Here is a 133,052-nt window from a genome sequence, read left to right as displayed (position 1 = left end):
ACAGGCAGGCAGGCAGGCAGGGAGGCAGGGAGGCAGGCAGGCAGGCAGGCATTCTAGCAGGAATGCAGGCAGGCAGGCATTCTCGCAGGCAGGTAGCAGGCAGGCAGGTAGGCAGGCAGGCAGGTAGGCAGGCAGGCAGGTAGGCAGGCAGGCAGGTAGGCAGGCAGGCAGGCAGGCAGGCAGGCAGGCAGGGAGGCTGGCAGGCAGGCAGGCATTGTCGCAGGCAGGCAGGCAGGCAGGCAGGAAGGCAGGCTTTGTCGCAGGCAGGCAGGCAGGCAGGAAGGCAGGCAGGCAGGCATTGTCGCAGGCAGGCAGGCAGGTAGGCATTGTCGCAGGCAGGCAGGCAGGCAGGCAGGCATTGTCGGAGGCAGGCAGGCAGGCAGGCAGGCAGGCAGGCATTGTCGCAGGCAGGCATGCAGGCAGGCAGGCAGGCACGCAGGCATTCTCGCAGACAGGCAGGCAGGCAGGCAGGCAGGCAGGCAGGCATTCTCGCAGGCAGGCATTCTCGCAGGAAGACAGGCAGGCAGGCAGGCAGGCAGGGAGGCAGGCAGGCAGGCAGGCATTCTAGCAGGAATGCAGGCAGGCAGGCTTTGTCGCAGGCAGGCAGGCAGGTAGGCAGGCAGGCAGGTAGGCAGGCAGGCAGGTAGCAGGCAGGTAGCAGGCAGGTAGGTAGTCAGGTAGGCAGGCAGGCAGGTAGGCAGGCAGGCAGGTAGGCAGGCAGGGAGGAAGGCAGGCTTTGTCGCAGGCAGGCAGGCAGGCAGGCAGGAAGGCAGGCAGGCAGGCATTGTCGCAGGCAGGCAGGCAGGCAGGCATAGTCGCAGGCAGGCAGGCAGGCAGGCAGGCAGGCAGGCATTGTCGCAGGCAGGCAGGCAGACAGGCAGGCAGGCAGGCAGGCAGGCATTGTCGCAGGCAGGCAGCCACGCAGGCATTCTCGCAGACTGGCAGGCAGGCAGGCAGGCAGGCATTCTAGCAGGAATGCAGGCAGGCAGGCATTCTCGCAGGCAGGTAGCAGGCAGGTAGCAGGCAGGTAGCAGGCAGGTAGCAGGCAGGTAGCAGGCAGGTAGCAGGCAGGTAGCAGGCAGTTAGCAGGCAGGTAGCAGGCAGGTAGGTAGGCAGGTAGGCAGGCAGGCAGGTAGGCAGGCATGCAGGTAGGCAGGCAGGCAGGCAGGTAGGCAGGCAGGCAGGTAGGCAGGCAGGTAGGCAGGCAGGTAGGCAGGCAGGTAGGCAGGCAAGCATTCTCGCAGGCAGGCAGGCAGGCAGGCAGGCAGGCATTGTCGCAGGCAGGCAGTCAGGTAGGCAGGCATTGTCGCAGGCAGGCAGGCAGGCAGGCAGGCATTGTCGCAGGCAGGCAGGCAGGCAGGCAGGCAGGCAGGCACGCAGGCATTCTCGCAGGCAGGCAGGCAGGCAGGCAGGCACGCAGGCACGCAGGCATTCTCGCAGACTGGCAGGCAGGCAGGCAGGCAGGCATTCTCGCAAGCAGGCATTCTCGCAGGAAGACAGGCAGGCAGGCAGGCAGGCAGGCAGGGAGGCAGGCAGGCAGGCAGGCATTCTAGCAGGAATGCAGGCAGGCAGGCATTCTCGCAGGCAGGTAGCAGGCAGGTAGCAGGCAGGTAGCAGGCAGGTAGCAGGCAGGTAGCAGGCAGGTAGCAGGCAGGTAGGTAGGCAGGTAGGCAGGCAGGCAGGTAGGCAGGCAGGCAGGTAGGCAGGCAGGCAGGAAGGCAGGCTTTGTCGCAGGCAGGCAGGCAGGCAGGCAGGCAGGCAGGCATGCAGGCAGGCATTGTCGCAGGCAGGCAGGCAGGCAGGCATTGTCGCAGGCAGGCAGGCAGGCAGGCAGGCAAGCATTGTCGCAGGCAGGCAGGCAGACAGGCAGGCAGGCAGGCAGGCAGGCATTGTCGCAGGCAGGCAGGCAGGCAGGCAGGCAGGCACGCAGGCATTCTCGCAGACTGGCAGGCAGGCAGGCAGGCAGGCAGGCATTCTCGCAGGCAGGCATTCTCGCAGGAAGACAGGTAGGCAGGCAGGCAGGCAGGCAGGGAGGCAGGCAGGCAGGCAGGCATTCTAGCAGGAATGCAGGCAGGCAGGCATTCTCGCAGGCAGGTAGCAGGCAGGTAGCAGGCAGGTAGCAGGCAGGTAGCAGGCAGGTAGGTAGGCAGGTAGGCAGGCAGGAAGGTAGGCAGGCAGGCAGGTAGGCAGGCAGGCAGGTAGGCAGGCAGGCAGGTAGGCAGGCAGGTAGGCAGGCAGGTAGGCAGGCAGGTAGGCAGGCAAGCATTCTCGCAGGCAGGCAGGCAGGCAGTCAGGCAGGCAGGCATTGTCGCAGGCAGGCAGGCAGGCAGGCAGGCAGGCAGGCAGGCATTGTCGCAGGCAGGCAGGCTGGCAGGCAGGCAGGCAGGCAGGCAGGCATTGTCGCAGGCAGGCAGGCAGGCAGGCAGGCATTCTCGCAGGCAGGCAGGCAGGCAGGCAGGCATTCTCGCAGGCAGGCCGGCAGGTTGGCAGGCAGGCAGTAAGGCAGGCAGGCATTCTCGCAGGCAGGCAGGCAGGCAGACAGGCTCGCAGACAGGCAGGCTCACAGGCAGCCAGGCAGGCAGGCGTGCATGCTCGCAGGCTTCAGGCTCACAGGCAGGCAGGCAGGCAAGCAGGTAGGCAGGCAGGGAGGATAGCAGACAGGCATGTCGGCAGGCTCACAGGCAGGCAGGCTCACAGGCAGGCAGGCTCACTGGCAGGCAGGCTCGAAGGCCAGCACGCTCAAAAACAGGCAGGCAGCCAAGCAGGCAGGCAGGCTCACAGGCTCGCAGGCAGGCAGGCATTCTCGCAGGCAGGCATTCTCGCAGGAAGACAGGTAGGCAGGCAGGCAGGCAGGCAGGGAGGCAGGCAGGCAGGCAGGCATTCTAGCAGGAATGCAGGCAGGCAGGCATTCTCGCAGTCATGTAGCAGGCAGGTAGCAGGCAGGTAGCAGGCAGGTAGCAGGCAGGTAGCAGGTAGGTAGCAGGCAGGTAGCAGGCAGGTAGGTAGGCAGGTAGGCAGGCAGGCAGGTAGGCAGGCAGGCAGGTAGGCAGGCAGGCAGGTAGGCAGGCAGGCAGGTAGGCAGGCAGGTAGGCCGGCAGGTATGCAGGCAGGTAGGCAGGCAAGCATTCTCGCAGGCAGGCAGGCAGGCAGGCAGGCATTTTCGCAGGCAGGCAGGCAGGCAGGCAGGCAGGCAGGCAGGCAGGCAGGCAGGCAGGCATTGTCGCAGACAGGCAGGCTGGCAGGCAGGCAGGCAGGCAGGCAGGCATTGTCGCAGGCAGGCAGGCAGGCAGGCAGGCAGGCAGGCAGGCATTCTCGCAGGCAGGCAGGCAGGCAGGCAGGCAGGCATTCTCGCAGGCAGGCAGGCAGGCAGGCAGGCAGGCAGTAAGGCAGGCAGGCATTCTCGAAGGCAGGCAGGCAGGCAGGCAGGCAGGCAGGCAGGCAGGCAGGCATTCTCCCAGGCAGGCAGGCAGGCATTGTCGCAGGCAGGCAGGCAGGCAGGCAGGCAGCCATTGTCGCAGGCAGGCAGGCAGGCATGTAGGCATTGTCGCAGGCAGGCAGGCAGGCAGGTAGGCAGGCAGGCAGACAGGCTGGCAGGCAGGCAGGCATTTTCGCAGGCAGGCAGGCAGGCAGGCAGGCAGGCAGGAAGGCAGGCTATGTCGCAGGCAGGCAGGCAGGCAGGCAGGCAGTCAGGCAGGCAGGCAGGCAGGCAGGCAGGCATTGTGGCAGGCAGGCAGGCAGGCAGGCATTGTCGCAGGCAGGCAGGCAGGCAGGCATTGTCGCAGGCAGGCAGGCAGGAAGGCATTGTCGCAGGCAGGCAGGCAGGCAGGCAGGCACGCAGGCATTCTCGCAGACTGGCAGGCAGGCAGGCAGGCAGGCATTCTTGCAGGCAGGCATTCTCGCAGGAAGACAGGCAGGTAGGCATTCTCGCAGGCAGGTAGCAGGCAGGTAGCAGGCAGGTAGCAGGCAGGTAGCAGGCAGGTAGGTAGGCAGGTAGGCAGGCAGGCAGGTAGGCAGGCAGGCAGGTAGGCAGGCAGACAGGAAGGCAGGCTTTGTCGCAGGCAGGCAGGCAGGCAGGCAGGCAGGCATTGTCGCAGGCAGGCAGGCAGGCAGGCATTGTCGAAGGCAGGCAGGCAGGCAGTAAGGCAGGCAGGCATTCTCACAGGCAGGCAGGCAGGCAGGCAGGCATTGTCGCAGGCAGGCAGGCAGGCAGGCAGGCAGGCAGGCAGGCAGGCAGGCATTGTCGCAGGCAGGCAGGCAGGCAGGCAGGCAGGCAGGCATTGTCGCAGGCAGGCAGGCAGGCAGGCATGCAGGCATTCTCGCAGACTGGCAGGCAGGCAGGCAGGCAGGCATTCTCGCAGGCAGGCATTCTCGCAGGAAGACAGGCAGGCAGGCAGGCAGGCAGGCGGGGAGGCACTCAGGCAGGCAGGCATTCTAGCAGGAATGCAGGCAGGCAGGCATTCTCGCAGGCAGGTAGCAGGCAGGTAGCAGGCAGGTAGCAGGCAGGTAGCAGGCAGGTAGGTAGGCAGGTAGGCAGGCAGGCAGGTAGGGAGGGAGGCAGGTAGGCAGGCAGGCAGGTAGGCAGGCAGGCAGGTAGGCAGGCAGGTAGGCAGGCAGGTAGGCAGGCAGGTAGGCAGGCAAGCATTCTCACAGGCAGGCAGGCAGGCAGGCAGGCAGCAGGCATTCTCGCAGGTAGGCAGGCATTCTCGCAGGAAGGCAGGCAGGTAGGTATTCTCGCAGGCAGGTAGGCAGGCAGGAATTCTCACAGGCAGGTAGGCAGGCAGGTAGGCAGGTAGGCAGGCAGGCAGGCATTCTCGCAGGCAGGCAATCTCCCAGGCACGCAGGCAGGCATTCTCGTAGGCAGGCATTGTCGCAGGCAGTCAGGCAGGTATTGTCGCAGGCATTGTCGCAGGCAGGCCGGCAGGCATTGTCGCAGGCATTGTCGCAGGTAGGCAGGCATGCAGGCAGGAAGGCAGGCTTTGTCGCAGGCAGGTAGGCAGGCAGGCATGCAGGCAGGCATTGTCGCAGGCAGGCAGGCAGGCAGGCATTGTCGCAGGCAGGCAGGCAGGCAGGCAGGCAGGCATTGTCGCAGGCAGGCAGGCAGGCAGGCAGGCATTGTCGCAGGCAGGCTGGCAGGCAGGCAGGCAGGCACGCAGGCATTCTCGCAGACTGGCAGGCAGGCAGGCATTCTCGCAGGCAGGCATTCTCGCAGGAAGACAGGCAGGCAGGCAGGCAGGCAGGGAGGCAGGCAGGCAGGCAGGCATTCTAGCAGGAATGCAGGCAGGCAGGCATTCTCGCAGGCAGGTAGCAGGCAGGTAGCAGGCAGGTAGCAGGCAGGTAGCAGGCAGGTAGCAGGCAGGTAGCAGGCAGGTAGTAGGCAGGTAGGTAGGCAGGTAGGCAGGCAGGCAGGTAGGGAGGCAGGCAGGTAGGCAGGCAGGCAGGAAGGCAGGCTTTGTCGCAGGCAGGCAGGCAGGCAGGCAGGCAGGCATTGTCGCAGGCAGGCAGGCAGGCAGGCATTGTCGCAGGCAGGCAGGCAGGCAGGCAAGAAGGCAGGCAGGCATTGTCGCAGGCAGGCAGGCAGGCAGGCAGGCAGGCATTGTCGCAGGCAGGCAGGCAGGCAGGCAGGCAGGCACGCAGGCATTCTCGCAGACTGGCAGGCAGGCAGGCCGGCAGGCATTCTCGCAGGAAGACAGGCAGGCAGGGAGGCAGGCAGGCAGGGAGGCACTCAGGCAGGCAGGCATTCTAGCAGGAATGCAGGCAGGCAGGCATTCTCGCAGGCATGTAGCAGGCAGGTAGCCGGCAGGTAGCAGGCAGGTAGCAGGCAGGTAGCAGGCAGGTAGGTAGGCAGGTACGCAGGCAGGCAGGTAGGCAGGCAGGCAAGTAGGCAGGCAGGCAGGTAGGCAGGCAGGCAGGTAGGCAGGCAGGCAGGTAGGCAGGCAGGTAGGCAGGCAGGTAGGCAGGCAGGTAGGCAGGCAAGCATTCTCGCAGGCAGGCAGGCAGGCAGGCAGGCAGCAGGCATTCTCGCAGGCAGGCATTCTCGCAGGAAGACAGGCAGGAAGGCAGGCAGGCAGGGAGGCACTCAGGCAGGCAGGCCTTCTAGCAGGAATGCAGGCAGCCAGGCAGGCATTCTCGCAGGCAGGTAGCAGGCAGGTAGCAGGCAGGTAGCAGGCAGGTAGCAGGGAGGTAGCAGGCAGGTAGCAGGCAGGTAGGTAGGCAGGTAGGCAGGCAGGCAGGTAGGCAGGCAGGCAGGTAGGCAGGCAGGCAGGAAGGCAGGCTTTGTCGCAGGCAGGCAGGCAGGCAGGCAGGCAGGCAGGCATTTTCGCAGGCAGGCAGGCAGGCAGGCATTGTCGAAGGCAGGCAGGCAGGCAGTAAGGCAGGCAGGCATTCTCGCAGGCAGGCAGGCAGGCAGGCAGGGATTGTCGCAGGCAGGCAGGCAGGCAGGCAGGCAGGCATTGTCGCAGGCAGGCAGGCAGGCAGGCAGGCAGGCAGGCAGGCAGGCATTGTCGCAGGCAGGCAGGCAGGCAGGCAGGCAGGCAGGCATGCAGGCATTCTCGCAGACTGGCAGGCAGGCAGGCAGGCAGGCATTCTCGCAGGCAGGCATTCTCGCAGGAAGACAGGCAGGCAGGCAGGCAGGCAGGCGGGGAGGCACTCAGGCAGGCAGACTTTCTAGCAGGAATGCAGGCAGGCAGGCATTCTCGCAGGCAGGTAGCAGGCAGGTAGCAGGCAGGTAGCAGGCAGGTAGCAGGCAGGTAGGTAGGCAGGTAGGCAGGCAGGCAGGTAGGGAGGGAGGCAGGTAGGCAGGCAGGCAGGTAGGCAGGCAGGCAGGTAGGCAGGCAGTTAGGCAGGCAGGTAGGCAGGCAAGCATTCTCACAGGCAGGCAGGCAGGCAGGCAGGCAGCAGGCATTCTCGCAGGTAGGCAGGCATTCTCGCAGGAAGGCAGGCAGGCAGGCATTCTCGCAGGCAGGCATTCTCGCAGGAAGACAGGTAGGCAGGCAGGCAGGCAGGCAGGGAGGCAGGCAGGCAGGCAGGCATTCTAGCAGGAATGCAGGCAGGCAGGCATTCTCGCAGGCATGTAGCAGGCAGGTAGCAGGCAGGTAGCAGGCAGGTAGCAGGCAGGTAGCAGGTAGGTAGCAGGCAGGTAGCAGGCAGGTAGGTAGGCAGGTAGGCAGGCAGGCAGGTAGGCAGGCAGGCAGGTAGGCAGGCAGGCAGGTAGGCAGGCAGGCAGGTAGGCAGGCAGGTAGGCCGGCAGGTATGCAGGCAGGTAGGCAGGCAAGCATTCTCGCAGGCAGGCAGGCAGGCAGGCAGGCAGGCATTTTCGCAGGCAGGCAGGCAGGCAGGCAGGCAGGCAGGCAGGCATTGTCGCAGGCAGGCAGGCAGGCAGGCAGGCAGGCACGCAGGCATTCTCGCAGACTGGCAGGCAGGCAGGCCGGCAGGCATTCTCGCAGGAAGACAGGCAGGCAGGGAGGCAGGCAGGCAGGGAGGCACTCAGGCAGGCAGGCATTCTAGCAGGAATGCAGGCAGGCAGGCATTCTCGCAGGCATGTAGCAGGCAGGTAGCCGGCAGGTAGCAGGCAGGTAGCAGGCAGGTAGCAGGCAGGTAGGTAGGCAGGTACGCAGGCAGGCAGGTAGGCAGGCAGGCAAGTAGGCAGGCAGGCAGGTAGGCAGGCAGGCAGGTAGGCAGGCAGGCAGGTAGGCAGGCAGGTAGGCAGGCAGGTAGGCAGGCAGGTAGGCAGGCAAGCATTCTCGCAGGCAGGCAGGCAGGCAGGCAGGCAGCAGGCATTCTCGCAGGCAGGCATTCTCGCAGGAAGACAGGCAGGAAGGCAGGCAGGCAGGGAGGCACTCAGGCAGGCAGGCCTTCTAGCAGGAATGCAGGCAGCCAGGCAGGCATTCTCGCAGGCAGGTAGCAGGCAGGTAGCAGGCAGGTAGCAGGCAGGTAGCAGGGAGGTAGCAGGCAGGTAGCAGGCAGGTAGGTAGGCAGGTAGGCAGGCAGGCAGGTAGGCAGGCAGGCAGGTAGGCAGGCAGGCAGGAAGGCAGGCTTTGTCGCAGGCAGGCAGGCAGGCAGGCAGGCAGGCAGGCATTTTCGCAGGCAGGCAGGCAGGCAGGCATTGTCGAAGGCAGGCAGGCAGGCAGTAAGGCAGGCAGGCATTCTCGCAGGCAGGCAGGCAGGCAGGCAGGGATTGTCGCAGGCAGGCAGGCAGGCAGGCAGGCAGGCATTGTCGCAGGCAGGCAGGCAGGCAGGCAGGCAGGCAGGCAGGCAGGCAGGCATTGTCGCAGGCAGGCCGGCAGGCAGGCAGGCAGGCAGGCATGCAGGCATTCTCGCAGACTGGCAGGCAGGCAGGCAGGCAGGCATTCTCGCAGGCAGGCATTCTCGCAGGAAGACAGGCAGGCAGGCAGGCAGGCAGGCGGGGAGGCACTCAGGCAGGCAGACTTTCTAGCAGGAATGCAGGCAGGCAGGCATTCTCGCAGGCAGGTAGCAGGCAGGTAGCAGGCAGGTAGCAGGCAGGTAGCAGGCAGGTAGGTAGGCAGGTAGGCAGGCAGGCAGGTAGGGAGGGAGGCAGGTAGGCAGGCAGGCAGGTAGGCAGGCAGGCAGGTAGGCAGGCAGTTAGGCAGGCAGGTAGGCAGGCAAGCATTCTCACAGGCAGGCAGGCAGGCAGGCAGGCAGCAGGCATTCTCGCAGGTAGGCAGGCATTCTCGCAGGAAGGCAGGCAGGCAGGCATTCTCGCAGGCAGGCATTCTCGCAGGAAGACAGGTAGGCAGGCAGGCAGGCAGGCAGGGAGGCAGGCAGGCAGGCAGGCATTCTAGCAGGAATGCAGGCAGGCAGGCATTCTCGCAGGCATGTAGCAGGCAGGTAGCAGGCAGGTAGCAGGCAGGTAGCAGGCAGGTAGCAGGTAGGTAGCAGGCAGGTAGCAGGCAGGTAGGTAGGCAGGTAGGCAGGCAGGCAGGTAGGCAGGCAGGCAGGTAGGCAGGCAGGCAGGTAGGCAGGCAGGCAGGTAGGCAGGCAGGTAGGCCGGCAGGTATGCAGGCAGGTAGGCAGACAAGCATTCTCGCAGGCAGGCAGGCAGGCAGGCAGGCAGGCATTTTCGCAGGCAGGCAGGCAGGCAGGCAGGCAGGCAGGCAGGCATTGTCGCAGGCAAGCAGGCTGGCAGGCAGGCAGGCAGGCAGGCAGGCATTGTCGCAGGCAGGCAGGCAGGCAGGCAGGCAGGCAGGCAGGCAGGCAGGCAGGCAGGCAGGCAGGCAGGCATTCTCGCAGGCAGGCAGGCAGGCAGGCAGGCAGGCATTCTCGCAGGCAGGCAGGCAGCAGGCAGGCAGGCAGTAAGGCAGGCAGGCATTCTCGCAGGCAGGCAGGCAGGCAGGCAGGCAGGCAGGCATTCTCCCAGGCAGGCAGGCAGGCATTGTCGCAGGCAGGCAGGCAGGCAGGCAGGCAGCCATTGTCGCAGGCAGGCAGGCAGGCATGTAGGCATTGTCGCAGGCAGGCAGGCAGGCAGGTAGGCAGGCAGGCAGACAGGCTGGCAGGCAGGCAGGCATTTTCGCAGGCAGGCAGGCAGGCAGGCAGGCAGGCAGGCAGGCATTGTCGCAGGCAGGCAGGCAGGCAGGCATTGTCGCAGGCAGGCAGGCAGGCAGGCAAGAAGGCAGGCAGGCATTGTCGCAGGCAGGCAGGCAGGCAGGCAGGCATTGTCGCAGGCAGGCAGGCAGGCAGGCAGGCAGGCACGCAGGCATTCTCGCAGACTGGCAGGCAGGCAGGCCGGCAGGCATTCTCGCAGGAAGACAGGCAGGCAGGGAGGCAGGCAGGCAGGCAGGCATTCTAGCAGGAATGCAGGCAGGCAGGCATTCTCGCAGGCATGTAGCAGGCAGGTAGCCGGCAGGTAGCAGGCAGGTAGCAGGCAGGTAGCAGGCAGGTAGGTAGGCAGGTACGCAGGCAGGCAGGTAGGCAGGCAGGCAAGTAGGCAGGCAGGCAGGTAGGCAGGCAGGCAGGTAGGCAGGCAGGCAGGTAGGCAGGCAGGTAGGCAGGCAGGTAGGCAGGCAGGTAGGCAGGCAAGCATTCTCGCAGGCAGGCAGGCAGGCAGGCAGGCAGCAGGCATTCTCGCAGGCAGGCATTCTCGCAGGAAGACAGGCAGGAAGGCAGGCAGGCAGGGAGGCACTCAGGCAGGCAGGCCTTCTAGCAGGAATGCAGGCAGCCAGGCAGGCATTCTCGCAGGCAGGTAGCAGGCAGGTAGCAGGCAGGTAGCAGGCAGGTAGCAGGGAGGTAGCAGGCAGGTAGCAGGCAGGTAGGTAGGCAGGTAGGCAGGCAGGCAGGTAGGCAGGCAGGCAGGTAGGCAGGCAGGCAGGAAGGCAGGCTTTGTCGCAGGCAGGCAGGCAGGCAGGCAGGCAGGCAGGCATTTTCGCAGGCAGGCAGGCAGGCAGGCATTGTCGAAGGCAGGCAGGCAGGCAGTAAGGCAGGCAGGCATTCTCGCAGGCAGGCAGGCAGGCAGGCAGGGATTGTCGCAGGCAGGCAGGCAGGCAGGCAGGCAGGCATTGTCGCAGGCAGGCAGGCAGGCAGGCAGGCAGGCAGGCAGGCATTGTCGCAGGCAGGCAGGCAGGCAGGCAGGCAGGCAGGCATGCAGGCATTCTCGCAGACTGGCAGGCAGGCAGGCAGGCAGGCATTCTCGCAGGCAGGCATTCTCGCAGGAAGACAGGCAGGCAGGCAGGCAGGCAGGCGGGGAGGCACTCAGGCAGGCAGACTTTCTAGCAGGAATGCAGGCAGGCAGGCATTCTCGCAGGCAGGTAGCAGGCAGGTAGCAGGCAGGTAGCAGGCAGGTAGCAGGCAGGTAGGTAGGCAGGTAGGCAGGCAGGCAGGTAGGGAGGGAGGCAGGTAGGCAGGCAGGCAGGTAGGCAGGCAGGCAGGTAGGCAGGCAGTTAGGCAGGCAGGTAGGCAGGCAAGCATTCTCACAGGCAGGCAGGCAGGCAGGCAGGCAGCAGGCATTCTCGCAGGTAGGCAGGCATTCTCGCAGGAAGGCAGGCAGGCAGGCATTCTCGCAGGCAGGCATTCTCGCAGGAAGACAGGTAGGCAGGCAGGCAGGCAGGCAGGGAGGCAGGCAGGCAGGCAGGCATTCTAGCAGGAATGCAGGCAGGCAGGCATTCTCGCAGGCATGTAGCAGGCAGGTAGCAGGCAGGTAGCAGGCAGGTAGCAGGCAGGTAGCAGGTAGGTAGCAGGCAGGTAGCAGGCAGGTAGGTAGGCAGGTAGGCAGGCAGGCAGGTAGGCAGGCAGGCAGGTAGGCAGGCAGGCAGGTAGGCAGGCAGGCAGGTAGGCAGGCAGGTAGGCCGGCAGGTATGCAGGCAGGTAGGCAGGCAAGCATTCTCGCAGGCAGGCAGGCAGGCAGGCAGGCAGGCATTTTCGCAGGCAGGCAGGCAGGCAGGCAGGCAGGCAGGCAGGCATTGTCGCAGGCAGGCAGGCTGGCAGGCAGGCAGGCAGGCAGGCAGGCATTGTCGCAGGCAGGCAGGCAGGCAGGCAGGCAGGCAGGCAGGCAGGCAGGCAGGCAGGCAGGCAGGCATTCTCGCAGGCAGGCAGGCAGGCAGGCAGGCAGGCATTCTCGCAGGCAGGCAGGCAGGCAGGCAGGCAGGCAGTAAGGCAGGCAGGCATTCTCGCAGGCAGGCAGGCAGGCAGGCAGGCAGGCAGGCATTCTCCCAGGCAGGCAGGCAGGCATTGTCGCAGGCAGGCAGGCAGGCAGGCAGGCAGCCATTGTCGCAGGCAGGCAGGCAGGCATGTAGGCATTGTCGCAGGCAGGCAGGCAGGCAGACAGGCTGGCAGGCAGACAGGCTGGCAGGCAGGCAGGCATTTTCGCAGGCAGGCAGGCAGGCAGGCAGGCAGGCAGGCAGGAAGGCAGGCTATGTCGCAGGCAGGCAGGCAGGCAGGCAGGCAGTCAGGCAGGCAGGCAGGCAGGCAGGCAGGCATTGTGGCAGGCAGGCAGGCAGGCAGGCATTGTGGCAGGCAGGCAGGCAGGCAGGCAGGCATTGTCGCAGGCAGGCAGGCAGGAAGGCATTGTCGCAGGCAGGCAGGCAGGCAGGCAGGCACGCAGGCATTCTCGCAGACTGGCAGGCAGGCAGGCAGGCAGGCATTCTTGCAGGCAGGCATTCTCGCAGGAAGACAGGCAGGTAGGCATTCTCGCAGGCAGGTAGCAGGCAGGTAGCAGGCAGATAGCAGGCAGGTAGCAGGCAGGTAGGTAGGCAGGTAGGTAGGCAGGCAGGTAGGTAGGCAGGCAGGCAGGTAGGCAGGCAGGCAGGAAGGCAGGCTTTGTCGCAGGCAGGCAGGCAGGCAGGCAGGCAGGCATTGTCGCAGGCAGGCAGGCAGGCAGGCAGGCAGGCAGGCAGGCAGGCAGGCAGGCATTGTCGCAGGCAGGCAGGCAGGCAGGCAGGCATTGTCGCAGGCAGGCAGGCAGGCAGGCATGCAGGCATTCTCGCAGACTGGCAGGCAGGCAGGCAGGCAGGTATTCTCGCAGGCAGGCATTCTCGCAGGAAGACAGGCAGGCAGGCAGGCAGGCAGGCGGGGAGGCACTCAGGCAGGCAGGCATTCTAGCAGGAATGCAGGCAGGCAGGCATTCTCGCAGGCAGGTAGCAGGCAGGTAGCAGGCAATTAGCAGGCAGGTAGCAGGCAGGTAGGTAGGCAGGTAGGCAGGCAGGCAGGTAGGGAGGGAGGCAGGTAGGCAGGCAGGCAGGTAGGCAGGCAGGCAGGTAGGCAGGCAGGTAGGCAGGCAGGTAGGCAGGCAGGTAGGCAGGCAAGCATTCTCACAGGCAGGCAGGCAGGCAGGCAGGCAGCAGGCATTCTCGCAGGTAGGCAGGCATTCTCGCAGGAAGGCAGGCAGGTAGGTATTCTCGCAGGCAGGTAGGCAGGCAGGAATTCTCGCAGGCAGGTAGGCAGGCAGGTAGGCAGGTAGGCAGGCAGGCAGGCATTCTCGCAGGCAGGCAATCTCCCAGGCACGCAGGCAGGCATTCTCGTAGGCAGGCATTGTCGCAGGCAGTCAGGCAGGTATTGTCGCAGGCATTGTCGCAGGCAGGCCGGCAGGCATTGTCGCAGGCATTGTCGCAGGCAGGCAGGAATGCAGGCAGGAAGGCAGGCTTTGTCGCAGGCAGGTAGGCAGGCAGGCATGCAGGCAGGCATTCTCGCAGGCAGGCAGGCAGGCAGGCATTGTCGCAGGCAGGCAGGCAGGCAGGCAGGCAGGCAGGCATTGTCGCAGGCAGGCAGGCAGGCAGGCAGGCATTGTCGCAGGCAGGCTGGCAGGCAGGCAGGCAGGCACGCAGGAATTCTCGCAGGCAGGAAGGCAGGCAGGCAGGCATTGTCGCAGGCAGGCTGGCAGGCAGGCAGGCAGGCACGCAGGCATTCTCGCAGACTGGCAGGCAGGCAGGCAGGCAGGCAGGCATTCTCGCAGGCAGGCATTTTCGCAGGAAGACAGGCAGGCAGGCAGGCAGGCACGCAGCGAGGCAGGCAGGCAGGCAGGCATTCTAGCAGGAATGCAGGCAGGCAGGCATTCTCGCAGGCAGGTAGCAGGCAGGTAGCAGGCAGGTAGCAGGCAGGTAGCAGGCAGGTAGCAGGCAGGTAGCAGGCAGGTAGCAGGCAGGTAGCAGGCAGGTAGCAGGCAGATAGCAGGCAGGTAGGTAGGCAGGTAGGCAGGCAGGCAGGTAGGCAGGCAGGCAGGTAGGCAGGCAGGCAGGTAGGCAGGCAGGTAGGCAGGCAGGTAGGCAGGCAGGTAGGCAGGCAAGCATTCTCGCAGGCAGGCAGGCAGGCAGGCAGGCAGGCATTGTCGCAGGCAGGCAGTCAGGCAGGCAGGCATTGTCGCAGGCAGGCAGGCAGGCAGGCAGGCAGGCATTGTCGCAGGCAGGCAGGCAGGCAGGCAGGCAGGCAGGCATTGTCGCAGGCAGGCAGGCAGGCAGGCACGCTGGCACGCAGGCATTCTCGCAGACTGGCAGGCAGGCAGGCAGGCAGGCATTCTCGCAAGCAGGCACTCTCGCAGGAAGACAGGCAGGCAGGCAGGCAGGCAGGCAGGGAGGCAGGCAGGCAGGCAGGCATTCTAGCAGGAATGCAGGCAGGCAGGCATTCTCGCAGGCAGGTAGCAGGCAGGTAGCAGGCAGGTAGCAGTCAGGTAGCAGGCAGGTAGCAGGCAGGTAGCAGGCAGGTAGGTAGGCAGGTAGGCAGGCAGGCAGGTAGGCAGGCAGGCAGGTAGGCAGGCAGGCAGGAAGGCAGGCTTTGTCGCAGGCAGGCAGGCAGGCAGGCAGGCAGGCAGGCAGGCAGGCATGCAGGCAGGCATTGTCGCAGGCAGGCAGGCAGGCAGGCATTGTCGCAGGCAGGCAGGCAGGCAGGCAAGCATTGTCGCAGGCAGGCAGGCAGACAGGCAGGCAGGCAGGCAGGCATTGTCGCAGGCAGGCAGGCAGGCAGGCAGGCAGGCACGCAGGCATTCTCGCAGACTGGCAGGCAGGCAGGCAGGCAGGCAGGCATTCTCGCAGGCAGGCATTCTCGCAGGAAGACAGGTAGGCAGGCAGGCAGGCAGGCAGGGAGGAAGGCAGGCAGGCAGGCATTCTAGCAGGAATGCAGGCAGGCAGGCATTCTCGCAGGCAGGTAGCAGGCAGGTAGCAGGCAGGTAGCAGGCAGGTAGCAAGCAGGTAGGTAGGCAGGTAGGCAGGCAGGCAGGTAGGTAGGCAGGCAGGTAGGCAGGCAGGCAGGTAGGCAGGCAGGCAGGTAGGCAGGCAGGTAGGCAGGCAGGTAGGCAGGCAGGTAGGCAGGCAAGCATTCTCGCAGGCAGGCAGGCAGGCAGTCAGGCAGGCAGGCATTGTCGCAGGCTGGCAGGCAGGCAGGCAGGCAGGCAGGCAGGCATTGTCGCAGGCAGGCAGGCTGGCAGGCAGGCAGGCAGGCAGGCAGGCATTGTCGCAGGCAGGCAGGCAGGCAGGCAGGCAGGCAGGCAGGCAGGCATTCTCGCAGGCAGGCAGGCAGGCAGGCAGGCATTCTCGCAGGCAGGCAGGCAGGTTGGCAGGCAGGCAGTAAGGCAGGCAGGCATTCTCGCAGGCAGGCAGGCAGGCAGACAGGCTCGCAGACAGGCAGGCTCACAGGCAGCCAGGCAGGCAGGCGTGCATGCTCGCAGGCGGCAGGCTCACAGGCAGGCAGGCAGGCAAGCAGGTAGGCAGGCAGGGAGGATAGCAGACAGGCATGTCGGCAGGCTCACAGGCAGGCAGGCTCACAGGCAGGCAGGCTCACTGGCAGGCAGGCTCGAAGGCCAGCACGCTCAAAAACAGGCAGGCAGCCAAGCAGGCAGGCAGGCTCACAGGCTCGCAGGCAGGCAGGCATTCTCACAGGCAGGCATTCTCGCAGGAAGACAGGTAGGCAGGCAGGCAGGCAGGCAGGGAGGCAGGCAGGCAGGCAGGCATTCTAGCAGGAATGCAGGCAGGCAGGCATTCTCGCAGGCATGTAGCAGGCAGGTAGCAGGCAGGTAGCAGGCAGGTAGCAGGCAGGTAGCAGGTAGGTAGCAGGCAGGTAGCAGGCAGGTAGGTAGGCAGGTAGGCAGGCAGGCAGGTAGGCAGGCAGGCAGGTAGGCATGCAGGTAGGCCGGCAGGTATGCAGGCAGGTAGGCAGGCAAGCATTCTCGCAGGCAGGCAGGCAGGCAGGCAGGCAGGCAGGCATTTTCGCAGGCAGGCAGGCAGGCAGGCAGGCAGGCAGGCAGGCAGGCAGGCATTGTCGCAGGCAGGCAGGCTGGCAGGCAGGCAGGCAGGCATGCAGGCATTGTCGAAGGCAGGCAGGCAGGCAGGCAGGCAGGCAGGCAGGCAGGCAGGCATTCTCGCAGGCAGGCAGGCAGGCAGGCAGGCAGGCATTCTCGCAGGCAGGCAGGCAGGCAGGCAGGCAGGCAGGCAGTAAGGCAGGCAGGCATTCTCGCAGGCAGGCAGGCAGGCAGGCAGGCAGGCAGGCAGGCAGGCAGGCATTCTCCCAGGCAGGCAGGCAGGCATTGTCGCAGGCAGGCAGGCAGGCAGGCAGCCAGCCATTGTCGCAGGCAGGCAGGCAGGCATGTAGGCATTGTCGCAGGCAGGCAGGCAGGCAGGTAGGCAGGCAGGCAGACAGGCTGGCAGGCAGGCAGGCATTTTCGCAGGCAGGCAGGCAGGCAGGCAGGCAGGAAGGCAGGCTATGTCGCAGGCAGGCAGGCAGGCAGGCAGTCAGGCAGTCAGGCAGGCAGGCAGGCAGGCAGGCAGGCATTGTGGCAGGCAAGCAGGCAGGCAGGCATTGTCGCAGGCAGGCAGGCAGGCAGGCAGGCATTGTCGCAGGCAGGCAGGCAGGAAGGCATTGTCGCAGGCAGGCAGGCAGGCAGGCAGGCACGCAGGCATTCTCGCAGACTGGCAGGCACGCAGGCAGGCAGGCATTCTTGCAGGCAGGCATTCTCGCAGGAAGACAGGCAGGTAGGCATTCTCGCAGGCAGGTAGCAGGCAGGTAGCAGGCAGGTAGCAGGCAGGTAGGTAGGCAGGTAGGCAGGCAGGCAGGTAGGCAGGCAGGCAGGTAGGCAGGCAGGCAGGAAGGCAGGCTTTGTCGCAGGCAGGCAGGCAGGCAGGCAGGCAGGCATTGTCGCAGGCAGGCAGGCAGGCAGGCATTGTCGAAGGCAGGCAGGCAGGCAGTAAGGCAGGCAGGCATTCTCACAGGCAGGCAGGCAGGCAGGCAGGCATTGTCGCAGGCAGGCAGGCAGGCAGGCAGGCAGGCAGGCAGGCATTGTCGCAGGCAGGCAGGCAGGCAGGCAGGCAGGCATTGTCGCAGGCAGGCAGGCAGGCAGGCATGCAGGCATTCTCGCAGACTGGCAGGCAGGCAGGCAGGCAGGCATTCTCGCAGGCAGGCATTCTCGCAGGAAGACAGGCAGGCAGGCAGGCAGGCAGGCGGGGAGGCACTCAGGCAGGCAGGCATTCTAGCAGGAATGCAGGCAGGCAGGCATTCTCGCAGGCAGGTAGCAGGCAGGTAGCAGGCAGGTAGCAGGCAGGTAGCAGGCAGGTAGGTAGGCAGGTAGGCAGGCAGGCAGGTAGGGAGGGAGGCAGGTAGGCAGGCAGGCAGGTAGGCAGGCAGGCAGGTAGGCAGGCAGGTAGGCAGGCAGGTAGGCAGGCAGGTAGGCAGGCAAGCATTCTCACAGGCAGGCAGGCAGGCAGGCAGGCAGCAGGCATTCTCGCAGGTAGGCAGGCATTCTCGCAGGAAGGCAGGCAGGTAGGTATTCTCGCAGGCAGGTAGGCAGGCAGGAATTTTCGCAGGCAGGTAGGCAGGCAGGTAGGCAGGTAGGCAGGCAGGCAGGCATTCTCGCGGCAGGCAATCTCCCAGGCACGCAGGCAGGCATTCTCGTAGGCAGGCATTGTCGCAGGCAGTCAGGCAGGTATTGTCGCAGGCATTGTCGCAGGCAGGCCGGCAGGCATTGTCGCAGGCATTGTCGCAGGCAGGCAGGCATGCAGGCAGGAAGGCAGGCTTTGTCGCAGGCAGGTAGGCAGGCAGGCATGCAGGCAGGCATTGTCGCAGGCAGGCAGGCAGGCAGGCATTGTCGCAGGCAGGCAGGCAGGCAGGCAGGCAGGCATTGTCGCAGGCAGGCAGGCAGGCAGGCAGGCATTGTCGCAGGCAGGCTGGCAGGCAGGCAGGCAGGCAGGCAGGCATTCTCGCAGACTGGCAGGCAGGCAGGCAGGCATTCTCGCAGGCAGGCATTCTCGCAGGAAGACAGGCAGGCAGGCAGGCAGGCAGGCAGGGAGGCAGGCAGGCAGGCAGGCATTCTAGCAGGAATGCAGGCAGGCAGGCATTCTCGCAGGCAGGTAGCAGGCAGGTAGCAGGCAGGTAGCAGGCAGGTAGCAGGCAGGTAGCAGGCAGGTAGCAGGCAGGTAGCAGGCAGGTAGTAGGCAGGTAGGTAGGCAGGTAGGCAGGCAGGCAGGTAGGGAGGCAGGCAGGTAGGCAGGCAGGCAGGAAGGCAGGCTTTGTCGCAGGCAGGCAGGCAGGCAGGCAGGCAGGCAGGCATTGTCGCAGGCAGGCAGGCAGGCAGGCAAGAAGGCAGGCAGGCATTGTCGCAGGCAGGCAGGCAGGCAGGCAGGCATTGTCGCAGGCAGGCAGGCAGGCAGGCAGGCAGGCACGCAGGCATTCTCGCAGACTGGCAGGCAGGCAGGCCGGCAGGCATTCTCGCAGGAAGACAGGCAGGCAGGCAGGCAGTCAGGCAGGGAGGCACTCAGGCAGGCAGGCATTCTAGCAGGAATGCAGGCAGGCAGGCATTCTCGCAGGCATGTAGCAGGCAGGAAGCCGGCAGGTAGCAGGCAGGTAGCAGGCAGGTTGCAGGCAGGTAGGTAGGCAGGTAGGCAAGCAGGCAGGTAGGCAGGCAGGCAAGTAGGCAGGCAGGCAGGTAGGCAGGCAGGCAGGTAGGCAGGCATGGAGGTAGGCAGGCAGGTAGGCAGGCAGGTAGGCAGGCAGGTAGGCAGGCAAGCATTCTCGCAGGCAGGCAGGCAGGCAGGCAGCAGGCATTCTCGCAGGCAGGCATTCTCGCAGGAAGACAGGCAGGAAGGCAGGCAGGCAGGGAGGCACTCAGGCAGGCAGGCATTCTAGCAGGAATGCAGGCAGGCAGGCAGGCATTCTCGCAGGCAGGTAGCAGGCAGGTAGCAGGCAGGTAGCAGGCAGGTAGCAGGCAGGTAGCAGGGAGGTAACAGGCAGGTAGCAGGCAGGTAGGTAGGCAGGTAGGCAGGCAGGCAGGTAGGCAGGCAGGCAGGTAGGCAGGCAGGCAGGAAGGCAGGCAGGCAGGCAGGCAGGCATTTTCGCAGGCAGGCAGGCAGGCATTTTCGCAGGCAGGCAGGCAGGCATTGTCGAAGGCAGGCAGGCAGGCAGTAAGGCAGGCAGGCATTCTCGCAGGCAGGCAGGCAGGCAGGCAGGCAGGCAGGCATTGTCGCAGGCAGGCAGGCAGGCAGGCAGGCAGGCAGGCAGGCATGCAGGCATTCTCGCAGACTGGCAGGCAGGCAGGCAGGCAGGCATTCTCGCAGGCAGGCATTCTCGCAGGAAGACAGGCAGGCAGGCAGGCAGGCAGGCGGGGAGGCACTCAGGCAGGCAGGCATTCTAGCAGGAATGCAGGCAGGCAGGCATTCTCGCAGGCAGGTAGCAGGCAGGTAGCAGGCAGGTAGCAGGCAGGTAGGTAGGCAGGTAGGCAGGCAGGCAGGTAGGGAGGGAGGCAGGTAGGCAGGCAGGCAGGTAGGCAGGCAGGCAGGTAGGCAGGCAGTTAGGCAGGCAGGTAGGCAGGCAGGTAGGCAGGCAAGCATTCTCACAGGCAGGCAGGCAGGCAGGCAGCAGGCATTCTCGCAGGTAGGCAGGCATTCTCGCAGGAAGGCAGGCAGGCAGGCATTCTCGCAGGCAGCATTCTCGCAGGAAGACAGGTAGGCAGGCAGGCAGGCAGGCAGGGAGGCAGGCAGGCAGGCAGGCATTCTAGCAGGAATGCAGGCAGGCAGGCATTCTCGCAGGCATGTAGCAGGCAGGTAGCAGGCAGGTAGCAGGCAGGTAGCAGGCTGGTAGCAGGTAGGTAGCAGGCAGGTAGCAGGCAGGTAGGTAGGCAGGTAGGCAGGCAGGCAGGTAGGCAGGCACGCAGGTAGGCAGGCAGGCAGGTAGGCAGGCAGGCAGGTAGGCAGGCAGGTAGGCCGGCAGGTATGCAGGCAGGTAGGCAGGCAAGCATTCTCGCAGGCAGGCAGGCAGGCAGGCAGGCAGGCATTTTCGCAGGCAGGCAGGCAGGCAGGCAGGCAGGCAGGCAGGCAAAGTCGCAGGCAGGCAGGCTGGCAGGCAGGCAGGCAGGCATTGTCGCAGGCAGGCAGGCAGGCAGGCAGGCAGGCAGGCAGGCAGGCAGGCATTCTCGCAGGCAGGCAGGCAGGCAGGCAGGCAGGCATTCTCGCAGGCAGGCAGGCAGGCAGGCAGGCAGGCAGTAAGGCAGGCAGGCATTCTCGCAGGCAGGCAGGCAGGCAGGCAGGCAGGCAGGCAGGCAGGCAGGCATTCTCCCAGGCAGGCAGGCAGGCATTGTCGCAGGCAGGCAGGCAGGCAGGCAGGCAGCCATTGTCGCAGGCAGGCAGGCAGGCATGTAGGCATTGTCGCAGGCAGGCAGGCAGGCAGGTAGGCAGGCAGGCAGACAGGCTGGCAGGCAGGCAGGCATTTTCGCAGGCAGGCAGGCAGGCAGGCAGGCAGGCAGGCAGGAAGGCAGGCTATGTCGCAGGCAGGCAGGCAGGCAGGCAGGCAGTCAGGCAGGCAGGCAGGCAGGCAGGCAGGCATTGTGGCAGGCAGGCAGGCAGGCAGGCATTGTCGCAGGCAGGCAGGCAGGCAGGCAGGCATTGTCGCAGGCAGGCAGGCAGGAAGGCATTGTCGCAGGCAGGCAGGCAGGCAGGCAGGCACGCAGGCATTCTCGCAGACTGGCAGGCAGGCAGGCAGGCAGGCATTCTTGCAGGCAGGCATTCTCGCAGGAAGACAGGCAGGTAGGCATTCTCGCAGGCAGGTAGCAGGCAGGTAGCAGGCAGATAGCAGGCAGGTAGCAGGCAGGTAGGTAGGCAGGTAGGCAGGCAGGCAGGTAGGCAGGCAGGCAGGTAGGCAGGCAGGCAGGAAGGCAGGCTTTGTCGCAGGCAGGCAGGCAGGCAGGCAGGCAGGCATTGTCGCAGGCAGGCAGGCAGGCAGGCATTGTCGAAGGCAGGCAGGCAGGCAGTAAGGCAGGCAGGCATTCTCGCAGGCAGGCAGGCAGGCAGGCAGGCATTGTCGCAGGCAGGCAGGCAGGCAGGCAGGCAGGCAGGCAGGCATTGTCGCAGGCAGGCAGGCAGGCAGGCAGGCATTGTCGCAGGCAGGCAGGCAGGCAGGCATGCAGGCATTCTCGCAGACTGGCAGGCAGGCAGGCAGGCAGGCATTCTCGCAGGCAGGCATTCTCGCAGGAAGACAGGCAGGCAGGCAGGCAGGCAGGCGGGGAGGCACTCAGGCAGGCAGGCATTCTAGCAGGAATGCAGGCAGGCAGGCATTCTCGCAGGCAGGTAGCAGGCAGGTAGCAGGCAGGTAGCAGGCAGGTAGCAGGCAGGTAGGTAGGCAGGTAGGCAGGCAGGCAGGTAGGGAGGGAGGCAGGTAGGCAGGCAGGCAGGTAGGCAGGCAGGTAGGCAGGCAGGTAGGCAGGCAGGTAGGCAGGCAAGCATTCTCACAGGCAGGCAGGCAGGCAGGCAGGCAGGCAGCAGGCATTCTCGCAGGTAGGCAGGCATTCTCGCAGGAAGGCAGGCAGGTAGGTAGGCAGGTAGGCAGGCAGGCAGGCATTCTCGCAGGCAGGCAATCTCCCAGGCACGCAGGCAGGCATTCTCGTAGGCAGGCATTGTCGCAGGCAGTCAGGCAGGTATTGTCGCAGGCATTGTCGCAGGCAGGCCGGCAGGCATTGTCGCAGGCATTGTCGCAGGCAGGCAGGCATGCAGGCAGGAAGGCAGGCTTTGTCGCAGGCAGGCAGGCAGGCAGGCAGGCAGGCAGGCAGGCATTGTCGCAGGCAGGCAGGCAGGCAGGCAGGCATTGTCGCAGGCAGGCTGGCAGGCAGGAAGGCAGGCACGCAGGCATTCTCGCAGACTGGCAGGCAGGCAGGCAGGCAGGCATTCTCGCAGGCAGGCATTCTCGCAGGAAGACAGGCAGGCAGGCAGGCAGGCAGGCAGGGAGGCAGGCAGGCAGGCAGGCATTCTAGCAGGAATGCAGGCAGGCAGGCATTCTCGCAGGCAGGTAGCAGGCAGGTAGCAGGCAGGTAGCAGGCAGGTAGCAGGCAGGTAGCAGGCAGGTAGCAGGCAGGTAGCAGGCAGGTAGGTAGGCAGGTAGGCAGGCAGCCAGGTAGGGAGGCAGGCAGGTAGGCAGGCAGGCAGGAAGGCAGGCTTTGTCGCAGGCAGGCAGGCAGGCAGGCAGGCAGGCATTGTCGCAGGCAGGCAGGCAGGCAGGCATTTTCGCAGGCAGGCAGGCAGGCAGGCAAGAAGGCAGGCAGGCATTGTCGCAGGCAGGCAGGCAGGCAGGCAGGCATTGTCGCAGGTAGGCAGGCAGGCAGGCAGGCAGGCACGCAGGCATTCTCGCAGGCTGGCAGGCAGGCAGGCCGGCAGGCATTCTCCCAGGAAGACAGGCAGGCAGGCAGGCAGGCAGGCAGGGAGGCACTCAGGCAGGCAGGCATTCTAGCAGGAATGCAGGCAGGCAGGCATTCTCGCAGGCATGTAGCAGGCAGGTAGCCGTCAGGTAGCAGGCAGGTAGCAGGCAGGTAGCAGGCAGGTAGGTAGGCAGGTAGGCAGGCAGGCAGGTAGGCAGGCAGGCAAGTAGGCAGGCAGGCAGGTAGGCAGGCAGGCAGGTAGGCAGGCAGGCAGGTAGGCAGGCAGGTAGGCAGGCAGGTAGGCAGGCAGGTAGGCAGGCAAGCATTCTCGCAGGCAGGCAGGCAGGCAGCAGGCATTCTCGCAGGCAGGCATTCTCGCAGGAAGACAGGCAGGAAGGCAAGCAGGCAGGGAGGCACTCAGGCAGGCAGGCATTCTAGCAGGAATGCAGGCAGGCAGGCATTCTCGCAGGCAGGTAGCAGGCAGGTAGCAGGCAGGTAGCAGGGAGGTAGCAGTCAGGTAGCAGGCAGGTAGGTAGGCAGGTAGGCAGGCAGGCAGGTAGGCAGGCAGGCAGGTAGGCAGGCAGGCAGGAAGGCAGGCTTTGTCGCAGGCAGGCAGGCAGGCAGGCAGGCAGGCAGGCATTTTCGCAGGCAGGCAGGCAGGCAGGCATTGTCGAAGGCAGGCAGGCAGGCAGTAAGGCAGGCAGGCATTCTCGCAGGCAGGCAGGCAGGCAGGCAGGCAGGGATTGTCGCAGGCAGGCAGGCAGGCAGGCAGGCAGGCATTGTCGCAGGCAGGCAGGCAGGCAGGCATGCAGGAATGCAGGCATTCTCGCAGACTGGCAGGCAGGCAGGCAGGCAGGCATTCTCGCAGGCAGGCATTCTCGCAGGAAGACAGGCAGGCAGGCAGGCAGGCAGGCGGGGAGGCACTCAGGCAGGCAGGCATTCTAGCAGGAATGCAGGCAGGCAGGCATTCTCGCAGGCAGGTAGCAGGCAGGTAGCAGGCAGGTAGCAGGCAGGTAGCAGGCAGGTAGGTAGGCAGGTAGGCAGGCAGGCAGGTAGGGAGGGAGGCAGGTGGGCAGGCAGGCAGGTAGGCAGGCAGGCAGGTAGGCAGGCAGTTAGGCAGGCAGGTAGGCAGGCAGGTAGGCAGGCAAGCATTCTCACAGGCAGGCAGGCAGGCAGGCAGGCAGCAGGCATTCTCGCAAGTAGGCAGGCATTCTCGCAGGAAGGCAGGCAGGTAGGTATTCTCGCAGGCAGGTAGGCAGGCAGGAATTCTCGCAGGCAGGTAGGCAGGCAGGTAGGCAGGTAGGCCGGCAGGCAGGCATTCTCGCAGGCAGGCAATCTCCCAGGCACGCAGGCAGGCATTCTCGTAGGCAGGCATTGTCGCAGGCAGGCAGGCAGGTATTGTCGCAGGCATTGTCGCAGGCAGGCCGGCAGGCATTGTCGCAGGCATTGTCGCAGGCAGGCAGGCATGCAGGCAGGAAGGCAGGCTTTGTCGCAGGCATGCAGGAAGGCAGGCATGCAGGCAGGCATTGTCGCAGGCAGGCAGGCAGGCAGGCATTGTCGCAGGCAGGCAGGCAGGCAGGCAGGTAGGCAGGCAGGCATTGTCGCAGGCAGGCAGGCAGGCAGGCAGCCATTGTCGCAGGCAGGCAGGCAGGCAGGCAGGCAGGCATTCTCGCAGGCAGGCATTCTCGCAGGAAGACAGGCAAGCAGGCAGGCAGGCAGGCAGGGAGGCAGGCAGGCAGGCAGGCATTCTAGCAGGAATGCAGTCAGGCAGGCATTCTCGCAGGCAGGTAGCAGGCAGGTAGCAGGCAGGTAGCAGGCAGGTAGCAGGCAGGTAGCAGGCAGGGAGCAGGCAGGTAGTAGGCAGGTAGGTAGGCAGGTAGGCAGGCAAGCAGGAAGGCAGGCTTTGTCGCAGGCAGGCAGGCATTGTCGCAGGCAGGCAGGCAGGCATTGTCGCAGGCAGGCAGGCAGGCAGTCATTGTCGCAGGCAGGCAGGCAGACAGGCAGGCATTGTCGCAGGCAGGCAGGCAGGCAGGCAGGCAGGCAGGCACGCAGGCATTCTCGCAGACTGGCAGGCAGGCAGGCCGGCAGGCATTCTCGCAGGAAGACAGGCAGGCAGGCAGGTAGGCAGGCAGGGAGGCACTCAGGCAGGCAGGCATTCTAGCAGGAATCCAGGCAGGCAGGCATTCTCGCAGGCATGTAGCAGGAAGGTAGCAGGCAGGTAGCAGGCAGGTAGGTAGGCAGGTAGGCAGGCAGGCAGGTAGGCAGGCAGGCAGGTAGGCAGACAGGCAGGTAGGCAGGCAGGCAGGTAGGCAGGCAGGCAGGTAGGCAGGCAGGTAGGCAGGCAGGTAGGCAGGCAGGTAGGCAGGCAAGCATTCTCGCAGGCAGGCAGGCAGGCAGGCAGCAGGCATTGTCGCAGGCAGGCAGGCAGGCAGGCATTGTCGAAGGCAGGCAAGCAGGCAGGCAGGCAGGCAGGCATTGTCGCAGGCAGGCAGGCAGGCAGGCAGGCAGGCAGGTAGGCAGGCAGGCATTGTCGCAGGCAGGCAGGCAGGCAGGCATTGTCGCAGTCAGGCAGGCAGGCAGGCAGGCAGGCAGGCAGGCATTGTCGCAGAGAGGCAGGCAGGCAGGCAGGCAGGCAGGCAGGCATTGTCGCAGGCAGGCAGGCAGGCAGGCAGACAGGCATTCTCGCAGGCAGGCATTCTCGCAGAAAGACAGGCAGGCAGGCAGGGAGGCACTCAGGCAGGCAGGCATTCTGGCAGGAATGCAGGCAGGCAGGCATTCTCGCAGGCAGGTAGCAGGCAGGCAGGTAGGCAGGCAGGCAGGTAGGCAGGCAGGCAGGCAGGCAGGCAGACAGGCAGGCAGGCAGGCAGGCAGGCTGGCAGGCAGGCAGGCATTGTCGCAGGCAGGCAGGCAGGCAGGCAGGCAGGCAGGCAGGCAGGAAGGCAGGCTTTGTCGCAGGCAGGCAGGAAGGCAGGCAGGCAGGCATTGTCGCAGGCAGGCAGGCAGGCAGGCATTGTCGCAGGCAGGCAGGCAGGCAGGCAGGCATTTTCGGAGGCAGGCAGGCAGGCAGGCACGCAGGCACGCAGGCATTCAGCAGACTGGCAGGCAGGCAGGCAGGCAGGCATTCTCACAGGAAGACAGGCAGACAGGCAGGCAGGCAACCAGGGAGGCAGGCAGGCAGGCAGGCATTCTAGCAGGAATGCAGGCAGGCAGGCATTCTCGCAGGCAGGTAGCAGGCAGGTAGCAGGCAGGTAGCAGGCAGGTAGCAGGCAGGTAGCAGGCAGGTAGCAGGCAGGTAGGTAGGCAGGTAGGCAGGCAGGCAGGTAGGCAGGCAGGCAGGTAGGCAGGCAGGCAGGAAGGCAGGCTTTGTCGCAGGCAGGCAGGCAGGCAGGCAGGCAGGCAGGCAGGCAGGCAGGCAGGCAGGCATTGTCGCAGGCAGCTGGCAGACAGGCAGGCAGGCAGGCAGGCATTGTCGCAAGCAGGCAGGCAGGCAGGCAGGCACGCACGCAGGCATTCTCGCAGACTGGCAAGCAGGCAGGCAGGTAGGCATTCTCGCAGGCAGGCATTCTCGCAGGAAGACAGGCAGGCAGGCAGGCAGGCAGGGAGGCAGGCAGGCAGGCAGGCATTCTAGCAGGAATGCAGGCAGGCAGGCATTCTCGCAGGCAGGTAGCAGGCAGGTAGCAGGCAGGTAGCATGCAGGTAGCAGGCAGGTAGCAGGTAGGTAGCAGGCAGGTAGCAGGCAGGTAGGTAGGCAGGTAGGCAGGCAGGCAGGTAGGCAGGCAGGCAGGTAGGCAGGCAGGCAGGTAGGCAGGCAGGCAGGTAGGCAGGCAGGTAGGCAGGCAGGTAGGCAGGCAGGTAGGCAGGCAAGCATTCTCGCAGGCAGGTAGGCAGGCAGGCAGGCAGGCATTGTCGCAGGCAGGCAGGCAGGCAGGCATTGTCGCAGGCAGGCAGGCAGGCAGGCAGGCAGGCAGGCATTGTCGCAGGCAGGCAGGCAGGCAGGCAGACATTGTCGCAGGCAGGCAGGCACGCAGGCACGCAGGCATTCTCGCAGACTGGCAGGCAGGCAGGCAGGCAGGCAGGCATTCTCGCAAGCAGGCATTCTCGCAGGAAGACAGGCAGGCAGGCAGGCAGGCAGGCAGGGAGGCAGGCAGGCAGGCAGGCATTCTAGCAGGAATGCAGGCAGGCAGGCATTCTCGCAGGCAGGTAGCAGGCAGGTAGCAGGCAGGTAGCAGGCAGGTAGCAGGCAGGTAGCAGGCAGGTAGGTAGGCAGGTAGGCAGGCAGGCAGGTAGGCAGGCAGGCAGGTAGGCAGGCAGGCAGGAAGGCAGGCTTTGTCGCAGGCGGGCAGGTAGGCAGGCAGGCAGGCAGGCAGGCAGGCAGGCATTGTCGCAGGCAGGCAGGCAGGCAGGCATTGTCGCAGGCAGGCAGGCAGGCAGGTAGGCAGGCAGGCATTGTCGCAGGCAGGCAGGCAGACAGGCAGGCAGGCAGGCAGGCAGGCATTGTCGCAGGCAGGCAGGCAGGCACGCAGGCATTCTCGCAGACTGGCAGGCAGGCAGGCAGGCAGGCATTCTCGCAGGCAGGCATTCTCGCAGGAAGACAGGCAGGCAGGCAGGCAGGCAGGCAGGGAGGCAGGCAGGCAGGCAGGCATTCTAGCAGGAATGCAGGCAGGCAGGCATTCTCGCAGGCAGGTAGCAGGCAGGTAGCAGGCAGGTAGCAGGCAGGTAGCAGGCAGGTAGCAGGCAGGTAGCAGGCAGGTAGCAGGCAGGTAGGTAGGCAGGTAGGCAGGCAGGCAGGTAGGCAGGCAGGCAGGTAGGCAGGCAGGCAGGTAGGCAGGCAGGCAGGTAGGCAGGCAGGTAGGCAGGCAGGTAGGCAGGCAGGTAGGCAGGCAAGCATTCTCGCAGGCAGGCAGGCAGGCAGGCAGGCAGGCATTGTCGCAGGCAGGCAGGCAGGCAGGCAGGCATTGTCGCAGGCAGGCAGGCAGGCAGGCAGGCAGGCAGGCAGGCATTGTCGCAGGTAGGCAGGCAGGCAGGCAGGCATTCTCGCAGGCAGGCAGGCAGGCAGGCAGGCAGGCAGGCATTCTCGCAGGCAGGCAGGCAGGCAGGCAGGCAGGCAGGCAGGCAGTAAGGCAGGCAGGCATTCTCGCAGGCAGGCAGGCAGGCAGGCAGGCATTGTCGCAGGCAGGCAGGCAGGCAGGAAGGCAGGCTATGTCGCAGGCAGACAGGCAGGCAGGCAGTCAGGCAGGCAGGCAGGCAGGCATTGTGGCAGGCAGGCAGGCAGGCAGGCATTGTCGCAGGCAGGCAGGCAGGCAGGCAGGCAGGCATTGTCGCAGGCAGGCAGGCAGGCAGGCAGGCAGGCAGGCATTGTCGCAGGCAGGCAGGCAGGCAGGCACGCAGGCACGCAGGCATTCTCGCAGACTGGCAGGCAGGCAGGCAGGCAGGCATTCTTGCAGGCAGGCATTCTCGCAGGAAGACAGGCAGGTAAGCATTCTCACAGGCAGGTAGCAGGCAGGTAGCAGGCAGGTAGCAGGCAGGTAGCAGGCAGGTAGCAGGCAGGTAGGTAGGCAGGTAGGCAGGCAGGCAGGTAGGCAGGCAGGCAGGTAGGCAGGCAGGCAGGAAGGCAGGCTTTGTCGCAGGCAGGCAGGCAGGCAGGCAGGCAGGCATTGTCGCAGGCAGGCAGGCAGGCAGGCATTGTCGCAGGTAGGCAGGCAGGCAGGCAGGCAGGCAGGCATTGTCGCAGGCAGGCAGGCAGGCAGGCATTGTCGCAGGCAGGCATTCTCGCAGGAAGACAGGCAGGCAGGCAGGCAGGCAGGGAGGCAGGCAGGCATTCTAGCAGGAATGCAGGCAGGCAGGCATTCTCGTAGGCAGGTAGCAGGCAGGTAGCCGGCAGGTAGCAGGCAGGGAGCAGGCAGGTAGCAGGCATGTAGCAGGCAGGTAGCAGGCAGGTAGCAGGCAGGTAGGTAGCCAGGTAGGCAGGCAGGAAGGTAGGCAGGCAGGCAGGTTAGCAGGCAGGCAGTTAGGCAGGAAGGCAGGAAGGCAGGTAGGCAGGCAGGTAGGCAGGCAAGCATTCTCGCAGGCAGGCAGGCCGGCAGGCAGGCAGCAGGCATTCTCGCAGGTAGGCAGGCATTCTCGCAGGAAGGCAGGCAGGTAGGTATTCTCGCAGGCAGGTAGGCAGGCAGGAATTCTCGCAGGCAGGTAGGCAGGTAGGCAGGCAGGTAGGCAGGCAGGCAGGCAGGCAGGCATTCTCGCAGGCAGGCAATCTCCCAGGCACACAGGCAGGCATTCTCGTAGGCAGGCATTGTCACAGGCAGGCAGGCAGGCATTGTCGCAGGCATTGTCGCAGGCATTGTCGCAGGCAGGCAGGCAGGCAGGCAGGCATTTTCGCAGGCATTCTCGCAGGCAGGCAAGCAGGCAGGCATTGTCGCAGGCAGGCAGGCAGGCAGGCATTGTCGCAGGCAGGCAGGCAGGCAGGCAGGCATTGTCGCAGGCAGGCAGGCAGGCAGGCAGGCAGGCAGGCAGGCAGGCATTGTCGCAGGCAGGCAGGCACGCAGGCAGGCAGGCAGGCAGGCATTGTCGCAGGCAGTCAGGCAGGCAGGCAGCCAGGCAGGCAGGCATTGTCGCAGGCAGGCAGGCAGGCAGGCAGGCATTCTCACAGGCAGGCAGGCAGGCAGGCAGGCAGGTAGGCAGGCATTCTCGCAGGCAGACAGGCAGGCAGGCAGGCAGGCAGGCAGGCGTTCTCGCAGGCAGGCAGGCAGGCAGGCAGGCAGGCATTCTAGCAGGCAGGCAAGCAGGCAGGCAGGCAGGCAGGCAGGCATTCTCGCAGACAGGCAGGCAGGCAGGCAGGCAGGCAAGCAGGCAGGCAATCTCGCAGGCAGGCAGGCAGGCAGGCAGGCAGGCATTCTCGCAGGCAGGCAGGCAGGCATTGTCGCAGGCAGGCAGGCAGGCAGGCAGGCATTGTCGCAGGCAGGCAGGCAGGCAGGCAGGCATTGTCGCAGGCAGGCAGGCAGGCAGGCAGGCAGGCAGGCAGGCAGGCAGGCTGGCAGGCAGGCAGGCATTGTCGTAGGCAGGCAGGCAGGCAGGCAGGCAGGCAGGCAGGCAGACATTCTCGCAGGCAGGCAGGCAGGCAGGCAGGCATGCATTGTCGCAGGCAGGCAGGCAGGCAGGCATTGTCGCAGGCAGGCAGGCAGGCAGGCAGGCAGGCATTGTCGCAGGCAGGCAGGCAGGCAGGCAGGCAGGCATTGTCGCAGGTAGGCAGGCAGGCTGGCAGGCAGGCACGCAGGCATTCTCGCAGACTGGCAGGCAGGCAGGCAGGCAGGCATTCTCGCAGGCAGGCATTCTCGAGGAAGACAGGCAGGCAGGCAGGCACGCAGGCAGGCAGGCATTCTAGCAGGAATGCAGGCAGGTAGGCATTCTCGCAGGCAGGTAGCAGGCAGGTAGCAGGCAGGTAGCAGGCTGGTAGCAGGCAGGTAGGTAGGCAGGTAGGCAGGCAGGCAGGTAGGCAGGCAGGCAGGTAGGCAGGCAGGCAGGAAGGCAGGCTTTGTCGCAGGCAGGCAGGCAGGCAGGCAGGCAGGCAGGCAGGCATTGTCGCAGGCAGGCAGGCAGGCAGGCAGGCAGGCAGGCATTGTCGCAGGCAGGCAAGCAGGCAGGCAGGCAGGCAGGCAGGCATTGTCGCAGGCAGGCAGGCAGGCAGGCAGGCAGGCACGCAGGCATTCTCGCAGACTGGCAGGCAGGCAGGCAGGCAGGCATTCTCGCAGGCAGGCATTCTCGCAGGAAGACAGGCAGGCAGGCAGGCAGGCAGGCATTGTAGCAGAAAGGCAGGCAGGCAGGCATTCTCACAGGCAGGTAGCAGGCAGGTAGCAGGCAGGTAGCAGGCAGGTAGCAGGCAGGTAGCAGGCAGGTAGGTAGGCAGGTAGGCAGGCAGGCAGGTAGGCAGGCAGGCAGGTAGGCAGGCAGGCAGGTAGGCAGGCAGGTAGGCAGGCAAGTAGGCAGGCAGGTAGGCAGGCAAGCATTCTCGCAGGCAGGCAGGCAGGCATTGTCGCAGGCAGCCAGGCAGGCAGGCAGGCAGGCAGGCATTGTCGCAGGCAGGCAGGCAGGCAGGCAGGCAGGCAGGCAGGCATTGTCGCAGGCAGGCAGGCAGGGAGGCAGGCAGGCAGGCATTGTCGCAGGCAGGCAGGCAGGTAGGCAGGCAGGCAGGTAGGCAGGCAGGCAGGTAGGCAGGCAGGCAGGTAGGCAGGCAGGTAGGCAGGCAAGTAGGCAGGCAGGTAGGCAGACAAGAATTCTCGCAGGCAGGCAGGCAGTCAGGCAGGCATTGTCGCAGGCAGCCAGGCAGGCAGGCAGGCAGGCAGGCATTGTCGCAGGCAGGCAGGCAGGCAGGCAGGCAGGCAGGCATTGTCGCAGGCAGGCAGGCAGGGAGGCAGGCAGGCAGGCATTGTCGCAGGCAGGCAGGCAGGCAGGCAGGCAGGCAGTTGGCAGGCAGGCATTGTCGCAGGCAGGCAGGCAGGCAGGCAGGCAGGCAGGCAGGCAGGCATTCTCGCAGGCAGGCAGGCAGGCAGGCAGGCAGGCAGGCAGGCAGGCAGGCATTCTCGCAGGCAGGCAGGCAGGCAGGCAGGCAGGCAGGCAGGCAGGCAGGCATTCTCGCAGTCAGGCAGGCAGGCAGGCAGGCAGGCAGGCAGGCAGGCAGGCAGGCATTCTCCCAGGCAGGCAGGCAGGCATTGTCGCAGGCAGGCAGGCAGGCAGGCAGGCAGGCATTGTCGCAGGCAGGCAGGCAGGCAGGCAGGCATTCTAGCAGGAATGCAGGCAGGCAGGCATTCTCGCAGGCAGGTAGCAGGCAGGTAGCAGGCTGGTAGCAGGCAGGTAGCAGGCAGGTAGGTAGGCAGGTAGGCAGGCAGGCAGGTAGGGAGGGAGGCAGGTAGGCAGGCAGGCAGGTAGGCAGGCAGGCAGGTAGGCAGGCAGGTAGGCAGGCAAGCATTCTCACAGGCAGGCAGGCAGGCAGGCAGGCAGCAGGCATTCTCGCAGGTAGGCAGGCATTCTCGCAGGAAGGCAGGCAGGTAGGTATTCTCGCAGGCAGGTAGGCAGGCAGGAATTCTCGCAGGCAGGTAGGCAGGCAGGTAGGCAGGAATGCAGGCAGGCAGGCATTCTCGCAGGCAGGCAATCTCCCAGGCACGCAGGCAGGCATTCTCGTAGGCAGGCATTGTCGCAGGCAGTCAGGCAGGTATTGTCGCAGGCATTGTCGCAGGCAGGCCGGCAGGCATTGTCGCAGGCATTGTCGCAGGCAGGCAGGCATGCAGGCAGGAAGGCAGGCTTTGTCGCAGGCAGGCAGGCAGGCAGGCATGCAGGCAGGCATTGTCGCAGGCAGGCAGGCAGGCAGGCATTGTCGCAGGCAGGCAGGCAGGCAGGCAGGCATTGTCGCAGGCAGGCAGGCAGGCAGGCATTGTCGCAGGCAGGCAGGCAGGCAGGCAGGCAGGCACGCAGGCATTCTCGCAGACTGGCAGGCAGGCAGGCAGGCAGGCAGGCAGGCATTCTCGCAGGCAGGCATTCTCGCAGGAAGACAGGCAGGCAGGCAGGCAGGCAGGCAGGGAGGCAGGCAGGCAGGCAGGCATTCTAGCAGGAATGCAGGCAGGCAGGCATTCTCGCAGGCAGGTAGCAGGCAGGTAGCAGGCAGGTAGCAGGCAGGTAGCAGGCAGGTAGTAGGCAGGTAGGTAGGCAGGTAGGCAGGCAGGCAGGTAGGGAGGCAGGCAGGTAGGCAGGCACGCAGGAAGGCAGGCTTTGTCGCAGGAGGGCAGGCAGGCAGGCAGGAAGGCAGGCAGGCAGGCATTGTCGCAGGCAGGCAGGCAGGCAGGCATTGTCGCAGGCAGGCAGGCAGGCAGGCAAGAAGGCAGGCAGGCATTGTCGCAGGCAGGCAGGCAGGCAGGCAGGCATTGTCGCAGGCAGGCAGGCAGGCAGGCAGGCAGGCACGCAGGCATTCTCGCAGACTGGCAGGCAGGCAGGCCGGCAGGCATTCTCGCAGGAAGACAGGCAGGCAGGCAGGCAGGCAGGCAGGCAGGGAGGCACTCAGGCAGGCAGGCATTCTAGCAGAAATGCAGGCAGGCAGGCATTCTCGCAGGCAGGTAGCAGGCAGGTAGCAGGCAGGTAGGTAGGCAGGTATGCAGGCAGGCAGGTAGGCAGGCAGGCAAGTAGGCAGGCAGGCAGGTAGGCAGGCAGGCAGGTAGGCAGGCAGGCAGGTAGGCAGGCAGGTAGGCAGGCAGGTAGGCAGGCAGGTAGGCAGGCAAGCATTCTCGCAGGCAGGCAGGCAGGCAGGCAGGCATTCTCGCAGGCAGGCATTCTCGCAGGAAGACAGGCAGGCAGGCAGGCAGGCAGGCATTGTAGCAGGAAGGCAGGCAGGCAGGCATTCTCACAGGCAGGTAGCAGGCAGGTAGCAGGCAGGTAGCAGGTAGGTAGCAGGCAGGTAGCAGGCAGTTAGCAGGCAGGTAGCAGGCAGGTAGCAGGCAGGTAGGTAGGCAGGTAGGCAGGCAGGCAGGTAGGCAGGCAGGCAGGTAGGCAGGCAGGCAGGTAGGCAGGCAGGTAGGCAGGCAAGTAGGCAGGCAGGTAGGCAGGCAAGCATTCTCGCAGGCAGGCAGGCAGGCAGGCAGGCATTGTCGCAGGCAGCCAGGCAGGCAGGCAGGCAGGCAGGCATTGTCGCAGGCAGGCAGGCAGGCAGGCAGGCAGGCAGGCATTGTCGCAGGCAGGCAGGCAGGGAGGCAGGCAGGCAGGCATTGTCGCAGGCAGGCAGGCAGGTAGGCAGGCAGGCAGGGAGGCAGGCAGGCAGGTAGGCAGGCAGGCAGGTAGGCAGGCAGGTAGGCAGGCAAGTAGGCAGGCAGGTAGGCAGGCAAGCATTCTCGCAGGCAGGCAGGCAGGCAGGCAGGCATTGTCGCAGGCAGCCAGGCAGGCAGGCAGGCAGGCAGGCATTGTCGCAGGCAGGCAGGCAGGCAGGCAGGCAGGCAGGCATTGTCGCAGGCAGGCAGGCAGGGAGGCAGGCAGGCAGGCATTGTCGCAGGCAGGCAGGCAGGCAGGCAGGCAGGCAGGTAGGCAGGCAGGCATTGTCGCAGGCAGGCAGGCAGGCAGGCATTCTCGCAGGCAGGCAGGCAGGCAGGCAGGCATTCTCGCAGGCAGGCAGGCAGGCAGGCAGGCAGGCAGGCATTCTCGCAGGCAGGCAGGCATTCTCGCAGTCAGGCAGGCAGGCAGGCAGGCAGGCAGGCAGGCAGGCAGGCATTCTCGCAGTCAGGCAGGCAGGCAGGCAGGCAGGCAGGCAGGCAGGCAGGCAGGCATTCTCCCAGGCAGGCAGGCAGGCATTGTCGCAGGCAGGCAGGCAGGCAGGCAGGCAGGCATTGTCGCAGGCAGGCAGGCAGGCAGGCAGGCAGGCATTCTAGCAGGAATGCAGGCAGGCAGGCATTCTCGCAGGCAGGTAGCAGGCAGGTAGCAGGCTGGTAGCAGGCAGGTAGCAGGCAGGTAGGTAGGCAGGTAGGCAGGCAGGCAGGTAGGGAGGGAGGCAGGTAGGCAGGCAGGCAGGTAGGCAGGCAGGCAGGTAGGCAGGCAGGTAGGCAGGCAGGTAGGCAGGCAGGTAGGCAGGCAAGCATTCTCACAGGCAGGCAGGCAGGCAGGCAGGCAGCAGGCATTCTCGCAGGTAGGCAGGCATTCTCGCAGGAAGGCAGGCAGGTAGGTATTCTCGCAGGCAGGTAGGCTGGCAGGAATTCTCGCAGGCAGGTAGTCAGGCAGGTAGGCAGGTAGGCAGGCAGGCAGGCATTCTCGCAGGCAGGCAATCTCCCAGGCACGCAGGCAGGCATTCTCGTAGGCAGGCATTGTCGCAGGCAGTCAGGCAGGTATTGTCGCAGGCATTGTCGCAGGCAGGCCGGCAGGCATTGTCGCAGGCATTGTCGCAGGCAGGCAGGCATGCAGGCAGGAAGGCAGGCTTTTTCGCAGGCAGGCTGGCAGGCAGGCATGCAGGCAGGCATTGTCGCAGGCAGGCAGGCAGGCAGGCATTGTCGCAGGCAGGCAGGCAGGCAGGCAGGCAGGCAGGCAGGCATTGTCGCAGGCAGGCAGGCAGGCAGGCAGGCATTGTCGCAGGCAGGCAGGCAGGCACGCAGGCATTCTCGCAGACTGGCAGGCAGGCAGGCAGGCAGGCATTCTCGCAGGCAGGCATTCTCGCAGGAAGACAGGCAGGCAGGCAGGCAGGGAGGCAGGCAGGCAGGCAGGCATTCTAGCAGGAATGCAGGCAGGCAGGCATTCTCGCAGGCAGGTAGCAGGCAGGTAGCAGGCAGGTAGCAGGCAGGTAGCAGGCAGGTAGTAGCAGGTAGGTAGGCAGGTAGGCAGGCAGGCAGGTAGGGAGGCAGGCAGGTAGGCAGGCAGGCAGGAAGGCAGGCTTTGTCGCAGGCAGGCAGGCAGTCAGGCAGGAAGGCAGGCATTGTCGCAGGCAGGCAGGCAGGCAGGCATTGTCGCAGGCAGGCAGGCAGGCAGGCAAGAAGGCAGGCAGGCATTGTCGCAGGCAGGCAGGCAGGCAGGCAGGCATTGTCGCAGGCAGGCAGGCAGGCAGGCAGGCAGGCACGCAGGCATTCTCGCAGACTGGCAGGCAGGCTGGCCGGCAGGCATTCTCGCAGAAAGACAGGCAGGCAGGCAGGCAGGTAGGCAGGGAGGCACTCAGGCAGGCAGGCATTCTAGCAGGAATGCAGGCAGGCAGGCATTCTCGCAGGCATGTAGCAGGCAGGTAGCAGGCAGGTAGCAGGTAGGTAGCAGGCAGGTAGCAGGCAGGTAGGTAGGCAGGTAGGCAGGCAGGCAGGTAGGCAGGCAGGCAAGTAGGCAGGCAGGCAGGTAGGCAGGCAGGCAGGTAGGCAGGCAGGCAGGTAGGCAGGCAGTTAGGCAGGCAGGTAGGCAGGCAGGTAGGCAGGCAAGCATTCTCGCAGGCAGGCAGGCAGGCAGGCAGGCAGGCAGCAGGCATTCTCGCAGGCAGGCATTCTCGCAGGAAGACAGGCAGGAAGGCAGGCAGGCACTCAGGCAGGCAGGCATTCTAGCAGGAATGCAGGCAGGCAGGCATTCTCGCAGGCAGGTAGCAGGCAGGTAGCAGGTAAGTAGCAGGCTGGTAGCAGGGAGGTAGGTAGGCAGGTAGGCAGGCAGGCAGGTAGGCAGGCAGGCAGGTAGGCAGGCAGGCAGGAAGGCAGGCTTTATCGCAGGCAGGCAGGCAGGCAGGCAGGCAGCCAGGCAGGCATGCATTGTCGCAGGCAGGCAGGCAGGCATTGACGAAGGCAGGCAGGCAGGCAGTAAGGCAGGCAGGCATTCTCGCAGGCAGGCAGGCAGGCAGGCAGGCATTGTCGCAGGCAGGCAGGCAGGCAGGCAGGCAGGCAGGCAGGCATTGTCGCAGGCAGGCAGGCAGGCAGGCATTGTCGCAGGCCGGCAGGCAGGCAGGCAGGCAGGCAGGCATGCAGGCATTCTCGCAGACTGGCAGGCAGGCAGGCAGGCAGGCATTCTCACAGGCAGGCATTCTCGCAGGAAGACAGGCAGGCAGGCAGGCAGGCAGGCGGGGAGGCACTCAGGCAGGCAGGCATTCTAGCAGGAATGCAGGCAGGCAGGCATTCTCGCAGGCAGGTAGCAGGCAGGTAGCAGGCAGGTAGCAGGTGGGTAGCAGGCAGGTAGCAGGCAGGTAGGTAGGCAGGTAGGCAGGCAGGCAGGTAGGGAGGGAGGCAGGTAGGCAGGCAGGCAGGTAGGCAGGCAGTCAGGTAGGCAGGCAGGTAGGCAGGCAGGTAGGCAGGCAGGTAGGCAGGCAAGCATTCTCACAGGCAGTTAGGCAGGCAGGCAGGCAGCAGGCATTCTCGCAGGTAGGCAGGCATTCTTGCAGGAAGGCAGGCAGGTAGGTATTCTCGCAGGCAGGTAGGCAGGCAGGAATTCTCGCAGGCAGGTAGGCAGGCAGGTAGGCAGGTAGGCAGACAGGCAGGCATTCTCGCAGGCAGGCAATCTCCCAGGCACGCAGGCAGGCATTCTCGTAGGCAGGCATTGTCGCAGGCAGTCAGGCAGGTATTGTCGCAGGCATTGTCGCAGGCAGGCCGGCAGGCATTGTCGCAGGCATTGTCGCAGGCAGGCAGGCATGCAGGCAGGAAGGCAGGCTTTGTCGCAGGCAGGCAGGCAGGCAGGCATGCAGGCAGGCATTGTCGCAGGCAGGCAGGCAGGCAGGCATTGTCGCAGGCAGGCAGGCAGGCAGGCAGGCAGGCAGGTATTGTCGCAGGCAGGCAGGCAGGCAGGCATTGTCGCAGGCAGGCAGGCAGGCAGGCAGGCATTGTCGCAGGCAGGCAGGCAGGCAGGCAGGCATTGTCGCAGGCAGGCAGGCAGGCAGGCAGGCAGGCAGACAGGCACGCAGGCATTCTCGCAGACTGGCAGGCAGGCAGGCAGGCAGGCATTCTCGCAGGCAGGCATTCTCGCAGGAAGACAGGCAGGCAGGCAGGCAGGGAGGGAGGCAGGCAGGCAGGCAGGCATTCTAGCAGGAATGCAGGCAGGCAGGCATTCTCGCAGGCAGGTAGCAGGCAGGTAGCAGGCAGATAGCAGGCAGGTAGCAGGCAGGTAGCAGGCAGGTAGCAGGCAGTTAGTAGGCAGATAGGTAGGCAGGTAGGCAGGCAGGCAGGTAGGGAGGCAGGCAGGTAGGCAGGCAGGCAGGAAGGCAGGCTTTGTCGCAGGCAGGCAGGTAGGCAGGCAGGCATTGTCGCAGGCAGGCAGGCAGGCAGGCATTGTCGCAGGCAGGCAGGCAGGCAGGCGTTGTCGCAGGCAGGCAGGCAGGCAGGCAGGCATTGTCGCAGGCAGGCAGGCAGGCAGGCAGGCAGGCACGCAGGCATTCTCGCAGACTGGCAGGCAGGCAGGCCGGCAGGCATTCTCGCAGGCAGACAGGCAGGCAGGCAGGCAGGCAGGGAGGCACTCAGGCAGGCAGGCATTCTAGCAGGAATGCAGGCAGGCAGGCATTCTCGCAGGCATGTAGCAGGCAGGTAGCAGGCAGGTAGCAGGCAAGTAGGTAGGCAGGTAGGCAGGCAGGCAGGTAGGCAGGCAGGCAGGCAGGTAGGCAGACAGGCAGGTAGGCAGGCAGGCAGGTAGGCAGGCAGGCAGGTAGGCAGGCAGGTAGGCAGGCAGGTAGGCAGGCAGGTAGGCAGGCAAGCATTCTCGCAGGCAGGCAGGAAGGCAGGCAGGCAGGCAGCAGGCATTCTCGCAGGCAGGCATTCTCGCAGGAAGACAGGCAGGAAGGCAGGCAGGCAGGGAGGCACTCAGGCAGGCAGGCATTCTAGCAGGAATGCAGGCAGGCAGGCATTCTCACAGGCAGGTAGCAGGCAGGTAGCAGGAAGGTAGCAGGCAGGTAGCAGGCAGGTAGGTAGGCAGGTAGGCAGGCAGGCAGGTAGGCAGGCAGGCAGGTAGGCAGGCAGGCAGGAAGGCAGGCTTTGTCGCAGGCAGGCAGGCAGGCAGGCAGGCAGGCAGGCAGGCATTGTCGCCGGCAGGCAGGCAGGCAGGCATTGTCGCAGGCAGGCAGGCAGGCAGGCAGGCAGGCAGGCATTGTCGCAGGCAGGCAGGCAGACAGGCAGGCAGGCAGGCAGGCATTGTCGCAGGCAGGCAGGCAGGCAGGCAGGCACGCACGCAGGCATTCTCGCAGACTGGCAGGCAGGCAGGCAGGCAGGCATTCTCGCAGGCAGGCATTCTCGCAGGAAGACAGGCAGGCAGGCAAGCAGGCAGGCAGGGAGGCAGGCAGGCAGGCAGGCATTCTAGCAGGAATGCAGGCAGGCAGGCATTCTCGCAGGCAGGTAACAGGCAGGTAGCAGGCAGGTAGCATGCAGGTAGCAGGCAGGTAGCAGGCAGGTAGCAGGCAGGTAGCAGGCAGGTAGGTAGGCAGGTAGGCAGGCAGGCAGGTAGGCAGGCAGGCAGGTAGGCAGGCAGGCAGGTAGGCAGGCAGGCAGGTAGGCAGGCAGGTAGGCAGGCAGGTAGGCAGGCAGGCAGGCATTGTCGCAGGCAGGCAGGCAGGCAGGCAGGCATTGTCGCAGGCAGGCAGGCAGGCAGGCAGGCAGGCATTGTCGCAGGCAGGCAGGCAGGCAGGCAGGCAGTCATTGTCGCAGGCAGGCAGGCAGGCAGGCACGCAGGCACGCAGGCATTCTCGCAGACTGGCAGGCAGGCAGGCAGGCAGGCATTCTCGCAAGCAGGCATTCTCACAGGAAGACAGGCAGGCAGGCAGGCAGGCAGGCAGGGAGGCAGGCAGGCAGGCAGGCATTCTAGCAGGAATGCAGGCAGGCAGGCATTCTCGCAGGCAGGTAGCAGGCTGGTAGCAGGCAGGTAGCAGGCAGGTAGCAGGCAGGTAGCAGGCAGGTAGCAGGCAGGTAGGTAGGCAGGTAGGCAGGCAGGCAGGTAGGCAGGCAGGCAGGTAGGCAGGCAGGCAGGAAGGCAGGCTTTGTCGCAGGCAGGCAGGTAGGCAGGCAGGCAGGCAGGCAGGCAGGCATTGTCGAAGGCAGGCAGGCAGGCAGGCATTGTCGCAGGCAGGCAGGCAGGCAGGCATTGTCGCAGGCAGGCAGGCAGGCAGGCAGGCATTGTCGCAGGCAGGCAGGCAGGCACGCAGGCACGCAGGCATTCTCGCAGATGGCAGGCAGGCAGGCAGGCAGGCATTCTCGCAGGCAGGCATTCTCGCAGGAAGACAGGCAGGCAGGCAGGCAGGCAGGCAGGGAGGCAGGCAGGCAGGCAGGCATTCTAGCAGGAATGCAGGCAGGCAGGCATTCTCGCAGGCAGGTAGCAGGCAGGTAGCAGGCAGGTAGCAGGCAGGTAGCAGGCAGGTAGCAGGCAGGTAGCAGGCAGGTAGCAGGCAGGTAGGTAGGCAGGTAGGCAGGCAGGCAGGTAGGCAGGCAGGCAGGTAGGCAGGCAGGCAGGTAGGCAGGCAGGCAGGTAGGCAGGCAGGTAGGCAGGCAGGTAGGCAGGCAAGCATTCTCACAGGCAGGCAGGCAGGCAGGCAGGCAGGCAGGCATTGTTGCAGTCAGGCAGGCAGGCAGGCAGCCAGGCAGGCAGGCAGGCAGGCATTGTCGCAGGTAGGCAGGCAGGCAGGCAGGCAGGCAGGCATTCTCGCAGGCAGGAAGGCAGGCAGGCAGGCAGGCATTCTCGCAGGCAGGCAGGCAGGCAGGCAGGCAGGCAGGCAGGCAGTAAGGCAGGCAGGCATTCTCGCAGGCAGGCAGGCAGGCAGGCAGGCAGGCATTCTCCCAGGCAGGCAGGCAGGCATTGTCGCAGGCAGGCAGGCAGGCAGGCAGCCATTGTCGCAGGCAGGCAGGCAGGCAGGCAGGCATTGTCGCAGGCAGGCAGGCAGGCAGGCAGGCAGGCAGGCAGGCAGGCTGGCTGGCAGGCAGGCAGGCATTGTCGCAGGCAGGCAGGCAGGCAGGCAGGAAGGCAGGCTATGTCGCAGGCAGGCAGGCAGGCAGGCAGTCAGGCAGGCAGGCAGGCAGGCATTGTGGCAGGCAGGCAGGCAGGCAGGCATTGTCGCAGGCAGGCAGGCAGGCAGGCAGGCAGGCAGGCATTGTCACAGGCAGGCAGGCAGGCAGGCAGGCAGGCACGCAGGCATTCTCGCAGACTGGCAGGCAGGCAGGTAGGCATTCTCACAGGCAGGTAGCAGGCAGGTAGCAGGCAGGTAGCTGGCAGGTAGCAGGCAGGTAGCAGGCAGGCAGGCAGGCAGGCAGGCAGGCAGGCATTGTCGCAGGCAGGCAGGCAGGCAGGCATTGTCGCAGGCAGGCATTCTCGCAGGAAGACAGGCAGGCAGGCTGGCAGGCAGGCAGGCAGGCAGGGAGGCAGGCAGGCATTCTAGCAGGAATGCAGGCAGGCAGGCATTCTTGTAGGCAGGTAGCAGGCAGGTAGCCGGCAGGTAGCCGGCAGGTAGCAGGCAGGTAGCAGGCATGTAGCAGGCAGGTAGCAGGCAGGTAGCAGGCAGGTAGGTAGGCAGGTAGGCAGGCAGGCAGGTAGGCAGGAAGGCAGGAAGGCAGGTAGGCAGGCAGGTAGGCAGGCAAGCATTTTCGCAGGCAGGCAGGCCGGCAGGCAGGCAGCAGGCATTCTCGCAGGTAGGCAGGCATTCTCGCAGGAAGGCAGGCAGGTAGGTATTCTCGCAGGCAGGTAGGCAGGCAGGAATTCTCGCAGGCAGGTAGGCAGGTAGGCAGGCAGGTAGGCAGGCAGGCAGGCAGGCAGGCATTCTCGCAGGCAGGCAATCTCCCAGGCACGCATATAGGCATTCTCGTAGGCAGGCATTGTCGCAGGCAGGCAGGCAGGCATTGTCGCAGGCATTGTCGCAGGCAGGCAGGCAGGCATTGTCGCAGGCATTGTCGCAGGCAGGCAGGCAGGCATTGTCGCAGGCATTGTCGCAGGCAGGCAGGCAGGCAGGCAGGCATTCTCGCAGGCATTCTCGCAGGTAGGCAGGCAGGCAGGCATTGTCGCAGGCAGGCAGGCAGGCAGGCATTGTCGCAGGCAGGCAGGCAGGCAGGCAGGCAGGCAGGCATTGTCGCAGGCAGGCAGGCACGCAGGCAGGCAGGCAGGCAGGCATTGTCGCAGGCAGTCAGGCAGGCAGGCAGGCAGGCAGGCAGGCATTGTCGCAGGCAGGCAGGCAGGCAGGCAGGCAGGCAGGCATTGTCGCAGGCAGGCAGGCAGGCAGGCAGGCATTCTCGCAGGCAGGCAGGCAGGCAGGCAGGCAGGCAGGTAGGCAGGCATTCTCGCAGGCAGACAGGCAGGCAGGCAGGCAGGCAGGCAGGCAGGCATTCTCGCAGGCATGCAGGCAAGCAGGCAGGCAGGCATTCTCGCAGGCAGGCAAGCAGGAAGGCAGGCAGGCAGGCAGGCAGGCAGGCATTCTCGCAGACAGGCAGGCAGGCAGGCAGGCAGGCAGGCAGGCAGGCATTCTCGCAGGCAGGCAGGCAGGTAGGCAGGCAGGCAGGCAGGCATTCTCGCAGGCAGGCAGGCAGGCATTGTTGCAGGCAGGCAGGCAGGCAGGCAGGCATTGTCGCAGGCAGGCAGGCAGGCAGGCATTGTCGCAGGCAGGCAGGCAGGCAGGCAGGCAGGCAGGCTGGCTGGCAGGCAGGCAGGCATTGTCGCAAGGCAGGCAGGCAGGCAGGCAGGCAGGCAGGCAGACATTCTCTCAGGCAGGCAGGCAGGCAGGCAGGCATGCATTGTCGCAGGCAGGCAGGCAGGCAGGCATTGTCACAGGCAGGCAGGCAGGCAGGCAGGCAATGTCGCAGGCAGGCAGGCAGGCAGGCAGCCAGGCATTGTCGCAGGCAGGCAGGCAGGCAGGCAGGCACGCAGGCATTCTCGCAGACTGGCAGGCAGGCAGGCAGGCAGGCATTCTCGCAGGCAGGCATTCTCGCAGGAAGACAGTCAGGCAGGCAGGCACGCAGGCAGGCAGGCATTCTAGCAGGAATGCAGGCAGGTAGGCATTCTCGCAGGCAGGTAGCAGACAGGTAGCAGGCAGGTAGCAGGCAGGTAGCAGGCAGGTAGGTAGGAAGGTAGGCAGGCAGGCAGGTAGGCAGGCAGGCAGGAAGGCAGGCTTTGTCGCAGGCAGGCAGGCAGGCAGGCAGGCAGGCAGGCAGGCATTGTCGCAGGCAGGCAGGCAGGCAGGCAGGCAGGCATTGTCGCAGGCAGGCAGGCAGGCAGGCAGGCAGGCATTGTCGCAGGCAGGCAGGCAGGCAGGCAGGCAGGCACGCAGGCATTCTCGCAGACTGGCAGGCAGGCAGGCAGGCAGGCATTCTCGCAGGCAGGCATTCTCGCAGGAAGACAGGCAGGCAGGCAGGCAGGCAGGCAGGCATTGTAGCAGGAAGGCAGGCAGGCAGGCATTCTCGCAGGCAGGTAGCAGGCAGGTAGCAGGCAGGTAGCAGGCAGGTAGCAGGTAGGTAGCAGGCAGGTAGCAGGCAGTTAGCAGGCAGGTAGCAGGCAGGTAGCAGGCAGGTAGGTAGGCAGGTAGGCAGGCAGGCAGGTAGGCAGGCAGGCAGGTAGGCAGGCAGGCAGGTAGGCAGGCAGGTAGGCAGGCAGGTAGGCAGGCAAGTAGGCAGGCATGTAGGCAGGCAAGCATTCTCGCAGGCAGGCAGGCAGGCAGGCAGGCAGGCATTGTCGCAGGCAGCCAGGCAGGCAGGCAGGCAGGCAGGCATTGTTGCAGGCAGGCAGGCAGGCAGGCAGGCAGGCAGGCATTGTCGCAGGCAGGCAGGCAGGGAGGCAGGCAGGCAGGCATTGTCGCAGGCAGGCAGGCAGGCAGGCAGGTAGGCAGGCAGGCATTGTCGCAGGCAGGCAGGCAGGCAGGCATTCTCGCAGGCAGGCAGGCAGGCAGGCAGGCAGGCAGCAGGCATTGTCGCAGGCAGGCAGGCAGGCAGGCAGGCAGGCAGGCAGGCACGCAGGCATTCTCGCAGACTGGCAGGCAGGCAGGCAGGCAGGCATTCTCGCAGGCAGGCATTCTCGCAGGAAGACAGTCAGGCAGGCAGGCACGCAGGCAGGCAGGCATTCTAGCAGGAATGCAGGCAGGTAGGCATTCTCGCAGGCAGGTAGCAGGCAGGTAGCAGGCAGGTAGCAGGCAGGTAGCAGGCAGGTAGGAGGCAGGTAGGTAGGCAGGTAGGCAGGCAGGAAGGTAGGCAGGCAGGCAGGTAGGCAGGCAGGCAGGAAGGCAGGCTTTGTCGCAGGCAGGCAGGCAGGCAGGCAGGCATTGTCGCAGGCAGACAGGCAGGCAGGCAGGCAGGCATTGTCGCAGGCAGGCAGGCAGGCAGGCAGGCAGGCATTGTCGCAGGCAGGCAGGCATGCAGGCAGGCACGCAGGCATTCTCGCAGACTGGCAGGCAGGCAGGCAGGCAGGCATTCTCGCAGGCAGGCATTCTCGCAGGAAGACAGGCAGGCAGGCAGGCAGGCAGGCAGGCATTGTAGCAGGAAGGCAGGCAGGCAGGCATTCTCGCAGGCAGGTAGCAGGCAGGTAGCAGGCAGGTAGCAGGCAGGTAGCAGGTAGGTAGCAGGCAGGTAGCAGGCAGTTAGCAGGCAGGTATCAGGCAGGTAGCAGGCAGGTAGGTAGGCAGGTAGGCAGGCAGGCAGGTAGGCAGGCAGGCAGGCAGGCAGGCATTGTCGCAGGCAGGCAGGCAGGCAGGCAGGCAGGCAGGCATTGTCGCAGGCAGGCAGGCAGGCAGGCAGGCATTCTCGCAGGCAGGCAGGCAGGCAGGCAGGCAGGCAGGTAGGCAGGCATTCTCGCAGGCAGACAGGCAGGCAGGCAGGCAGGCAGGCAGGCAGGCATTCTCGCAGGCAGGCAGGCAAGCAGGCAGGCAGGCATTCTCGCAGGCAGGCAAGCAGGAAGGCAGGCAGGCAGGCAGGCAGGCAGGCATTCTCGCAGACAGGCAGGCAGGCAGGCAGGCAGGCAGGCAGGCATTCTCGCAGGCAGGCAGGCAGGTAGGCAGGCAGGCAGGCAGGCATTCTCGCAGGCAGGCAGGCAGGCATTGTTGCAGGCAGGCAGGCAGGCAGGCAGGCATTGTCGCAGGCAGGCAGGCAGGCAGGCATTGTCGCAGGCAGGCAGGCAGGCAGGCAGGCAGGCAGGCTGGCTGGCAGGCAGGCAGGCATTGTCGCAAGGCAGGCAGGCAGGCAGGCAGGCAGGCAGGCAGACATTCTCTCAGGCAGGCAGGCAGGCAGGCAGGCATGCATTGTCGCAGGCAGGCAGGCAGGCAGGCATTGTCACAGGCAGGCAGGCAGGCAGGCAGGCAATGTCGCAGGCAGGCAGGCAGGCAGGCAGCCAGGCATTGTCGCAGGCAGGCAGGCAGGCAGGCAGGCACGCAGGCATTCTCGCAGACTGGCAGGCAGGCAGGCAGGCAGGCATTCTCGCAGGCAGGCATTCTCGCAGGAAGACAGTCAGGCAGGCAGGCACGCAGGCAGGCAGGCATTCTAGCAGGAATGCAGGCAGGTAGGCATTCTCGCAGGCAGGTAGCAGACAGGTAGCAGGCAGGTAGCAGGCAGGTAGCAGGCAGGTAGGTAGGAAGGTAGGCAGGCAGGCAGGTAGGCAGGCAGGCAGGAAGGCAGGCTTTGTCGCAGGCAGGCAGGCAGGCAGGCAGGCAGGCAGGCAGGCATTGTCGCAGGCAGGCAGGCAGGCAGGCAGGCAGGCATTGTCGCAGGCAGGCAGGCAGGCAGGCAGGCAGGCATTGTCGCAGGCAGGCAGGCAGGCACGCAGGCATTCTCGCAGACTGGCAGGCAGGCAGGCAGGCAGGCATTCTCGCACGCAGGCATTCTCGCAGGAAGACAGGCAGGCAGGCAGGCAGGCAGGCAGGCATTGTAGCAGGAAGGCAGGCAGGCAGGCATTCTCGCAGGCAGGTAGCAGGCAGGTAGCAGGCAGGTAGCAGGCAGGTAGCAGGTAGGTAGCAGGCAGGTAGCAGGCAGTTAGCAGGCAGGTAGCAGGCAGGTAGCAGGCAGGTAGGTAGGCAGGTAGGCAGGCAGGCAGGTAGGCAGGCAGGCAGGTAGGCAGGCAGGCAGGTAGGCAGGCAGGTAGGCAGGCAGGTAGGCAGGCAAGTAGGCAGGCATGTAGGCAGGCAAGCATTCTCGCAGGCAGGCAGGCAGGCAGGCAGGCAGGCAGGCATTGTCGCAGGCAGCCAGGCAGGCAGGCAGGCAGGCAGGCATTGTTGCAGGCAGGCAGGCAGGCAGGCAGGCAGGCAGGCATTGTCGCAGGCAGGCAGGCAGGGAGGCAGGCAGGCAGGCATTGTCGCAGGCAGGCAGGCAGGCAGGCAGGTAGGCAGGCAGGCATTGTCGCAGGCAGGCAGGCAGGCAGGCATTCTCGCAGGCAGGCAGGCAGGCAGGCAGGCAGCAGGCATTGTCGCAGGCAGGCAGGCAGGCAGGCAGGCAGGCAGGCAGGCACGCAGGCATTCTCGCAGACTGGCAGGCAGGCAGGCAGGCAGGCATTCTCGCAGGCAGGCATTCTCGCAGGAAGACAGTCAGGCAGGCAGGCACGCAGGCAGGCAGGCATTCTAGCAGGAATGCAGGCAGGTAGGCATTCTCGCAGGCAGGTAGCAGGCAGGTAGCAGGCAGGTAGCAGGCAGGTAGGAGGCAGGTAGGTAGGCAGGTAGGCAGGCAGGCAGGTAGGCAGGCAGGCAGGTAGGCAGGCAGGCAGGAAGGCAGGCTTTGTCGCAGGCAGGCAGGCAGGCAGGCAGGCATTGTCGCAGGCAGACAGGCAGGCAGGCAGGCAGGCATTGTCGCAGGCAGGCAGGCAGGCAGGCAGGCAGGCATTGTCGCAGGCAGGCAGGCATGCAGGCAGGCACGCAGGCATTCTCGCAGACTGGCAGGCAGGCAGGCAGGCAGGCATTCTCGCAGGCAGGCATTCTCGCAGGAAGACAGGCAGGCAGGCAGGCAGGCAGGCAGGCATTGTAGCAGGAAGGCAGGCAGGCAGGCATTCTCGCAGGCAGGTAGCAGGCAGGTAGCAGGCAGGTAGCAGGCAGGTAGCAGGTAGGTAGCAGGCAGGTAGCAGGCAGTTAGCAGGCAGGTATCAGGCAGGTAGCAGGCAGGTAGGTAGGCAGGTAGGCAGGCAGGCAGGTAGGCAGGCAGGCAGGTAGGCAGGCAGGCAGGTAGGCAGGCAAGTAGGCAGGCAGGTAGGCAGGCAAGCATTCTCGCAGGCAGGCAGGCAGGCAGGCAGGCATTTTCGCAGGCAGGCAGGCAGGCAGGCAGGCAGGCATTGTCGCAGGCAGGCAGGCAGGCAGGCAGGCAGGCATTGTCGCAGGCAGGCAGGCAGGCAGGCAGGCAGGCATTGTCGCAGGCAGGCAGGCAGGCAGGCAGGCATTGTCGCAGGCAGGCAGGCAGGCAGGCAGGCATTGTCGCAGGCAGGCAGGCAGGCAGGCAGGCAGGCAGGCTGGCTGGCAGGCAGGCAGGCATTGTCGCAGGCAGGCAGGCAGGCAGGCAGGCAGGCAGGCAGGCAGACATTCTCGCAGGCAGGCAGGCAGTCAGGCAGGCATGCATTGTCGCAGGCAGGCAGGCAGGCAGGCATTGTCGCAGGCAGGCAGGCAGGCAGGCAGGCAGGCATTGTCGCAGGCAGGCAGACAGGCAGGCAGGCAGCCAGGCATTGTCGCAGGCAGGCAGGCAGGCAGGCACGCAGGCATTCTCGCAGACTGGCAGGCAGGCAGGCAGGCAGGCATTCTTGCAGGCAGGCATTCTCGCAGGAAGACAGGCAGGCAGGCAGGCACGCAGGCAGGCAGGCATTCTAGCAGGAATGCAGGCAGGTAGGCATTCTCGCAGGCAGGTAGCAGGCAGGTAGCAGGCAGGTAGCAGGCAGGTAGCAGGCAGGTAGCAGGCAGGTAGGTAGGCAGGTAGGCAGGCAGGCAGGTAGGCAGGCAGGCAGGAAGGCAGGCTTTGTCGCAGGCAGGCAGGCAGGCAGGCAGGCAGGCAGGCAGGCATTGTCGCTGGCAGGCAGGCAGGCAGGCAGGCAGGCATTGTGGCAGGCAGGCAGGCAGGCAGGCAGGCAGGCAGGCATTGTCGCAGGCAGGCAGGCAGGCAGGCAGGCAGGCACGCAGGCATTCTCGCAGACTGGCAGGCAGGCAGGCAGGCAGGCATTCTCGCAGGCGGGCATTCTCGCAGGAAGACAGGCAGGCAGGCAGGCTGGCAGGCATTGTAGCAGGAAGGCAGGCAGGCAGGCTTTCTCATAGGCAGGTAGCAGGCAGGTAGCAGGCAGGTAGCAGGCAGGTAGCAGGTAGGTAGCAGGCAGGTAGCAGGCAGTTAGCAGGCAGGTAGCAGGCAGGTAGCAGGCAGGTAAGTAGGCAGGTAGGCAGGCAGGCAGGTAGGCAGGCAGGCAGGTAGGCAGGCAGGCAGGTAGGCAGGCAGGTAGGCAGGCAAGTAGGCAGGCATGTAGGCAGGCAAGCATTCTCGCAGGCAGGCAGGCAGGCAGGCAGGCAGGCAGGCAGGCAGGCAGGCAGGCAGGCTTGCTGGCAGGCAGGCAGGCATTGTCGCAAGGCAGGCAGGCAGGCAGGCAGGCAGGCAGGCAGACATTCTCTCAGGCAGGCAGGCAGGCAGGCAGGCATGCATTGTCGCAGGCAGGCAGGCAGGCAGGCATTGTCGCAGGCAGGCAGGCAGGCAGGCAGGCAATGTCGCAGGCAGGCAGGCAGGCAGGCAGCCAGGCATTGTCGCAGGCAGGCAGGCAGGCAGGCAGGCACGCAGGCATTCTCGCAGACTGGCAGGCAGGCAGGCAGGCAGGCATTCTCGCAGGCAGGCATTCTCGCAGGAAGACAGTCAGGCAGGCAGGCACGCAGGCAGGCAGGCATTCTAGCAGGAATGCAGGCAGGTAGGCATTCTCGCAGGCAGGTAGCAGACAGGTAGCAGGCAGTTAGCAGGCAGGTAGCAGGCAGGTAGGTAGGAAGGTAGGCAGGCAGGCAGGTAGGCAGGCAGGCAGGAAGGCAGGCTTTGTCGCAGGCAGGCAGGCAGGCAGGCAGGCAGGCAGGCAGGCATTGTCGCAGGCAGGCAGGCAGGCAGGCAGGCAGGCATTGTCGCAGGCAGGCAGGCAGGCAGGCAGGCAGGCAGGCATTGTCGCAGGCAGGCAGGCAGGCAGGCACGCAGGCATTCTCGCAGACTGGCAGGCAGGCAGGCAGGCAGGCATTCTCGCAGGCAGGCATTCTCGCAGGAAGACAGGCAGGCAGGCAGGCAGGCAGGCATTGTAGCAGGAAGGCAGGCAGGCAGGCATTCTCGCAGGCAGGTAGCAGGCAGGTAGCAGGCAGGTAGCAGGCAGGTAGCAGGTAGGTAGCAGGCAGGTAGCAGGCAGTTAGCAGGCAGGTAGCAGGCAGGTAGTAGGCAGGTAGGTAGGCAGGTAGGCAGGCAGGCAGGTAGGCAGGCAGGCAGGTAGGCAGGCAGGCAGGTAGGCAGGCAGGTAGGCAGGCAGGTAGGCAGGCAAGTAGGCAGGCATGTAGGCAGGCAAGCATTCTCGCAGGCAGGCAGGCAGGCAGGCAGGCAGGCATTGTCGCAGGCAGCCAGGCAGGCAGGCAGGCAGGCAGGCATTTTTGCAGGCAGGCAGGCAGGCAGGCAGGCAGGCAGGCATTGTCGCAGGCAGGCAGGCAGGGAGGCAGGCAGGCAGGCATTGTCGCAGGCAGGCAGGCAGGCAGGCAGGTAGGCAGGCAGGCATTGTCGCAGGCAGGCAGGCAGGCAGGCATTCTCGCAGGCAGGCAGGCAGGCAGGCAGGCAGGCAGGCAGCAGGCATTGTCGCAGGCAGGCAGGCAGGCAGGCAGGCAGGCAGGCAGGCACGCAGGCATTCTCGCAGACTGGCAGGCAGGCAGGCAGGCAGGCATTCTCGCAGGCAGGCATTCTCGCAGGAAGACAGTCAGGCAGGCAGGCACGCAGGCAGGCAGGCATTCTAGCAGGAATGCAGGCAGGTAGGCATTCTCGCAGGCAGGTAGCAGGCAGGTAGCAGGCAGGTAGCAGGCAGGTAGCAGGCAGGTAGGAGGCAGGTAGGTAGGCAGGTAGGCAGGCAGGCAGGTAGGCAGGCAGGCAGGTAGGCAGGCAGGCAGGAAGGCAGGCTTTGTCGCAGGCAGGCAGGCAGGCAGGCAGGCATTGTCGCAGGCAGACAGGCAGGCAGGCAGGCAGGCATTGTCGCAGGCAGGCAGGCAGGCAGGCAGGCAGGCATTGTCGCAGGCAGGCAGGCAGGCAGGCAGGCACGCACGCAGGCATTCTCGCAGACTGGCAGGCAGGCAGGCAGGCAGGCATTCTCGCAGGCAGGCATTCTCGCAGGAAGACAGGCAGGCAGGCAGGCAGGCAGGCAGGCAGGCAGGCATTGTAGCAGGAAGGCAGGCAGGCAGGCATTCTCGCAGGCAGGTAGCAGGCAGGTAGCAGGCAGGTAGCAGGCAGGTAGCAGGTAGGTAGCAGGCAGGTAGCAGGCAGTTAGCAGGCAGGTATCAGGCAGGTAGCAGGCAGGTAGGTAGGCAGGTAGGCAGGCAGGCAGGTAGGCAGGCAGGCAGGTAGGCAGGCAGGCAGGTAGGCAGGCAAGTAGGCAGGCAGGTAGGCAGGCAAGCATTCTCGCAGGCAGGCAGGCAGGCAGGCAGGCAGGCATTTTCGCAGGCAGGCAGGCAGGCAGGCAGGCAGGCATTGTCGCAGGCAGGCAGGCAGGCAGGCAGGCAGGCATTGTCGCAGGCAGGCAGGCAGGCAGGCAGGCAGGCATTCTCGCAGGCAGGCAGGCAGGCATTGTCGCAGGCAGGCAGGCAGGCAGGCAGGCATTGTCGCAGGCAGACAGGCAGGCAGGCAGGCAGGCAGGCTGGCTGGCAGGCAGGCAGGCATTGTCGCAGGCAGGCAGGCAGGCAGGCAGGCAGGCATTGTCGCAGGCAGACAGGCAGGCAGGCAGGCAGGCATTGTCGCAGGCAGGCAGGCAGGCAGGCAGGCAGGCATTGTCGCAGGCAGGCAGGCAGGCAGGCAGGCACGCACGCAGGCATTCTCGCAGACTGGCAGGCAGGCAGGCAGGCAGGCATTCTCGCAGGCAGGCATTCTCGCAGGAAGACAGGCAGGCAGGCAGGCAGGCAGGCAGGCAGGCAGGCATTGTAGCAGGAAGGCAGGCAGGCAGGCATTCTCGCAGGCAGGTAGCAGGCAGGTAGCAGGCAGGTAGCAGGCAGGTAGCAGGTAGGTAGCAGGCAGGTAGCAGGCAGTTAGCAGGCAGGTATCAGGCAGGTAGCAGGCAGGTAGGTAGGCAGGTAGGCAGGCAGGCAGGTAGGCAGGCAGGCAGGTAGGCAGGCAGGCAGGTAGGCAGGCAAGTAGGCAGGCAGGTAGGCAGGCAAGCATTCTCGCAGGCAGGCAGGCAGGCAGGCAGGCAGGCATTTTCGCAGGCAGGCAGGCAGGCAGGCAGGCAGGCATTGTCGCAGGCAGGCAGGCAGGCAGGCAGGCAGGCATTGTCGCAGGCAGGCAGGCAGGCAGGCAGGCAGGCATTCTCGCAGGCAGGCAGGCAGGCATTGTCGCAGGCAGGCAGGCAGGCAGGCAGGCATTGTCGCAGGCAGACAGGCAGGCAGGCAGGCAGGCAGGCTGGCTGGCAGGCAGGCAGGCATTGTCGCAGGCAGGCAGGCAGGCAGGCAGGCAGGCAGGCAGGCAGACATTCTCGCAGGCAGGCAGGCAGGCAGGCAGGCATGCATTGTCGCAGGCAGGCAGGCAGGCAGGCATTGTCGCAGGCAGGCAGGCAGGCAGGCATTGTCGCAGGCAGGCAGGCAGGCAGGCAGGCAGCCAGGCATTGTCGCAGGCAGGCAGGCAGGCAGGCACGCAGGCATTCTCGCAGACTGGCAGGCAGGCAGGCAGGCAGGCATTCTCGCAGGCGGGGCATTCTCGCAGGAAGACAGGCAGGCAGGCAGGCACGCAGGCAGGCAGGCATTCTAGCAGGAATGCAGGCAGGTAGGCATTCTCGCAGGCAGGTAGCAGACAGGTAGCAGGCAGGTAGCAGGCAGGTAGCAGGCAGGTAGCAGGCAGGTAGGTAGGCAGGTAGGCAGGCAGGCAGGTAGGCAGGCAGGCAGGAAGGCAGGCTTTGTCGCAGGCAGGCAGGCAGGCAGGCAGGCAGGCAGGCATTGTCGCTGGCAGGCAGGCAGGCAGGCAGGCAGGCATTGTGGCAGGCAGGCAGGCAGGCAGGCAGGCAGGCAGGCAGGCAGGCAGGCAGGCAGGCATTGTCGCAGGCAGGCAGGCAGGCAGGCAGGCCGGCAGGCACGCAGGCATTCTCGCAGACTGGCAGGCAGGCAGGCAGGCAGGCATTCTCGCAGGCGGGCATTCTCGCAGGAAGACAGGCAGGCAGGCAGGCTGGCAGGCATTGTAGCAGGAAGGCAGGCAGGCAGGCTTTCTCACAGGCAGGTAGCAGGCAGGTAGCAGGCAGGTAGCAGGCAGGTAGCAGGTAGGTAGCAGGCAGGTAGCAGGCAGTTAGCAGGCAGGTAGCAGGCAGGTAGCAGGCAGGTAAGTAGGCAGGTAGGCAGGCAGGCAGGTAGGCAGGCAGGCAGGTAGGCAGGCAGGCAGGTAGGCAGGCAGGTAGGCAGGCAAGTAGGCAGGCATGTAGGCAGGCAAGCATTCTCGCAGGCAGGCAGGCAGGCAGGCAGGCAGGCAGGCAGGCAGGCAGGCAGGCATTGTCGCAGGCAGCCAGGCAGGCAGGCAGGCAGGCAGGCATTGTTGCAGGCAGGCAGGCAGGCAGGCAGGCAGGCAGGCAGGCATTGTCGCAGGCAGGCAGGCAGGGAGGCAGGCAGGCAGGCATTGTCGCAGGCAGGCAGGCAGGCAGGCAGGTAGGCAGGCAGGCATTGTCGCAGGCAGGCAGGCAGGCAGGCATTCTCGCAGGCAGGCAGGCAGGCAGGCAGGCAGGCAGGCAGGCAGGCAGGCATTCTCGCAGGCAGGCAGGCAGGCAGGCAGGCAGGCAGGCAGGCAGGCAGGCAGGCAGGCATTCTCGCAGTCAGGCAGGCAGGCAGGCAGGCAGGCAGGCAGGCATTCTCCCAGGCAGGCAGGCAGGCATTGTCGCATGCCGGCAGGCAGGCAGGCTGGCAGGCATTGTCGCAGGCAGGAAGGCAGGCAGGCAGCAGGCATTGTCGCAGGCAGGCAGGCAGGCAGGCAGGCAGGCAGGCAGGCACGCAGGCATTCTCGCAGACTGGCAGGCAGGCAGGCAGGCAGGCATTCTCGCAGGCAGGCATTCTCGCAGGAAGACAGGCAGGCACGCAGGCAGGCAGGCATTCTAGCAGGAATGCAGGCAGGTAGGCATTCTCGCAGGCAGGTAGCAGGCAGGTAGCAGGCAGGTAGCAGGCAGGTAGGAGGCAGGTAGGTAGGCAGGTAGGCAGGCAGGCAGGTAGGCAGGCAGGCAGGTAGGCAGGCAGGCAGGAAGGCAGGCTTTGTCGCAGGCAGGCAGGCAGGCAGGCAGGCATTGTCGCAGGCAGGCAGGCAGGCAGGCAGGCATTGTCGCAGGCAGGCAGGCAGGCAGGCAGGCAGGCATTGTCGCAGGCAGGCAGGCATGCAGGCAGGCACGCAGGCATTCTCGCAGACTGGCAGGCAGGCAGGCAGGCAGGCATTCTCGCAGGCAGGCATTCTCGCAGGAAGACAGGCAGGCAGGCAGGCAGGCAGGCAGGCATTGTAGCAGGAAGGCAGGCAGGCAGGCATTCTCGCAGGCAGGTAGCAGGCAGGTAGCAGGCAGGTAGCAGGCAGGTAGCAGGTAGGTAGCAGGCAGGTAGCAGGCAGTTAGCAGGCAGGTAGCAGGCAGGTAGCAGGCAGGTAGGTAGGCAGGTAGGCAGGCAGGCAGGTAGGCAGGCAGGCAGGTAGGCAGGCAGGCAGGTAGGCAGGCAAGTAGGCAGGCAGGTAGGCAGGCAAGCATTCTCGCAGGCAGGCAGGCAGGCAGGCAGGCAGGCAGGCATTGTCCCAGGCAGCCAGGCAGGCAGGCAGGCAGGCAGGCATTGTCGCAGGCAGGCAGGCAGGCAGGCAGGCAGGCAGGCATTGTCGCAGGCAGGTAGGCAGGGAGGCAGGCAGGCAGGCATTGTCGCAGGCAGGAAGGCAGGCAGGCAGGCAGGCAGGCAGGCATTGTCGCAGGCAGGCAGGCAGGCAGGCATTCTCGCAGGAAGGCAGGCAGGCAGGCAGGCATTCTCGCAGGAAGGCAGGCAGGCATTCTCGCAGGCAGGCAGGCAGGCAGGCAGGCAGGCATTGTCGCAGGCAGGCAGGCAGGCATTGTCGCAGGCAGGCAGGCAGGCAGGCAGGCATTGTCGCAGGCAGGCAGGCAGGCAGGCAGGCATTGTCGCAGGCAGGCAGGCAGGCAGGCAGGCAGGCAGGCTGGCAGGCAGGCAGGCATTGTCGCAGGCTGGCAGGCAGGCAGGCAGGCAGGCAGGCAGACATTCTCGCAGGCAGGCAGGCAGGCAGGCAGGCATGCATTGTCGCAGGCAGGCAGGCAGGCAGGCATTGTCGCAGGCAGGCAGGCAGGCAGGCAGGCATTGTCGCAGGCAGGCAGGCAGGCAGGCAGGCAGGCAGGCAGGCATTGTCGCAGGCAGGCAGGCAGGCTGGCACGCAGGCATTCTCGCAGACTGGCAGGCAGGAAGGCAGGCAGGCATTCTCGCAGGCAGGCATTCTCGCAGGAAGACAGGCAGGCAGGCAGGCACGCAGGCAGGCAGGCATTCTAGCAGGAATGCAGGCAGGTAGGCATTCTCGCAGGCAGGTAGCAGGCAGGTAGCAGGCAGGTAGCAGGCAGGTAGCAGGCAGGTAGCAGGCAGGTAGGTAGGCAGGTAGGCAGGCAGGCAGGTAGGCAGGCAGGCAGGTAGGCAGGCAGGCAGGAAGGCAGGCTTTGTCGCAGGCAGCCAGGCAGGCAGGCAGGCATTGTCGCAGGCAGGCAGGCAGGCAGGCAGGCAGGCAGTCATTGTGGCAGGCAGGCAGGCAGGCAGGCAGGCAGGCAGGCAGGCATTGTCGCAGGCAGGCAGGCAGGCAGGCAGGCAGGCATTCTCGCAGGCAGGCATTCTCGCAGGAACAGGCAGGCAGGCAGGCTGGCAGGCATTGTAGCAGGAAGGCAGGCAGGCAGGCATTCTCACAGGCAGGTAGCAGGCAGGTAGCAGGCAGGTAGCAGGCAGGTAGCAGGTTGGTAGCAGGCAGGTAGCAGGCAGTTAGCAGGCAGGTAGCAGGCAGGTAGCAGGCAGGTAGGTAGGCAGGTAGGCAGGCAGGCAGGTAGGCAGGCAGGCAGGTAGACAGGCAGGCAGGTAGGCAGGCAGGTAGGCAGGCAAGTAGGCAGGCAGGTAGGCAGGCAAGCATTCTCGCAGGCAGGCAGGCAGGCAGGCAGGCAGGCATTGTCGCAGGCAGCCAGGCAGGCAGGCATGCAGGCAGGCATTGTCGCAGGCAGGCAGGCAGGCAGGCAGGCAGGCAGGCAGGCATTGTCGCAGGCAGGCAGGCAGGGAGGCAGGCAGGCAGGCATTGTCGCAGGCAGGCAGGCAGGCAGGCAGGCAGGCAGGTAGGCAGCAGGCATTGTCGCAGGCAGGCAGGCAGGCAGGCAGGCAGGCAGGCAGGCATTCTCGCAGGCAGGCAGGCAGGCAGGCAGGCAGGCAGGCATTCTCGCAGGCAGGCAGGCAGGCAGGCAGGCAGGCAGGCAGGCAGGCATTCTCGCAGTCAGGCAGGCAGGCAGGCAGGCAGGCAGGCAGGCAGGCAAGCAGGCATTCTCCCAGGCAGGCAGGCAGGCATTGTCGCAGGCAGGCAGGCAGGCAGGCAGGCATTGTCGCAGGCAGGCAGGCAGGCAGGCAGGCAGGCAGGCAGGCAGGCTGGCAGACAGGCAGTCATTGTCGCAGGCAGGCAGGCAGGCAGGCAGGCAGGCAGGCAGGCACGCAGGCATTCTCGCAGACTGGCAGGCAGGAAGGCAGGCAGGCATTCTCGCAGGCAGGCATTCTCGCAGGAAGACAGGCAGGCAGGCAGGCACGCAGGCAGGCAGGCATTCTAGCAGGAATGCAGGCAGGTAGGCATTCTCGCAGGCAGGTAGCAGGCAGGTAGCAGGCAGGTAGCAGGCAGGTAGCAGGCAGGTAGGAGGCAGGTAGGTAGGCAGGTAGGCAGGCAGGCAGGTAGGCAGGCAGGCAGTAAGGCAGGCTTTGTCGCAGGCAGGCAGGCAGGCAGGCAGGTAGGCATTGTCGCAGGCAGGCAGGCAGGCAGGCAGGCAGGCATTGTCGCAGGCAGGCAGGCAGGCAGGCAGGCAGGCAGGCATTGTCGCAGGCAGGCAGTCAGGCAGGCAGGCAGGCACGCAGGCATTCTCGCAGACTAGCAGGCAGGCAGGCAGGCAGGCATTCTCGCAGGCAGGCATTCTCGCAGGAAGACAGGCAGGCAGGCAGGCAGGCAGGCAGGCATTGTAGCAGGAAGGCAGGCAGGCAGGCATTCTCGCAGGCAGGTAGCAGGCAGGCAGCAGGCAGGTAGCAGGCAGGTAGCAGGCAGTTAGCAGGCAGGTAGCAGGCAGGTAGCAGGCAGGTAGGTAGGCAGGTAGGCAGGCAGGCAGGTAGGCAGGCAGGCAGGTAGGCAGGCAGGCAGGTAGGCAGGCAAGTAGGCAGGCAGGTAGGCAGTTAAGCATTCTCGCAGGCAGGCAGGCAGGCATTGTCGCAGGCAGCCAGGCAGGCAGGCAGGCAGGCAGGCATTGTCGCAGGCAGGCAGGCAGGCAGGCAGGCATTGTCGCAGGCAGGCAGGCAGGGAGGCAGGCAGGCAGGCATTGTCACAGGCAGGCAGGCAGGCAGGCAGGCAGGCAGGCAGGCAGGTTTTGTCGCAGGCAGGCAGGCAGGCAGGCATTCTCGCAGGCAGGCAGGCAGGCAGGCAGGCAGGCATTCTCGCAGGCAGGCAGGCAGGCAGGCAGGCAGGCAGGCAGGCAGGCAGGCATTCTCGCAGGCAGGCAGGCAGGCAGGCAGGCAGGCAGGCAGGCATTCTCGCAGTCAGGCAGGCAGGCAGGCAGGCAGGCAGGCATTCTCCCAGGCAGGCAAGCAGGCATTGTCGCAGGCAGGCAGGCAGGCAGGCAGGCAGGCAGGCATTGTCGCAGGCAGGCAGGCAGGCAGGCAGGCATTGTCGCAGGCAGGCAGGCAGGCAGGCAGGCAGGCTGGCAGGCAGGCAGGCATTGTCGCAGGCAGGCAGGCAGGCAGGCAGGCAGGCAGGCAGGCAGGAAGGCAGGCTTTGTCGCAGGCAGGCAGGCAGGCAAGCAGGCAAGCAGGCAGGCATTGTGGCAGGCAGGCAGGCAGGCAGGCATTGTCACAGGCAGGCAAGCAGGCAGGCAGGCATTGTCGCAGGCAGGCAGGCAGGCAGGCAGGCAGGCAGGCAGGCATTGTCGCAGGCAGGCAGGCAGGCAGGCAGGCACGCAGGCATTCTCGCAGACTGGCAGGCAGGCAGGCAGGCAGGCATTCTCGCAGGCAGGCATTCTCGCAGGAAGACAGGCAGGCAGGCAGGCAGGCAGGGAGGCAGGCAGGCAGGCATTCTAGCAGGAATGCAGGCAGGCAGGCATTCTCGCAGGCAGGTAGCAGGCAGGTAGCAGGCAGGTAGCAGGCAAGAAGCAGGCAGGTAGCAGGCAGGTAGGTAGGCAGGTAGGCAGGCAGGCAGGTAGGCAGGCATGCAGGTAGGCAGGCAGGCAGGAAGGCAGGATTTGTCGCAGGCAGGCAGGCAGGCAGGCAGGCAGGCAGGCAGGCAGGCAGGCATTTTCGCAGGCAGGCAGGCAGGCAGGCATTGTCGCAGGCAGGCAGGCAGGCAGGCAGGCAGGCAGGCATTGTCGCAGGCAGGCAGGCAGGCACGCACGCAGGCATTTTCGCAGACTGGGAGGCAGGCAGGCAGGCAGGCATTCTCGCAGGCAGGCATTCTCTCAGGAAGACAGGTAGGCAGGCAGGCAGGCAGGCAGGGAGGCAGGCAGGCAGGCAGGCATTCTAGCAGGAATGCAGGCAGGCAGGCATTCTCGCAGGCAGGCATTCTCGCAGGCAGGCATTCTCGCAGGCAGGTAGCCGGCAGGTAGCAGGCAGGTAGCAGGCAGGTAGCAGGCAGGTAGGTAGGCAGGTAGGCATGCAGGCAGGTAGGCAGGCAGGCAGGTAGGCAGGCAGGCAGGTAGGCAGGCAGGCAGGTAGGCAGGCAGGTAGGCAGGCAGGTAGGCAGGCAAGCATTCTCGCAGGCAGGCAGGCAGGCAGGCAGACAGCAGGCATTCTCGCAGGTAGGCAGGCATTCTCGCAGGAAGGCAGGCAGGTAGGTATTCTCGCAGGCAGGTAGGCAGGCAGGAATTCTCGCAGGCAGGTAGGCAGGCAGGCAGGCAGGCAGGCAGGCATTGTCGCAGGCAGGCAGGCAGGCAGGCATTCTCGCAGGCAGGCAGGCAGGCAGGCAGGCAGGCAGGCAGGCAGGCATTCTCGCAGGCAGGCAGGCAGGCAGGCAGGCAGGCAGGCAGGCAGGCATTCTCGCAGGCAGGCAGGCAGGCAGGCAGGTAGGCAGGCAGGCAGGCAGGCAGGCAGGCAGGCATTGTCGCAGGCAGCCAGGCAGGCAGGCAGGCAGGCAGGCATTGTCGCAGGCAGGCAGGCAGGCAGGCAGGCAGGCATTGTCGCAGGCAGGCAGGCAGGCAGGCAGGCATTGTCGCAGGCAGGCAGGCAGGCAGGCATTCTCGCAGGCAGGCAGGCAGGCAGGCAGGCAGGCAGGCAGGCAGGCATTCTCGCAGGCAGGCAGGCAGGCAGGCAGGCAGGCAGGCAGGCAGGCAGGCAGGCATTCTCGCAGGCAGGCAGGCAGGCAGGCAGGCAGGCAGGCAGGCATTCTCGCAGTCAGGCAGTCAGGCAGGCAGGCAGGCAGGCAGGCATTATCCCAGGCAGGAAGGCAGGCATTGTCGCAGGCAGGCAGGCAGGCAGGCAGGCAGGCATTGTCGCAGGCAGGCAGGCAGGCAGGCAGGCAGGCATTGTCGAAGGCAGGCAGGCAGGCAGGCAGGCAGGCAGGCTGGCAGGCAGGCAGGCATTGTCGCAGGCAGGCAGGCAGGCAGGCAGGCAGGCAGGCAGGCAGGCACGCAGGCATTCTCGCAGACTGGCAGGCAGGCAGGCAGGCAGGCATTCTCGCAGGCAGGCATTCTCGCAGGAAGACAGGCAGGCAGGCAGGCACGCAGGTAGGCAGGCATTCTAGCAGGAATGCAGGCAGGTAGGCATTCTCGCAGGCAGGTAGCAGGCAGGTAGCAGGCAGGTAGCAGGCAGGTAGCAGGCAGGTAGCAGGCAGGTAGGTAGGCAGGTAGGCAGGCAGGCAGGTAGGCAGGCAGGCAGGTAGGCTGGCAGGCAGGAAGGCAGGCTTTGTCGCAGGCAGGCAGGCAGGCAGGCAGGCAGGCAGGCATTGTCGCAGGCAGGCAGGCAGGCAGACAGGCAGGCATTGTCGCAGGCAGGCAGGCAGGCAGGCAGGCAGGCAGGCAGGCAGGCAGGCATTGTCGCAGGCAGGCAGGCAGGCAGGCAGGCAGGCACGCAGGCATTCTCGCAGACTGGCAGGCAGGCAGGCAGGCAGGCATTCTCGCAGGCAGGCATTCTCGCAGGAAGACAGGCAGGCAGGCAGGCAGGCAGGCAGGCAGGCATTGTAGCAGGAAGGCAGGCAGGCAGACATTCTCGCAGGCAGGTAGCAGGCAGGTAGCAGGCAGGTAGCAGGCAGGTAGCAGGTAGGTAGCAGGCAGGTAGCAGGCAGTTAGCAGGCAGGTAGCAGGCAGGTAGCAGGCAGGTAGGTAGGCAGGTAGGCAGGCAGGCAGGTAGGCAGGCAGGTAGGCAGGCAAGTAGGCAGGCAGGTAGGCAGGCAAGCATTCTCGCAGGCAGGCAGGCAGGCAGGCAGGCAGGCATTGTCGCAGGCAGCCAGGCAGGCAGGCAGGCAGGCAGGCATTGTCGCAGGCAGGCAGGCAGGCAGGCAGACAGGCAGGCATTGTCGCAGGCAGGTAGGCAGGGAGGCAGGCAGGCAGGCATTGTCGCAGGCAGGCAGGCAGGCAGGCAGGCAGGCAGGCAGGCATTGTCGCAGGCAGGCAGGCAGGCAGGCATTCTCGCAGGCAGGCAGGTAGGCAGGCAGGCAGGCTTCTCGCAGGCAGGCAGGCAGGCAGGCAGGCAGGCAGGCAGGCATTCTCGCAGGCAGGCAGGCAGGCAGGCAGGCAGGCAGGCAGGCAGGCATTCTCGCAGTCAGGCAGGCAGGCAGGCAGGCAGGCAGGCAGGCATTCTCCCAGGCAGGCAGGCAGGCATTGTCGCAGGCAGGCAGGCAGGCAGGCAGGCAGGCATTGTCGCAGGCATGCAGGCAGGCAGGAAGGCAGGCATTGTCGCAGGCAGGCAGGCAGGCAGGCAGGCAGGCAGGCAGGCTGGCAGGCAGGCAGGCATTGTCGCAGGCAGGCAGGCAGGCAGGCAGGCAGGCAGGCAGGAAGGCAGGCTTTGTCGCAGGCAGGCAGGCAGGCAAGCAGGCAAGCAGGCAGGCATTGTGGCAGGCAGGCAGGCAGGCAGGCATTGTCGCAGGCAGGCAAGCAGGCAGGCAGGCAGGCAGGCATTGTCGCAGGCAGGCAGGCAGGCAGGCAGGCAGGCAGGCAGGCAGGCATTGTCGCAGGCAGGCAGGCAGGCAGGCAGGCACGCAGGCATTCTTGCAGACTGGCAGGCAGGCAGGCAGGCAGGCATTCTCGCAGGCAGGCATTCTCGCAGGAAGACAGGCAGGCAGGCAGGCAGGCAGGGAGACAGGCAGGCAGGCATTCTAGCAGGAATGCAGGCAGGCAGGCATTCTCGCAGGCAGATAGCAGGCAGGTAGCAGGCAGGTAGCAGGCAGGTAGCAGGCAGGTAGGTTGGCAGGTAGGCAGGCAGGCAGGTAGGCAGGCAGGCAGGTAGGCAGGCATGCAGGAAGGCAGGCTTTGTCGCAGGCAGGCAGGCAGGCAGGCAGGCAGGCAGGCAGGCAGACATTTTCGCAGGCAGGCAGGCAGGCAGGCATTGTCGCAGGCAGGCAGGCAGGCAGGCAGGCAGGCAGGCAGGCATTGTCGCAGGCAGGCAGGCAGGCAGGCAGGCACGCACGCAGGCATTCTCGCAGACTGGCAGGTAGGCAGGCAGGCAGGCATTCTCGCAGGCAGGCATTCTCGCAGGAAGACAGGCAGGCAGGCAGGCAGGCAGGCAGGCAGGGAGGCAGGCAGGCAGGCAGGCATTCTAGCAGGAATGCAGGCAGGAAGGCATTCTCGCAGGCAGGCATTCTCACAGGCAGGTAGCCGCCAGGTAGCAGGCAGGTAGCAGGCAGGTAGCAGGCAGGTAGGTAGGCAGGTAGGCAGGAAGGCAGGTAGGCAGGCAGGCAGGAAGGCCGGCTTTGTCGCAGGCAGGCAGGCAGACAGGCAGGCAGGCAGGCATTTTCGCAGGCAGGCAGGCAGGCAGGCATTGTCGCAGGCAGGCAGGCAGGCAGGCAGGCAGGCAGGCAGTCATTGTCGCAGGCAGGCAGGCAAGCTGGCAGGCACGCACGCAGGCATTCTCGCAGACTGGCAGGCAGGCAGGCAGGCAGGCATTCTCGCAGGCAGGCATTCTCGCAGGAAGACAGGTAGGCAGGCAGGCAGGCAGGCAGGCAGGGAGGCAGGCAGGCAGGCAGGCATTCTAGCAGGAATGCAGGCAGGCGCGCATTCTCGCAGGCAGGCATTCTCGCAGGCAGGTAGCCGGCAGGTAGCAGGCAGGTAGCAGGCAGGTAGCAGGCAGGTAGGTAGGCAGGTAGGCAGGCAGGCAGGTAGGCAGGCAGGCAGGTAGGCAGGCAGGCAGGTAGGCAGGCAGGTAGGCAGGCAGGTAGGCAGGCAAGCATTCTCGCAGGCAGGCAGGCAGGCAGGCAGGCAGCAGGCATTCTCGCAGGTAGGCAGGCATTCTCGCAGGAAGGCAGGCAGGTAGGTATTCTCGCAGGCAGGTAGGCAGGCAGGAATTCTCGCAGGCAGGTAGGCAGGCAGGTAGGCAGGCAGGCAGGCAGGCAGGCATTCTCGCCGGCAGGCAATCTCCCAGGCACGCAGGCAGGCATTCTCGTAGGCAGGCATTGTCGCAGGCAGGCAGGCAGGCATTGTCGCAGGCATTGTCGCAGGCAGGCAGCCAGGCATGGTAGCAGGCATTGTCGCAGGCAGGCAGGCAGGCATTGTCGCAGGCATTGTCGCAGGCAGGCAGGCAGGCAGGCATTCTCGCAGGCATTCTCGCAGGCAGGCAGGCAGGCAGGCAGGCATTGTCGCAGGCAGGCAGGCAGGCAGGCAGGCATTGTCGCAGGCAGGCAGGCAGGCAGGCAGGCAGGCAGGCATTGTCGCAGGCAGGCAGGCACGCAGGCAGGCAGGCAGGCAGGCATTGTCGCAGGCAGTCAGGCAGGCAGGCAGGCAGGCAGGCATTGTCGCAGGCAGGCAGGCAGGCAGGCAGGCAGGCAGGCAGGCATTGTCGCAGGCAGGCAGGCAGGCAGGCAAGCATTCTCGCAGGCAGGCAGGCAGGCAGGCAGGCAGGCAGGTAGGCAGGCATTCTCACAGGAAGACAGGCAGGCAGGCAGGCAGGCAGGCAGGCAGGCATTCTCGCAGGCAGGCAGGCAGGCAGGCAGGCAGGCAGGCATTCTCGCAGGCAGGCAAGCAGGCAGGCAGGCAGGCAGGCAGGCAGGCAGGCAGGCAGGCAGGCATTCTCGCAGGCAGGCAGGTAGGCAGGAAGGCAGGCAGGCAGGCAGGCAGGCAGGCAGGCAGGCAGGCATTGTCGCTGTCAGGCCGGCAGGCATTGTCGCAGGCAGGCAGGCAGGCAGGCAGGCATTGTCGCAGGCAGGCAGGCAGGCAGGCAGGCATTGTCGCAGGCAGGCAGGCAGGCAGGCAGGCAGGCAGGCAGGCTGGCAGGCAGGCAGACATTCTCGCAGGCAGGCAGGCAGGCAGGCAGGCATGCATTGTCGCAGGCAGGCAGGCAGGCAGGCATTGTCGCAGGCAGGCAGGCAGGCAGGCAGGCAGGCATTGTCGCAGGCAGGCAGGCAGGCAGGCAGGCAGGCAGGCATTGTCGCAGGCAGGCAGGCAGGCAGGCAGGCAGGCACGCAGGCATTCTCGCCGACTGGCAGGCAGGCAGGCAGGCAGGCATTCTCGCAGGCAGGCATTCTCGCAGGAAGACAGGCAGGCAGGCAGGGAGGCAGGCAGGCAGGCAGGCATTCTAGCAGGAATGCAGGCAGGTAGGCATTCTCGCAGGCAGGTAGCAGGCAGGTAGCAGGCAGGTAGCAGGCAGGTAGCAGGCAGGTAGCAGGCAGGTAGGTAGGCAGGTAGGCAGGCAGGCAGGTAGGCTGGCAGGCAGGTAGGCAGGCAGGCAGGCAGGAAGGCAGGCTTTGTCGCAGGCAGGCAGGCAGGCAGGCAGGCAGGCATTGTCGCAGGCAGGCAGGCATGCAGGCATTGTCGCAGGCTGGCAGGCAGGCAGGCAGGCAGGCATTGTCGCAGGCAGGCAGGCAGGCAGGCAGGCAGGCACGCAGGCATTCTCGCAGACTGGCAGGCAGGCAGGCAGGCATTCTCGCAGGCAGGCATTCTCGCAGGAAGACAGGCAGGCAGGCAGGCAGGCAGGCAGGCATTGTAGCAGGAATGCAGGCAGGCAGGCATTCTCGCAGGCAGGTAGCAGGCAGGTAGCAGGCAGGTAGCAGGTAGGTAGCAGGCAGGTAGCAGGCAGTTAGCAGGCAGGTAGCAGGCAGGTAGCAGGCAGGTATGTAGGCAGGTAGGCAGGCAGGCAGGTAGGCAGGCAGGCAGGTAGGCAGGCAGGCAGGTAGGCAGGCAGGTAGGCAGGCAAGTAGGCAGGCAGGTAGGCAGGCAAGCATTCTCACAGGCAGGCAGGCAGGCAGGCAGGCAGGCAGGCATTGTCGCAGGCAGCCAGGCAGGCAGGCAGGCAGGCAGGCATTGTCGCAGGCAGGCAGGCAGGCAGGCAGGCAGGCAGGCAGGCAGGCAGGCATTGTCGCAGTCAGGCAGGCAGGGAGGCAGGCAGGCAGGCATTGTCGCAGGCAGGCAGGCAGGCAGGCAGGCAGGCAGGCAGGCAGGCATTGTCGCAGGCAGGCAGGCAGGCAGGCAGGCAGGCAGGCAGGCAGGCATTCTCGCAGGCAGGCAGGCAGGCAGGCAGGCTGGCAGGCAGGCAGGCATTCTCGCAGGCAGGCAGGCAGGCAGGCAGGCAGGCAGGCAGGCATTCTCGCAGTCAGGCAGGCAGGCAGGCAGGCAGGCAGGCAGGCAGGCAGGCATTCTCCCAGGCAGGCAGGCAGGCATTGTCGCAGGCAGGCAGGCAGGCAGGCAGGCAGGCATTGTCGCAGGCAGGCAGGCAGGCAGGCAGGCAGGCAGGCTGGCTGGCAGGCAGGCAGGCATTGTCGCAGGCAGGCAGGCAGGCAGGCAGGCAGGAAGGCAGGCTTTGTCGCAGGCAGGCAGGCAGGCAAGCAGGCAAGCAGGCAGGCATTGTGGCAGGCAGGCAGGCAGGCAGGCATTGTCGCAGGCAGGCAGGCAGGCAGGCAGGCATTGTCGCAGGCAGGCAGGCAGGCAGGCAGGCAGGCAGGCATTGTCGCAGGCAGGCAGGCAGGCAGGCAGGCAGGCATTGTCGGAGGCAGGCAGGCAGGCAGGCAGTCAGGCACGCAGGCATTCTCGCAGACTGGCAGGCAGGCAGGCAGGCAGGCATTCTCGCAGGCAGGTATTCTCGCAGGAAGACAGGCAGGGAGGCAGGCAGGCAGGCATTCTAGCAGGAATGCAGGCAGGCAGGCATTCTCGCAGGCAGGTAGCAGGCAGGTAGCAGGCAGGTAGCAGGCAGGTAGGTAGGCAGGTAGGCAGGCAGGCAGGAAGGCAGGCTTTGCCGCAGGCTGGCAGGCAGGCAGGCAGGCATTCTCGCAGGCAGGCATTCTCGCAGGAAGACAGGCAGGCAGGCAGGCAGGCAGGCAGGCATTGTAGCAGGAATGCAGGCAGGCAGGCATTCTCGCAGGCAGGTAGCAGGCAGGTAGCAGGCAGGTAGCAGGCAGGTAGCAGGTAGGTAGCAGGCAGGTAGCAGGCAGTTAGCAGGCAGGTAGCAGGCAGGTAGCAGGCAGGTAGGTAGGCAGGTAGGCAGGCAGGCAGGTAGGCAGGCAGGTAGGCAGGCAAGTAGGCAGGCAGGTAGGCAGGCAAGCATTCTCGCAGGCAGGCAGGCAGGCAGGCAGGCAGGCATTGTCGCAGGCAGCCAGGCAGGCAGGCAGGCAGGCAGGCATTGTCGCAGGCAGGCAGGCAGGCAGGCAGACAGGCAGGCATTGTCGCAGGCAGGTAGGCAGGGAGGCAGGCAGGCAGGCATTGTCGCAGGCAGGCAGGCAGGCAGGCAGGCAGGCAGGCAGGCATTGTCGCAGGCAGGCAGGCAGGCAGGCATTCTCGCAGGCAGGCAGGTAGGCAGGCAGGCAGGCTTCTCGCAGGCAGGCAGGCAGGCAGGCAGGCAGGCAGGCAGGCAGGCATTCTCGCAGGCAGGCAGGCAGGCAGGCAGGCAGGCAGGCAGGCAGGCAGGCAGGCATTCTCGCAGTCAGGCAGGCAGGCAGGCAGGCAGGCAGGCAGGCATTCTCCCAGGCAGGCAGGCAGGCATTGTCGCAGGCAGGCAGGCAGGCAGGCAGGCAGGCATTGTCGCAGGCATGCAGGCAGGCAGGCAGGCAGGCATTGTCGCAGGCAGGCAGGCAGGCAGGCAGGCAGGCAGGCAGGCTGGCAGGCAGGCAGGCATTGTCGCAGGCAGGCAGGCAGGCAGGCAGGCAGGCAGGAAGGCAGGCTTTGTCGCAGGCAGGCAGGCAGGCAAGCAGGCAAGCAGGCAGGCATTGTGGCAGGCAGGCAGGCAGGCAGGCATTGTCGCAGGCAGGCAAGCAGGCAGGCAGGCAGGCAGGCATTGTCGCAGGCAGGCAGGCAGGCAGGCAGGCAGGCAGGCAGGCAGGCATTGTCGCAGGCAGGCAGGCAGGCAGGCAGGCACGCAGGCATTCTTGCAGACTGGCAGGCAGGCAGGCAGGCAGGCATTCTCGCAGGCAGGCATTCTCGCAGGAAGACAGGCAGGCAGGCAGGCAGGCAGGGAGACAGGCAGGCAGGCATTCTAGCAGGAATGCAGGCAGGCAGGCATTCTCGCAGGCAGGTAGCAGGCAGGTAGCAGGCAGGTAGCAGGCAGGTAGCAGGCAGGTAGCAGGCAGGTAGGTTGGCAGGTAGGCAGGCAGGCAGGTAGGCAGGCAGGCAGGTAGGCAGGCATGCAGGAAGGCAGGCTTTGTCGCAGGCAGGCAGGCAGGCAGGCAGGCAGGCAGGCAGACATTTTCGCAGGCAGGCAGGCAGGCAGGCATTGTCGCAGACAGGCAGGCAGGCAGGCAGGCAGGCAGGCAGGCATTGTCGCAGGCAGGCAGGCAGGCAGGCAGGCACGCACGCAGGCATTCTCGCAGACTGGCAGGCAGGCAGGCAGGCAGGCATTCTCGCAGGCAGGCATTCTCGCAGGAAGACAGGCAGGCAGGCAGGCAGGCAGGCAGGCAGGGAGGCAGGCAGGCAGGCAGGCATTCTAGCAGGAATGCAGGCAGGAAGGCATTCTCGCAGGCAGGCATTCTCACAGGCAGGTAGCCGCCAGGTAGCAGGCAGGTAGCAGGCAGGTAGCAGGCAGGTAGGTAGGCAGGTAGGCAGGAAGGCAGGTAGGCAGGCAGGCAGGAAGGCCGGCTTTGTCGCAGGCAGGCAGGCAGACAGGCAGGCAGGCAGGCATTTTCGCAGGCAGGCAGGCAGGCAGGCATTGTCGCAGGCAGGCAGGCAGGCAGGCAGGCAGGCAGGCAGTCATTGTCGCAGGCAGGCAGGCAAGCTGGCAGGCACGCACGCAGGCATTCTCGCAGACTGGCAGGCAGGCAGGCAGGCAGGCATTCTCGCAGGCAGGCATTCTCGCAGGAAGACAGGTAGGCAGGCAGGCAGGCAGGCAGGCAGGGAGGCAGGCAGGCAGGCAGGCATTCAAGCAGGAATGCAGGCAGGCGCGCATTCTCGCAGGCAGGCATTCTCGCAGGCAGGTAGCCGGCAGGTAGCAGGCAGGTAGCAGGCAGGTAGCAGGCAGGTAGGTAGGCAGGTAGGCAGGCAGGCAGGTAGGCAGGCAGGCAGGTAGGCAGGCAGGCAGGTAGGCAGGCAGGTAGGCAGGCAGGTAGGCAGGCAAGCATTCTCGCAGGCAGGCAGGCAGGCAGGCAGGCAGCAGGCATTCTCGCAGGTAGGCAGGCATTCTCGCAGGAAGGCAGGCAGGTAGGTATTCTCGCAGGCAGGTAGGCAGGCAGGAATTCTCGCAGGCAGGTAGGCAGGCAGGTAGGCAGGCAGGCAGGCAGGCAGGCATTCTCGCCAGCAGGCAATCTCCCAGGCACGCAGGCAGGCATTCTCGTAGGCAGGCATTGTCGCAGGCAGGCAGGCAGGCATTGTCGCAGGCATTGTCGCAGGCAGGCAGCCAGGCATGGTAGCAGGCATTGTCGCAGGCAGGCAGGCAGGCATTGTCGCAGGCATTGTCGCAGGCAGGCAGGCAGGCAGGCATTCTCGCAGGCATTCTCGCAGGCAGGCAGGCAGGCAGGCAGGCATTGTCGCAGGCAGGCAGGCAGGCAGGCAGGCATTGTCGCAGGCAGGCAGGCAGGCAGGCAGGCAGGCAGGCATTGTCGCAGGCAGGCAGGCACGCAGGCAGGCAGGCAGGCAGGCATTGTCGCAGGCAGTCAGGCAGGCAGGCAGGCAGGCAGGCATTGTCGCAGGCAGGCAGGCAGGCAGGCAGGCAGGCAGGCATTGTCGCAGGCAGGCAGGCAGGCAGGCAAGCATTCTCGCAGGCAGGCAGGCAGGCAGGCAGGCAGGCAGGTAGGCAGGCATTCTCACAGGAAGACAGGCAGGCAGGCAGGCAGGCAGGCAGGCAGGCATTCTCGCAGGCAGGCAGGCAGGCAGGCAGGCAGGCAGGCATTCTCGCAGGCAGGCAAGCAGGCAGGCAGGCAGGCAGGCAGGCAGGCAGGCAGGCAGGCATTCTCGCAGGCAGGCAGGTAGGCAGGAAGGCAGGCAGGCAGGCAGGCAGGCAGGCAGGCAGGCATTGTCGCTGTCAGGCCGGCAGGCATTGTCGCAGGCAGGCAGGCAGGCAGGCAGGCATTGTCGCAGGCAGGCAGGCAGGCAGGCAGGCATTGTCGCAGGCAGGCAGGCAGGCAGGCAGGCAGGCAGGCAGGCTGGCAGGCAGGCAGACATTCTCGCAGGCAGGCAGGCAGGCAGGCAGGCATGCATTGTCGCAGGCAGGCAGGCAGGCAGGCATTGTCGCAGGCAGGCAGGCAGGCAGGCAGGCATTGTCGCAGGCAGGCAGGCAGGCAGGCAGGCAGGCAGGCATTGTCGCAGGCAGGCAGGCAGGCAGGCAGGCAGGCACGCAGGCATTCTCGCCGACTGGCAGGCAGGCAGGCAGGCAGGCATTCTCGCAGGCAGGCATTCTCGCAGGAAGACAGGCAGGCAGGCAGGGAGGCAGGCAGGCAGGCAGGCATTCTAGCAGGAATGCAGGCAGGTAGGCATTCTCGCAGGCAGGTAGCAGGCAGGTAGCAGGCAGGTAGCAGGCAGGTAGCAGGCAGGTAGCAGGCAGGTAGGTAGGCAGGTAGGCAGGCAGGCAGGTAGGCTGGCAGGCAGGTAGGCAGGCAGGCAGGCAGGAAGGCAGGCTTTGTCGCAGGCAGGCAGGCAGGCAGGCAGGCAGGCATTGTCGCAGGCAGGCAGGCATGCAGGCATTGTCGCAGGCTGGCAGGCAGGCAGGCAGGCAGGCATTGTCGCAGGCAGGCAGGCAGGCAGGCAGGCAGGCAGGCACGCAGGCATTCTCGCAGACTGGCAGGCAGGCAGGCAGGCAGGCATTCTCGCAGGCAGGCATTCTCGCAGGAAGACAGGCAGGCAGGCAGGCAGGCAGGCAGGCATTGTAGCAGGAATGCAGGCAGGCAGGCATTCTCGCAGGCAGGTAGCAGGCAGGTAGCAGGCAGGTAGCAGGTAGGTAGCAGGCAGGTAGCAGGCAGTTAGCAGGCAGGTAGCAGGCAGGTAGCAGGCAGGTATGTAGGCAGGTAGGCAGGCAGGCAGGTAGGCAGGCAGGCAGGTAGGCAGGCAGGCAGGTAGGCAGGCAGGTAGGCAGGCAAGTAGGCAGGCAGGTAGGCAGGCAAGCATTCTCACAGGCAGGCAGGCAGGCAGGCAGGCAGGCAGGCATTGTCGCAGGCAGCCAGGCAGGCAGGCAGGCAGGCAGGCATTGTCGCAGGCAGGCAGGCAGGCAGGCAGGCAGGCAGGCAGGCAGGCAGGCATTGTCGCAGTCAGGCAGGCAGGGAGGCAGGCAGGCAGGCATTGTCGCAGGCAGGCAGGCAGGCAGGCAGGCAGGCAGGCAGGCAGGCATTGTCGCAGGCAGGCAGGCAGGCAGGCAGGCAGGCAGGCAGGCAGGCAGGCAGGCATTCTCGCAGGCAGGCAGGCAGGCAGGCAGGCTGGCAGGCAGGCAGGCATTCTCGCAGGCAGGCAGGCAGGCAGGCAGGCAGGCAGGCATTCTCGCAGTCAGGCAGGCAGGCAGGCAGGCAGGCAGGCAGGCAGGCAGGCATTCTCCCAGGCAGGCAGGCAGGCATTGTCGCAGGCAGGCAGGCAGGCAGGCAGGCAGGCATTGTCGCAGGCAGGCAGGCAGGCAGGCAGGCAGGCAGGCTGGCTGGCAGGCAGGCAGGCATTGTCGCAGGCAGGCAGGCAGGCAGGCAGGCAGGAAGGCAGGCTTTGTCGCAGGCAGGCAGGCAGGCAAGCAGGCAAGCAGGCAGGCATTGTGGCAGGCAGGCAGGCAGGCAGGCATTGTCGCAGGCAGGCAGGCAGGCAGGCAGGCATTGTCGCAGGCAGGCAGGCAGGCAGGCAGGCAGGCAGGCATTGTCGCAGGCAGGCAGGCAGGCAGGCAGGCAGGCATTGTCGGAGGCAGGCAGGCAGGCAGGCAGTCAGGCACGCAGGCATTCTCGCAGACTGGCAGGCAGGCAGGCAGGCAGGCATTCTCGCAGGCAGGCATTCTCGCAGGAAGACAGGCAGGGAGGCAGGCAGGCAGGCATTCTAGCAGGAATGCAGGCAGGCAGGCATTCTCGCAGGCAGGTAGCAGGCAGGTAGCAGGCAGGTAGCAGGCAGGTAGGTAGGCAGGTAGGCAGGCAGGCAGGAAGGCAGGCTTTGCCGCAGGCTGGCAGGCAGGCAGGCAGGCATTCTCGCAGGCAGGCATTCTCGCAGGAAGACAGGCAGGCAGGCAGGCAGGCAGGCAGGCATTGTAGCAGGAATGCAGGCAGGCAGGCATTCTCGCAGGCAGGTAGCAGGCAGGTAGCAGGCAGGTAGCAGGCAGGTAGCAGGTAGGTAGCAGGCAGGTAGCAGGCAGTTAGCAGGCAGGTAGCAGGCAGGTAGCAGGCAGGTAGGTAGGCAGGTAGGCAGGCAGGCAGGTAGGCAGGCAGGCAGGTAGGCAGGCAGGCAGGTAGGCAGGCAGGTAGGCAGGCAAGTAGGCAGGCAGGTAGGCAGGCAAGCATTCTCACAGGCAGGCAGGCAGGCAGGCAGGCAGGCAGGCATTGTCGCAGGCAGCCAGGCAGGCAGGCAGGCAGGCAGGCATTGTCGCAGGCAGGCAGGCAGGCAGGCAGGCAGGCAGGCAGGCAGGCATTGTCGCAGTCAGGCAGGCAGGGAGGCAGGCAGGCAGGCATTGTCGCAGGCAGGCAGGCAGGCAGGCAGGCAGGCAGGCAGGCAGGCAGGCATTGTCGCAGGCAGGCAGGCAGGCAGGCAGGCAGGCAGGCAGGCAGGCAGGCATTCTCGCAGGCAGGCAGGCAGGCAGGCAGGCTGGCAGGCAGGCAGGCATTCTCGCAGGCAGGCAGGCAGGCAGGCAGGCAGGCAGGCATTCTCGCAGTCAGGCAGGCAGGCAGGCAGGCAGGCAGGCAGGCAGGCAGGCATTCTCCCAGGCAGGCAGGCAGGCATTGTCGCAGGCAGGCAGGCGCGCAGGCAGGCAGGCATTGTCGCAGGCAGGCAGGCAGGCAGGCAGGCAGGCAGGCTGGCTGGCAGGCAGGCAGGCATTGTCGCAGGCAGGCAGGCAGGCAGGCAGGCAGGAAGGCAGGCTTTGTCGCAGGCAGGCAGGCAGGCAAGCAGGCAAGCAGGCAGGCATTGTGGCAGGCAGGCAGGCAGGCAGGCATTGTCGCAGGCAGGCAGGCAGGCAGGCAGGCATTGTCGCAGGCAGGCAGGCAGGCAGGCAGGCATTGTCGCAGGCAGGCAGGCAGGCAGGCAGGCAGGCAGGCATTGTTGGAGGCAGGCAGGCAGGCAGGCAGTCAGGCACGCAGGCATTCTCGCAGACTGGCAGGCAGGCAGGCAGGCAGGCATTCTCGCAGGCAGGCATTCTCGCAGGAAGACAGGCAGGGAGGCAGGCAGGCAGGCATTCTAGCAGGAATGCAGGCAGGCAGGCATTCTCGCAGGCAGGTAGCAGGCAGGTAGCAGGCAGGTAGCAGGCAGGTAGGTAGGCAGGTAGGCAGGCAGGCAGGAAGGCAGGCTTTGCCGCAGGCTGGCAGGCAGGCAGGCAGGCAGGCAGGCATTTTCGCAGGCAGGCAGGCAGGCAGGCAGGCATTGTCGCAGGCAGGCAGGCAGGCAGGCAGGCATTGTCGCAGGCAGGCAGGCAGGCAGGCAGGCACGCACGCAGGCATTCTCGCAGACTGGCAGGCAGGCAGGCAGGCAGGCATTCTCGCAGGCAGGCATTCTCGCAGGAAGACAGGTAGGCAGGCAGGCAGGCAGGCAGGGAGGCAGGCAGGCAGGCAGGCAATCTAGCAGGAATGCAGGCAGGCAGGCATTCTCGCAGGCAGGCATTCTCGCAGGCAGGTAGCCGGCAGGTAGCAGGCAGGTAGCAGGCAGATAGCAGGCAGGTAGCAGGCAGGTAGGTAGGCAGGTAGGCAGGCAGGCAGGTAGGCAGGCAGGCAGGTAGCCAGGCAGGCAGGTAGGCAAGCAGGCATTCTCGCCGGCAGGCAATCTCCCAGGCACGCAGGCAGGCATTCTCGTAGGCAGGCATTGTCGCAGGCAGGCAGGCAGGCATTGTCGCAGGCATTGTCGCAGGCAGGCAGGCAGGCATTGTCGCAGGCATTGTCGCAGGCAGGCAGGCAGGCATTGTCGCTGGCATTGTCGCAGGCAGGCAGGCAGGCAGGCAGGCATTCTCGCAGGCATTCTCGCAGGCAGGCAGGCAGGCAGGCATTGTCGCAGGCAGGCAGGCAGGCAGGCAGGCATTGTCGCAGGCAGGCAGGCAGGCAGGCAGGCATTGTCGCAGGCAGGCAGGCAGGCAGGCAGGCAGGCAGGCAGGCATTGTCGCAGGCAGGCAGGCAGGCAGGCAGACAGGCAGGCATTGTCGCAGGCAGGTAGGCAGGCAGGCAGGCAGGCAGGCATTGTCGCAGGCAGGCAGGCAGGCAGGCAGGCAGGCAGGCATTGTTGGAGGCAGGCAGGCAGGCAGGCAGTCAGGCACGCAGGCATTCTCGCAGACTGGCAGGCAGGCAGGCAGGCAGGCATTCTCGCAGGCAGGCATTCTCGCAGGAAGACAGGCAGGGAGGCAGGCAGGCAGGCATTCTAGCAGGAATGCAGGCAGGCAGGCATTCTCGCAGGCAGGTAGCAGGCAGGTAGCAGGCAGGTAGCAGGCAGGTAGGTAGGCAGGTAGGCAGGCAGGCAGGAAGGCAGGCTTTGCCGCAGGCTGGCAGGCAGGCAGGCAGGCAGGCAGGCATTTTCGCAGGCAGGCAGGCAGGCAGGCAGGCATTGTCGCAGGCAGGCAGGCAGGCAGGCAGGCATTGTCGCAGGCAGGCAGGCAGGCAGGCAGGCACGCACGCAGGCATTCTCGCAGACTGGCAGGCAGGCAGGCAGGCAGGCATTCTCGCAGGCAGGCATTCTCGCAGGAAGACAGGTAGGCAGGCAGGCAGGCAGGCAGGGAGGCAGGCAGGCAGGCAGGCAATCTAGCAGGAATGCAGGCAGGCAGGCATTCTCGCAGGCAGGCATTCTCGCAGGCAGGTAGCCGGCAGGTAGCAGGCAGGTAGCAGGCAGATAGCAGGCAGGTAGCAGGCAGGTAGGTAGGCAGGTAGGCAGGCAGGCAGGTAGGCAGGCAGGCAGGTAGCCAGGCAGGCAGGTAGGCAAGCAGGCATTCTCGCCGGCAGGCAATCTCCCAGGCACGCAGGCAGGCATTCTCGTAGGCAGGCATTGTCGCAGGCAGGCAGGCAGGCATTGTCGCAGGCATTGTCGCAGGCAGGCAGGCAGGCATTGTCGCAGGCATTGTCGCAGGCAGGCAGGCAGGCATTGTCGCTGGCATTGTCGCAGGCAGGCAGGCAGGCAGGCAGGCATTCTCGCAGGCATTCTCGCAGGCAGGCAGGCAGGCAGGCATTGTCGCAGGCAGGCAGGCAGGCAGGCAGGCATTGTCGCAGGCAGGCAGGCAGGCAGGCAGGCATTGTCGCAGGCAGGCAGGCAGGCAGGCAGGCAGGCAGGCAGGCATTGTCGCAGGCAGGCAGGCACGCAGGCAGGCAGGCAGGCAGGCATTGTCGCAGGCAGTCAGGCAGGCAGGCAGGCAGGCAGGCAGGCATTGTCGCAGGCAGGCAGGCAGGCAGGCAGGCATTCTCGCAGGCAGGCAGGCAGGCAGGCAGGCATTCTCGCAGGCAGACAGGCAGGCAGGCAGGCAGGCAGGCAGGCATTCTCGCAGGCAGACAGGCAGGCAGGCAGGCAGGCAGGCAGGCATTCTCGCAGGCAGGCAGGCAGGCAGGCAGGCAGGCATTCTCGCAGGCAGGCAAGCAGGCATGCAGGCAGGCAGGCAGGCAGGCAGGCATTCTCGCAGACAGGCAGGCAGGCAGGCAGGCAATCAGGCAGGCAGGCATTCTCGCAGGCAGGCAGGCAGTCAGGCAGGCAGGCATTCTCGCAGGCAGGCAGGCAGGCATTGTCGCAGGCAGGCAGGCAGGCAGGCAGGCATTGTCGCAGGCAGGCAGGCAGGCAGGCAGGCAGGCAGGCAGGCTGGCAGGCAGGCAGGCATTGTCGCAGGCAGGCAGGCAGGCAGGCAGGCAGGCAGGCAGACATTCTCGCAGGCAGGCAGGCAGGCAGGCAGGCAGGCATGCATTGTCGCAGGCAGGCAGGCAGGCAGGCATTGTCGCAGGCAGGCAGGCAAGCAGGCAGGCAGGCAGGCATTGTCGCAGGCAGGCAGGCAGGCAGGCAGGCAGGCAGGCATTGTCGCAGGCAGGCAGGCAGGCAGGCACGCAGGCATTCTCGCAGACTGGCAGGCAGGCAGGCAGGCAGGCATTCTCGCAGGCAGGCATTCTCGCAGGAAGACAGGCAGGCAGGCAGGCACGCAGGCAGGCAGGCATTCTAGCAGGAATGCAGGCAGGTAGGCATTCTCGCAGGCAGGTAGCAGGCAGGTAGCAGGCAGGTAGCAGGCAGGTAGCAGGCAGGTAGGTAGGCAGGTAGGCAGGCAGGCAGGTAGGCAGGCAGGCAGGTTGGCAGGCAGGCAGGAAGGCAGGCTTTGTCGCAGGCAGGCAGGCAGGCAGGCATTGTCGCAGGCAGGCAGGCAGGCAGGCAGGCAGGCATTGTCGCAGGCAGGCAGGCAGGCAGGCAGGCAGGCAGGCAGGCATTGTCGCAGGCAGGCAGGCAGGCAGGCAGGCACGCAGGCATTCTCGCAGACTGGCAGGCAGGCAGGCATTCTCGCAGGCAGGCATTCTCGCAGGAAGACAGGCAGGCAGGCAGGCAGGCAGGCAGGCAGGCATTGTAGCAGGAAGGCAGGCAGGCAGGCATTCTCGCAGGCAGGTAGCAGGCAGGTAGCAGGCAGGTAGCAGGCAGATAGCAGGTAGGTAGCAGGCAGGTAGCAGGCAGTTAGCAGGCAGGTAGCAGGCAGGTAGCAGGCAGGTAGGTAGGCAGGTAGGCAGGCAGGCAGGTAGGCAGGCAGGCAGGTAGGCAGGCAGGCAGGTAGGCAGGCAAGTAGGCAGGCAGGTAGGCAGGCAAGCATTCTCGCAGGCAGGCAGGCAGGCAGGCAGGCAGGCAGGCATTGTCGCAGGCAGCCAGGCAGGCAGGCAGGCAGGCATTGTCGCAGGCAGGCAGGCAGGCAGGCAGGCAGGCATTGTCGCAGGCAGGCAGGCAGGCAGGCAGGCATTGTCGCAGGCAGGCAGGCTGGCAGGCATTCTCGCAGGCAGGCAGGCAGGCAGGCAGGCAGGCAGGCAGGCAGGCATTCTCGCAGGCAGGCAGGCAGGCAGGCAGGCAGGCAGGCAGGCATTCTCGCAGGCAGGCAGGCAGGCAGGCAGGCAGGCATTCTCGCAGTCAGGCAGTCAGGCAGGCAGGCAGGCAGGCAGGCAGGCAGGCAGGCAGGCATTATCCCAGGCAGGAAGGCAGGCATTGTCGCAGGCAGGCAGGCAGGCAGGCAGGCAGGCATTGTCGCAGGCAGGCAGGCAGGCAGGCAGGCAGGCATTGTCGAAGGCAGGCAGGCAGGCAGGCAGGCAGGCAGGCTGGCAGGCAGGCAGGCATTGTCGCAGGCAGGCAGGCAGGCAGGCAGGCAGGCAGGCACGCAGGCATTCTCGCAGACTGGCAGGCAGGCAGGCAGGCAGGCATTCTCGCAGGCAGGCATTCTCGCAGGAAGACAGGCAGGCAGGCAGGCACGCAGGTAGGCAGGCATTCTAGCAGGAATGCAGGCAGGTAGGCATTCTCGCAGGCAGGTAGCAGGCAGGTAGCAGGCAGGTAGCAGGCAGGTAGCAGGCAGGTAGCAGGCAGGTAGGTAGGCAGGTAGGCAGGCAGGCAGGTAGGCAGGCAGGCAGGTAGGCTGGCAGGCAGGAAGGCAGGATTTGTCGCAGGCAGGCAGGCAGGCAGGCAGGCAGGCATTGTCGCAGGCAGGCAGGCAGGCAGACAGGCAGGCATTGTCGCAGGCAGGCAGGCAGGCAGGCATTGTCGCAGGCAGGCAGGCAGGCAGGCAGGCAGGCACGCAGGCATTCTCGCAGACTGGCAGGCAGGCAGGCAGGCAGGCATTCTCGCAGGCAGGCATTCTCGCAGGAAGACAGGCAGGCAGGCAGGCAGGCAGGCAGGCAGGCAGGCATTGTAGCAGGAAGGCAGGCAGGCAGACATTCTCGCAGGCAGGTAGCAGGCAGGTAGCAGGCAGGTAGCAGGCAGGTAGCAGGTAGGTAGCAGGCAGGTAGCAGGCAGTTAGCAGGCAGGTAGCAGGCAGGTAGCAGGCAGGTAGGTAGGCAGGTAGGCAGGCAGGCAGGTAGGCAGGCAGGTAGGCAGGCAAGTAGGCAGGCAGGTAGGCAGGCAAGCATTCTCGCAGGCAGGCAGGCAGGCAGGCAGGCAGGCATTGTCGCAGGCAGCCAGGCAGGCAGGCAGGCAGGCAGGCATTGTCGCAGGCAGGCAGGCAGGCAGGCAGACAGGCAGGCATTGTCGCAGGCAGGTAGGCAGGGAGGCAGGCAGGCAGGCATTGTCGCAGGCAGGCAGGCAGGCAGGCAGGCAGGCAGGCATTGTCGCAGGCAGGCAGGCAGGCAGGCATTCTCGCAGGCAGGCAGGTAAGCAGGCAGGCAGGGATTCTCGCAGGCAGGCAGGCAGGCAGGCAGGCAGGCAGGCAGGCAGGCATTCTCGCAGGCAAGCAGGCAGGCAGGCAGGCAGGCAGGCAGGCATTCTCCCAGGCAGGCAGGCAGGCATTGTCGCAGGCAGGCAGGCAGGCAGGCAGGCAGGCATTGTCGCAGGCATGCAGGCAGGCAGGCAGGCAGGCATTGTCGCAGGCAGGCAGGCAGGCAGGCAGTCAGGCAGGCAGGCAGGCTGGCAGGCAGGCAGGCATTGTCGCAGGCAGGCAGGCAGGCAGGCAGGCAGGCAGGCAGGAAGGCAGGCTTTGTCGCAGGCAGGCAGGCAGGCAAGCAGGCAAGCAGGCAGGCATTGTGGCAGGCAGGCAGGCAGGCAGGCATTGTCGCAGGCAGGCAAGCAGGCAGGCAGGCATTGTCGCAGGCAGGCAGGCAGGCAGGCAGGCAGGCAGGCATTGTCGCAGGCAGGCAGGCAGGCAGGCAGGCACGCAGGCATTCTTGCAGACTGGCAGGCAGGCAGGCAGGCAGGCATTCTCGCAGGCAGGCATTCTCGCAGGAAGACAGGCAGGCAGGCAGGGAGGCAGGCAGGCAGGCATTCTAGCAGGAATACAGGCAGGCAGGCATTCTCGCAGGCAGGTAGCAGGCAGGTAGCAGGCAGGTAGCAGGCAGGTAGCAGGCAGGTAGCAGGCAGGTAGGTTGGCAGGTAGGCAGGCAGGCAGGTAGGCAGGCAGGCAGGTAGGCAGGCAGGCAGGAAGGCAGGCTTTGTCGCAGGCAGGCAGGCAGGCAGGCAGGCAGGCAGGCAGGCAGGCAGACATTTTCGCAGGCAGGCAGGCAGGCAGGCATTGTCGCAGGCAGGCAGGCAGGCAGGCAGGCAGGCAGGCAGGCAGGCATTGTCGCAGGCAGGCAGGCAGGCAGGCAGGCACGCACGCAGGCATTCTCGCAGACTGGCAGGCAGGCAGGCAGGCAGGCATTCTCGCAGGCAGGCATTCTCGCAGGAAGACAGGCAGGCAGGCAGGCAGGCAGGCAGGCAGGGAGGCAGGCAGGCAGGCAGGCATTCTAGCAGGAATGCAGGCAGGCAGGCATTCTCGCAGGCAGGCATTCTCACAGGCAGGTAGCCGGCAGGTAGCAGGCAGGTAGCAGGCAGGTAGCAGGCAGGTAGGTAGGCAGGTAGGCAGGAAGGCAGGTAGGCAGGCAGGCAGGAAGGCCGGCTTTGTCGCAGGCAGGCAGGCAGGCAGGCAGGCAGGCAGGCAGGCAGGAATTGTCGCAGGCAGGCAGGCAGGCAGGCAGGCATTGTCGCAGGCAGGCAGGCAGGCAGGTAGGCAGGCAGGCAGGTAGGCAGGCAGGCAGGAAGGCAGGCTTTGTCGCAGGCAGGCAGGCAGGCAGGCAGGCAGGCAGGCATTTTCGCAGGCAGGCAGGCAGGCAGGCATTGTCGCAGGCAGGCAGGCAGGCAGGCAGGCAGGCAGGCAGGCAGTCATTGTCGCAGGCAGGCAGGCAAGCTGGCAGGCACGCACGCAGGCATTCTCGCAGACTGGCAGGAAGGCAGGCAGGCAGGCATTCTCGCAGGCAGGCATTCTCGCAGGAAGACAGGTAGGCAGGCAGGCAGGCAGGCAGGGAGGCAGGCAGGCAGGCAGGCATTCTAGCAGGAATGCAGGCAGGCGCGCATTCTCGCAGGCAGGCATTCTCGCAGGCAGGTAACCGGCAGGTAGCAGGCAGGTAGCAGGCAGGTAGCAGGCAGGTAGGTAGGCAGGTAGGCAGGCAGGCAGGTAGGCAGGCAGGCAGGTAGGCAGGCAGGCAGGTAGGCAGGCAGGTAGGCAGGCAGGTAGGCAGGCAAGCATTCTCGCAGGCAGGCAGGCAGGCAGGCAGGCAGCAGGCATTCTTGCAGGTAGGCAGGCATTCTCGCAGGAAGGCAGGCAGGTAGGTATTCTCGCAGGCAGGTAGGCAGGCAGGAATTCTCGCAGGCAGGTAGGCAGGCAGGTAGGCAGGCAGGCAGGCAGGCAGGCATTCTCGCCGGCAGGCAATCTCCCAGGCACGCAGGCAGGCATTCTCGTAGGCAGGCATTGTCGCAGGCAGGCAGGCAGGCATTGTCGCAGGCATTGTCGCAGGCAGGCAGCCAGGCATGGTAGCAGGTATTGTCGCAGGCAGGCAGGCAGGCATTGTCGCAGGCATTGTCGCAGGCAGGCAGGCAGGCAGGCATTCTCGCAGGCATTCTCGCAGGCAGGCAGGCAGGCAGGCATTGTCGCAGGCAGGCAGGCAGGCAGGCAGGCATTGTCGCAGGCAGGCAGGCAGGCAGGCAGGCAGGCAGGCAGGCAGGCATTGTCGCAGGCAGGCAGGCACGCAGGCAGGCAGGCAGGCAGGCATTGTCGCAGGCAGTCAGGCAGGCAGGCAGGCAGGCATTGTCGCAGGCAGGCAGGCAGGCAGGCAGGCAGGCATTGTCGCAGGCAGGCAGGCAGGCAGGCAAGCATTCTCGCAGGCAGGCAGGCAGGCAGGCAGGCAGGCAGGTAGGCAGGCATTCTCACAGGAAGACAGGCAGGCAGGCAGGCAGGCAGGCAGGCAGGCATTCTCGCAGGCAGGCAGGCAGGCAGGCAGGCATTCTCGCAGGCAGGCAAGCAGGCAGGCAGGCAGGCAGGCAGGCAGGCAGGCAGGCATTCTCGCAGGCAGGCAGGTAGGCAGGAAGGCAGGCAGGCAGGCAGGCAGGCAGGCAGGCATTGTCGCTGTCAGGCCGGCAGGCATTGTCGCAGGCAGGCAGGCAGGCAGGCAGGCATTGTCGCAGGCAGGCAGGCAGGCAGGCAGGCATTGTCGCAGGCAGGCAGGCAGGCAGGCAGGCAGGCAGGCAGGCTGGCAGGCAGGCAGACATTCTCGCAGGCAGGCAGGCAGGCAGGCAGGCATGCATTGTCGCAGGCAGGCAGGCAGGCAGGCATTGTCGCAGGCAGGCAGGCAGGCAGGCAGGCAGGCATTGTCGCAGGCAGGCAGGCAGGCAGGCAGGCAGGCAGGCATTGTCGCAGGCAGGCAGGCAGGCAGGCAGGCAGGCACGCAGGCATTCTCGCAGACTGGCAGGCAGGCAGGCAGGCAGGCATTCTCGCAGGCAGGCATTCTCGCAGGAAGACAGGCAGGCAGGCAGGGAGGCAGGCAGGCAGGCATTCTAGCAGGAATGCAGGCAGGTAGGCATTCTCGCAGGCAGGTAGCAGGCAGGTAGCAGGCAGGTAGCAGGCAGGTAGCAGGCAGGTAGCAGGCAGGTAGGTAGGCAGGTAGGCAGGCAGGCAGGTAGGCTGGCAGGCAGGTAGGCAGGCAGGCAGGAAGGCAGGCTTTGTCGCAGGCAGGCAGGCAGGCAGGCAGGCAGGCATTGTCGCAGGCAGGCAGGCAGGCAGGCATGCAGGCATTGTCGCAGGCAGGCAGGCAGGCAGGCATGCAGGCAGGCATTGTCGCAGGCAGGCAGGCAGGCAGGCAGGCAGGCACGCAGGCATTCTCGCAGACTGGCAGGCAGGCAGGCAGGCAGGCATTCTCGCAGGCAGGCATTCTCGCAGGAAGACAGGCAGGCAGGCAGGCAGGCAGGCAGGCAGGCAAGCAGGCATTGTAGCAGGAATGCAGGCAGGCAGGCATTCTCGCAGGCAGGTAGCAGGCAGGTAGCAGGCAGGTAGCAGGCAGGTAGCAGGTAGGTAGCAGGCAGGTAGCAGGCAGTTAGCAGGCAGGTAGCAGGCAGGTAGCAGGCAGGTAGGTAGGCAGGTAGGCAGGCAGGCAGGTAGGCAGGCAGGCAGGTAGGCAGGCAGGCAGGTAGGCAGGCAGGTAGGCAGGCAAGTAGGCAGGCAGGTAGGCAGGCAAGCATTCTCGCAGGCAGGCAGGCAGGCAGGCAGGCAGGCAGGCATTGTCGCAGGCAGCCAGGCAGGCAGGCAGGCAGGCAGGCATTGTCGCAGGCAGGCAGGCAGGCAGGCAGGCAGGCAGGCAGGCAGGCAGGCAGGCATTGTCGCAGTCAGGCAGGCAGGGAGGCAGGCAGGCAGGCATTGTCGCAGGCAGGCAGGCAGGCAGGCAGGCAGGCAGGCAGGCATTGTCGCAGGCAGGCAGGCAGGCAGGCAGGCAGGCAGGCAGGCAGGCATTCTCGCAGGCAGGCAGGCAGGCAGGCAGGCTGGCAGGCAGGCAGGCATTCTCGCAGGCAGGCAGGCAGGCAGGCAGGCAGGCAGGCAGGCATTCTCGCAGTCAGGCAGGCAGGCAGGCAGGCAGGCAGGCAGGCAGGCAGGCAGGCAGGCATTCTCCCAGGCAGGCAGGCAGGCATTGTCGCAGGCAGGCAGGCAGGCAGGCAGGCAGGCATTGTCGCAGGCAGGCAGGCAGGCAGGCAGGCAGGCTGGCTGGCAGGCAGGCAGGCATTGTCGCAGGCAGGCAGGCAGGCAGGCAGGCAGGAAGGCAGGCTTTGTCGCAGGCAGGCAGGCAGGCAAGCAGGCAAGCAGGCAGGCATTGTGGCAGGCAGGCAGGCAGGCAGGCATTGTCGCAGGCAGGCAGGCAGGCAGGCAGGGATTGTCGCAGGCAGGCAGGCAGGCAGGCAGGCAGGCAGGCATTGTCGCAGGCAGGCAGGCAGGCAGGCAGGCAGGCAGGCATTGTCGGAGGCAGGCAGGCAGGCAGGCAGGCAGGCACGCAGGCATTCTCGCAGACTGGCAGGCAGGCAGGCAGGCAGGCATTCTCGCAGGCAGGCATTCTCGCAGGAAGACAGGCAGGGAGGCAGGCAGGCAGGCATTCTAGCAGGAATGCAGGCAGGCAGGCATTCTCGCAGGCAGGTAGCAGGCAGGTAGCAGGCAGGTAGCAGGCAGGTAGGTAGGCAGGTAGGCAGGCAGGCAGGAAGGCAGGCTTTGCCGCAGGCTGGCAGGCAGGCAGGCAGGCAGGCAGGCATTTTCGCAGGCAGGCAGGCAGGCAGGCAGGCATTGTCGCAGGCAGGCAGGCAGGCGGGCAGGCATTGTCGCAGGCAGGCAGGCAGGCAGGCAGGCACGCACGCAGGCATTCTCGCAGACTGGCAGGCAGGCAGGCAGGCAGGCATTCTCGCAGGCAGGCATTCTCGCAGGAAGACAGGTAGGCAGGCAGGCAGGCAGGCAGGGAGGCAGGCAGGCAGGCAGGCAATCTAGCAGGAATGCAGGCAGGCAGGCATTCTCGCAGGCAGGCATTCTCGCAGGCAGGTAGCCGGCAGGTAGCAGGCAGGTAGCAGGCAGATAGCAGGCAGGTAGCAGGCAGGTAGGTAGGCAGGTAGGCAGGCAGGCAGGTAGGCAGGCAGGCAGGTAGGCAGGCAGGCAGGTAGGCAGGCAGGCAGGTAGGCAGGCAGGTAGGCAGGCAGGTAGGCAGGCAGGTAGGCAGGCAAGCATTCTCGCAGGCAGGCAGGCAGGCAGGCAGGCAGCAGGCATTCTCGCAGGTAGGCAGGCATTCTCGCAGGAAGGCAGGCAGGTAGGTATTCTCGCAGGCAGGTAGGCAGGCAGGAATTCTCGCAGGCAGGTAGGCAGGCAGGTAGGCAGGCAGGCACGCAGGCAGGCATTCTCGCAGGCAGGCATAGTCGCAGGAAGGCAGGCAGGCATTGTCGCAGGCATTGTCGCAGGCAGGCAGGCAGGCATTGTCGCAAGCATTGTCGCAGGCAGGCAGGCAGGCAGGCAGGCATTCTCGCAGGCATTGTCGCAGGCAGGCAGGCAGGCAGGCAGGCAGGCATTGTCGCAGGCAGGCAGGCAGGCAGGCAGGCATTGTCGCAGGCAGGCAGGCAGGCAGGCAGGCAGGCAGGCAGGCATTGTCGCAGGCAGGCAGGCAGGCAGGCAGGCAGGCATTGTCACATGCAGGCAGGCAGGCAGGCAGGCAGGCAGGCATTGTCGCAGGCAGGCAGGCAGGCAGGCAGGCAGGAAGGCAGGCTTTGCCGCAGGCAGGCAGGCAGGCAGGCAGGCAGGCAGGCATTTTCGCAGGCAGGCAGGCAGGCAGGCAGGCATTGTCGCAGGCAGGCAGGCAGGCAGGCAGGCAGGCATTGTCGCAGGCAGGCAGGCAGGCAGGCAGGCACGCACGCAGGCATTCTCGCAGACTGGCAGGCAGGCAGGCAGGCAGGCATTCTCGCAGGCAGGCATTCTCGCAGGAAGACAGGTAGGCAGGCAGGCAGGAAGGCAGGGAGGCAGGCAGGCAGGCAGGCATTCTAGCAGGAATGCAGGCAGGCAGGCATTCTCGCAGGCAGGCATTCTCGCAGGCAGGTAGCCGGCAGGTAGCAGGCAGGTAGCAGGCAGATAGCAGGCAGGTAGCAGGCAGGTAGGTAGGCAGGTAGGCAGGCAGGCAGGTAGGCAGGCAGGCAGGTAGGCAGGCAGGCAGGTAGGCAGGCAGGCAGGTAGGCAGGCAGGTAGGCAGGCAGGTAGGCAGGCAGGTAGGCAGCAGGCATTCTCGCAGGTAGGCAGGCATTCTCGCAGGAAGGCAGGCAGGTAGGTATTCTCGCAGGCAGGTAGGCAGGCAGGAATTCTCGCAGGCAGGTAGGCAGGCAGGTAGGCAGGCAGGCAGGCAGGCAGGCATTCTCGCAGGCAGGCATAGTCGCAGGAAGGCAGGCAGGCATTGTCGCAGGCATTGTCGCAGGCAGGCAGGCAGGCATTGTCGCAGGCATTGTCGCAGGCAGGCAGGCAGGCAGGCAGGCATTCTCGCAGGCATTCTCGCAGGCAGGCAGGCAGGCAGGCAGGCAGGCAGGCAGGCATTGTCGCAGGCAGGCAGGCAGGCAGGCATTGTCGCAGGCAGGCAGGCAGGCAGGCAGGCAGGCATTGTCGCAGGCAGGCAGGCAGGCAGGCAGGCAGGCATTGTCACATGCAGGCAGGCAGGCAGGCAGGCAGGCAGGCATTGTCGCAGGCAGGCAGGCAGGCAGGCAGGCAGGCAGGCATTGTCGCAGGCAGGCAGGCAGGAAGGCAGGCAGGCAGGCATTCTCGCAGGCAGGCAGGCAGGCAGGCAGGCAGGCATTCTCGCAGGCAGGCAGGCAGGCAGGCAGGCAGGCAGGCAGGCAGGCAGGCATTCTCGCAGGCAGGCAGGCAGGCAGGCAGGCATTCTCGCAGGCAGGCAGGCAGGCATTGTCGCAGGCAGGCAGGCAGGCAGGCATTGTCGCAGGCAGGCAGGCAGTCAGGCAGGCAGGCATTGTCGCAGGCAGGCAGGCAGGCAGTCAGGCTGGCAGGCAGGCAGGCTGGCAGGCAGGCAGGCATTGTCGCAGGCAGGCAGGCAGGCAGGCAGGCAGGGTGGAAGGCAGGCTTTGTCGCAGGCAGTCAGTCAGGCAGGCAGGCAGGCAGGCAGGCATTGTCGCAGGCAGGCAGGCAGGCAGGCATTGTCGCAGGCAGGCAGGCAGGCAGGCAGGCATTGTCGCAGGCAGGCAGGCAGGCAGGCAGGTAGGCAGGCAGGCATTGTCGCACGCAGGCAGGCAGGCAGGCAGGCAGGCAGGCAGGCACGCAGGCATTCTCGCAGACTGGCAGGCAGGCAAGCAGGCAGGCATTCTCGCAGGCAGGCATTCTCGCAGGAAGACAGGCAGGCAGGCAGGCAGGCAGGCAGGGAGGCAGGCAGGTAGGCAGGCATTCTAGCAGGAATGCAGGCAGGCAGGCCTTCTCGCAGGCAGGTAGCAGGCAGGTAGCAGGCAGGTAGCAGGCAGGTAGCAGGCAGGTAGCAGGCAGGTAGCAGGCAGGTAGGTAGGCAGGTAGGCAGGCAGGCAGGTAGGCAGGCAGGCAGGTAGGCAGGCAAGCAGGTAGGCAGGCAGGCAGGTAGGCAGGCAGGTAGGCAGGCAAGCATTCTCGCAGGCAGGTAGGCAGGCAGGCAGGCAGGCAGCAGGCATTCTCGCAGGTAGGCAGGCATTCTCGCAGGAAGGCAGGCAGGTAGGTATTCTCGCAGGCAGGTAGGCAGGCAGGAATTCTCGCAGGCAGGTAGGCAGGCAGGTAGGCAGGCAGGCAGGCAGGCAGGCATTCTCGCAGGCAGGCAATCTCCCAGGCATGCAGGCAGGCATTCTCGTAGGCAGGCATTCTCGCAGGCAGGCAGGCAGGCAGGCAGCAAACATTTTTACAGGCCGGCCGGCAGGCATTATCACAGACAGGCAGGCAGGCAGGCAGGCATTCTCGCAGGCTGGCAGGCAGGCTGGCAGGCATTCTCAGAGGTAGGCAGGCAGGCATTCTCGCAGGCATCCTCGTAGGCAGGCAGGCAGGCAGGCAGACAGGCAGGCATTCTCACAGGCAGGCATTATCGCAAGCAGGCATTATCGCAAGCTGGCAGGCAGGCAGGCATGCATTGTCGCAGGCAGGCATTGTCGCAGGCAGGCATTGTCGCAGGCAGGCATTGTCGCAGGCAGGCATTGTCGCAGGCAGGCATTGTCGCAGGCAGGCAGGCAGGCAGGCCGGCAGGCAGGCAGGCAGGCAGACAGGCAGGCATTCTCACAGGCAGGCATTCTCGCAAGCAGGCATTATCGCAAGCTGGCAGGCAGGCAGGCATTATCGCAGGCAGGCATTTTCGCAGGCATTCTCGCAGGCATCCTCGTAGGCAGGCAGGCAGACAGGCAGGCATTCTCACAAGCAGGCATTGTCGCAGGCAGGCAGCAGTCATTGTCGCAGGCATTGTCGCAGGCAGGCAGGCAGGCAGGCATTCTCGCAGGCAGGCAGGCAGGCAGGCAGGCATTCTCGCAGGCAGGCAGGCAGGCATTGTCGCAGGAAGGCAGGCAGGCAGGCAGGCAGGCATTGTCGCAGGCAGGCAGGCAGTCAGGCAGGCAGGCATTGTCGCAGGCAGGAAGGCAGGCAGTCAGGCCGGCAGGCAGGCAGGCTGGCAGGCAGGCAGGCATTGTCGCAGGCAGGCAGGCAGGCAGGCAGGCAGGAAGGCAGGCTTTGTCGCAGGCAGGCAGGCAGGCAGGCAGGCAGGCATTGTCGCAGGCAGGCAGGCAGGCAGGCATTGTCGCAGGCAGGCAGGCAGGCAGGCAGGCAGGCAGGCATTGTCGCAGGCAGGCAGGCAGGCAGGCAGGTAGGCAGGCAGGCAGGTAGGCAGGCAGGCAGGTAGGCAGGCAGGTAGGCAGGCAGGTAGGCAGGCAGGTAGGCAGGCAAGCATTCTCGCAGGCAGGCAGGCAGGCAGGCAGGCAGGCAGGCAGGCATTGTCGCAGGCAGGCAGGCAGGCAGGCAGGCAGGCAGGCATTCTCGCAGGCAGGCATTCTCGCAGGAAGACAGGCAGGCAGGCAGGCACGCAGGCAGGTAGGCATTCTCGCAGGCAGGTAGCAGGCAGGTAGCAGGCAGGTAGCAGGCAGGTAGCAGGCAGGTAGCAGGCAGGTAGCAGGCAGGTAGCAGGCAGGTAGCAGGCAGGTAGGTAGGCAGGTAGGCAGGCAGGCAGGTAGGCAGGCAGGCAGGTAGGCAGGCAGGCAGGAAGGCAGGCTTTGTCGCAGGCAGGCAGGCAGGCAGGCAGGCAGGCAGGCATTGTCGCAGGCAGGCAGGCAGGCAGGCAGGCAGGCATTGTCGCAGGCAGGCAGGCAGGCAGGCAGGCAGGCAGGCATTGTCGCAGGCAGGCAGGCAGGCAGGCAGGCAGGCACGCAGGCATTCTCGCAGACTGGCAGGCAGGCAGGCAGGCAGGCATTCTCGCAGGCTGGCATTCTCGCAGGAAGACAGGCAGGCAGGCAGGCAGGCAGGCATTGTAGCAAGAAGGCAGGCAGGCAGGCATTCTCGCAGGCAGGTAGCAGGCAGGTAGCAGGCAGGTAGCAGGCAGGTAGCAGGTAGGTAGCAGGCAGGTAGCAGGCAGTTAGCAGGCAGGTAGCAGGCAGGTAGCAGGCAGGTAGGTAGGCAGGTAGGCAGGCAGGCAGGTAGGCAGGCAGGCAGGTAGGCAGGCAGACAGGTAGGCAGGCAGGTAGGCAGGCAAGTAGGCAGGCAGGTAGGCAGGCAAGCATTCTCGCAGGCAGGCAGGCAGGCAGCAGGCATTGTCGCAAGCAACCAGGTAGGCAGGCATGCAGGCAGTCATTGTCGCAGGCAGGCAGGCAGGCAGGCATTGTCGCAGGCAGGCAGGCAGGGAGGCAGGCAGGCAGGCATTGTCGCAGGCAGGCAGGCAGGCAGGCAGGCAGGCAGGCAGGCAGGCAGGCAGGCATAGTCGCAGGCAGGCAGGCAGGCAGGCATTGTCGCAGGCAGGCAGGCAGGCAGGCAGGCAGGCAGGCAGGCAGGCAGGCAGGCATTGTCGCAGGCAGGCAGGCAGGCAGGCATTCTCGCAGGCAGGCAGGCAGGCAGGCAGGCAGGCATTCTCGCAGGCAGGCAGGCAGGCAGGCAGGCAGGCAGGCAGGCATTCTCGCAGGCAGGCAGGCAGGCAGGCAGGCAGGCATTCTCGCAGTCAGGCAGGCAGGCAGGCAGGCAGGCAGGCAGGCAGGCAGGCAGGCTTTCTCCCAGGCAGGCAGGCAGGCATTGTCGCAGGCAGGCAGGCAGGAAGGCAGGCATTGTCGCAGGCAGGCAGGCAGGCAGGCAGGCAGGCATTGTCGCAGGCAGGCAGGCAGGCAGGCAGGCTGGCAGGCAGGCAGGCATTGTCGCAGGCAGGCAGGCAGGCAGGCAGGAAGGCAGGCTTTGTCGCAGGCAGGCAGGCAGGCAAGCAGGCAAGCAGGCAGGCATTGTGGCAGGCAGGCAGGCAGGCAGGCATTGTCGCAGGCAGGCAGGCAGGCAGGGAGGCAGGCAGGCATTGTCGCAGGCAGGCAGGCAGGCAGGCAGGCAGGCATTGTCGCAGGCAGGCAGGCAGGCAGGCAGGCAGGCACGCAGGCATTCTCGCAAACTGGCAGGCAGGCAGGCAGGCAGGCATTCTCGCAGGCAGGCATTCACGCAGGAAGACAGGCAGGCAGGCAGGCAGGCAGGGAGGCAGGCAGGCAGGCATTCTAGCAGGAATGCAGGCAGGCAGGCATTCTCGCAGGCAGGTAGCAGGCAGGTAGCAGGCAGGTAGCAGGCAGGTAGCAGGCAGGTAGCAGGCAGGTAGGTAGGCAGGTAGGCAGGCAGGCAGGTAGGCAGGCAGGCAGGTAGGCAGGCAGGCAGGAAGGCAGGCATTGTCGCAGGCAGGCAGGCAGGCAGGCCGGCAGGCAGGCAGGCAGGCAGACAGGCAGGCATTCTCACAGGCAGGCATTCTCGCAAGCAGGCATTATCGCAAGCTGGCAGGCAGGCAGGCATTTTCGCAGGCATTCTCGCAGGCATCCTCGTAGGCAGGCAGGCAGACAGGCAGGCATTCTCACAAGCAGGCATTGTCGCAGGCAGGCAGCAGTCATTGTCGCAGGCATTGTCGCAGGCAGGCAGGCAGGCAGGCATCCTCGCAGGCAGGCAGGCAGGCAGGCAGGCATTCTCGCAGGCAGGCAGGCAGGCATTGTCGCAGGAAGGCAGGCAGGCAGGCAGGCAGGCATTGTCGCAGGCAGGCAGGCAGTCAGGCAGGCAGGCATTGTCGCAGGCAGGAAGGCAGGCAGTCAGGCCGGCAGGCAGGCAGGCTGGCAGGCAGGCAGGCATTGTCGCAGGCAGGCAGGCAGGCAGGCAGGCAGGAAGGCAGGCTTTGTCGCAGGCAGGCAGGCAGGCAGGCAGGCAGGCAGGCATTGTCGCAGGCAGGCAGGCAGGCAGGCATTGTCGCAGGCAGGCAGGCAGGCAGGCAGGCAGGCAGGCATTGTCGCAGGCAGGCAGGCAGGCAGGCAGGTAGGCAGGCAGGCAGGTAGGCAGGCAGGCAGGTAGGCAGGCAGGTAGGCAGGCAGGTAGGCAGGCAGGTAGGCAGGCAAGCATTCTCGCAGGCAGGCAGGCATGCAGGCAGGCAGGCAGGCAGGCATTGTCGCAGGCAGGCAGGCAGGCAGGCAGGCAGGCATTCTCGCAGGCAGGCATTCTCGCAGGAAGACAGGCAGGCAGGCACGCAGGCAGGTAGGCATTCTCGCAGGCAGGTAGCAGGCAGGTAGCAGGCAGGTAGCAGGCAGGTAGCAGGCAGGTAGCAGGCAGGTAGCAGGCAGGTAGCAGGCAGGTAGCAGGCAGGTAGGTAGGCAGGTAGGCAGGCAGGCAGGTAGGCAGGCAGGCAGGTAGGCAGGCAGGCAGGAAGGCAGGCTTTGTCGCAGGCAGGCAGGCAGGCAGGCAGGCAGGCAGGCATTGTCGCAGGCAGGCAGGCAGGCAGGCAGGCAGGCATTGTCGCAGGCAGGCAGGCAGGCAGGCAGGCAGGCAGGCATTGTCGCAGGCAGGCAGGCAGGCAGGCAGGCACGCAGGCATTCTCGCAGACTGGCAGGCAGGCAGGCAGGCAGGCATTCTCGCAGGCAGGCATTCTCGCAGGAAGACAGGCAGGCAGGCAGGCAGGCAGGCAGGCATTGTAGCAGGAAGGCAGGCAGGCAGGCATTCTCGCAGGCAGGTAGCAGGCAGGTAGCAGGCAGGTAGCAGGCAGGTAGCAGGTAGGTAGCAGGCAGGTAGCAGGCAGTTAGCAGGCAGGTAGCAGGCAGGTAGCAGGCAGGTAGGTAGGCAGGTAGGCAGGCAGGCAGGTAGGCAGGCAGGCAGGTAGGCAGGCAGACAGGTAGGCAGGCAGGTAGGCAGGCAAGTAGGCAGGCAGGTAGGCAGGCAAGCATTCTCGCAGGCAGGCAGGCAGGCAGCAGGCATTGTCGCAAGCAACCAGGTAGGCAGGCATGCAGGCAGGCATTGTCGCAGGCAGGCAAGCAGGCAGGCAGGCATTGTCGCAGGCAGGCAGGCAGGGAGGCAGGCAGGCAGGCATTGTCGCAGGCAGGCAGGCAGGCAGGCAGGCAGGCATAGTCGCAGGCAGGCAGGCAGGCAGGCATTGTCGCAGGCAGGCAGGCAGGCAGGCAGGCAGGCATTCTCGCAGGCAGGCAGGCAGGCAGGCAGGCAGGCAGGCAGGCATTCTCGCAGGCAGGCAGGCAGGCAGGCAGGCAGGCAGGCAGGCATTCTCGCAGGCAGGCAGGCAGGCAGGCAGGCAGGCATTCTCGCAGTCAGGCAGGCAGGCAGGCAGGCTTTCTCCCAGGCAGGCAGGCAGGCATTGTCGCAGGCAGGCAGGCAGGAAGGCAGGCATTGTCGCAGGCAGGCAGGCAGGCAGGCAGGCAGGCATTGTCGCAGGCAGGCAGGCAGGCAGGCAGGCTGGCAGGCAGGCAGGCATTGTCGCAGGCAGGCAGGCAGGCAGGCAGGCAGGCAGGAAGGCAGGCTTTGTCGCAGGCAGGCAGGCAGGCAAGCAGGCAAGCAGGCAGGCATTGTGGCAGGCAGGCAGGCAGGCAGGCATTGTCGCAGGCAGGCAGGCAGGCAGGGAGGCAGGCAGGCATTGTCGCAGGCAGGCAGGCAGGCAGGCAGGCAGGCATTGTCGCAGGCAGGCAGGCAGGCAGGCAGGCAGGCACGCAGGCATTCTCGCAAACTGGCAGGCAGGCAGGCAGGCAGGCATTCTCGCAGGCAGGCATTCACGCAGGAAGAAAGGCAGGCAGGCAGGCAGGCAGGGAGGCAGGCAGGCAGGCATTCTAGCAGGAATGCAGGCAGGCAGGCATTCTCGCAGGCAGGTAGCAGGCAGGTAGCAGGCAGGTAGCAGGCAGGTAGCAGGCAGGTAGCAGGCAGGTAGGTAGGCAGGTAGGCAGGCAGGCAGGTAGGCAGGCAGGCAGGTAGGCAGGCAGGCAGGAAGGCAGGCTTTGTCGCAGGCAGGCAGGCAGTCAGGCAGGCAGGCATTTTCGCAGGCAGGCAGGCAGGCAGGCAGGCATTGTCGCAGGCAGGCAGGCAGGCAGGCAGGCAGGCAGGCAGGCAGGCATTGTCGCAGGCAGGCAGGCAGGCAGGCAGGCAGGCAGGCATTCTCGCAGGCAGGCAGGCAGGCAGGCAGGCAGGCAGGCAGGCAGGCAGGCAGGCAGGCAGGCATTCTCGCAGTCAGGCAGGCAGGCAGGCAGGCAGGCAGGCAGGCAGGCTTTCTCCCAGGCAGGCAGGCAGGCATTGTCGCAGGCAGGCAGGCAGGCAGGCAGGCATTGTCGCAGGCAGGCAGGCAGGCAGGCAGGCAGGCATTGTCGCAGGCAGGCAGGCCGGCAGGCAGGCAGGCAGGCAGGCAGGCTGGCAGGCAGGCAGGCATTGTCGCAGGCAGGCAGGCAGGCAGGCAGGCAGTCAGGAAGGCAGGCTTTGTCGCAGGCAGGCAGGCAGGCAAGCAGGCAAGCAGGCAGGCATTGTGGCAGGCAGGCAGGCAGGCAGGCATTGTCGCAGGCAGGCAGGCAGGCAGGCAGGCAGGCAGGCATTGTCGCAGGCAGGCAGGCAGGCAGGCAGGCAGGCATTGTCGCAGGCAGGCAGGCAGGCAGGCAGGCAGGCACGCAGGCATTCTCGCAGACTGGCAGGCAGGCAGGCAGGCAGGCATTCTCGCAGGCAGGCATTCTCGCAGGAAGACAGGCAGGCAGGCAGGCAGGCAGGCATTCTAGCAGGAATGCAGGCAGGCAGGCATTCTCGCAGGCAGGTAGCAGGCAGGTAGCAGGCAGGTAGCAGGCAGGTAGCAGGCAGGTAGCAGGCAGGTAGGTAGGCAGGTAGGCAGGCAGGCAGGTAGGCAGGCAGGCAGGTAGGCAGGCAGGCAGGAAGGCAGGCTTTGTCGCAGGCAGGCAGGCAGGCAGGCAGGCAGGCAGGCATTTTCGCAGGCAGGCAGGCAGGCAGGCAGGCATTGTCGCAGGCAGGCAGGCAGGCAGGCAGGCACGCACGCAGGCATTCTCGCAGACTGGCAGGCAGGCAGGCAGGCAGGCATTCTCGCAGGCAGGCATTCTCGCAGGAAGACAGGTAGGCAGGCAGGCAGGCAGGCAGGGAGGCAGGCAGGCAGGCAGGCATTCTAGCAGAAATGCAGGCAGGCAGGCATTCTCGCAGGCAGGCATTCTCGCAGGCAGGTAGCCGGCAGGTAGCAGGCAGGTAGCAGGCAGGTAGCAGGCAGGTAGCAGGCAGGTAGGTAGGCAGGTAGGCAGGCAGGCAGGTAGGCAGGCAGGCAGGTAGGCAGGCAGGCAGGTAGGCAGGCAGGCAGGTAGGCAGGCAGGTAGGCAGGCAGGTAGGCAGGCAGGTAGGCAGGCAAGCATTCTCGCAGGCAGGCAGGCAGGCAGGCAGGCAGGCAGGCAGGCATTGTCGCAGGCAGGCAGGCAGGCAGGCAGGCAGGCATTCTCGCAGGCAGGCATTCTCGCAGGAAGACAGGCAGGCAGGCAGGCACGCAGGCAGGTAGGCATTCTCGCAGGCAGGTAGCAGGCAGGTAGCAGGCAGGTAGCAGGCAGGTAGCAGGCAGGTAGCAGGCAGGTAGCAGGCAGGTAGCAGGCAGGTAGCAGGCAGGTAGGTAGGCAGGTAGGCAGGCAGGCAGGTAGGCAGGCAGGCAGGTAGGCAGGCAGGCAGGAAGGCAGGCTTTGTCGCAGGCAGGCAGGCAGGCAGGCAGGCAGGCAGGCATTGTCGCAGGCAGGCAGGCAGGCAGGCAGGCAGGCAGGCATTGTCGCAGGCAGGCAGGCAGGCAGGCAGGCAGGCAGGCAGGCATTGTCGCAGGCAGGCAGGCAGGCAGGCAGGCAGGCACGCGGGCATTCTCGCAGACTGGCAGGCAGGCAGGCAGGCAGGCATTCTCGCAGGCAGGCATTCTCGCAGGAAGACAGGCAGGCAGGCAGGCAGGCAGGCAGGCAGGCATTGTAGCAGGAAGGCAGGCAGGCAGGCATTCTCGCAGGCAGGTAGCAGGCAGGTAGCAGGCAGGTAGCAGGCAGGTAGCAGGTAGGTAGCAGGCAGGTAGCAGGCAGTTATCAGGCAGGTAGCAGGCAGGTAGCAGGCAGGTAGGTAGGCAGGTAGGCAGGCAGGCAGGTAGGCAGGCAGGCAGGTAGGCAGGCAGGCAGGTAGGCAGGCAGGTAGGCAGGCAAGTAGGCAGGCAGGTAGGCAGGCAAGCATTCTCGCAGGCAGGCAGGCAGGCAGGCAGGCATTGTCGCAAGCAGCCAGGTAGGCAGGCAGGCAGGCAGGCATTCTCGCAGGCAGGCAGGCAGGCAGGCAGGCAGGCATTCTCGCAGGCAGGCAGGCAGGCAGGCAGGCAGGCATTGTCGCAGGCAGGCAGGCAGGCAGGCAGGCAGGCAGGCAGGCATTCTCGCAGGCAGGCAGGCAGGCAGGCAGGCAGGCAGGCAGGCATTCTCGCAGTCAGGCAGGCAGGCAGGCAGGCAGGCAGGCTTTCTCCCAGGCAGGCAGGCAGGCATTGTCGCAGGCAGGCAGTCAGGCAGGCAGGCATTGTCGCAGGCAGGCAGGCAGGCAGGCAGGCATTGTCGCAGGCAGGCAGGCAGGCAGGCAGGCAGGCAGGCTGGCAGGCAGGCAGGCAGGCATAGTCGCAGGCAGGCAGGCAGGCAGGCAGGCAGGAAGGCAGGCTTTGTCGCCGGCAGGCAGGCAGGCAAGCAGGCAGGCATTGTGGCAGGCAGGCAGGCAGGCAGGCATTGTCGCAGGCAGGCAGGCAGGCAGGCAGGCAGGCATTGTCGCAGGCAGGCATGCAGGCAGGCAGGCAGGCAGGCAGGCATTGTCGCAGGCAGGCAGGCAGGCAGGCAGGCCGGCACGCAGGCATTCTCGCAGACTGGCAGGCAGGCAGACAGGCAGGCATTCTCGCAGGCAGGCATTCTCGCAGGAAGACAGGCAGGCAGGCAGGCAGGCAGGGAGGCAGGCAGGCAGGCATTCTAGCAGGAATGCAGGCAGGCAGGCATTCTCGCAGGCAGGTAGCAGGCAGGTAGCAGGCAGGTAGCAGGCAGGTAGCAGGCAGGTAGCAGGCAGGTAGGTAGGCAGGTAGGCAGGCAGGCAGGTAGGCAGGCAGGCAGGTAGGCAGGCAGGCAGGAAGGCAGGCTTTGTCGCAGGCAGGCAGGCAGGCAGGCAGGCAGGCATTTTCGCAGGCAGGCAGGCAGGCAGGCAGGCATTGTCGCAGGCAGGCAGGCAGGCAGGCAGGCAGGCAGGCAGGCAGGCAGGCAGGCATTGTCGCAGGCAGGCAGGCAGGCAGGCAGGCACGCACGCAGGCATTCTCGCAGACTGGCAGGCAGGCAGGCAGGCAGGCATTCTCGCAGGCAGGCATTCTCGCAGGAAGACAGGTAGGCAGGCAGGCAGGCAGGCAGGGAGGCAGGCAGGCAGGCAGGCATTCTAGCAGGAATGCAGGCAGGCAGGCATTCTCGCAGGCAGGCATTCTCGCCGGCAGGCAGCCGGCAGGTAGCAGGCAGGTAGCAGGCAGGTAGCAGGCAGGTAGCAGGCAGGTAGCAGGCAGGTAGGCAGGCAGGCAGGTAGGCAGGCAGGCAGGTAGGCAGGCAGGCAGGTAGGCAGGCAGGTAGGCAGGCAGGTAGGCAGGCAGGTAGGCAGGCAAGCATTCTCGCAGGCAGGCAGGCAGGCAGGCAGGCAGGCAGGCAGGCATTCTCGCAGGCAGGCAGGCAGGCAGGCAGGCAGGCATTCTCGCTGGCAGGCAGGCAGGCATTGTCGCAGGCAGGCAGGCAGACAGGCAGGCATTGTCGCAGGCAGGCAGGCAGTCAGGCAGGCAGGCATTGTCGCAGGCAGGCAGGCAGGCAGTCAGGCTGGCAGTCAGGCCGGCTGGCAGGCAGGCAGGCATTGTCGCAGGCAGGCAGGCAGGCAGGCAGGCAGGGTGGAAGGCAGGCTTTGTCGCAGGCAGGCAGGCAGGCAGGCAGGCAGGCAGGCAGGCAGGCATTGTCGCAGGCAGGCAGGCAGGCAGGCATTGTCGCAGGCAGGCAGGCAGGCAGGCAGGCATTGTCGCAGGCAGGCAGGCAGGCAGGCAGGTAGGCAGGCAGGCATTGTCGCAGGCAGGCAGGCAGGCAGGCAGGCAGGCACGCAGGCATTCTCGCAGACTGGCAGGCAGGCAGGCAGGCAGGCATTCTCGCAGGCAGGCATTCTCGCAGGAAGACAGGCAGGCAGGCAGGCAGGCAGGCATTGAGGCAGGCAGGTAGGCAGGCATTCTAGCAGGAATGCAGGCAGGCAGGCATTCTCGCAGGCAGGTAGCAGGCAGGTAGCAGGCAGGTAGCAGGCAGGTAGCAGGCAGGTAGCAGGCAGGTAGCAGGCAGGTAGGTAGGCAGGTAGGCAGGCAGGCAGGTAGGCAGGCAGGCAGGTAGGCAGGCAAGCAGGTAGGCAGGCAGGCAGGTAGGCAGGCAGGTAGGCAGGAAACCATTCTCGCAGGCAGGTAGGCAGGCAGGAAGGCAGGCAGGCAGCAGGCATTCTCGCAGGTAGGCAGGCATTCTCGCAGGAAGGCAGGCAGGTAGGTATTCTCGCAGGCAGGTAGGCAGGCAGGAATTCTCGCAGGCAGGTAGGCAGGCAGGAATTCTCGCAGGCAGGTAGGCAGGCAGGTAGGCAGGCAGGCAGGCAGGCAGGCATTCTCGCAGGCAGGCAATCTCCCAGGCATGCAGGCAGGCATTCTCGTAGGCAGGCATTCTCGCAGGCAGGCAGGCAGGCAGGCAGCAAGCATTTTTACAGGCCGGCCGGCAGGCATTATCACAGACAGGCAGGCAGGCAGGCAGGCATTCTCGCAGGCTGGCAGGCAGGCTGGCAGGCATTCTCAGAGGTAGGCAGAGAGGCATTCTCGCAGGCATCCTCGTAGGCAGGCAGGCAGGCAGGCAGACAGGCAGGCATTCTCACAGGCAGGCATTATCGCAAGCAGGCATTATCGCAAGCTGGCAGGCAGGCAGGCATGCATTGTCGCAAGCAGGCATTGTCGCAGGCAGGCATTGTCGCAGGCAGGCATTGTCGCAGGCAGGCATTGTCGCAGGCAGGCATTGTCGCAGGCAGGCAGGCAGGCAGGCCGGCAGGCAGGCAGGCAGGCAGACAGGCAGGCATTCTCACAGGCAGGCATTCTCGCAAGCAGGCATTATCGCAAGCTGGCAGGCAGGCAGGCATTATCGCAGGCAGGCATTTTCGCAGGCATTCTCGCAGGCATCCTCGTAGGCAGGCAGGCAGACAGGCAGGCATTCTCACAAGCAGGCATTCTCGCAGGCAGGCCGGCAGGCATTCTCGCAGACAGGCCGGCAGGCATTCTCGCAGGCAGGCAGTCAGGCAGGCAGGCCGACATTCTCGCAGGCTGGCCGGCAGGCAGGCAGTCAGGCATTCTCGCAGGTAGGCAGGCAGGTGGGCAGGCAGGTAGGCAGGCAGGTAGGCAGGCAGGTAGGCAGGCAGGTAGGCAGGCAGGCAGGTAGGCAGGCAGGCAGTTAGGCAGGCAGGCAGGCAGGCATTCTCGCAGGCAGGCAATCTCCCAGGCACGCAGGCAGGCATTCTCGTAGGCAGGCATAGTCGCAGGAAGGCAGGCAGGCATTGTCGCAGGCATTGTCGCAGGCAGGCAGGCAGGCATAGTCGGAGGCATTGTCGCAGGCAGGCAGCAGTCATTGTCGCAGGCATTGTCGCAGGCAGGCAGGCAGGCAGGCATTCTCGCAGGCAGGCAGGCAGGCAGGCAGGCATTCTCACAGGCAGGCAGGCAGGCATTGTCGCAGGAAGGCAGGCAGGCAGGCAGGCAGGCATTGTCGCAGGCAGGCAGGCAGTCAGGCAGGCAGGCATTGTCGCAGGCAGGAAGGCAGGCAGTCAGGCCGGCAGGCAGGCAGGCTGGCAGTCAGGCAGGCATTGTCGCAGGCAGGCAGGCAGGCATGCAGGCAGGCAGGCAGGAAGGCAGGCTTTGTCGCAGGCAGGCAGGCAGGCAGGCAGGCAGGCAGGCATTGTCGCAGGCAGGCAGGCAGGCAGGCATTGTCGCAGGCAGGCAGGCAGGCAGGCAGGCAGGCAGGCATTTTCGCAGGCAGGCAGGCAGGCAGGCAGGCAGGCAGGCAGGCAGGCATTGTCGCAGGCAGGCAGGCAGGCAGGCAGGCACACACGCAGGCATTCTCGCAGACTGGCAGGCAGGCAGGCAGGCAGGCATTCTCGCAGGCAGGCATTCTCGCAGGAAGACAGGTAGGCAGGCAGGCAGGCAGGCAGGGAGGCAGGCAGGCAGGCAGGCATTCTAGCAGGAATGCAGGCAGGCAGGCATTCTCGCAGGCAGGCATTCTCGCAGGCAGGCAGCCGGCAGGTAGCAGGCAGGTAGCAGGCAGGTAGCAGGCAGGTAGCAGGCAGGTAGCAGGCAGGTAGGCAGGCAGGCAGGTAGGCAGGCAGGCAGGTAGGCAGGCAGGCAGGTAGGCAGGCAGGTAGGCAGGCAGGTAGGCAGGCAGGTAGGCAGGCAAGCATTCTCGCAGGCAGGCAGGCAGGCAGGCAGGCAGGCAGGCATTGTCGCAGGCAGGCAGGCAGGGAGGCAGGCAGGCAGGCATTGTCGCAGGCAGGCAGGCAGGCAGGCAGGCAGGCAGGCATTGTCGCAGGCAGGCAGGCAGGCAGGCATTCTCGCAGGCAGGCAGGCAGGCATTCTCGCTGGCAGGCAGGCAGGCATTGTCGCAGGCAGGCAGGCAGGCAGGCAGGCATTGTCGCAGGCAGGCAGGCAGTCAGGCAGGCAGGCATTGTCGCAGGCAGGCAGGCAGGCAGTCAGGCTGGCAGTCAGGCAGGCTGGCAGGCAGGCAGGCATTGTCGCAGGCAGGCAGGCAGGCAGGCAGGCAGGCAGGGTGGAAGGCAGGCTTTGTCGCAGGCAGGCAGGCAGGCAGGCAGGCAGGCAGGCATTGTCGCAGGCAGGCAGGCAGGCAGGCATTGTCGCAGGCAGGCAGGCAGGCAGGCAGGCATTGTCGCAGGCAGGCAGGCAGGCAGGCAGGTAGGCAGGCAGGCATTGTCGCAGGCAGGCAGGCAGGCAGGCACGCAGGCATTCTCGCAGACTGGCAGGCAGGCAGGCAGGCAGGCATTCTCGCAGGCAGGCATTCTCGCAGGAAGACAGGCAGGCAGGCAGGCAGGCAGGCAGGGAGGCAGGCAGGTAGGCAGGCATTCTAGCAGGAATGCAGGCAGGCAGGCATTCTCGCAGGCAGGTAGCAGGCAGGTAGCAGGCAGGTAGCAGGCAGGTAGCAGGCAGGTAGCAGGCAGGTAGCAGGCAGGTAGGTAGGCAGGTAGGCAGGCAGGCAGGTAGGCAGGCAGGCAGGTAGGCAGGCAAGCAGGTAGGCAGGCAGGCAGGTAGGCAGGCAGGTAGGCAGGCAAGCATTCTCGCAGGCAGGTAGGCAGGCAGGCAGGCAGGCAGCAGGCATTCTCGCAGGTAGGCAGGCATTCTCGCAGGAAGGCAGGCAGGTAGGTATTCTCGCAGGCAGGTAGGCAGGCAGGAATTCTCGCAGGCAGGTAGGCAGGCAGGTAGGCAGGCAGGCAGGCAGGCAGGCATTCTCGCAGGCAGGCAATCTCCCAGGCATGCAGGCAGGCATTCTCGTAGGCAGGCATTCTCGCAGGCAGGCAGGCAGGCAGGCAGCAAACATTTTTACAGGCCGGCCGGCAGGCATTATCACAGACAGGCAGGCAGGCAGGCAGGCATTCTCGCAGGCTGGCAGGCAGGCTGGCAGGCATTCTCAGAGGTAGGCAGAGAGGCATTCTCGCAGGCATCCTCGTAGGCAGGCAGGCAGGCAGGCAGACAGGCAGGCATTCTCACAGGCAGGCATTATCGCAAGCAGGCATTATCGCAAGCTGGCAGGCAGGCAGGCATGCATTGTCGCAAGCAGGCATTGTCGCAGGCAGGCATTGTCGCAGGCAGGCATTGTCGCAGGCAGGCATTGTCGCAGGCAGGCATTGTCGCAGGCAGGCAGGCAGGCAGGCCGGCAGGCAGGCAGGCAGGCAGACAGGCAGGCATTCTCACAGGCAGGCATTCTCGCAAGCAGGCATTATCGCAAGCTGGCAGGCAGGCAGGCATTATCGCAGGCAGGCATTTTCGCAGGCATTCTCGCAGGCATCCTCGTAGGCAGGCAGGCAGACAGGCAGGCATTCTCACAAGCAGGCATTCTCGCAGGCAGGCCGGCAGGCATTCTCGCAGACAGGCCGGCAGGCATTCTCGCAGGCAGGCAGTCAGGCAGGCAGGCCGACATTCTCGCAGGCTGGCCGGCAGGCAGGCAGTCAGGCATTCTCGCAGGTAGGCAGGCAGGTGGGCAGGCAGGTAGGCAGGCAGGTAGGCAGGCAGGTAGGCAGGCAGGTAGGCAGGCAGGCAGGTAGGCAGGCAGGCAGTTAGGCAGGCAGGCAGGCAGGCATTCTCGCAGGCAGGCAATCTCCCAGGCACGCAGGCAGGCATTCTCGTAGGCAGGCATAGTCGCAGGAAGGCAGGCAGGCATTGTCGCAGGCATTGTCGCAGGCAGGCAGGCAGGCATTGTCGGAGGCATTGTCGCAGGCAGGCAGCAGTCATTGTCGCAGGCATTGTCGCAGGCAGGCAGGCAGGCAGGCATTCTCGCAGGCAGGCAGGCAGGCAGGCAGGCAGGCAGGCATTCTCACAGGCAGGCAGGCAGGCATTGTCGCAGGAAGGCAGGCAGGCAGGCAGGCAGGCATTGTCGCAGGCAGGCAGGCAGTCAGGCAGGCAGGCATTGTCGCAGGCAGGAAGGCAGGCAGTCAGGCCGGCAGGCAGGCAGGCTGGCAGGCAGGCAGGCATTGTCGCAGGCAGGCAGGCAGGCATGCAGGCAGGCAGGCAGGAAGGCAGGCTTTGTCGCAGGCAGGCAGGCAGGCAGGCAGGCAGGCAGGCAGGCAGGCATTGTCGCAGGCAGGCAGGCAGGCAGGCATTGTCGCAGGCAGGCAGGCAGGCAGGCAGGCAGGCAGGCATTGTCGCAGGCAGGCAGGCAGGCAGGCAGGTAGGCAGGCAGGCAGGTAGGCAGGCAGGCAGGTAGGCAGGCAGGTAGGCAGGCAGGTAGGCAGGCAGGTAGGCAGGCAAGCATTCTCGCAGGCAGGCAGGCAGGCAGGCAGGCAGGCAGGCAGGCATTGTCGCAGGCAGGCAGGCAGGCAGGCAGGCAGGCATTCTCGCAGGCAGGCATTCTCGCAGGAAGACAGGCAGGCAGGCAGGCACGCAGGCAGGTAGGCATTCTCGCAGGCAGGTAGCAGGCAGGTAGCAGGCAGGTAGCAGGCAGGTAGCAGGCAGGTAGCAGGCAGGTAGCAGGCAGGTAGCAGGCAGGTAGGTAGGCAGGTAGGCAGGCAGGCAGGTAGGCAGGCAGGCAGGTAGGCAGGCAGGCAGGAAGGCAGGCTTTGTCGCAGGCAGGCAGGCAGGCAGGCAGGCAGGCAGGCATTGTCGCAGGCAGGCAGGCAGGCAGGCAGGCAGGCATTGTCGCAGGCAGGCAGGCAGGCAGGCAGGCAGGCAGGCAGGCATTGTCGCAGGCAGGCAGGCAGGCAGGCAGGCAGGCACGCAGGCATTCTCGCAGACTGGCAGGCAGGCAGGCAGGCAGGCATTCTCGCAGGCAAGCATTCTCGCAGGAAGACAGGCAGGCAGGCAGGCAGGCAGGCAGGCAGGCATTGTAGCAGGAAGGCAGGCAGGCAGGCATTCTCGCAGGCAGGTAGCAGACAGGTAGCAGGCAGGTAGCAGGCAGGTAGCAGGTAGGTAGCAGGCAGGTAGCAGGCAGTTAGCAGGCAGGTAGCAGGCAGGTAGCAGGCAGGTAGGTAGGCAGGTAGGCAGGCAGGCAGGTAGGCAGGCAGGCAGGTAGGCAGGCAGGCAGGTAGGCAGGCAGGTAGGCAGGCAAGTAGGCAGGCAGGTAGGCAGGCAAGCATTCTCGCAGGCAGGCAGGCAGGCAGCAGGCATTGTCGCAAGCAACCAGGTAGGCAGGCATGCAGGCAGGCATTGTCGCAGGCAGGCAGGCAGGCAGGCAGGCATTGTCGCAGGCAGGCAGGCAGGGAGGCAGGCAGGCAGGCATTGTCGCAGGCAGGCAGGCAGGCAGGCAGGCAGGCAGGCAGGCAGGCAGGCAGGCAGGCATTGTCGCAGGCAGGCAGGCAGGCAGGCATTGTCGCAGGCAGGCAGGCAGGCAGGCAGGCAGGCAGGCAGGCAGGCATTGTCGCAGGCAGGCAGGCAGGCAGGCATTCTCGCAGGCAGGCAGGCAGGCAGGCAGGCAGGCATTCTCGCAGGCAGGCTGGCAGGCAGGCAGGCAGGCAGGCAGGCAGGCATTCTCGCAGGCAGGCAGGCAGGCAGGCAGGCAGGCAGGCATTCTCGCAGTCAGGCAGGCAGGCAGGCAGGCAGGCAGGCAGGCAGGCTTTCTCCCAGGCAGGCAGGCAGGCATTGTCGCAGGCAGGCAGGCAGGAAGGCAGGCATTGTCGCAGGCAGGCAGGCAGGCAGGCAGGCAGGCATTGTCGCAGGCAGGCAGGCAGGCAGACAGGCTGGCAGGCAGGCAGGCATTGTCACAGGCAGGCAGGCAGGCAGGCAGGCAGGAAGGCAGGCTTTGTCGCAGGCAGGCAGGCAGGCAAGCAGGCAAGCAGGCAGGCATTGTGGCAGGCAGGCAGGCAGGCAGGCATTGTCGCAGGCAGGCAGGCAGGCAGGGAGGCAGGCAGGCATTGTCGCAGGCAGGCAGGCAGGCAGGCAGGCAGGCAGGCATTGTCGCAGGCAGGCAGGCAGGCAGGCAGGCAGGCACGCAGGCATTCTCGCAAACTGGCAGGCAGGCAGGCAGGCAGGCATTCTCGCAGGCAGGCATTCACGCAGGAAGACAGGCAGGCAGGCAGGCAGGCAGGGAGGCAGGCAGGCAGGCATTCTAGCAGGAATGCAGGCAGGCAGGCATTCTCGCAGGCAGGTAGCAGGCAGGTAGCAGGCAGGTAGCAGGCAGGTAGCAGGCAGGTAGCAGGCAGGTAGGTAGGCAGGTAGGCAGGCAGGCAGGTAGGCATGCAGGCAGGTAGGCAGGCAGGCAGGAAGGCAGGCTTTGTCGCAGGCAGGCAGGCAGGCAGGCAGGCAGGCAGGCATTTTCGCAGGCAGGCAGGCAGGCAGGCAGGCATTGTCGCAGGCAGGCAGGCAGGCAGGCAGGCAGGCATTGTCGCAGGCAGGCAGGCAGGCAGGCAGGCAGGCACGCAGGCATTCTCGCAGACTGGCAGGCAGGCAGGCAGGCAGGCATTCTCGCAGGCAGGCATTCTCGCAGGAAGACAGGTAGGCAGGCAGGCAGGCAGGGAGGCAGGCAGGCAGGCAGGCATTCTAGCAGAAATGCAGGCAGGCAGGCATTCTCGCAGGCAGGCATTCTCGCAGGCAGGTAGCCGGCAGGTAGCAGGCAGGTAGCAGGCAGGTAGCAGGCAGGTAGCAGGCAGGTAGTAGGCAGGTAGCAGGCAGGTAGCAGGCAGGTAGGTAGGCAGGTAGGCAGGTAGGCAGGCAGGCAGGTAGGCAGGCAGGCAGGTAGGCAGGCAGGTAGGCAGGCAGGTAGGCAGGCAGGTAGGCAGGCAAGCATTCTCGCAGGCAGGCAGGCAGGCAGGCAGGCAGGCAGGCAGGCAGGCATTGTCGCAGGCAGGCAGGCAGGCAGGCAGGCAGGCAGGCAGGCATTCTCGCAGGCAGGCATTCTCGCAGGAAGACAGGCAGGCAGGCAGGCACGCAGGCAGGTAGGCATTCTCGCAGGCAGGTAGCAGGCAGGTAGCAGGCAGGTAGCAGGCAGGTAGCAGGCAGGTAGCAGGCAGGTAGCAGGCAGGTAGGTAGGCAGGTAGGCAGGCAGGCAGGTAGGCAGGCAGGCAGGTAGGCAGGCAGGCAGGAAGGCAGGCTTTGTCGCAGGCAGGCAGGCAGGCAGGCAGGCAGGCAGGCATTGTCGCAGGCAGGCAGGCAGGCAGGCAGGCAGGCATTGTCGCAGGCAGGCAGGCAGGCAGGCAGGCAGGCATTGTCGCAGGCAGGCAGGCAGGCAGGCAGGCAGGCACGCAGGCATTCTCACAGACTGGCAGGCAGGCAGGCAGGCAGGCATTCTCGCAGGCAGGCATTCTCGCAGGAAGACAGGCAGGCAGGCAGGCAGGCAGGCAGGCATTGTAGCAGGAAGGCAGGCAGGCAGGCATTCTCGCAGGCAGGTAGCAGGCAGGTAGCAGGCAGGTAGCAGGCAGGTAGCAGGTAGGTAGCAGGCAGGTAGCAGGCAGTTAGCAGGCAGGTAGCAGGCAGGTAGCAGGCAGGTAGGTAGGCAGGTAGGCAGGCAGGCAGGTAGGCAGGCAGGCAGGTAGGCAGGCAGGCAGGTAGGCAGGCAGGTAGGCAGGCAAGTAGGCAGGCAGGTAGGCAGGCAAGCATTCTCGCAGGCAGGCAGGCAGGCAGGCAGGCATTGTCGCAAGCAGCCAGGTAGGCAGGCAGGCAGGCAGGCATTGTCGCAGGCAGGCAGGCAGGCAGGCAGGCAGGCATTCTCGCAGGCAGGCAGGCAGGCAGGCAGGCAGGCAGGCAGGCAGGCATTCTCGCAGTCAGGCAGGCAGGCAGGCAGGCAGGCAGGCTTTCTCCCAGGCAGGCAGGCAGGCATTGTCGCAGGCAGGCAGGCAGGCAGGCAGGCATTGTCGCAGGCAGGCAGGCAGGCAGGCAGGCATTGTCGCAGGCAGGCAGGCAGGCAGGCAGGCAGGCAGGCTGGCAGGCAGGCAGGCAGGCATAGTCGCAGGCAGGCAGGAAGGCAGGCTTTGTCGCAGGCAGGCAGGCAGGCAAGCAGGCAAGCAGGCAGGCATTGTGGCAGGCAGGCAGGCAGGCAGGCATTGTCGCAGGCAGGCAGGCAGGCAGGCAGGCAGGCATTGTCGCAGGCAGGCAGGCAGGCAGGCACGCAGGCATTCTCGCAGACTGGCAGGCAGGCAGGCAGGCAGGCATTCTCGCAGGCAGGCATTCTCGCAGGAAGACAGGCAGGCAGGCAGGCAGGCAGGGAGGCAGGCAGGCAGGCATTCTAGCAGGAATGCAGGCAGGCAGGCATTCTCGCAGGCAGGTAGCAGGCAGGTAGCAGGCAGGTAGCAGGCAGGTAGCAGGCAGGTAGCAGGCAGGTAGGTAGGCAGGTAGGCAGGCAGGCAGGTAGGCAGGCAGGCAGGTAGGCAGGCAGGCAGGAAGGCAGGCTTTGTCGCAGGCAGGCAGGCAGGCAGGCAGGCAGGCAGGCATTTTCGCAGGCAGGCAGGCAGGCAGGCAGGCATTGTCGCAGGCAGGCAGGCAGGCAGGCAGGCAGGCAGGCAGGCATTGTCGCAGGCAGGCAGGCAGGCAGGCAGGCACGCACGCAGGCATTCTCGCAGACTGGCAGGCAGGCAGGCAGGCAGGCATTCTCGCAGGCAGGCATTCTCGCAGGAAGACAGGTAGGCAGGCAGGCAGGCAGGCAGGGAGGCAGGCAGGCAGGCAGGCATTCTAGCAGGAATGCAGGCAGGCAGGCATTCTCGCAGGCAGGCATTCTCGCAGGCAGGCAGCCGGCAGGTAGCAGGCAGGTAGCAGGCAGGTAGCAGGCAGGTAGCAGGCAGGTAGCAGGCAGGTAGGCAGGCAGGCAGGTAGGCAGGCAGGCAGGTAGGCAGGCAGGCAGGTAGGCAGGCAGGCAGGTAGGCAGACAGGTAGGCAGGCAGGCAGGCAGGCAGGCAGGCATTGTCGCAGGCAGGCAGGCAGGGAGGCAGGCAGGCAGGCATTGTCGCAGGCAGGCAGGCAGGCAGGCAGGCAGGCATTGTCGCAGGCAGGCAGGCAGGCAGGCATTCTCGCAGGCAGGCAGGCAGGCAGGCAGGCAGGCATTCTCGCAGGCAGGCAGGCAGGCAGGCAGGCAGGCAGGCAGGCAGGCAGGCATTCTCGCAGGCAGGCAGGCAGGCAGGCAGGCACGCAGGCAGGCAGGCAGGCAGGCATTCTCGCAGTCAGGCAGGCAGGCAGGCAGGCAGGCAGGCAGGCATTCTCCCAGGCAGGCAGGCAGGCATTGTCGCAGGCAGGCAGGCAGGCAGGCAGGCAGGCATTGTCGCAGGCAGGCAGGCAGGCAGGCAGGCAGGCATTGTCGCAGGCAGGCAGGCAGGCAGGCAGGCAGGCAGGCAGGCAGGCTGGCAGGCAGGCAGGCATTGTCGCAGGCAGGCAGGCAGGCAGGCAGGCAGGCAGGAAGGCAGGCTTTGTCGCAGGCAGGCAGGCAGGCAAGCAGGCAAGCAGGCAGGCATTGTGGCAGGCAGGCAGGCATTGTCGCAGGCAGGCAAGCAGGCAGGCAGGCAGGCAGGCATTGTCGCAGGCAGGCAGGCAGGCAGGCAGGCAGGCATTGTCGCAGGCAGGCAGGCAGGCAGGCAGGCAGGCAGGCAGGCAGGCAGGCATTCTCGCAGGCAGGCATTCTCGCAGGAAGACAGGCAGGCAGGCAGGCAGGCAGGGAGGCAGGCAGGCAGGCATTCTAGCAGGAATGCAGGCAGGCAGGCATTCTCGCAGGCAGGTAGCAGGCAGGTAGCAGGCAGGTAGCAGGCAGGTAGCAGGCAGGTAGCAGGCAGGTAGGTAGGCAGGTAGGCAGGCAGGCAGGTAGGCAGCAGGCAGGTAGGCAGGCAGGCAGGAAGGCAGGCTTTGTCGCAGGCAGGCAGGCAGGCAGGCAGGCATGCATTTTCGCAGGCAGTCAGGCAGGCAGGCATTGTCGCAGGCAGGCAGGCAGGCAGGCAGGCAGGCATTGTCGCAGACAGGCAGGCAGGCAGGAAGGCACGCACGCAGGCATTCTCGCAGACTGGCAGGCAGGCAGGCAGGCATTCTCGCAGGCAGGCATTCTCGCAGGAAGACAGGTAGGCAGGCAGGCAGGCAGGCAGGGAGGCAGGCAGGCAGGCAGGCATTCTAGCAGGAATGCAGGCAGGCAGGCATTCTCGCAGGCAGGCATTCTCGCAGGCAGGTAACCGGCAGGTAGCAGGCAGGTAGCAGGCAGGTAGCAGGCAGGTAGGTAGGCAGGTAGGCAGGCAGGCAGGTAGGCAGGCAGGCAGGTAGGCAGGCAGGCAGGTAGGCAGGCAGGCAGGTAGGCAGGCAGGTAGGCAGGCAGGTAGGCAGGCAAGCATTCTCGCAGGCAGGCAGGCAGGCAGGCAGGCAGCAGGCATTCTCGCAGGTAGGCAGGCATTCTCGCAGGAAGGCAGGCAGGCAGGAATTCTCGCAGGCAGATAGGCAGGCAGGTAGGCAGGCAGGCAGGCAGGCAGGCATTCTCGCAGGCAGGCAATCTCCCAGGCACGCAGGCAGGCATTCTCGTAGGCAGGCATTGTCGCAGGCAGGCAGGCAGGCATTGTCGCAGGCATTGTCGCAGGCAAGCAGCCAGGCATTGTCGCAGGCATTGTCGCAGGCAGGCAGGCAGGCATTGTCGCAGGCATTGTCGCAGGCAGGCAGGCAGGCAGGCATTCTCGCAGGCAGGCAGGCAGGCAGGCAGGCATTGTCGCAGGCAGGCAGGCAGGCAGGCAGGCAGGCATTGTCGCAGGCAGGCAGGCAGGCAGGCAGGCAGGCAGGCATTGTCGCAGGCAGGCAGGCACGCAGGCAGGCAGGCAGGCAGGCATTGTCGCAGGCAGTCAGGCAGGCAGGCAGGCAGGCAGGTATTGTCGCAGGCAGGCAGGCAGGCAGGCAGGCAGGCAGGCATTGTCGCAGGCAGGCAGGCAGGCAGGCAGGCATTCTCGCAGGCAGGAAGGCAGGCAGGCAGGCAGGTAGGCAGGCATTCTCACAGGCAGACAGGCAGGCAGGCAGGCAGGCAGGCAGGCATTCTCGCAGGCAGGCAGGCAGGCAGGCAGGCAGGCATTCTCGCAGGCAAGCAAGCAGGCAGGCAGGCAGGCAGGCAGGCAGGCAGGCAGGCAGGTATTGTCGCAGGCAGGCAGGCAGGCAGGCAGGCAGGCAGGCAGGCAGGCATTGTCGCAGGCAGGCAGGCAGGCAGGTAGGCATTCTCGCAGGCCGGCAGGCAGGCAGGCAGGCAGGTAGGCAGGCATTCTCACAGGCAGACAGGCAGGCAGGCAGGCAGGCAGGCAGGCATTCTCGCAGGCAGGCAGGCAGGCAGGCAGGCAGGCATTCTCGCAGGCAGGCAAGCAGGCAGGCAGGCAGGCAGGCAGGCAGGCAGGCAGGCATTCTCGCAGACAGGCATTCTCGCAGGCAGGCAGGCAGGCATTGTCGGAGGCATTGTCGCAGGCAGGCAGCAGTCATTGTCGCAGGCATTGTCGTAGGCAGGCAGGCAGGCAGGCATTCTCGCAGGCAGGCAGGCAGGCAGGCAGGCAGGCATTCTCGCAGGCAGGCAGGCAGGCATTGTCGCAGGAAGGCAGGCAGGCAGGCAGGCAGGCATTGTCGCAGGCAGGCAGGCAGTCAGGCAGGCAGGCATTGTCGCAGGCAGGAAGGCAGGCAGTCAGGCCGGCAGGTAGGCAGGCTGGCAGGCAGGCAGGCATTGTCGCAGGCAGGCAGGCAGGCAGGCAGGCAGGCAGGAAGGCAGGCTTTGTCGCAGGCAGGCAGGCAGACAGGCAGGCAGGCAGGCATTGTCGCAGGCAGGCAGGCAGGCAGGCATTGTCGCAGGCAGGCAGGCAGGCAGGCAGGCAGGCATTGTCGCAGGCAGGCAGGCAGGCAGGCAGGCAGGTAGGCAGGCAGGCAGGTAGGCAGGCAGGCAGGTAGGCAGGCAGGTAGGCAGGCAGGTAGGCAGGCAGGTAGGCAGGCAAGCATTCTCGCAGGCAGGCAGGCAGGCAGGCAGGCAGGCAGGCAGGCAGGCATTGTCGCAGGCAGGCAGGCAGGCAGGCAGGCAGGCAGGCATTCTCACAGGCAGGCATTGTCGCCGGAAGACAGGCAGGCAGGCAGGCACGCAGGCAGGCAGGCATTCTCGCAGGCAGGTAGCAGGCAGGTAGCAGGCAGGTAGCAGGCAGGTAGCAGGCAGGTAGCAGGCAGGTAGCAGGCAGGTAGCAGGCAGGTAGGTAGGCAGGTAGGCAGGCAGGCAGGTAGGCAGGCAGGCAGGTAGGCAGGCAGGCAGGAAGGCAGGCTTTGTCGCAGGCAGGCAGGCAGGCAGGCAGGCAGGCAGGCATTGTCGCAGGCAGGCAGGCAGGCAGGCAGGCAGGCATTGTCGCAGGCAGGCAGGCAGGCAGGCAGGCAGGCATTGTCGCAGGCAGGCAGGCAGGCAGGCAGGCAGGCACGCAGGCATTCTCGCAGACTGGCAGGCAGGCAGGCAGGCAGGCATTCTCGCAGGCAGGCATTCTCGCAGGAAGACAGGCAGGCAGGCAGGCAGGCAGGCAGGCATTGTAGCAGGAAGGCAGGCAGGCAGGCATTCTCGCAGGCAGGTAGCAGGCAGGTAGCAGGCAGGTAGCAGGCAGGTAGCAGGCAGGTAGCAGGTAGGTAGCAGGCAGGTAGCAGGCAGTTAGCAGGCAGGTAGCAGGCAGGTAGCAGGCAGGTAGGTAGGCAGGTAGGCAGGCAGGCAGGTAGGCAGGCAGGCAGGTAGGCAGGCAGGCAGGTAGGCAGGCAGGTAGGCAGGCAAGTAGGCAGGCAGGTAGGCAGGCAAGCATTCTCGCAGGCAGGCAGGCAGGCAGCAGGCATTGTCGCAAGCAACCAGGTAGGCAGGCATGCAGGCAGGCATTGTCGCAGGCAGGCAGGCAGGCAGGCAGGCATTGTCGCAGGCAGGCAGGCAGGGAGGCAGGCAGGCAGGCATTGTCGCAGGCAGGCAGGCAGGCAGGCAGGCAGGCAGGCAGGCAGGCATTGTCGCTGGCAGGCAGGCAGGCAGGCATTGTCGCAGGCAGGCAGGCAGGCATTCTCGCAGGCAGGCAGGCATTGTCGCAGGCAGGCAGGCAGGCAGGCATTCTCGCAGGCAGGCAGGCAGGCAGGCAGGCAGGCATTCTCGCAGGCAGGCTGGCAGGCAGGCAGGCAGGCAGGCAGGCAGGCATTCTCGCAGGCAGGCAGGCAGGCAGGCAGGCAGGCAGGCAGGCAGGCAGGCAGGCATTCTCGCAGTCAGGCAGGCAGGCAGGCAGGCAGGCAGGCAGGCAGGCAGGCAGGCTTTCTCCCAGGCAGGCAGGCAGGCATTGTCGCAGGCAGGCAGGCAGGAAGGCAGGCATTGTCGCAGGCAGGCAGGCAGGCAGGCATTGTCGCAGGCAGGCAGGAAGGCAGACAGGCTGGCAGGCAGGCAGGCATTGTCGCAGGCAGGCAGGCAGGCAGGCAGGCAGGCAGGAAGGCAGGCTTTGTCGCAGGCAGGCAGGCAGGCAAGCAGGCAAGCAGGCAGGCATTGTGGCAGGCAGGCAGGCAGGCAGGCATTGTCGCAGGCAGGCAGGCAGGCAGGGAGGCAGGCAGGCATTGTCGCAGGCAGGCAGGCAGGCAGGCAGGCAGGCAGGCAGGCATTGTCGCAGGCAGGCAGGCAGGCAGGCAGGCAGGCACGCAGGCATTCTCGCAAACTGGCAGGCAGGCAGGCAGGCAGGCATTCTCGCAGGCAGGCATTCACGCAGGAAGACAGGCAGGCAGGCAGGCAGGCAGGGAGGCAGGCAGGCAGGCATTCTAGCAGGAATGCAGGCAGGCAGGCATTCTCGCAGGCAGGTAGCAGGCAGGTAGCAGGCAGGTAGCAGGCAGGTAGGTAGGCAGGTAGGCAGGCAGGCAGGTAGGCATGCAGGCAGGTAGGCAGGCAGGCAGGAAGGCAGGCTTTGTCGCAGGCAGGCAGGCAGGCAGGCAGGCAGGCAGGCATTTTCGCAGGCAGGCAGGCAGGCAGGCAGGCATTGTCGCAGGCAGGCAGGCAGGCAGGCAGGCAGGCATTGTCGCAGGCAGGCAGGCAGGCAGGCAGGCACGCAGGCATTCTCGCAGACTGGCAGGCAGGCAGGCAGGCAGGCATTCTCGCAGGCAGGCATTCTCGCAGGAAGACAGGTAGGCAGGCAGGCAGGCAGGGAGGCAGGCAGGCAGGCAGGCATTCTAGCAGAAATGCAGGCAGGCAGGCATTCTCGCAGGCAGGCATTCTCGCAGGCAGGTAGCCGGCAGGTAGCAGGCAGGTAGCAGGCAGGTAGCAGGCAGGTAGCAGGCAGGTAGCAGGCAGGTAGCAGGCAGGTAGCAGGCAGGTAGGTAGGCAGGTAGGCAGGTAGGCAGGCAGGTAGGTAGGCAGGCAGGCAGGTAGGCAGGCAGGTAGGCAGGCAGGTAGGCAGGCAGGTAGGCAGGCAAGCATTCTCGCAGGCAGGCAGGCAGGCAGGCAGGCAGGCAGGCAGGCATTGTCGCAGGCAGGCAGGCAGGCAGGCAGGCAGGCATTCTCGCAGGCAGTCATTCTCGCAGGAAGACAGGCAGGCAGGCAGGCACGCAGGCAGGTAGGCATTCTCGCAGGCAGGTAGCACGCAGGTAGCAGGCAGGTAGCAGGCAGGTAGCAGGCAGGTAGCAGGCAGGTAGCAGGCAGGTAGGTAGGCAGGTAGGCAGGCAGGCAGGTAGGCAGGCAGGCAGGTAGGCAGGCAGGCAGGAAGGCAGGCTTTGTCGCAGGCAGGCAGGCAGGCAGGCAGGCAGGCAGGCAGGCATTGTCGCAGGCAGGCAGGCAGGCAGGCAGGCAGGCATTGTCGCAGGCAGGCAGGCAGGCAGGCAGGCAGGCAGGCATTGTCGCAGGCAGGCAGGCAGGCAGGCAGGCAGGCACGCAGGCATTCTCGCAGACTGGCAGGCAGGCAGGCAGGCAGGCATTCTCGCAGGCAGGCATTCTCGCAGGAAGACAGGCAGGCAGGCAGGCAGGCAGGCAGGCAGGCATTGTAGCAGGAAGGCAGGCAGGCAGGCATTCTCGCAGGCAGGTAGCAGGCAGGTAGCAGGCAGGTAGCAGGCAGGTAGCAGGTAGGTAGCAGGCAGGTAGCAGGCAGTTAGCAGGCAGGTAGCAGGCAGGTAGCAGGCAGGTAGGTAGGCAGGTAGGCAGGCAGGCAGGTAGGCAGGCAGGCAGGTAGGCAGGCAGGCAGGTAGGCAGGCAGGTAGGCAGGCAAGTAGGCAGGCAGGTAGGCAGGCAAGCATTCTCGCAGGCAGGCAGGCAGGCAGGCAGGCATTGTCGCAAGCAGCCAGGTAGGCAGGCAGGCAGGCAGGCATTGTCGCAGGCAGGCAGGCAGGCAGGCAGGCAGGCATTCTCGCAGGCAGGCAGGCAGGCAGGCAGGCAGGCATTGTCGCAGGCAGGCAGGCAGGCAGGCAGGCAGGCAGGCATTCTCGCAGGCAGGCAGGCAGGCAGGCAGGCAGGCAGGCAGGCAGGCATTCTCGCAGTCAGGCAGGCAGGCAGGCAGGCAGGCAGGCTTTCTCCCAGGCAGGCAGGCAGGCATTGTCGCAGGCAGGCAGGCAGGCAGGCATTGTCGCAGGCAGGCAGGCAGGCAGGCAGGCATTGTCGCAGGCAGGCAGGCAGGCAGGCAGGCAGGCAGGCTGGCAGGCAGGCAGGCAGGCATAGTCGCAGGCAGGCAGGCAGGCAGGAAGGCAGGCTTTGTCGCAGGCAGGCAGGCAGGCAAGCAGGCAAGCAGGCAGGCATTGTGGCAGGCAGGCAGGCAGGCAGGCATTGTCGCAGGCAGGCAGGCAGGCAGGCAGGCAGGCATTGTCGCAGGCAGGCAGGCAGGCAGGCACGCAGGCATTCTCGCAGACTGGCAGGCAGGCAGGCAGGCAGGCATTCTCGCAGGCAGGCATTCTCGCAGGAAGACAGGCAGGCAGGCAGGCAGGCAGGGAGGCAGGCAGGCAGGCATTCTAGCAGGAATGCAGGCAGGCAGGCATTCTCGCAGGCAGGTAGCAGGCAGGTAGCAGGCAGGTAGCAGGCAGGTAGCAGGCAGGTAGCAGGCAGGTAGGTAGGCAGGTAGGCAGGCAGGCAGGTAGGCAGGCAGGCAGGTAGGCAGGCAGGCAGGAAGGCAGGCTTTGTCGCAGGCAGGCAGGCAGGCAGGCAGGCAGGCAGGCATTTTCGCAGGCAGGCAGGCAGGCAGGCAGGCATTGTCGCAGGCAGGCAGGCAGGCAGGCAGGCAGGCAGGCAGGCAGGCATTGTCGCAGGCAGGCAGGCAGGCAGGCAGGCACGCACGCAGGCATTCTCGCAGACTGGCAGGCAGGCAGGCAGGCAGGCATTCTCGCAGGCAGGCATTCTCGCAGGAAGACAGGTAGGCAGGCAGGCAGGCAGGCAGGGAGGCAGGCAGGCAGGCAGGCATTCTAGCAGGAATGCAGGCAGGCAGGCATTCTCGCAGGCAGGCATTCTCGCAGGCAGGCAGCCGGCAGGTAGCAGGCAGGTAGCAGGCAGGTAGCAGGCAGGTAGCAGGCAGGTAGCAGGCAGGTAGGCAGGCAGGCAGGTATGCAGGCAGGCAGGTAGGCAGGCAGGCAGGTAGGCAGGCAAGCAGGTAGGCAGGCAGGTAGGCAGGCAGGCAGGCAGGCAGGCAGGCATTGTCGCAGGCAGGCAGGCAGGGAGGCAGGCAGGCAGGCATTGTCGCAGGCAGGCAGGCAGGCAGGCAGGCAGGCAGGCATTCTCGCAGGCAGGCAGGCAAGCAGGCAGGCATTCTCGCAGGCAGGCAGGCAGGCAGGCAGGCATTCTCGCAGGCAGGCAGGCAGGCAGGCATTCTCGCAGGCAGGCAGGCAGGCAGGCAGGCAGGCAGGCAGGCAGGCAGGCATTCTCGCAGTCAGGCAGGCAGGCAGGCAGGCAGGCAGGCAGGCAGGCATTCTCCCAGGCAGGCAGGCAGGCATTGTCGCAGGCAGGCAGGCAGGCAGGCAGGCATTGTCGCAGGCAGGCAGGCAGGCAGGCAGGCAGGCATTGTCGCAGGCAGGCAGGCAGGCAGGCAGGCAGGCAGGCAGGCAGGCTGGCAGGCAGGCAGGCATTGTCGCAGGCAGGCAGGCAGGCAGGCAGGCAGGCAGGAAGGCAGGCTTTGTCGCAGGCAGGCAGGCAGGCAAGCAGGCAAGCAGGCAGGCATTGTGGCAGGCAGGCAGGCATTGTCGCAGGCAGGCAAGCAGGCAGGCAGGCAGGCAGGCATTGTCGCAGGCAGGCAGGCAGGCAGGCAGGCAGGCAGGCAGGCATTGTCGCAGGCAGGCAGGCAGGCAGGCAGGCAGGCAGGCAGGCAGGCAGGCATTCTCGCAGGCAGGCATTCTCGCAGGAAGACAGGCAGGCAGGCAGGCAGGCAGGGAGGCAGGCAGGCAGGCATTCTAGCAGGAATGCAGGCAGGCAGGCATTCTCGCAGGCAGGTAGCAGGCAGGTAGCAGGCAGGTAGCAGGCAGGTAGCAGGCAGGTAGCAGGCAGGTAGGTAGGCAGGTAGGCAGGCAGGCAGGTAGGCAGCAGGCAGGTAGGCAGGCAGGCAGGAAGGCAGGCTTTGTCGCAGGCAGGCAGGCAGGCAGGCAGGCAGGCAGGCATGCATTTTCGCAGGCAGTCAGGCAGGCAGGCATTGTCGCAGGCAGGCAGGCAGGCAGGCAGGCAGGCATTGTCGCAGGCAGGCAGGCAGGCAGGCAGGCACGCACGCAGGCATTCTCGCAGACTGGCAGGCAGGCAGGCAGGCATTCTCGCAGGCAGGCATTCTCACAGGAAGACAGGTAGGCAGGCAGGCAGGCAGGCAGGGAGGCAGGCAGGCAGGCAGGCATTCTAGCAGGAATGCAGGCAGGCAGGCATTCTCGCAGGCAGGCATTCTCGCAGGCAGGTAACCGGCAGGTAGCAGGCAGGTAGCAGGCAGGTAGCAGGCAGGTAGGTAGGCAGGTAGGCAGGCAGGCAGGTAGGCAGGCAGGCAGGTAGGCAGGCAGGTAGGCAGGCAGGTAGGCAGGCAAGCATTCTCGCAGGCAGGCAGGCAGGCAGGCAGGCAGCAGGCATTCTCGCAGGTAGGCAGGCATTCTCGCAGGAAGGCAGGCAGGCAGGAATTCTCGCAGGCAGATAGGCAGGCAGGTAGGCAGGCAGGCAGGCAGGCAGGCATTCTCGCAGGCAGGCAATCTCCCAGGCACGCAGGCAGGCATTCTCGTAGGCAGGCATTGTCGCAGGCAGGCAGGCAGGCATTGTCGCAGGCATTGTCGCAGGCAGGCAGCCAGGCATTGTCGCAGGCATTGTCGCAGGCAGGCAGGCAGGCATTGTCGCAGGCATTGTCGCTGGCAGGCAGGCAGGCAGGCATTCTCGCAGGCAGGCAGGCAGGCAGGCATTGTCGCAGGCAGGCAGGCAGGCAGGCAGGCAGGCATTGTCGCAGGCAGGCAGGCAGGCAGGCAGGCAGGCATTGTCGCAGGCAGGCAGGCACGCAGGCAGGCAGGCAGGCAGGCATTGTCGCAGGCAGTCAGGCAGGCAGGCAGGCAGGCAGGTATTGTCGCAGGCAGGCAGGCAGGCAGGCAGGCAGGCAGGCAGGCAGGCATTGTCGCAGGCAGGCAGGCAGGCAGGCAGGCATTCTCGCAGGCAGGAAGGCAGGCAGGCAGGCAGGTAGGCAGGCATTCTCACAGGCAGACAGGCAGGCAGGCAGGCAGGCAGGCAGGCATTCTCGCAGGCAGGCAGGCAGGCAGGCAGGCAGGCATTCTCGCAGGCAGGCAAGCAGGCAGGCAGGCAGGCAGGCAGGCAGGCAGGCAGGCAGGTATTGTCGCAGGCAGGCAGGCAGGCACGCAGGCAGGCATTCTCATAGGCAGGCATTCTCGCAGGCAGGCAGGCAGCAAGCATTTTCACAGGCCGGCCGGCAGGCAGGCAGGCATTCTCGCAGGCTGGCAGGCAAGCTGGCAGGCATTCTCGGAGGTAGGCAGGCAGGCATTCTCGCAGGCATCCTCGTAGGCAGGCAGGCAGGCAGGCAGGCAGACAGGCAGGCATTATCGCAAGCAGGCATTATCGCAAGCTGGCAGGCAGGCAGGCATTGTCGCAGGCAGGCATTGTCGCAGGCAGGCAGGCAGGCAGGCAGGCAGGCAGGCAGGCAGGCAGACAGGCAGACAGGCAGGCATTCTCACAGGCAGGCATTCTCGCAAGCAGGCATTATCGCAAGCTGGCAGGCAGGCAGGCATTATCGCAGGCAGGCATCATCGCAGGCATTCTCACAGGCATCCTCGTAGGCAGGCAGGCAGACAGGCAGGCATTCTCACAAGCAGGCATTATCGCAGGCAGGCATTCTCGCAAGCAGGCAGGCATGCAGGCATTATCGCAGGCAGGCATTGTCGCATGCAGGCACGCAGGCATTCTCGCAGGCAGGCATTCTCGCAGGCAGGCCGGCAGGCATTCTCGCAGGCAGGCCGGCAGGCATTCTCGCAGGCAGGCAGGCAGGCAGGCAGGCCGGCATTCTCGCAGGCTGGCAGGCAGGCAGGCAGTCAGGCATTCTCGCAGGTAGGCAGGCAGGTAGGCAGGCAGGTAGGCAGGCAGGTAGGCAGGCAGGCAGGCAGGCAGGCAGGCAAGCATGCTCGCAGGCTCACAGGCAGGCAGGCAGGCAGGCAGGCAGGCAGGCTCGCTGGCAGGCAGGCAGGCAGGTAGGCAGGAAGGTTCGCAGTCAGGCAGGCAGGCAAGCAAGCTCACAGGCTTGCAGGCAGGAAGGCCGGCCGCAGGCAGGCAGGCAGGCAGGTAAGCAGCTCGCAGGCTCGCAGGCAGGCAGGCAGGCAGGCAGGCTCGCAGGCAGGCAAGCTCGCAGGCAGGCAGGCAGTTAGGCTCACAGGCAAGTAGGCAGGAATGTTCGCAGGCAGGCAGGCAGGCAAGCAAGCTCGCAGGTTCGCAGGCAGGCAGGCAGGCAGGCAGGCAGACAGGCAGGCAGGCAGGCTCGCAGGCAGGCAGGCTCGCAGGCAGGCAGGCTCGCAGGCAGGAAGGTCGCAGGCAGGCATTCTCGCAGGCAGGCATTCTCGCAGGCAGGCATTCTCGCAGGCAGGCATTCTCGCAGGCAGGCATTCTCGCAGGCAGGCATTCTCGCAGGCAGGCAGGCAGACAGGCAGGCATTCTCGCAGGCAGGCATTCTGGCAGGCAGGCATTCTCGAAGGCAAGCAGGCAGGCAGGCATTCTGGCAGGCAGGCAGGCAGGCAGGCATTATCGCAGGCAAACATTGTCGCAGGCAGGCATGCAGGCATTCTCGCAGGCAGGCATACAGGCAGGCAGGCAGGCAGGCAGGCATTCTCACAGGCAGGCATTATCGCAGTTAGGCAGGCAGGCAGGTATACTCGCAAGCAGGCATTGTCGCAGGCAGGCACGCAGGCATTCTCGCAGGCAGGCATTCTCGCAGGCAGGCGGCAGGCATTGTCGCAGGCAGGCCGGCAGGCATTCTCGCAGGCAGGCAGGCAGGCCGTCATTCTCGCAGGCTGGCAGGCAGGCAGGCAGTCAGGCATTCTCGCAGGTAGGCAGGCAGGTAGGCAGGCAGGTAGGCAGGCAGGCAGGCAGGCAGGCAGGCAGCAGGAAGGCTAGCAGGCAGGCAGGCAGGCAGGCAGGCAGGCAGGCAAGCATGCTTGCAGGCTCACAGGCAGGCAGGCAGGCAGGCAGGCTCGCTGGCAGGCAGGCAGGCAGGCAGTCTCGCAGGCAGGTAGGCAGGAAGGTTCGCAGTCAGGCAGGCAGGCAAGCAAGCTCACAGGCTTGCAGGCAGGAAGGCCGGCCGCAGGCAGGCAGGCAGGCAGGCAAGCAGCTCGCAGGCTCCCAGGCAGGCAGGCAGGCAGGCAGGCTCGCAGGCAGGCAGGCACGTAGGAAGGCTAGCAGGCAACAAGCTCGCAGGCAGGCAGGCAGGCAAGCTCGCAGGCAGGCAGGCAGTTAGGCTCACAGGCAAGTAGGCAGGAATGTGCGCAGGCAGGCAGGCAGGCAAGCAAGCTCGCAGGCTCGCAGGCAGGCAGGCAGGCAGACAGGCAGGCAGGCAGGCAGGCTCGCAGGCAGGCAGGCTCGCAGGCAGGAAGGTCGCAGGCACGCATTCTCGCAGGCAGGCATTCTCGCAGGCAGGCATTCTCGCAGGCAGGCATTCTCGCAGGCAGGTATTCTCGCAGGCAGGCATTCTCGCAGGCAGGCATTCTCCCAGACAGGCATTCTCGCAGGCAGGCATTCTCGCAGGCAGGCAGGCAGGCAGGCATTCTCGCAGGCAGGCAGGCATTCTCGCAGGCAGGCAGGCAGGCAGGCATTCTCACAGGCAGGCATTCTCGCAGGCAGGCATTCTCGCAGGAAGGCATTCTCGCAGGCAGGCATTCTCGCAGGCAGGCATTCTCACAGGCAGGCATTCTCGCAGGCAGGCATTCTGGCAGGCAGGCATTCTCGAAGGCAGGCAGGCAGGCAGGCATTATCGCAGGCAGGCAGGCAGGCAGGCAGGCATTATCGCAGGCAGACATTGTCGCAGGCAGGCACGCAGGCATTCTCGCAGGCAGGCATACAGGCAGGCAGGCAGGCAGGCAGGCAGGCAGGCATTTTCACAGGCAGGCATTATCGCAGTTAGGCAGGGAGGCAGGTATACTCGCAAGCAGGCATTGTTGCAGGCAGGCAGGCATTGTCGCAGGCAGGCAGGCATTGTCGCAGGAAGGCAGGCATTGTCGCAGGCAGGCAGGCATTGTCGCAGGCAGGCAGGCAGGCATTGTCGCAGGCAGGCAGGCAGGCAGGCAGGCTAGCAGGCAATCTCGCAGGCAGGCCGGCAGGCAGGCATTCTCGTGGGCAGGCCGGCAGGCCGGCAGGCATTCTCGCAGGCAGGCCGGTAGGCCGGCAGGCATTCTCGCAGGCAGGCCGGCAGGCATTCTCACAGGCAGGCCGGCAGGCATTCTCGCAGGCAGGTAGCAGGCAGGTAGTAGGCAGGTAGGCAGGCAGGTAGCAGGCAGGTAGGCAGGCAGGTAGCAGGCAGGTAGGCAGGCAGGTAGGCAGGCAGGTAGGCAGGCAGGTAGGCAGGCAGGTAGGCAGGCAGGTAGGCAGGCAGGCAGGTAGGCAGGCAGGCAGGTAGGCAGGCAGGCTGGCACACAGTCAGGCATTCTCGCAGGCAGGCAGGCTGGCACACAGTCAGGCATTCTCGCAGGCAGGCATTCTCGCAGGCAGGCATTCTCGCAGGCAGGCATTCTCGCAGGCAGGCATTCTCGCAGGCAGGCATTCTCGCAGGCAGGCATTCTCGCAGGCAGGCATTCTCGCAGGCAGGCATTCTCGCAGGCAGGCATTCTCGCAGGCAGGCATTCTCGCAGGCAGGCATTCTCGCAGGCAGGCATTCTCGCAGGCAGGCATTCTCGCAAGCAGGCATTCTCGCAGGCAGTCAGGCATTCTCGCAGGCAGGCAGGCAGGCATTCTCGCAGGCAGGCAGGCAGGCAGGCATTCTCGCAGGCAGGCAGGCAGGCAGGCATTCTCGCAGGCAGGCAGGCAGGCAGGCATTCTCGCAGGCAGGCAGGCAGGCATTCTCACAGGCAGGCAGGCAGGCAGGCATTCTCACAGGCAGGCAGGCAGGCAGGCAGGCAGGCAGACAGGCAGGCATTCTCACAGGCAGGCATTCTCGCAGGCAGGCATTCTCACAGGCAGGCATTCTCGCAGGCAGGCATTCTCGCAGGCAGGCATTCTCGCAGGCAGGCATTCTCGCAAGCTGGCAGGCAGGCAGGCATGCATTGTCGCAGGCAGGCATTGTCGCAGGCAGGCATTGTCGCAGGCAGGCATTGTCGCAGGCAGGCAGGCAGGCAGGCAGGCAGGCAGGCAGACAGGCAGACAGGCAGGCATTCTCACAGGCAGGCATTCTCGCAAGCAGGCATTATCGCAAGCTGGCAGGCAGGCAGGCATTATCGAAGGCAGGCATTTTCGCAGGCATTCTCGCAGGCATCCTCGTAGGCAGGCAGGCAGACAGGCAGGCATTCTCACAAGCAGGCATTCTCACAGGCAGGCATTATGGCAAGCAGGCAGGCAGGCAGGCATTATTGCAGGCAGGCATTGTCGCATGCAGGCACGCAGGCATTCTCGCAGGCAGGCATTCTCGCAGGCAGGCCGGCAGGCATTCTCGCAGGCAGGCTGGCAGGCATTCTCGCAGGCAGGCCGGCAGGCATTCTCGCAGGCAGGCAGGCAGGCAGGCCGGCATTCTCGCAGGCAGGCATTGTCGCAGGCATTGTCGCAGGCATCCTCGTAGGCAGGCAGGCAGACAGGCAGGCATTCTCACAGGCAGGCTTTATCGCAAGGGGGCATTATCGCAAGCTGGCAGGCAGGGAGGCATGCATTGTCGCAGGCATGCATTGTCGCAGGCAGGCATTGTCGCAGGCAGGCATTGTCGCAGGCAGGCATTGTCGCTGGCAGGCAGGCAGGCAGGCAGGCAGACAGGCAGACAGGCAGGCATTCTCACAGGCAGGCATTCTCGCAAGCAGGCATTATCGCAAGCTGGCAGGCAGGCAGGCATTATCGCAGGCAGGCATTTTCGCAGGCATTCTCGCAGGCATCCTCGTAGGCAGGCAGGCAGACAGGCAGGCATTCTCACAAGCAGGCATTCTCGCAGGCAGGCATTATCGCAAACAGGCAGGCATTATCGCAGGCAGGCATTGTCGCATGCAGGCACGCAGGCATTCTCGCAGGCAGGCATTCTCGCAGGCAGGCCGGCAGCATTCTCGCAGGCAGGCCGGCAGGCATTCTCGCAGGCAGGCCGGCAGGCATTCTCGCAGGCAGGCAGGCAGGCAGGCAGGCCGGCATTCTCGCAGGCTGGCAGGCAGGCAGGCAGTCAGGCATTCTCGCAGGTAGGCAGGCAGGTAGGCAGGCAGGTAGGCAGGCAGGTAGGCAGGCAGGTAGGCAGGCAGGTAGGCAGACAGGTAGGCAGACAGGCAGGTAGGCAGGCAGGCAGGTAGGCAGGCAGGCAGTTAGGCAGGCAATTAGGCAGGCAGGTAGGCAGGCAAGCATTCTCGCAGGCAGGCAGGCAGGCAGGCAGCAGGCATTCTCGCAGGCAGGCAGGCATTCTCGCAGGAAGGCAGGCAGGTAGGTATTCTCGCAGGCAGGTAGGCAGGCAGGAATTCTCACAGGCAGGTAGGCAGGCAGGTAGGCAGGCAGGCAGGCAGGCAGGCATTCTCGCAGGCAGGCAATCTCCCAGGCACGCAGGCAGGCATTCTCGTAGGCAGGCATTCTCGCAGGCAGGCAGGCAGCAAGCATTTTCACAGGCCGGCCGGCAGGCATTCTCACAGACAAGCAGGCAGGCAGGCAGGCATTCTCGCAGGCTGGCAGGCAAGCTGGCAGGCATTCTCGGAGGTAGGCAGGCAGGCATTCTCGCAGGCATCCTCGTAGGCAGGCAGGCAGGCAGGCAGGCAGACAGGCAGGCATTATCGCAAGCAGGCATTATCGCAAGCTGGCAGGCAGGCAGGCATTGTCGCAGGCAGGCATTGTCGCAGGCAGGCAGGCAGGCAGGCAGGCAGGCAGGCAGGCAGACAGGCAGACAGGCAGGCATTCTCACAGGCAGGCATTCTCGCAAGCAGGCATTATCGCAAGCTGGCAGGCAGGCAGGCATTATCGCAGGCAGGCATCATCGCAGGCATTCTCGCAGGCATCCTCGTAGGCAGGCAGGCAGGCAGACAGGCAGGCATTCTCACAAGCAGGCATTATCGCAGGCAGGCATTCTCACAAGCAGGCAGGCATGCAGGCATTATCGCAGGCAGGCATTGTCGCATGCAGGCACGCAGGCATTCTCGCAGGCAGGCATTCTCGCAGGCAGGCCGGCAGGCATTCTCGCAGGCAGGCCGGCAGGCATTCTCGCAGGCAGGCAGGCAGGCAGGCCGGCATTCTCGCAGGCTGGCAGGCAGGCAGGCAGTCAGGCATTCTCGCAGGTAGGCAGGCAGGTAGGCAGGCAGGTAGGCAGGCAGGTAGGCAGGCAGGCAGGCAGGCAGGCAGCAGGAAGGCTAGCAGGCAGGCAGGCAGGCAGGCAAGCATGCTCGCAGGCTCACAGGCAGGCAGGCAGGCAGGCAGGCAGGCAGGCTCGCTGGCAGGCAGGCAGGCAGGTAGGCAGGAAGGTTCGCAGTCAGGCAGGCAGGCAAGCAAGCTCACAGGCTTGCAGGCAGGAAGGCCGGCCGCAGGCAGGCAGGCAGGCAGGCAAGCAGCTTGCAGGCTCGCAGGCAGGCAGGCAGGCAGGCAGGCTCGCAGGCAGGCAGGCACGTAGGAAGGCTAGCAGGCAACAAGCTTGCAGGCAGGCAGGCAGGCAAGCTCGCAGGCAGGCAGGCAGTTAGGCTCACAGGCAAGTAGGCAGGAATGTTCGCAGGCAGGCAGGCAGGCAAGCAAGCTCGCAGGCTCGCAGGCAGGCAGGCTCGCAGGCAGGAAGGTCGCAGGCAGGCATTCTCGCAGGCAGGCATTCTCGCAGGCAGGCATTCTCGCAGGCAGGCATTCTCGCAGGCAGGCATTCTCGCAGGCAGGCATTCTCGCAGGCAGGCAGGCAGACAGGCAGGCATTCTCGCAGGCAGGCATTCTGGCAGGCAGGCATTCTCGAAGGCAAGCAGGCAGGCAGGCATTCTGGCAGGCAGGCAGGCAGGCAGGCATTATCACAGGCAAACATTGTCGCAGGCAGGCACGCAGGCATTCTCGCAGGCAGGCATACAGGCAGGCAGGCAGGCAGGCAGGCAGGCATTCTCACAGGCAGGCATTATCGCAGTTAGGCAGGCAGGCAGGTATACTCGCAAGCAGGCATTGTCGTAGGCAGGCACGCAGGCATTCTCGCAGGCAGGCATTCTCGCAGGCAGGCCGGCAGGCATTCTCGCAGGCAGGCCGGCAGGCATTCTCGCAGGCAGGCAGGCAGGCCGTCATTCTCGCAGGCTGGCAGGCAGGCAGGCAGTCAGGCATTCTCGCAGGTAGGCAGGCAGTTAGGCAGGCAGGTAGGCAGGCAGGCAGGCAGGCAGGCAGGCAGGCAGCAGGAAGGCTAGCAGGCAGGCAGGCAGGCAGGCAGGCAGGCAGGCAGGCAGGCAAGCATGCTCGCAGGCTCACAGGCAGGCAGGCAGGCAGGCAGGCAGGCTCGCTGGCAGGCAGGCAGGCAGGCAGTCTCGCAGGCAGGTAGGCAGGAAGGTTCGCAGTCAGGCAGGCAGGCAAGCAAGCTCACAGGCTTGCAGGCAGGAAGGCCGGCCGCAGGCAGGCAAGCAGCTCGCAGGCTCGCAGGCAGGCAGGCAGGCAGGCAGGCTCGCAGGCAGGCAGGCACGTAGGAAGGCTAGCAGGCAACAAGCTCGCAGGCAGGCAGGCAGGCAAGCTCGCAGGCAGGCAGGCAGTTAGGCTCACAGGCAAGTAGGCAGGAATGTGCGCAGGCAGGCAGGCAGGCAAGCAAGCTCACAGGCTCGCAGGCAGGCAGGCAGGCAGGCAGGCAGACAGGCAGGCAGGCAGGCTCGCAGGCAGGCAGGCTCGCAGGCAGTCAGGCTCGCAGGCAGGAAGGTCGCAGGCAGGCATTCTCGCAGGCAGGCATTCTCGCAGGCAGGCATTCCCGCAGGCAGGCATTCTCGCAGGCATGCATTCTCGCAGGCAGGCATTCTCGCAGGCAGGCAGGCAGGCAGGCATTCTCGCAGGCAGGCAGGCAGGCAGGCATTCTCGCAGGCAGGCAGGCATTCTCGCAGGCAGGCAGGCATTCTCGCAGGCAGGCAGGCAGGCAGGCATTCTCGCAGGCAGGCAGGCAGGCAGGCAGACAGGCAGGCATTCTCACAGGCAGGTATTCTCGCAGGCAGGCATTCTCGCAGGAAGGCATTCTCGCAGGCAGGCATTCTCGCAGGCAGGCATTCTCACAGGCAGGCATTCTCGCAGGCAGGCATTCTGGCAGGCAGGCATTCTCGAAGGCAGGCAGGCAGGCAGGCATTATCGCAGGCAGGCAGGCAGGCAGGCAGGCATTATCGCAGGCAGACATTGTCGCAGGCAGGCACGCAGGCATTCTCGCAGGCAGGCATACAGGCAGGCAGGCAGGCAGGCAGGCAGGCATTCTCACAGGCAGGCATTATCGCAGTTAGGCAGGCAGGCAGGTATACTCGCAAGCAGGCATTGTCGCAGGCAGGCAGGCATTGTCGCAGGCAGGCAGGCATTGTCGCAGGAAGGCAGGCATTGTCGCAGGCAGGCAGGCATTGTCGCAGGCAGGCAGGCAGGCATTGTCGCAGGCAGGCAGGCAGGCAGGCAGGCTAGCAGGCAATCTCGCAGGCAGGCCGGCAGGCAGGCATTCTCGTAGGCAGGCCGGCAGGCCGGCAGGCATTCTCGCAGGCAGGCCGGTAGGCCGGCAGGCATTCTCGCAGGCAGGCCGGCAGGCATTCTCGCAGGCAGGCCGGCAGGCATTCTCGCAGGCAGGTAGCAGGCAGGTAGCAGGCAGGTAGGCAGGCAGGTAGCAGGCAGGTAGGCAGGCAGGTAGCAGGCAGGTAGGCAGGCAGGTAGGCAGGCAGGTAGGCAGGCAGGTAGGCAGGCAGGTAGGCAGGCAGGTAGGCAGGCAGGCAGCCAAGCATTCTCGCAGGCAGGCATTCTCGCAGGCAGGCAGGCACGCAGGCATGCATTCTCGCAGGTAGGCAGGCAGGCAGCAGGCATTCTCGCAGGCAGGCAGGCATTCTCGCAGGAAGGCAGGCAGGGAGGCATTAACGCAGGCAGGTAGGCAGGCAGGTAGGCAGGCAGGCAGGCAGGCAGGCATTCTCGCAGGCAGGCAATCTCCCAGGCACACAGGCAGGCATTCTCGCAGCCAGGCAGGCATTCTCGCAGGCAGGCAGGCATTCTCGCAGGCAAGCAGGCATTCTCGCAGGCAGGCAGGCATTCTCGCAGGCAAGCAGGCATTCTCGCAAGCAGGCAGGCATTCTCGCAGGCAGGCAGGCAGGCAGGCCGGCCGGCAGGCATTCTCACAGGCAGGCATTCTCGCAAGCAGGCATTCTCACAAGCTGGCAGGCAGGCAGGCATTATCGCAGGCAGGCAGGCAGTTAGGCTCACAGGCAGGTAGGCAGGAATATTCGCAGGCAGGCAGGCAGGCAAGCAAGCTCGCAGGCTCGCAGGCAGGCAGGCCACAGGCAGGCAGCTAGGCAGGCAGCCAGGCTAGCAGGCTAGCAGGCAGGCAAGTAAGCTCGCAGGTTCGCAGGCAGGCAGGCAGGCCGCAGGTAGGCAGGTAAGCAGGCAGGCAGGCAAACAGGCAAGCAAGCTCGCAGGCAGGCAGGCAGGCAGGCAGGCTCGCAGGCAGGCAGGCTCGCAGGCAGGCAGGCTCGCAGGCAGGCATTCTCCCAGGCAGGCATTCTCGCAGGCAGGCATTCTCGCAGCCAGGCATTCTCGCAGGCAGGCAGGCAAGCAGGCATTCTCGCAGGCAGGCAGGCAGGCAGGCATTCTCGCAGGCAGGCAGGCATTCTCGCAGGCAGGCAGGCAGGCAGGCATTCTCGCAGGCAGGCAGGCAGGCAGGCAGGCAGGAAGGTTCGCAGTCAGGCAGGCAGGCAAGCAAGCTCACAGGCTTGCAGGCAGGAAGGCCGGCCGCAGGCAGGCAGGCAGGCAGGCAAGCAGCTTGCAGGCTCGCAGGCAGGCAGGCAGGCAGGCAGGCTCGCAGGCAGGCAGGCACGTAGGAAGGCTAGCAGGCAACAAGCTTGCAGGCAGGCAGGCAGGCAAGCTCGCAGGCAGGCAGGCAGTTAGGCTCACAGGCAAGTAGGCAGGAATGTTCGCAGGCAGGCAGGCAGGCAAGCAAGCTCGCAGGCTCGCAGGCAGGCAGGCTCGCAGGCAGGAAGGTCGCAGGTAGGCATTCTCGCAGGCAGGCATTCTCGCAGGCAGGCATTCTCGCAGGCAGGCATTCTCGCAGGCAGGCATTCTCGCAGGCAGGCATTCTCGCAGGCAGGCAGGCAGACAGGCAGGCATTCTCGCAGGCAGGCATTCTGGCAGGCAGGCATTCTCGAAGGCAAGCAGGCAGGCAGGCATTCTGGCAGGCAGGCAGGCAGGCAGGCATTATCACAGGCAAACATTGTCGCAGGCAGGCACGCAGGCATTCTCGCAGGCAGGCATACAGGCAGGCAGGCAGGCAGGCAGGCAGGCATTCTCACAGGCAGGCATTATCGCAGTTAGGCAGGCAGGCAGGTATACTCGCAAGCAGGCATTGTCGTAGGCAGGCACGCAGGCATTCTCGCAGGCAGGCATTCTCGCAGGCAGGCCGGCAGGCATTCTCGCAGGCAGGCCGGCAGGCATTCTCGCAGGCAGGCAGGCAGGCCGTCATTCTCGCAGGCTGGCAGGCAGGCAGGCAGTCAGGCATTCTCGCAGGTAGGCAGGCAGTTAGGCAGGCAGGTAGGCAGGCAGGCAGGCAGGCAGGCAGGCAGCAGGAAGGCTAGCAGGCAGGCAGGCAGGCAGGCAGGCAGGCAGGCAGGCAGGCAAGCATGCTCGCAGGCTCACAGGCAGGCAGGCAGGCAGGCAGGCAGGCTCGCTGGCAGGCAGGCAGGCAGGCAGTCTCGCAGGCAGGTAGGCAGGAAGGTTCGCAGTCAGGCAGGCAGGCAAGCAAGCTCACAGGCTTGCAGGCAGGAAGGCCGGCCGCAGGCAGGCAAGCAGCTCGCAGGCTCGCAGGCAGGCAGGCAGGCAGGCAGGCTCGCAGGCAGGCAGGCACGTAGGAAGGCTAGCAGGCAACAAGCTCGCAGGCAGGCAGGCAGGCATTCTCGCAGGCAGGCAGGCATTCTCGCAGGCAAGCAGGCATTCTCGCAGGCAGGCAGGCATTCTCGCAGGCAGGCAGGCATTCTCGCAGGCAGGCAGGCAGGCAGGCCGGCCGGCAGGCATTCTCACAGGCAGGCATTCTCGCAAGCAGGCATTCTCACAAGCTGGCAGGCAGGCAGGCATTATCGCAGGCAGGCAGGCAGTTAGGCTCACAGGCAGGTAGGCAGGAATATTCGCAGGCAGGCAGGCAGGCAAGCAAGCTCGCAGGCTCGCAGGCAGGCAGGCCACAGGCAGGCAGCTAGGCAGGCAGCCAGGCTAGCAGGCTAGCAGGCAGGCAAGTAAGCTCGCAGGTTCGCAGGCAGGCAGGCAGGCCGCAGGTAGGCAGGTAAGCAGGCAGGCAGGCAAACAGGCAAGCAAGCTCGCAGGCAGGCAGGCAGGCAGGCAGGCTCGCAGGCAGGCAGGCTCGCAGGCAGGCAGGCTCGCAGGCAGGCATTCTCCCAGGCAGGCATTCTCGCAGGCAGGCATTCTCGCAGCCAGGCATTCTCGCAGGCAGGCAGGCAGGCAGGCATTCTCGCAGGCAGGCAGGCAAGCAGGCATTCTCGCAGGCAGGCAGGCAGGCAGGCATTCTCGCAGGCAGGCAGGCATTCTCGCAGGCAGGCAGGCAGGCAGGCATTCTCGCAGGCAGGCAGGCAGGCAGGCAGGCAGGAAGGTTCGCAGTCAGGCAGGCAGGCAAGCAAGCTCACAGGCTTGCAGGCAGGCAGGCCGGCCGCAGGCAGGCAGGCAGGCAGGCAAGCAGCTTGCAGGCTCGCAGGCAGGCAGGCAGGCAGGCTCGCAGGCAGGCAGGCACGTAGGAAGGCTAGCAGGCAACAAGCTTGCAGGCAGGCAGGCAGGCAAGCTCGCAGGCAGGCAGGCAGTTAGGCTCACAGGCAAGTAGGCAGGAATGTTCGCAGGCAGGCAGGCAGGCAAGCAAGCTCGCAGGCTCGCAGGCAGGCAGGCTCGCAGGCAGGAAGGTCGCAGGCAGGCATTCTCGCAGGCAGGCATTCTCGCAGGCAGGCATTCTCGCAGGCAGGCATTCTCGCAGGCAGGCATTCTCGCAGGCAGGCATTCTCGCAGGCAGGCAGGCAGACAGGCAGGCATTCTCGCAGGCAGGCATTCTGGCAGGCAGGCATTCTCGAAGGCAAGCAGGCAGGCAGGCATTCTGGCAGGCAGGCAGGCAGGCAGGCATTATCACAGGCAAACATTGTCGCAGGCAGGCACGCAGGCATTCTCGCAGGCAGGCATACAGGCAGGCAGGCAGGCAGGCAGGCAGGCATTCTCACAGGCAGGCATTATCGCAGTTAGGCAGGCAGGCAGGTATACTCGCAAGCAGGCATTGTCGTAGGCAGGCACGCAGGCATTCTCGCAGGCAGGCATTCTCGCAGGCAGGCCGGCAGGCATTCTCGCAGGCAGGCCGGCAGGCATTCTCGCAGGCAGGCAGGCAGGCCGTCATTCTCGCAGGCTGGCAGGCAGGCAGGCAGTCAGGCATTCTCGCAGGTAGGCAGGCAGTTAGGCAGGCAGGTAGGCAGGCAGGCAGGCAGGCAGGCAGGCAGCAGGAAGGCTAGCAGGCAGGCAGGCAGGCAGGCAGGCAGGCAGGCAGGCAAGCATGCTCGCAGGCTCACAGGCAGGCAGGCAGGCAGGCAGGCAGGCTCGCTGGCAGGCAGGCAGGCAGGCAGTCTCGCAGGCAGGTAGGCAGGAAGGTTCGCAGTCAGGCAGGCAGGCAAGCAAGCTCACAGGCTTGCAGGCAGGAAGGCCGGCCGCAGGCAGGCAAGCAGCTCGCAGGCTCGCAGGCAGGCAGGCAGGCAGGCAGGCTCGCAGGCAGGCAGGCACGTAGGAAGGCTAGCAGGCAACAAGCTCGCAGGCAGGCAGGCAGGCAAGCTCGCAGGCAGGCAGGCAGTTAGGCTCACAGGCAAGTAGGCAGGAATGTGCGCAGGCAGGCAGGCAGGCAAGCAAGCTCACAGGCTCGCAGGCAGGCAGGCAGGCAGGCAGGCTCGCAGGCAGGCAGGCTCGCAGGCAGTCAGGCTCGCAGGCAGGAAGGTCGCAGGCAGGCATTCTCGCAGGCAGGCATTCTCGCAGGCAGGCATTCCCGCAGGCAGGCATTCTCGCAGGCATGCATTCTCGCAGGCAGGCATTCTCGCAGGCAGGCAGGCAGGCAGGCATTCTCGCAGGCAGGCAGGCAGGCAGGCATTCTCGCAGGCAGGCAGGCATTCTCGCAGGCAGGCAGGCAGGCAGGCATTCTCGCAGGCAGGCAGGCAGGCAGGCAGACAGGCAGGCATTCTCACAGGCAGGTATTCTCGCAGGCAGGCATTCTCGCAGGAAGGCATTCTCGCAGGCAGGCATTCTCGCAGGCAGGCATTCTCACAGGCAGGCATTCTCGCAGGCAGGCATTCTGGCAGGCAGGCATTCTCGAAGGCAGGCAGGCAGGCAGGCATTATCGCAGGCAGGCAGGCAGGCAGGCAGGCATTATCGTAGGCAGACATTGTCGCAGGCAGGCACGCAGGCATTCTCGCAGGCAGGCATACAGGCAGGCAGGCAGGCAGGCAGGCAGGCATTCTCACAGGCAGGCATTATCGCAGTTAGGCAGGCAGGCAGGTATACTCGCAAGCAGGCATTGTCGCAGGCAGGCAGGCATTGTCGCAGGCAGGCAGGCATTGTCGCAGGAAGGCAGGCATTGTCGCAGGCAGGCAGGCATTGTCGCAGGCAGGCAGGCAGGCATTGTCGCAGGCAGGCAGGCAGGCAGGCAGGCTAGCAGGCAATCTCGCAGGCAGGCCGGCAGGCAGGCATTCTCGTAGGCAGGCCGGCAGGCCGGCAGGCATTCTCGCAGGCAGGCCGGTAGGCCGGCAGGCATTCTCGCAGGCAGGCCGGCAGGCATTCTCGCAGGCAGGCCGGCAGGCATTCTCGCAGGCAGGTAGCAGGCAGGTAGCAGGCAGGTAGGCAGGCAGGTAGCAGGCAGGTAGGCAGGCAGGTAGCAGGCAGGTAGGCAGGCAGGTAGGCAGGCAGGTAGGCAGGCAGGTAGGCAGGCAGGTAGGCAGGCAGGTAGGCAGGCAGGCAGCCAAGCATTCTCGCAGGCAGGCATTCTCGCAGGCAGGCAGGCACGCAGGCATGCATTCTCGCAGGTAGGCAGGCAGGCAGCAGGCATTTCTCGCAGGCAGGCAGGCATTCTCGCAGGAAGGCAGGCAGGGAGGCATTAACGCAGGCAGGTAGGCAGGCAGGTAGGCAGGCAGGCAGGCAGGCAGGCATTCTCGCAGGCAGGCAATCTCCCAGGCACACAGGCAGGCATTCTCGCAGCCAGGCAGGCATTCTCGCAGGCAGGCAGGCATTCTCGCAGGCAAGCAGGCATTCTCGCAGGCAGGCAGGCATTCTCGCAAGCAGGCAGGCATTCTCGCAGGCAGGCAGGCAGGCAGGCCGGCCGGCAGGCATTCTCACAGGCAGGCATTCTCGCAAGCAGGCATTCTCACAAGCTGGCAGGCAGGCAGGCATTATCGCAGGCAGGCAGGCAGTTAGGCTCACAGGCAGGTAGGCAGGAATATTCGCAGGCAGGCAGGCAGGCAAGCAAGCTCGCAGGCTCGCAGGCAGGCAGGCCACAGGCAGGCAGCTAGGCAGGCAGCCAGGCTAGCAGGCTAGCAGGCAGGCAAGTAAGCTCGCAGGTTCGCAGGCAGGCAGGCAGGCCGCAGGTAGGCAGGTAAGCAGGCAGGCAGGCAAACAGGCAAGCAAGCTCGCAGGCAGGCAGGCAGGCAGGCAGGCTCGCAGGCAGGCAGGCTCGCAGGCAGGCAGGCTCGCAGGCAGGCATTCTCCCAGGCAGGCATTCTCGCAGGCAGGCATTCTCGCAGCCAGGCATTCTCGCAGGCAGGCAGGCAGGCAGGCATTCTCGCAGGCAGGCAGGCAAGCAGGCATTCTCGCAGGCAGGCAGGCAGGCAGGCATTCTCGCAGGCAGGCAGGCATTCTCGCAGGCAGGCAGGCAGGCAGGCATTCTCGCAGGCAGGCAGGCAGGCAGGCAGGCAGGAAGGTTCGCAGTCAGGCAGGCAGGCAAGCAAGCTCACAGGCTTGCAGGCAGGCAGGCCGGCCGCAGGCAGGCAGGCAGGCAGGCAAGCAGCTTGCAGGCTCGCAGGCAGGCAGGCAGGCAGGCTCGCAGGCAGGCAGGCACGTAGGAAGGCTAGCAGGCAACAAGCTTGCAGGCAGGCAGGCAGGCAAGCTCGCAGGCAGGCAGGCAGTTAGGCTCACAGGCAAGTAGGCAGGAATGTTCGCAGGCAGGCAGGCAGGCAAGCAAGCTCGCAGGCTCGCAGGCAGGCAGGCTCGCAGGCAGGAAGGTCGCAGGCAGGCATTCTCGCAGGCAGGCATTCTCGCAGGCAGGCATTCTCGCAGGCAGGCATTCTCGCAGGCAGGCATTCTCGCAGGCAGGCATTCTCGCAGGCAGGCAGGCAGACAGGCAGGCATTCTCGCAGGCAGGCATTCTGGCAGGCAGGCATTCTCGAAGGCAAGCAGGCAGGCAGGCATTCTGGCAGGCAGGCAGGCAGGCAGGCATTATCACAGGCAAACATTGTCGCAGGCAGGCACGCAGGCATTCTCGCAGGCAGGCATACAGGCAGGCAGGCAGGCAGGCAGGCAGGCATTCTCACAGGCAGGCATTATCGCAGTTAGGCAGGCAGGCAGGTATACTCGCAAGCAGGCATTGTCGTAGGCAGGCACGCAGGCATTCTCGCAGGCAGGCATTCTCGCAGGCAGGCCGGCAGGCATTCTCGCAGGCAGGCCGGCAGGCATTCTCGCAGGCAGGCAGGCAGGCCGTCATTCTCGCAGGCTGGCAGGCAGGCAGGCAGTCAGGCATTCTCGCAGGTAGGCAGGCAGTTAGGCAGGCAGGTAGGCAGGCAGGCAGGCAGGCAGGCAGGCAGCAGGAAGGCTAGCAGGCAGGCAGGCAGGCAGGCAGGCAGGCAGGCAGGCAAGCATGCTCGCAGGCTCACAGGCAGGCAGGCAGGCAGGCAGGCAGGCTCGCTGGCAGGCAGGCAGGCAGGCAGTCTCGCAGGCAGGTAGGCAGGAAGGTTCGCAGTCAGGCAGGCAGGCAAGCAAGCTCACAGGCTTGCAGGCAGGAAGGCCGGCCGCAGGCAGGCAAGCAGCTCGCAGGCTCGCAGGCAGGCAGGCAGGCAGGCAGGCTCGCAGGCAGGCAGGCACGTAGGAAGGCTAGCAGGCAACAAGCTCGCAGGCAGGCAGGCAGGCAAGCTCGCAGGCAGGCAGGCAGTTAGGCTCACAGGCAAGTAGGCAGGAATGTGCGCAGGCAGGCAGGCAGGCAAGCAAGCTCACAGGCTCGCAGGCAGGCAGGCAGGCAGGCAGGCTCGCAGGCAGGCAGGCTCGCAGGCAGTCAGGCTCGCAGGCAGGAAGGTCGCAGGCAGGCATTCTCGCAGGCAGGCATTCTCGCAGGCAGGCATTCCCGCAGGCAGGCATTCTCGCAGGCATGCATTCTCGCAGGCAGGCATTCTCGCAGGCAGGCAGGCAGGCAGGCATTCTCGCAGGCAGGCAGGCAGGCAGGCATTCTCGCAGGCAGGCAGGCATTCTCGCAGGCAGGCAGGCAGGCAGGCATTCTCGCAGGCAGGCAGGCAGGCAGGCAGACAGGCAGGCATTCTCACAGGCAGGTATTCTCGCAGGCAGGCATTCTCGCAGGAAGGCATTCTCGCAGGCAGGCATTCTCGCAGGCAGGCATTCTCACAGGCAGGCATTCTCGCAGGCAGGCATTCTGGCAGGCAGGCATTCTCGAAGGCAGGCAGGCAGGCAGGCATTATCGCAGGCAGGCAGGCAGGCAGGCAGGCATTATCGTAGGCAGACATTGTCGCAGGCAGGCACGCAGGCATTCTCGCAGGCAGGCATACAGGCAGGCAGGCAGGCAGGCAGGCAGGCATTCTCACAGGCAGGCATTATCGCAGTTAGGCAGGCAGGCAGGTATACTCGCAAGCAGGCATTGTCGCAGGCAGGCAGGCATTGTCGCAGGCAGGCAGGCATTGTCGCAGGAAGGCAGGCATTGTCGCAGGCAGGCAGGCATTGTCGCAGGCAGGCAGGCAGGCATTGTCGCAGGCAGGCAGGCAGGCAGGCAGGCTAGCAGGCAATCTCGCAGGCAGGCCGGCAGGCAGGCATTCTCGTAGGCAGGCCGGCAGGCCGGCAGGCATTCTCGCAGGCAGGCCGGTAGGCCGGCAGGCATTCTCGCAGGCAGGCCGGCAGGCATTCTCGCAGGCAGGCCGGCAGGCATTCTCGCAGGCAGGTAGCAGGCAGGTAGCAGGCAGGTAGGCAGGCAGGTAGCAGGCAGGTAGGCAGGCAGGTAGCAGGCAGGTAGGCAGGCAGGTAGGCAGGCAGGTAGGCAGGCAGGTAGGCAGGCAGGTAGGCAGGCAGGTAGGCAGGCAGGCAGCCAAGCATTCTCGCAGGCAGGCATTCTCGCAGGCAGGCAGGCACGCAGGCATGCATTCTCGCAGGTAGGCAGGCAGGCAGCAGGCATTCTCGCAGGCAGGCAGGCATTCTCGCAGGAAGGCAGGCAGGGAGGCATTAACGCAGGCAGGTAGGCAGGCAGGTAGGCAGGCAGGCAGGCAGGCAGGCATTCTCGCAGGCAGGCAATCTCCCAGGCACACAGGCAGGCATTCTCGCAGCCAGGCAGGCATTCTCGCAGGCAGGCAGGCATTCTCGCAGGCAAGCAGGCATTCTCGCAGGCAGGCAGGCATTCTCGCAAGCAGGCAGGCATTCTCGCAGGCAGGCAGGCAGGCAGGCCGGCCGGCAGGCATTCTCACAGGCAGGCATTCTCGCAAGCAGGCATTCTCACAAGCTGGCAGGCAGGCAGGCATTATCGCAGGCAGGCAGGCAGTTAGGCTCACAGGCAGGTAGGCAGGAATATTCGCAGGCAGGCAGGCAGGCAAGCAAGCTCGCAGGCTCGCAGGCAGGCAGGCCACAGGCAGGCAGCTAGGCAGGCAGCCAGGCTAGCAGGCTAGCAGGCAGGCAAGTAAGCTCGCAGGTTCGCAGGCAGGCAGGCAGGCCGCAGGTAGGCAGGTAAGCAGGCAGGCAGGCAAACAGGCAAGCAAGCTCGCAGGCAGGCAGGCAGGCAGGCAGGCTCGCAGGCAGGCAGGCTCGCAGGCAGGCAGGCTCGCAGGCAGGCATTCTCCCAGGCAGGCATTCTCGCAGGCAGGCATTCTCGCAGCCAGGCATTCTCGCAGGCAGGCAGGCAGGCAGGCATTCTCGCAGGCAGGCAGGCAAGCAGGCATTCTCGCAGGCAGGCAGGCAGGCAGGCATTCTCGCAGGCAGGCAGGCATTCTCGCAGGCAGGCAGGCAGGCAGGCAGGCAAGCATTCTCGCAGGAAGACAGGCAGGCATTCTCGCAAGCTGGCAGGCAGGCAGGCAGGCAGGCATTCTCGCAGGCAGCAAAGCAGGCATTCTCGCAGGCAGGCAGGCTGGCTGGCAGACAGGCAGGCTGGCATTCTCGCAGGCTGGCAGGCAGGCAGGCAGTCAGGCATTCGCCCAGGCAGGCAGGCAGGCATTCTCGCAGGCAGGCCTTCTCGCAATCTGGCACGCAGGCATTCTCACAGACTGGCAGCCCGACAGGCAGGCAGGCATTCTCGCAGGCAGGTAGGCAGGCAGGCAGGCAGGCAGGCATTCTCGCAGGAAGACATGCAGGCATTCTCGCAGGCAGGCAGGCAGGCATTCTTGCAGGCAGGCAGGCATACTCGCAGGCAGGCAGGCATTCTCGCAGGCAGGCAGGCATTCTCGCAGGCAGGCAGGCATTCTTGCAGGCAGGCAGGCATTCTCGCAGGCAGGCAGGCATTCTCGCAGGCAGGCATTCTCGCAGGCAAGCAGGCAGGCAGGCAGGCAGGCAGGCAGGCATTCTCGCAGGCAGGCAGGCATTCTCGCAGGCAGGCAGGCATTCTCGCAGGCAGGCAGGCATTCTCGCAGGCAGGCAGGGCCGGCAGGCAGGCCGGCAGGCAGGCAGGCAGGCAGGCAGGCAGGCAGACAGACAGACAGGCATTCTCGCAGGCAGGCAGGCAGGCATGCAGGCAGGCATTCTCGCAGGCAGGCAGGCTGGCTGGCAGGCAGGCAGGCTGGCATTCTCACAGGCTCGCAGGCAGGCAGGCAGGCAGGCAGTCAGGCATTCGCCCAGGCAGGCAGGCAGGCATTCTCGCAGGCAGGCATTCTCACAATCTGGCACGCAGGCATTCTCGCAGACTGGCAGGCAGGCAGGCAGGCAGGCATTCTCGCAGGCAGGCATTCTCGCAGGAAGACAGGCAGGCAGGCAGGGAGGCAGGCAGGCAGGCATTCTAGCAGGAATGAAGGCAGGCAGGCATTCTCGCAGGCAGGTAGCAGGCAGGTAGCAGGCAGGTAGCAGGCAGGTAGCAGGCAGGTAGGTAGGCAGGTAGGCAGGCAGGCAGGTAGGCAGGTAGGCAGGCAGGCAGGTAGGCAGGCAGGAAGTTAGGCACGCAGGCAGGCAGGCAGGCAGGCAGGCATTCTCGCAGGCAGGCAGGCTGGCTGGCAGGCAGGCAGGCTGGCATTCTCACAGGCTCGCAGGCAGGCAGGCAGGCAGGCAGTCAGGCATTCGCCCAGGCAGGCAGGCAGGCATTCTCGCAGGCAGGCATTCTCACAATCTGGCACGCAGGCATTCTCGCAGACTGGCAGGCAGGCAGGCAGGCAGGCATTCTCGCAGGCAGGCATTCTCGCAGGAAGACAGGCAGGCAGGCAGGCAGGGAGGCAGGCAGGCAGGCAGGCAGGCATTCTCGTAAAAAGGCAGGCAGGCAGGCATTCTCGCAGGCAGGTAGCAGGCAGGTAGCAGGCAGGTAGCAGGCAGGTAGCAGGTAGGCAGGCAGGTAGGCAGGCAGGTAGGCAGGCAGGTAGGCAGGCAGGTAGGCAGGCAGGTAGGCAGGCAAGCATTCAAGCAGGCAAGCAGGCAGGCAGGCAGCAGGCATTCTTGCAGGCAGGCAGGCATTCTCGCAGGAAGGCAGGCAGGTAGGCATTCTCGCAGGCAGGTAGGCAGGCAGGCATTCTCGCAGGCAGGTAGGCAGGCAGGCATTCTCGCAGGCAGGTAGGCAGGCAGGCAGGCAGGCAGGCATTCTCACAGGCAGGCAATCTCCCAGGCACGCAGGCAGGCATTCTCGTAGGCAGGCATTCTCGCAGGCAGGCAGGCAGGCAGGCAGCAAGCATTTTCACAGGCCGGCCGGCAGGCATTCTCACAGACAGGCAGGCAGGCAGGCAGGCATTCTCGCAGGCTGGCAGGCAGGCTGGCAGGCATTCTCGGAGGTAGGCAGGCAGGCATTCTCACAGGCATCCTCGTAGGCAGGCAGGCAGGCAGGCAGACAGGCAGGCATTCTCACAGGCAAGCATTATCGCAAGCAGGCATTATCGCAAGCTGGCAGGCAGGCAGGAATTGTCGCAGGCAGGCATTGTCGCAGGCAGGCAGGCAGGCAGGCAGGCAGGCAGACAGGCATTCTCGCAGGCAGGCATTGTCGCAGGCATTCTCGCAGGCATCCTCGTAGGCAGGCAGGCAGAAAGGCAGGCATTCTCACAGGCAGGCATTATCGCAGACAGGCATTATCGCAAGCAGGCAGGCAGGCAGGCATTATCGCAGGCAGGCATTGTCGCATGCAGGCACGCAGGCATTCTGGCAGGCAGGCATTCTCGCAGGCAGGCCGGCAGGCATTCTCGCAGGCAGGCCGGCAGGCATTCTCCCAGGCAAGCAGGCAGGCAGGCCGGCATTCTCGCAGGCAGGCATTGTCGCAGGCATTCTCGCAGGCATCCTCGTAGGCAGGCAGGCAGACAGGCAAGCATTCTCACAGGCAGGCATTATCGCAGGCAGGCATTATCGCAAGCAGGCAGGCAGGAAGGCATTATCGTAGGCAGGCATTGTCGCATGCAGGCACGCAGGCATTCTCGCAGGTAGGCATTCTCGCAGGCAGGCCGGCAGGCATTCTCGCAGGCAGACCGACAGGCATTCTCACAGGCAGGCCGGCAGGCATTCTCGCAGGAAGGCAGGCAGGCAGGCATTCTGGCAGGCAGGTAGCAGGCAGGTAGCAGGCAGGTAGCAGGCAGGTAGGCAGGCAGGTAGGCAGGCAGGTAGGCAGGCAGGTAGGCAGGCAGGTAGGCAGGCACGTAGGCAGGCACGTAGGCAGGCAGGCAGGCAAGCATTCTCGCAGGCAGGCATTCTCGCAGGCAGGCAGGCACGCAGGCATGCATTCTCGCAGGTAGGCAGGCAGACAGCAGGCATTCTCGCAGGCAGGCAGGCATTCTCACAGGAAGGCAGGCAGGTAGGCATTCACGCAGGCAGGTAGGCAGGCAGGTAGGCAGGCAGGCAGGCAGGCAGGCATTCTCGCAGGCAGGCA

Source organism: Tenrec ecaudatus, chromosome 12 (assembly GCF_050624435.1).
Source record: "Tenrec ecaudatus isolate mTenEca1 chromosome 12, mTenEca1.hap1, whole genome shotgun sequence".
In the NCBI taxonomy this organism is placed as follows: domain Eukaryota; kingdom Metazoa; phylum Chordata; class Mammalia; order Afrosoricida; family Tenrecidae; genus Tenrec; species Tenrec ecaudatus.
Note: the sequence above shows the minus strand (reverse complement) of the source record.